Raw genomic sequence first — 137,024 nt, 5'->3', positions numbered from 1 at the left:
TAGAAAAATAAGTCTATATACGATGTGAGCAAATGAGGTGAGATAAGGGCCATGGTGGCGAAGTAAATACAATATAGCAATTGCTTAGAATCAAGGGCAATGGTGACATCATTAAAGTTGCAGTGACAGATCCATAACCTGAGCGGAAACCAGATTGCATACCAGAGAGAATACTATAGACATCAAGAAAGCCAGTCAGTTGATTATTGACACGTTTTTTCCAACACTTTTGATAAACAGGGCAAAATAGAAATAGGCCTATAACAGTTAGGATCAGCTTGATCTCCCCCTTTTAAATAAAGGAAGAACCGTGGCTGCCTTCCAAGCAATGGGAACCTCCCCAGAAAGGAGAGACGGGTTAAAGAGGTCAGAGATAGTCTTGGCGATGATGGGGACAGCAAACTTTAAAAAAGAAAGGATCTAAATCCTCATCTGGGTCAAGTTTCAGGAGCTCCTTTAGCACCTCGGACTCAGTGACTGCCTGCAGGGAGAAACTTTGTAGCGGGGCAGGGGGAAAAGAGGGAGAAGCTTTGTGGCTAGTCGCATTAAAAGGGGTGGGAGATGAGAAAATGTTGGATGGGCAAGGATGCATGGCTGAGTCAAATAGGAATCCTGACTTAATGAAGTGTTGATTAAAGAGCTCAGCCATGTGCTTCATGTCAGTAACAACCACATCATCACCATTAAATCAAATCAAATCAAATTTTATTTGTCACATGCAGATGTTAGTGCGAGTGTAGCGAAATGCTTGTGCTTCTAGTTCCGACAATGCAGTAATAACCAACAAGTAATCTAGCTAACAATTCCAAAACTACTACCTTATAGACACAAGTGTAAGGGGATAAAGAATATGTACATAAAGATATATGAATGAGTGATGGTACAGAGCGGCATAGGCAAGATACAGTAGATGGTATTGAGTGCAGTATATACATATGAGATGAGTATGTAAACAAAGTGGCATAGTTAAAGTGGCTAGTGATACATGTATTACATAAGGATGCAGTAGATGATATAGAGTACAGTATATACGTATACATATGAGATGAATAATGTAGGGTATGTAAACATTATATTAGGTAGCATTGTTTATATTTTACATAATTTCCCATCAATTCCCATTATTAAAGTGGCTGGAGTTGAGTCAGTGTGTTGGCAGCAGCCACTCAATGTTAGTGGTGGCTGTTTAACAGTCTGATGGCCTTGAGATAGAAGCTGTTTTTCAGTCTCTCGGTCCCAGCTTTGATGCACCTGTACTGACCTCGCCTTCTGGATGATAGCGGGGTGAACAGCCAGTGGCTCGGGTGGTTGTTGTCCTTGATGATCTTTATGGCCTTCCTGTGACATCGGGTGGTGTAGGTGTCCTGGAGGGCAGGTAGTTTGCCCCCGGTGATGCGTTGTGCAGACCTCACTACCCTCTGGAGAGCCTTACGGTTGTGGGCGGAGCAGTTGCCGTACCAGGCGGTGATACAGCCCGACAGGATGCTCTCGATTGTGCATCTGTAGAAGTTTGTGAGTGCTTTTGGTGACAAGCCAAATTTATTCAGCCTCCTGAGGTTGAAGAGGCGCTGCTGCGCCTTCTTCACGATGCTGTCTGTGTGGGTGGACCAATTAAGTTTGTCTGTGATGTGTACGCCGAGGAACTTAAGACTTACTACCCTCTCCACTACTGTTCCATCGATGTGGATAGGGGGGTGTTCCCTCTGCTGTTTCCTGAAGTCACCACACTCCGAGGGCCCTCACCTCCTCCCTGTAGGCCGTCTCGTCGTTGTTGGTAATCAAGTCTACCACTGTTGTGTCGTCCGCAAACTTGATGATTGAGTTGGAGGCGTGCGTGGCCACGCAGTCGTGGGTGAACAGGGAGTACAGGAGTAAGGGTCATGGGCAGCTGTGAGGAGGAGGGTTTATTCTCCAGGTCTTTAACCATTTCCCAGAACGTCTTGGGGTTGGACCCATAGAGAGAGCTGCTCCTTAAAGTAACCAACTTTGGCCTTCCGGATAGCCTGAGTGCACTCATTTCTCATTTGCCTGAACGAGAGCCAGCATGAGTATGCGGGTGCCGAACCTTTCACCAAATTCAATTCTTGAGGTGGAGTAACTCTGCAAGATCTCGGTTGAAAATTATGAAATGTAAGTTTATGCCACTGGTTATGTGTAGTACACAACCTAGTGTGTGTGTGTGTGTGTGTGTGTGTGTGTGTGTGTGTGTGTGTGTGTGTGTGTGTGTGTGTGTGTGTGTGTGTGTGTGTGTGTGTGTGTGTGTGTGTGTGTGTGTGTGTGTGTGTGTGTGTGTGTGTGTGTGTGTGTGTGTGTGTGTGTGTGTGTGTGTGTATATATATATGTATACATGTATACATGCACACAAAGAAATTGAGTAGATGTCCTGGAACAAAATTCTCATGATCACCAAACTCATCTAGTGTTTTGACAGACTTTCAACTTTATGTTCATGCTAATTTCACTGTTTCAGAGTCATGGCCAAGCAACAAAGGGTTCAATGTCCAAACAATGTTCCTCTCTGCTGTATAACGGATCTAGGGTGCAATATGGCATGGGAATCCAAACGTAATAGCTCCATTTAGCTTGTTACACTTACTGATAAGATAACCGAGTGATTCATTTTGGATGAGTAGCAACAACCTGAAACGGCATATCCTTTGATACTGAAAAGTCCGTTTCAAAACCCAGAGATGCAACATTGAGAGACTTCCTGGAACGCATGTGAAACATTTGTCTGACACGTGTTTTTCGACCCTAAGCACACAGCCAAGACAACGCAGGGGTGGCTTCGGGACAAGTCTCTGAATGTCCTTGAGTGGCCCAGGCTGAGCCCGGACTTGAATCCCGATCGAGAGACCTGAAAATAGCAGTGCAGCAACGCTCCCCATCCAACCTGACAGAGCTTGAGAGCATCTGCAGAGAAGAATGGGAGAAACTCCCCAAATACAGTTGTGCCAAGCTTCTAGCGTCATACCCAAAAGACTTAATACCATCAATACCGTTGAAACTATTTCTTTGAACTGTTTCAATAAATGTGAATATTTGTTGCTACTTTTTAAGTAAATACCTGCAGTCAACTTGTGCAATACCTTGGAAGATGAAGCAGATCACATTCATTTCACCTGTCACATTATTTTACATTATGAAGCTTACCGTAGTTCCCCAGAACAGTTGAGCTAGTCACATGTTTGTTTGTAAATAAAGTGAGAAAGCAGCAGGTGAGTCCTACTAAAAGTCAAAAAATGTTGTTGCTTCAATAGAGTGATCAGGGACGTGCAACTATAGTATTACTTCAAGAAAATACATTAGTGCAACACATTTGGCAGAAAATAGCTTCATCAGATGACAACAGAGCTAAAATGTTATTTGGCTGGCAGCTACACAAGCAAAGGAGCTTACAATGAAAAAGCACTGTATTTTTTATTCCTGTTTACCATAGAATCAGCTACTAATGTTTTGCATCAAGTTAATCTTGCATTTTAATCTGGCATTTTAACAGAAAAGTAGGCTACACCGAGAAAAGTACAGGAGAAAAGTAGCTACACATCAGTCAGAGCGTTGTCTGCTGATAGAATGCCCATTTGTGAATTCTCATCTGAGTGGAGAAACCGCAACTGAAGTACAAAATTAGTCTGATGCCAAACATTTTTGATCTGCCTTTACAAAAACGCAGCAAGATATTTGTTAAGCATTTTATTATTTTATTCTGTGTGAAAATGCATCCTTCTGCATTACCACGACCCCTAAGTTTAACTTGCTAGTTATCTAAGTAAGTGTCTGAATTAATAAGGCGATGGGGACAGCATATTGTGTTAGCTTTCTGATGTGTTTGAGAAGTCAAAGCGTTTTGGATGAGAGTTATCTGTACAGCTGCCACTATTATCTTGATTTCCATGCGTTTTTTCTCCTCTCCCTTCTCTGGCATTCTGCTCCTCCCCCCCCTCTTCTCTGTGCAGAGTGGGCAGGCCCATTGCCCTAGCGACTCCAGACTCAACACAGACACAGTGTGTACACATGCTGCTCCAGAGCCAGTACTGTTCCTCCTTCAGACAAGCATGCGTCAAGACATTTTCACAGTCTCTCGTTCACATTCGCTTGTGATATGTCCAAACTCACCAAAAATGACATTCGGTAGCTCCTACCTGTACTGCTAGATTGCCGTCTTTGCAATTTGTATATTTTTGTTTGCACTCATTATCATAATTAGCTAATAGCCTCCATAAGAATTCGCTATTACTTGTGCTAAATTTGTTAGCATGCCGGTAATACTGTAAATCCGGGATGAGAGAATGACAGAATGATACCGCCCAACCCTATTCTACACACAATACCCCATAATGACAAACTTAAAACATGTTTTTAGAAATGTTTGCAAATGTATTTAAAATGAAATACAGAAATATCTAATTTACTTAAGTATTCACACCCCTGAGTCAATACTTTGTAGAAGCACCTTTGATGGCGATTACAGCTTTGAGTCGTCTTGGGTATGTCTGTATCAGCTTTGCCATCTGGATTTGGGGATTTACACACTCTTCCTTGCAGATTTTCTCAAGCTCTGTTAGTTAGATGGGGAGTGGCGGTCAACAACAATCTTCAAGTCTTTCCACAGATTTTCAATGGAATTCAAGTCTGGACTTTGGCTGGGCCACTCAAGGATTTTCACATTATAGTTCTGAAGCCATTCCTGCATTAATTTGGCTGTAAGCTTGGGGTCATTGTCCTGTTGAAATCTTCACCCCAGTCTAAGGTCGTTTGCACTCAGACAGGTTCTCATCAAGGATTTGCCTGTATTTGTCTCTGTTCATTGTTCCCTCTATCCGTACCAGTCTCCCAGTCCATGCCGCTGAAAAGCATCTCCATAGCATGATGCTGCAATCACCATGCTTCACAGTAGGGATGATGTTAAATGGGTGATGAGCTGTATCTGGTTTCTCCAGACATAGTGCTTTGCATTCAGGCCACAGAGATACATTTTTGTTTCATCAGATCACAGAATCTATGAATCTCTTGCTTTATGCTCTCAGAGTCATTTATGTGCCCTTTTGCAAACTCTAGGCATGCTGTCATGTGCCTTTTTCTCAGGAGTGGCTTCTGTCTGGTCATTCTCCCATAAAGCCCAAATTGGTTAAGTGCTGTAGAGCCTGTTGTCCTTCTGGCAGGTTATCCCATCTCAGCCAAGGAACTATGTAGTTCTGTTAGAGTGGTCAATGGGTTCTTGTCACCTCCCTGACCAAGGTCCCTCTCCAATTGCTGATTTTGGTCGGACGGCCAGCTCTAGGCAGTCTGGGAAGTTCTATAATTTTTCAATTTCCCAATGATGGAGACCACTTTGCCCTTGGAAACTTTCAACACAATTGTTTAATACCCTTCGTCAGATATACAGTTGAAATCGGAGGTTTACATACACCTTAGACAAATCCATTTAAACTCAGTTTTTCACAATTCCTGACATTTAATCCTAGTAAAAAAAGCCCTGTCTTAGGTCAGTTAGGATCGCCACTTTATTTTAAGAATATGACATATCAGAATAATGATAGAGCGAATGATTTATTTCAGCTTTTATTTATTTCATCACATTCCCATTAGTTTACATACACTCAATTAGTATTTGGTAGCATTGCCATTAAATTGTTTAACTTGGGTCAAACGTTTCAGGAAGCCTTCCACAATCTTCCCACAATAATTTGGGTGAATTTTGGCCCATTCCTCCTGACAGAGCTGGTGTAACTGAGTCAGGTTTGTAGGCCTCCTTGTCTGCACACGCCTTTTCAGTTCTGCCCACACATTTTCTATAGGATGGAGGTCAGGACTTTGTGATGGCCACTCCAATACCTTGACTTTGTTGTCCTTGAGCCATTTTGTCACAACTTTGGAAGTATGCTTGGGCTCATTGTCCATTTTGAAGAACCATTTGCAACCAAGCTTTAACTTCCTGACTGATGTCTTGAGATGTTGTTTCAATATATCCACATAATTGTCCTGCCTCATGATGCCATCTATTTTGTGAAGTGCACCAGTCCCTCCTGCAGCAAAGCACCCCCACAACATGATGCTGCCATCCCGGTGCTTCACGGTTGGGATGGTGTTCTTCAGCTTGCAGCTTCCCCCTTTTTCCTCCATACATAACGATGGTCATTATGGTCAAACAGTTCTATTTTTGTTTCGTCAGACCAGAGGACATTTCTCCAAAAAGTACAATCTTTGTCCCCATGTGCAGTTGCAAACCATAGTCTGGCTTTTTGATGGCAGTTTTGGAGCAGTGGCTTCTTCCTTGCTGAGCGGCCTTATGTTATGTCGATATAGGACTCGTTTTACTGTGGAAATAGATACTTTTGTACCTGTTTTCTCCAGCATCTTCACAAGGTCCTTTGCTGTTGTTCTGGGATTGATTTGCACTTTTCGCACCAAAGTATGTTCATCTCTAGGAGACAGAACACGTCTCCTTCCTGAGTCATGACATAATTTTATGGAATTTCCCAAGCTGTTTAGAGGCACAGTCAACTTAATGTATGTAAACGTCTGACCCACTGGATTTGTGATACGGTGAATTATAAGTGAAATAATCTGTTTGTAAACAATTATTGCAAAAAATGACTTGTGTCATGCACAAAGTAGATGTCCTAACCATACTTGCCAAAACTATAGTTTTTGTGGAGTGGTTGAAAAACGAGTTTTATTGACTTCAATCTAAGTGTATGTAAACTTACGACTTCAACTGTATGCTTCATCACAATAATAGCGAAGACATCAATACTATGAAATAACACATATGGAATCATATAGTAACCAAAAAAGTGTTAAACAAATCCAAATATTTTAACAAATCCAAATATTTTATACTTGACATTCTTCAAATATAAAATATTAGGTGTGTTCAAAAGTTAGGTGTGTACAAATTTTTGACTGGTATGCATGTAAATAAAAAATATGCTACAATTTCTTTAAACATCTTTTCACGGTCATTATGGGTTATTGTGTTTAGATGCGTGAGAAAAAAACGTGGAATAAGTCAAGGGGTATGAATAATACATTCTGAAGGCTGTAAATTGTCCTTGAACCTTTGAACCTTTTAATGTCTATAAATGTCAATAAAACTGTACTTGACAACAACTTCATTTGATAACTCATATATGTACCGTAATAGTATTATAGCTGCCCATCACAGAGCAGCATCCCTCAGGACACGTGAGGAACACCTGTTGTCACTGTATCTTAGTTGTCACTGTATTAGACTAAGCATAGGTGATTTGATGATGTTGAAATATTGAAGTTGAAATGGTGTTGGAATAGTGGAGGCAGCTCCTGTTTTCATTGCGACTTGTGGTTCTAAATCTATAGTTGTTTAGCAGTCCGAAAATCTCTGAAACATTAACTTGCTTGACCGTGCTGTAGTAGGTCATGTAACTATTTGAACTAGATGTTCATCTCCGGATTTGTGATTAAACAAATCATTTATTCTAGCATTGTGTCTTCTTATTTTCTCGTCCTTAGGCCTATACATCACTGTGACAAGGGACGTGTCAAATGTGCTCCCTCTCCCTCTCCGCTCGTTTAGGGCGCACACCTGTCACCAGCATTAGGCGCATAATGACACACCTGGACTCCATCACCTCCTTGATTACCTGGCCTTTATATGTCACTCCCTTTGGTTTCTTCCCCAGTCGCCATTGTTCCTGTATCTGTTCTTGTCATGTCGGTGCGCTGTTTGTGTTTCTTGTTTTGTTCATTTATTTATGAAATGTATTCACTCCCTGAACTTGCTTCCCGACTGTCAGCGTACATTGTTACTATATGAACTAACAGGTTATAGAGAAAAAAACGCAATTAACATATCATAGGTTGTAATATGGCTTTTTTCCCCCTGGCTGGGCTTTGAAGCACAAATTGGCTTCAAATGCAGTTGGAGTAATGTGGAAATGGTGCCCTGTGGAAGCAGGGGTTAAACCGCTTTTCAACTACACACAATACAGTATACTATGCTATACATACATTACCTTATTGATTATACAGTGGCATATAGACATCCTACATTTGGTTAAACACCCACACTACTGGAAATCCATCTTTTAGAGCTGAAAGACTAGCTTAGCCAGGTTACACAAGGATTTAGGTCAACAAGTCATTGTTTTAGTCAAAATATGATAGATTTGGGCTTGAAGTACCAATTCTGAACTGCCCACAATTCTGAACTGCCCACTTCTTGCAAATCCGTGTGAATGCGGTGTCTTTTCCTAAGACATGACATACAAATTATTTTCAGCCTAATTTTTGTTTCAGGCATAACCTCAGGAAGTAGGGATGCAGCACCCCCTGAAAAATCATAATTTAAAAAACAAGTCAAACATGTTTTGCCAAACATTCTAAGCACCCCTAACCCCAAACTGCTTTCCTACGGCTATGGTTTCAGGGCTGGGTTTTATTTGAATGTTACCATCTGTAGTGGAATTTTACTGTGTCTCTTTCTGCTTAGTGTCTCACACTTATCATACATGTTTGACCTGTTGCATACTTAGAAATGCGCCTACAATATAGACAGACAGAGTGCCTGAGGTTTGCTCTCAAAAGGTCGGCTCAGTAGGATTGAAACATTGAAGGAACACCCAGACTGCTAGATAAGGTTTGGTTGCCAGGTGTTCTTCTCCTGGGCAGCCATTCTCTGTGAGCAAACGCTTTGCTGAGAAAGGATGCACTTTTTTGAAAAAGTGATAGTATGAATATCCCGAGGGGGAAATACCTCCTCAGAGCTTCTGACTAACTTGTAGTGTGAAGTGCTGTTTGTAATCGCTTCACTGGCGTGAATTAACATAAATTCATTTAAACTTGACTTTGGGATCCTTAGTGGTCATTTCCTCAACACACCCACCAACATGGCATTGTTAATTATTCAGAAACAGCTGCAAAGTTATTTCACTTCATGACTGAGATGAGCCAAACAGCCTTGTGTCCATCCGCCTGAGCCATGGAAAACAAATCTAATAAGTGTGTTTTTGCACATCCACTTGTTTTGTTTACAAAGAAAATGATCATAATCCATTGAATCATTTGTCAATTTTCACTTATTTTCAAGCTAGTCTGTAGAAAAATTATATAAATCTTAAAAATGGCATAATTGTGTGATATGATAGCATTGACCACTAAAGTGTTGCTTCACTACACGTTCCACTTCTTTGATTGGTGTAACATTAGTTAGAAACCAGATAATGAAAAGGCACCTGCAAAATCAAATTTGAGGAATTTGTAGTTAGTTACATGTCATTTGCGGCATGCATGATAAAGATAAAAGTCCTTGTAGCCTATCATTTCACTTCCCCTGTGAGAACCATAAGCATGGGCTAACTTGGCCTACCTATCGAAGGTTGCACCGTGTCCAAGACAATGTAGAAAAACTCATATCAGCCATCTTTCAATTGTTATCCATATTACCGGAGCGTCAAACTTATGCCTTCTAACTATTTATATGGTGGATTCGCAGCAGCAATTTATGGAAGATGCCAAAACTTTGGAGATAACAATAGATGGCAAGGTCAAAGACAGGCCAGTGATTTCCATCTGTTGTGAAGTTTTCCCTAAATGAATGCTTATGACAAATCCAGCTCCAGAAACAGCCAGAGAGTCAGCTGGCCAATCTTTTGAATATGGTGTCGTTAAAAAAAAAAACAGATAAGATTAGCTAGCTAGATAAGGTTAGCATGCTAGCCAGCTACACTTACAGCTGTCAGTGCCCTATTTGTTGATGTTTATCAACTTCACATGGACATTCCCACACTCAATTTGTGAATTTGTATAAGTAACCTTCGTCAATTGGAGGCAGGAACCTGTTCAATCTTATGCTTACAACTCGTGCTAAGTTGAGATATTATATTGAATTAAATCAACCAGACTCAGAGGTCAACTTCAACATGTCTTTACTCCATCACGGTCCGTGTAACCCCTCACATTCCTTCACCGACGTGGTGACATCATATCTCAGGAAGTCACATCAGTACACAACAGAACCCAAACGTGTATGTTCTCTCTAGGACGGGAAATTACGTTGAAATAGTGGTGGCAATTGCCTTTGTGGGGAGCTCAGATTCTTGTGGCTGATTTTCTGGTTCTCATGGAGACTAGGGGAGAGGAGGCTACTCTGCTGACTACAGCGTACAACAGGCCCTAGTCCACCTGGGGGCACTTCGCTACTCAGACACCCTGACAGAGACATTAAGAAACTGTAAGTATTTTTTCCCCCTGTTATGTGTGCATGTACCTTCTTTCTTCTCTCAGGGGAGTTGCTCAGCTCAGGCGACAGTAGAAATGTGGCGATTTGTGTCTGCTCTATCTGGTGTGTGGGAGGATCAAGGTGCACCTGTGGAGTCTGGTTGAAGAGCGAGATGGCCAAAGCTACAATATCAACTCTTTATCTCTGACACAGGCCCACACAGAGGAACTGACTATTTTTGTGATTTAAAAAACAGCAGAAAATCTAAATGTAGTTGTTTTCCTATAAAAAAAAAAGTGTGAAAAAACTGGGGAAAATAGAACAAATGGGGGAAATCCGAATAATGGAAAAACAAAAGAGAAAACGAAATTTTGAAGAGAAAAAAGTTGAAGTAGATAAAAAACAAATACCGAATATATAAGGCCCTACTAACGTTTTTTGCTGTGCATGACTGCACTTTAGAATGTGTGTCATCTTGCAGCACAGCATTTTGGGCAAGGTTGAGGTCAGGTCCAATATTGACTATGCACCCAAGAGGAAAAGAGGTTGGCCATCCTACATTGGGCCATCCATTTAGAGTAATATAATATATATACAATTTAGCAGACACTTTCAACCAAAGTGACTTACAGTCATGCGTGAATACATTTTTACGTTTGGTAGATCCTGGGAATACCAAGATGCATGACAGGGTTATAAATGCTTTGTGAAGCCTCAATTTAATATGATTTATAAGGCCTTTATTAAGAGGTGCTTATGTTACCCTTTACAAAGCACAGGTTTATGTCTTATTTCAGTTGAAGTCATTCAGTTGTACAACTGACTAGGTATCCCCCTTTTCCCTTTCCTTTCCTTTTCTATTTGACATAGTGGTTTTTTTCACATTTGACATTGGTGGTTATGGCACACAGTTATGCCACATTTATTAACCTTTTATAAAGCATGACATGCGGTTGTAGATGATTTGTAACACATGTAGTGTTTATGAAGGCTTTATAAGCTGCACTTCATTTAAAGCAGGACACAGTTTTGACTTAAATCACAAGACCTGAAAATGATTGTCTAACAAAGACTGGGCTCCCAAGTGGCGCAGTGGTCTAAAGCACTGCATCTCAGTGCAAGAGGCGTCATTACAGTCCCTGGTTTGATTCCAGGCTGTATCACATCCGGCCGTGTTTGGGAGTCCCATAGGGCGGCACACAATTGGTCCAGCGTCGTCCGGGTTTGGCCGGGGTAGGCCGTGAAATAATTTGTTGTTAACTGGCTTGCCTAGTTAAATAAAGGTAAAAAAATGTTGCAAAATCCAGGTGTGCAAAGCTCTTAGAGACTTACCTAGAAAGACTCACAGCTGCAATCGCTGCCAAAGGTGCTTCTACAAAGTATTGATTGACTCAGGGGTGTAAATAGCATTCTTATGCAAATGAGATATTTCTGTATTTAATTTTCAATAAATTTACACACAGACAAAAAAAAACGTTTTTTCACCTAGTCATTATGGGGTATTGTGTGTAAATGGGTGAGATTTAAAAAAAATATTTTATAAATTTTGAATTGAGTTTGTCACGCAACAAAATGTGAAATAAGTCAAGGGGTATGAATAGTTTCTGAAAGCACTGTAAACATTGCCTTGTATTTTTACATGTGATATATCACATCTTCTGTCTGAAATGGGTACGAAAGAGCTAGTCATGATTCCTGCATTTTCACAGACCCTGCAACTAAAATACAGGTATCGAGTCTGTGACTCGTTTCGTTGCTTAAAGGCCCAATGCAGACGTTTTTATCTCAATATCAAATCATTTCTGGGTAACGCCGTACTGTGATTGTTTTCAAACAAAATCGTCATAAGAAAAAAAATGGCTTCTTAGCAAGAGCAATTTTTATATCTGTCTGGCAGTGGTCTGAGTGGCAAGGGGGAAACCGAAAATGAGCTGTTATTGGCAGAGAGGTTTGGAACATTTTCTTATTTGGTCTATTCACTAATTTATTGCTTGGGGATGTCACCAGGCAGGACAAACACCATCCCACCAAAACAGGCTGAAATTTCAGGCGGTCTTTTAAAACAGCTCCCACACTAAAAAGGCATTATTATAGTTTTCACAATTTCACAGTATTATTACAACCTCATAGTGTGGAAATATATATAAAACACGGGGGGGGGGGGGGGGGGGACACGTTTTTGACTGCACTGGACCTTTAATACCTTCCTAATTTGCAAACAGACCCCATGGTTTAACAACACTTCCCAATTTTCCAGTTACCCACTGATATGTATAAAAGGGGTATATTCCTACAAGAAACTATTAAAATAAGAGCTGTTTGAAAGGGGGTTGACTTGTATTTATTTTTTTTGACCGGTAATACCGTTGTCTGAATTGTGTATTTGATTACTTAGAATTTGCCTGCAGTAGCACAACCACACCGTAGGGCGGCGCTGTAGCATCAGCTTGTGTCTTACAGCGAGTCTCTTTCCTTGGAAAGAAAAGCACAAGCTTTCCTTGATTTATCAGTGAAATCCATGGCAACTAGAGATAGACATCAAAAGTAGTCGGACTACAAGTAACAACAATGAAGATGGACGGTAAGATAGTGTAAAACTAAACGTTAGCTAGGTACTGTAGCGAACCCAGCAATCAACGGTCAGCTCGAACAGTTATTTGTTCAAGTTAAAAAGTTGAAGTTGAACTTTGTTCTTTCAAATCAACAACGCCAGATATGACAGCTTTTCGTTTCACAGTCCAAAGTGCGAAAAAGTCGTGGCTTCTGAAGTGAACAAGTTACTGTACAAGTAACGTTAGACTTATTTCTTTCAACATGCCTTTATCGAGAAAACAAAGTGGGTGTCTTGTGTGAAAATCCCGAGAGGTAGACAGGGTGACTCATTTAGTATCAGACGTTACCAGTGACGGGTTTGGTAATGGGAGAGGTGTGTGTGCGGGTTGCGGTTCGGGTCAGACCGTTGTTTCCCAAAAAGGTGCTCCACAACCACCAGCTGTGTGTGGTGCCCGACACCGTCCAGATGATGCTGGGTAGCGACCGACCACGCCTTTGGACCGACGGCAAACAATTAACAATTAAGTACCTTACTGTGATTGTTTTCAATTAAAATGGTCAAAATCAATTCGCTTCAAGAGCTAGACTGTCAGGGAGGGGAAACCTGAAAATGTGGTTGATGTCACCATGGAAGGCTAAACTCCATCCCACCAAAAACAGGCTGAGATTTCAGGCGCTTTTCAAACAGCTCTTACACTAAAAGGGCATTGTCATTATTTTCACCATTTCAAAGTATTATTCCAACCTCATAGTGTGGGAATATATATAAAACGTAGGTAAATCTAGTTTTGACGTCACTGGGCCTTTAAAAGTGTGAGCCCAATTGTACTCTTTGACATCATGCAGACGCCAAGTGCATTGAGGGATGATGATGTTCTGACATGAATCCTTGAATAATCTATCTACTATGATTCTACCCTGAACTGTCATTTGAGGCAAATGCAGAGAATCTTATGATTATACAATTACACTATTATATTATCATCAGACAAATTTGCTTTTATGTTTTCACCAAGGAAGTTGCTCTCTCTGTACTTGTACCCTTGTTAGCATCTCTGCCGGAGGAGGAGAGTGGGATCATTGGTCGGGTTGCAGCAGATCTGTTTGTGCTCTTGGGGGAGAGGAGAGCTGCGGATGCAAGGGCTGCGGTAGACGTTAGGGTGTCCTACATGGAACTGTACCAGGAGGAGCTCATGGACCTGCTGGAGGTCCAGACTGGCAACAAGGAGCTGCATGTCAGAGAGGATGACAGGGGTAACACTGGTAACACCCCTCGCTCTGTCTGTGCTAGGGTGTGTGTGACGTGTCAAGTGTGTGTGTTTAACCCCCTAAGGCCGATGTCCGCGCCCCATAAAAATCTGTCAGTTTGCATGGGATGTATCTCAATCCACTGCATATGCCTATGTCGTACTTCCGCATCTCTGGTGAAAGGTGACAGAGCTAGACCGTGGTTTGTCAGACCATAAGACATCCCGAAAATCGGTCTTCTCACAAAATCATCTGTATCATCCGAACGGTTTGGCCTACAAAACTATGGAAAGATGAGACTCTCAAGAACACAAGGATGTTCTCCGGTTTTCTCTACACCCTCCACAAGTCTCAGGAGACTCGTCTGAAGTCGGTACAACCAATCTGACATCTTCTTTCTGTGGTGTCCAAACTGTTAGGGCTACACACTAATATGACCCCTCTGCACAAAGGTGAGACTCTCACACACATGTTTTTCTCTAGGATGCCCACAGGCCTCACAGGACTCGTCTGAAGGCCCCCCCGGTACCAGTTGAAAAAATGAATGGAAGTACAATGCTTTCGGAAAGTATTCAGACCACTTGACTTTTCCACATTTAGTTACTTTACAGCCTTATTCTAAAATTGATTAAAGCATTTTTTCCCCCTCATCAATCTACAAACAATACCCCATAATGAATGACAAAGCAAAAACAGGGTTTTTAGAAATTTCAGCAAATGTGTAAAAAAAAAAACAGAAATATGACATTTCTAAAAACCTGTTTTTGCTTTGTCATTATGGGGTATTGTGTGTAAAGGGGAAAAAAACAATTGAATCATTTTTAGAATAAGGCTGTAATGTAACAAAATGGGGAAAAAGTCAAGGGGTCTGAATACTTTCCACATTTTTGACATTTATTTTTATTTAACCAGGAAGGGCTCATTGAGATTTAAAATCTATTTTTCAAGAGGGTCCTGGCCAAGATCGGCAGCACCAAGTCATTACAAAAATTACAGACAAACAACATGGAAAAACTACAAATAATCTAGTAAAAAAACATAGAATTCACATGTCACGCCCTGGTCTAAGTATTTTGTGTTTTTCTTCATGTATTGGGTCAGGCCAGGGTGTGGCATGGAGTTTTTGTATTGTGGTGTGTTTTGTCTTGGGGTTTTGGTGTGTAGGTTAGTGGGATTGTAGCTTAGTGGGGTGTTCTAGGAAAGTCTATGGCTGTCTGAAGTGGTTCTCAATCAGAGGCAGGTGTTTATCGTTGTCTCTGATTGGGAACCATATTTAGGCAGCCATATTCTTTGGTTGTATTGTGGGTGATTGTCCTTAGTGTCCTCGTTGTTAGTTTGCACCAGTTTAGGCTGTTTCGGTTTTCACATTACGTTTATTGTTTTTTTTGTAAAGTTCGTGTTTCTTTATTATTAAATAAACATGGATTGCAATAGCCACGCTGCATTTTGGTCCGATCCTTGCTACACCTCCTCTTCCGAGGAGGAGATAGAAGAAAACCGTGACAGAATCACCCACCACCAACGGACCAAGCAGCGTGTCAACAGGCAGGAGCAGCTGCAGTGGGAGAGGCTGCACCACCTGGAGAAATGGACATGGGAGGAAGAACTGGACGGTAAAGGACCCTGGGATCAGCCTGGAGATTATTGTCGCCCCAAAGCCAAGCTGGAGGCAGCAAAAGCAGAGAGGCGGCATTATGAGGAGCTAGCACGGCAGAGCGGATGGAAGCCTGGAGAATATCGCCGCCCCAAGGAGGAACTAGAAGCGGCAAAAGCGGAGAGGCGCTGGTATGAGGAGGCAGCACGGCGACGTGGATGGAAGCCCGGGAATCAGCCCCAAAAAAAATCTTGGGGGGGGCTTACAGGGAGTATGGCTACGCCAGGTAGGAGACCTGCGCAAACTCCCTGTGCTTACCGGGGGGCTAGAGAGGCCGTGCAGGCACCGTGTTATGCAGTGGTGCGCACGGTGTCCCCAGTGCGGGTGCATAGCCCGGTGCGGTATATTCCAGCTCCACGTATCGGCCGGGCTAGATTGAGCGTCGAGCAAATGCCATGAAGCCGGCTCTACGCATCTGGTCCCCAGTGCGTTTCCTTGGGCCGGTGTACATGGCACCAGCCTTGCGATCAGTGTCTCCGGTTCGCCTACATAGTACAGTGCGGGCTATTCCACCTCGCCGCACTGGCAGAGCAACCGAGAGTTTTCAACCAGGTAAGGCTCGGTGCTCAAGAGCTCCAGTGCGCCTGCACGGTCCGGTCTATCCAGTACCACCTCCACACCCCAGTCCTCCGGTAGCAGCTCCCCGCACCAGGCTTCCTGTGCGTTTCCTCGATCCAGTACCACCGGTTCCAGCACCACGCACCAGGCCTTCAGTGCGCCTCGCCTGTTCAGCGCAGCCAGAGCCTGTCTCCTCTCCTGCGCTGCCGGAGTCTCCCGCCTGTTCAGCGCAGCCAGAGCCTGTCTCCTCTCCTGCGCTGCCGGAGTCTACCGCCTGTTTAGCGCTGTCGGAGCCTTTCTCTTCTCCTGCGCTGCCGGAGTCTCCAGTCTGCCCAGCGTCGCCAGTCTGCCCAGCGTCGTCAGTCTGCCCAGCGTCGCCAGCGCCACCAGTCTGCCCAGCGCCACCAGTCTGGCCAGCGCCACCAGTCTGCCCAGCACCGCCAGTCTGCCCAGCGTCGGCCAGGATCTATCAGTAGCACCAGTCAGCCAGGATCTTCCAGATCTGCCAGTCAGCCAGACTCTTCCGGATCTGCCAGTCAGCCAGACTCTTCCGGATCTGCCAGTCAGCCAGACTCTTCCGGATCTGCCAGTCAGCCAGACTCTTCCGGATCTGCCAGTCAGCCAGACTCTTCCGGATCTGCCAGTCAGCCAGACTCTTCCGGATCTGCCAGTCAGCCAGACTCTTCCGGATCTGCCAGTCAGCCAGACTCTTCCGGATCTGCCAGTCAGCCAGACTCTTCCGGATCTGCCAGTCAGCCAGACTCTTCCGGATCTGCCAGTCAGCCAGACTCTTCCGGATCTGCCAGTCAGCCAGGATCTGCCAGTCAGCCAGGATCTGCCAGTAGCACCAGTCAGCCAGGATCTGCTGAGACCACCAGCCAGCCAGGATCTGGTAGATCTATCTACCTGCCTGAGCTTCCTCTCACTCCCGAGCTTCCTCTCACTCCCGAGCTTCCTCTCACTCCCGAGCTTTCTCTCACTCCCGAGCTTTCTCTCACTCCCGAGCTGCCTCAGTCCCGAGCTGTCCTTCAGTCCCGATCTGCTCCTCAGTCCAGTGGGGTTCTGGGTGAGGACTACTAGGCCATGGTCGGCGGCGAGGGTGGACTATCCAGGGACGCGAGGAGAGGGGACTAAGACATTTATTGAGTGGGGTCCACGTCCCGCGCCGGAACCGCCACCATGGACAGACGCCCACCCGGACCCTCCCTATTTGTTTTGAGGTGCGTTCGGGAGTCCGCACCTTAGGGGGGGGGTTCTGTCACGCCCTGGTCTAAGTATTTTGTGTTTTTCTTCATGTATTGGGTCAGGCCAGGGTGTGGCATGGAGTTTTTGTATTGTGGTGTGTTTTGTCTTGGGGTTTTGGTGTGTAGGTTAGTGGGATTGTAGCTTAGTGGGGTGTTCTAGGAAAGTCTATGGCTGTCTGAAGTGGTTCTCAATCAGAGGCAGGTGTTTATCGTTGTCTCTGATTGGGAACCATATTTAGGCAGCCATATTCTTTGGTTGTATTGTGGGTGATTGTCCTTAGTGTCCTCGTTGTTAGTTTGCACCAGTTTAGGCTGTTTCGGTTTTCACATTACATTTATTGTTTTTTTTGTAAAGTTCGTGTTTCTTTATTATTAAATAAACATGGATTGCAATAGCCACGCTGCATTTTGGTCCGATCCTTGCTACACCTCCTCTTCCGAGGAGGAGATGGAAGAAAACCGTGACATCACAAGAGTATAACAAAATCAAAAACAGCAAATTAAAAACATTGACAGGTCAGGGAATCAGTCTCAAGATCCTTCATCAGTGATTTAAAAATACTAATCGGGGCGAGTTCTTCCAGTTTAAAAGTATTTTGTAAGGCTTTCCAAGACGATGGCGCAGAGTACATAAAAGCCCTTTTATCAAATTCAGTTCGGACATTTGGAACAGTTAGCAGGATAAAGTCCAGCGAACGAAGAGAGTACCCACCACATTTCTGAACAATAAAAATGCCCAAATAAATAGGTAGTAAACCCAAAATGGCTTTGTAAATAAAAGTATACCAGTGACTGAGCCTATGAGTGACTAGAGAAGGCCAGACAACCCTGGTATACAAAGTGCAGTGGTGCGTAAGTGTTTTGCAGTTTTAAAATAAATCTCAAAGTGTCAATGGAAAGGGTGTCAATTGATCTCAAACACTGAGCGGAAGCATTCATATATAAAATATCCCCATAGTCTAGTAAAGGCATAAATGTAGCTGATACTAGCCTCCTTCTGGCTTCAAAAGAAAAACAGGCCTTATTCCTAAAATAAAATCCCAATTTCAGCTTCAATTTTGTAAGTTGTTGAATGTGCAATTTAAAAGAGAGGCCGTCATCAATTAAAATTCCAAGATATTTATATTTGGTTACAACCTTAATCTCCTTGCCCTGACAGGTAGTAATAGGTGAAAGGTTCAGAGGTCTATTTATTGCTTTAGAAAACACCATTAGTTTAGTTTTGTCAGTATTGAGGATAAGCTTCAATTGACACAAGGTATGTTGAACAGTATAAAAAGCTGTTTGCAAGTTCTGGAAAGCTTTTGTAAGAGACGAGGCACAACAGTAAATAACAGTATCATCAACATAAAAATGAAGTTGCGTATGTTGGACATTTGTCTAAATCATTTATATAAATAGTGAATAGGAGAGGACCAAGTACAGAGCCTTGGGGCACACCATTAAAGACAGACAATTTAACAGACATAAGCCCATCAAATGGAGTGCACTGAGTTCTATTAGACAGATAGTTAGCAAACCATGCCACTGCATGCTCCGAAAGACCTACACTCGACAATCTCTGCCTTAGTATAGCATGATCAAAAGCCTTAGAGAGATCAATAAAAAGTGAGACACAGTGCTGTTTTTTGTCAAGGGCTTCAGTGATCTCATTTAAAACCTTCATGGCAGCTTTAATTGTGCTATGCGTCTTCCTGAAGCCCGATTGGTACGTTGATAAAATAGTTAGTAAATAAAAACTCTTAGCTGTTCACTCACAAGGGTTTCAAGTATTTTCACCAGGGGTGACAGCTTTGAGATTGGCCTATAATTATTTAAAAGAGTTGGATGTCCCCATTTTAAAAGTGGTAGGACAAATGCTGATTTCCATATCTTTGCACTGTACATGCTGTATGGAATCTGACTGTAGTGTGTGGGTTTGTTTCAGTGGTAGTTGTGGCAAGAGAAACTGTGAGTACCTCCGCTGAGGAGTTGCTGAGCGTCCTGGAGGCTGGCAATGCCCTGAGGCACACTGGCCCCACTCAGATGAACGAGCGCTCTAGCCGCTCTCATGCTATCGTTACCCTACAGCTGACGCAGGATGACCACGACAATGGCTCCCTCCGCTCCTCTAAACTCCACCTGGTGGATCTGTCTGGGTCAGTGCGGGCTGCACGCACCGGGAACACAGGCCTGCTGGTGTTGGGCAACATCATCCTCGCACTCTCCAACATGCACTCTCCAATCGCCGGCACAACCACGTGCCGTACCCCGACGCCAAGATCACGCGCATCCTCCGGGACTCACTGGGCGGCTCTGCTCACACACTGATAGTGGCCTGCGTCAGCCCTTCCCACCACAGTTTCGCAGAGACGCTGAGTGTGCTTCAGTTTGCCTCACGGCCATGCTACGTGAAGAACCAGCCTGGGTTGTGTCCTGCCAGGGCGTGTTCGGGCTGGCAGCCTGGAGAGGCTCGTGTGGGGGAGCTGGAGCAGGAGGTCCAGACTCTGAGAGAGGCACTGAGAGAGAAGGATTAGACAAGGAGAGGGATTGCTTTGAGTGACAGCACCAAACAGGCCACTCAGGAGGAGCGTGATGACAGGGGGGCGGCTCTAGTGGAGGAGTCCCAGTACCGCTGCCTTGCACAGGACGCTGCCTTCCTATTGGAGGAGCTCCAGAACTCCACCCGGAGTCCTGCTCTGCAGCAGCGTTTGCAGGAATGGCTGGAGAGACACAGGGAGCTTAGCCACACTGGCTATCAACAACCTGTGGGGGGTGCAGGGGATGAGTCAACAGATCACCATCCTCCAGCTCAGACGTGAGCTCAAGAACTGTCAGGTAGTGTGTATAGTGGACTCTGTTTCTAAGCTTTGTTTGCTCAATATAATCTGTTTACAAATTATATTCTAAACATAGGTATAAATTGTATTTGTCTCTCTTTTTCTCCACCCCCCAACTCTATTTTACTCAGTCTCTCTCCCACTCTCCCTTCTTCCATCAGTATACTCTGGCTATAGACAAGCAGGTGTTTGACCTGAGGGAATCTGAGCTGGAGCAGGTGTAGAGGCAGGTGCAGACACTGCTACAGGAGAAACAGACACACCTCCAGTCCTTACAGGAGGAGAGGGAGCACAGACAAATTAAGAGAGAGAGAGAGGATATTGAGATACGACGATTGAATGGGGCATTTCTACAGTGGGTGATGACTGATGTTTTTTCCGTTGGTTGGGCGTGCAGAAGGAGCAGCTGGTGGAACAGCAGCTGTTGATAGATCGTCTCTGTGGTGACCTCCTGACCTTCAGGATGGGATCCTTTAGACCCTCGCTGGACACTGGGGCTTCTGGGAAGTCAGCGAGGAGACCTCAGTGTTCCCATGATCAGCTAAGGCCATGGTTGTACGAGGAAGGTGTGTGTGTGTGTGTGGCTGTGGCTGTCACAATTATTGTCAGCTGGTGATTGTCAAGCAAATAACTGTCAGTCTCCGGTAATTGCCCGTTAATTAACATAAACACATTTAGCATCTCCTGGCTTCCACACATAGCCTACAAGCCATTTAACAAAGTCTAATACATCCATATAATATAGCCTACACTTTCACAATAAATGTATTGTTTATTTTAGACAGGTCTAAAGAAGCATGATATGAAGAAACTGTAGTGTATTTCAGAAGAAAATAATAGTACAGTATACTCTTGAGTTGTTCTGATGTAGCTATGCCAAATGGCTGTGGGCTACACTTGTTCATTTAGCAGACAAGATTTGTTTAGAATTCCGTGGCGTTATTTTATATTGTTTTATAGTATGAAGAATACAATTGAGCAAAGTTCAATAAAATATCAATATTTTCTCCAAAGGATTTGAGGGAGTGCGCACATTCGGCTATTCTGTGTGAAGCGGTTGACAAAGGAATAGGTCTTCCTATATGCTTAATTTAGAGTTATTAATGTAACTTTAGTTGTTCTACAAACGATATGTTTTGATTTTTAATACATTGTAAGGCAGCATGATGTGACTCTAATGAGGATTTGAAAAAATTGACCATATTTACTTTTCATCAGCCAACAAGATGAGAAGCCCTAACGAACATTCTAAGCGCAGCAATGTGCACATGGTAGTAGGCTAGAAGCATGACTGTTCCATTAGTGGAACACACCATTATCAAAAGTGACCGCAAATGCAATTATGCATGTAATGCTTTTATTATAAAGGTGCATTTTTATGGTGAAAATGATCTTCCCCAAACTTGAAACTCACGCGTTGCTTATATCTGCCAGTTAGGCTCTACACCCCTTGTAAAGCGGATTGATGTGCATTAATTTTAAGAAGTTATTTGGCCACTTTAGTTGTGATACAAACCTCAAACATATAATAGGCCTATCGGCTAGGCTGCATGAGGGTTGCGACTATGATTTGAAAAAGTTGTTTCTTACGCTGGACATCATTCACAAGTGATAATGTATAATTCACAAGTGATAGGCTAATATTGTCACCCATCAGACTATTCTTGATTTAATCTTGTCTTTACATATTACTAAATAATATATGTGACATTTGTTTTGATTGAGAATGGACCATTATCATGCACCTGTATCGAAACAATGGTAGCAGGAAAAAATTCATGTCATCTATACACTTAAATAGCGGTTGGAGGATGCTTTTCTCCGTGGTTTATTTTCATGCCAGCCAGGTAGGCTATACTGCTGTTGTAAAGAGAAGCAATGTGCTTAATATTAGTAAAGTTGAGTAATAAATATAGTAGGCCTAGCCTATAGAAAGCTGATGGGATCCTCCTCTTTTTATTAGAGGCCGTTTTCTCAATTGCATAGCCTATAGAAATATTGCGAAACATTAGCTCATGGGCTCTCATTAAGTGTTTGATTTAGATTTCCAAATACATTTGCTTTGATGTCAGAGTGATTAGAGGGACAATAGAGTGCTGAGTACCAGGCAGTTAGCAAGTTTTGTAGGTCACTAATGACCAGCAGCAGCATCAGTTTGGAGAAGACTAATTACTGTGACTAAATGGTAATTTGACTGCCTTCAAGACTCGTGACCGCCGGTGTGGCGGTATGTGTGCAACAATGGAGTTTCTGTTAGTGTGTTTCTTATGTAGATCCATACTAGTCCTCTGGCCTGTTCGTTGGAGAGGGTGATGGCTGCCTTTAAGACCCGCAGTCAGCTGCTGCTGGCTCAGATAGAGGGAGATGAGGTCCACTGCCCTCAAAAAACACTGAAGGAAAGGAGCGAAGAGGAGGGGGGAGAAAGGGATTCAGGTGAGCAAGTCTGTAATACTGTAACATCCTGCTTCAGAGCTATGTAGAATCCAGCCTGCTTTGACCAGAACCAGGCACAAAATACTAGTTTGGACCAGATTCAGGACGGGCTCCAGTTACTTCAGCCGTCAGAACGCTCTCCAGGTAAATACAGTTATGAGTCTTAGGGGGAATATTTCCTGTCATTTCTGTTTCATTGCCAAGACCGGCCTGTGCCTTTTGTAGGGTGTAAGGAGCGCAGAGAGAGGCGGAGTCAGATGGTGAACCTGCTGCGCCTAAAGAAGGCGGAGACACAGAGCAGGGCTAGCCTGCGGACCAGTGGCTCCAGTAATCTGCACAAGAACAAGGTCAGTGCTAACAATATAGTATTCAGAGAACACTCATAGAGCATTAAACACTCATAGAGCATTAAACACTCAGAGCATTAATCACTCAGAGTATTCCTAGAGCATTTATACAGCACTAATAGAGTATTGAAGGAGCATTAATACAGAACTCCTGTTGACCTTTCGGACTGTCAGTCTTTGCATCCATATAGCCCCATCTGTGAATGTGGTTACATTTCTCCAGTCCCATCCTTTAGCCTCATAGCAAACCAAGTGGTGGGGCTGCCATTTTGTTGTCTTTCATTAAAGAGAATACATCCTGTGAACAGCATGCTAAAGGGTTAGATGCTGCTGTGTTGCAGCACCCGAGGACCGACAACAAGGCTGTCTTTCAAAATGGAGACTCTAAAGAATCAGAGGAAAAGGTAGAATGACGTTCCAGAATTAAAAGTGTGGCCATATTACATTGGCAAGGGGTCACAGGTTTGAGTTGCCCCTCCTTGCAGTCATGGTGATTCCTTAGATCTCATTTGGATATTCAACATAGTTGAAAATAAGCAAACTGCGTGTGTGTTTTGACGTGACACCGAGGCACCGAGAGGCCTGTGTTCAGGAGAGGAACCAGCTGCAGATCAAGAAGCTTCGCTCCAGCCAGGTAAACACAGAGCAGCGCTTAGAAATCCAAAGTATTGACGTATGAAAAAAAATGAAAAAAGAAGAACCGTACATTTTGTGTGTGTGTGTAAGTTACGGCATTCCAATGTTGTCTGCAATTGAAAGTGCGTGTGCATACGTTCACGTGTGTTCTTCAGGCTCTGAGTCAGGACTTGCTGCGAGTGTCGGCCCGTCTGGGAGATCTGGATCAGGAGCTTGAGGAGAGAGGAGGGGTAGAGAGGCGACTGTCCCCCTCTGCAGCAGGGCTGTGTGGAGTGTCCGCGGAGGAGCTGCTGAAGGAGAGAGAGAGAGCCTGCGTCGGAGGAGGGACACGCAGCTGAGGGGCGGCAGGGTGCTCACGCCAGAGGTGAGCTCCTTAACGTTGCCTATTTTCCTTCAGCGTGGATGTCACACTGACTACAGGGGGCTGATGTGGAAATACATGGTGTGTGTGTGTGTATAGGAGGAGCTCTGCTGCAGTCGGAGGAGGTCTTGGAGGCTCTGGATGCTGCAGTAGAGTTTAAGAACTATTCCATCCAGGAGAGACACAGACCTCGGGGACACGGAGACGACCACAATGACGTCATGAGGGCGCCGAGAGAGCTGTCACTTCCAGAGGCCTCGGCACTGTTGGTCAAATACTTCAACAAGGTCAGAGTCCCAACACACACTCACCACAAACTACTTTGAGCAACCAAGCTACCGTAATTCAGTTATTTTCGACGAAGGAGGCGACATGAGGAGAGTGATTTGACCATTGGCGAGCGATACGACCAGATTTGTTCAAAGTGAAACTCAATGCAAATCATCATCAGAGATTTCGCAGTGTGATAACCAGTCTGGGGAGGGAGGGTCTTACTAGCCTAGCTAGCTTTTTTAACACTGCTGGATAGTGAACATGCTATTTTGCATGCTGTTTGGAATAAACACTCACAATGGGCGAACTAGGTGATTCCTACTACAAAGTAGTATCTCTAGTTGACAGTACACTCTGCAATAGAACCCGCATTTGAGGAAAGGCTGGGGGGCTGGGATTGAGATTAGGGGGTCAAAAAGGGTTTGGGGCAGAATTGAAACTGGAAAAGGGTTTGGGACAGAAGTGAGACTGGTTTAAAAGCTCTCCATAGGCAAACATAAAAGAGATGGTTCACTGGACTCCTAACCTTCCATTACCCTCCTGCTAAACTACCCGTCAATAACATTTACATTTACATTTAAGTCATTTAGCAGACGCTCTTATCCAGAGCGACTTACAAATTGGTGCATTCACCTTATGACATCCAGTGGAGCAGCCACTTTACAATAGTGCATCTAAATCTTTTAAGGGGGGGGGGTGAGAAGGATTACTTTATCCTATCCTAGGTATTCCTTAAAGAGGTGGGGTTTCAGGTGTCTCCGGAAGGTGGTGATTGACTCCGCTGTCCTGGCGTCGTGAGGGAGTTTGTTCCACCATTGGGGGGCCAGAGCAGCGAACAGTTTTGACTGGGCTGAGCGGGAACTGTACTTCCTCAGTGGTAGGAAGGCGAGCAGGCCAGAGGTGGATGAACGCAGTGCCCTTGTTTGGGTGTAGGGCCTGATCAGAGCCTGGAGGTACTGAGGTGCCGTTCCCCTCACAGCTCCATAGGCAAGCACCATGGTCTTGTAGCGGATGCGAGCTTCAACTGGAAGCCAGTGGAGAGAGCCGAGGAGCGGGGTGACGTGAGAGAACTTGGGAAGGTTGAACACCAGACGGGCTGCGGCGTTCTGGATGAGTTGTAGGGGTTTAATGGCACAGGCAGGGAGCCCAGCCAACAGCGAGTTGCAGTAATCCAGACGGGAGATGACAAGTCCCTGGATTAGGACCTGCGCCGCTTCCTGTGTGAGGCAGGGTCGTACTCTGCGGATGTTGTAGAGCATGAACCTACAGGAACGGGCCACCGCCTTGATGTTAGTTGAGAACGACAGGGTGTTGTCCAGGATCACGCCAAGGTTCTTAGCGCTCTGGGAGGAGGACACAGTGGAGTTGTCAACCGTGATGGCGAGATCATGGAACGGGCAGTCCTTCTCCGGGAGGAAGAGCAGCTCCGTCTTGCCGAGGTTCAGCTTGAGGTGGTGATCCGTCATCCACACTGATATGTCTGCCAGACATGCAGAGATGCGATTCGCCACCTGGTCATCAGAAGGGGGAAAGGAGAAGATTAATTGTGTGTCGTCTGCATAGCAATGATAGGAGAGACCATGTGAGGTTATGACAGAGCCAAGTGACTTGGTATATAGCGAGAATAGGAGAGGGCCTAGAACAGAGCCCTGGGGGACACCAGTGGTGAGAGCACGTGGTGAGGAGACGGATTCTCGCCACGCCACCTGGTAGGAGCGACCTGTCAGGTAGGACGCAATCCAAGCGTGGGCCGCGCCGGAGATGCCCAACTCGGAGAGGGTGGAGAGGAGGATCTGATGGTTCACAGTATCGAAGGCAGCCGATAGGTCTAGCGGGAGAGCTGGCCAAGGACGGCACGTTCAAGGGTTTTGGAGAGAAAAGAAAGAAGGGATACTGGTCTGTAGTTGTTGACATCGGAGGGATCGAGTGTAGGTTTTTTCAGAAGGGGTGCAACTCTCGCTCTCTTGAAGACGGAAGGGACGTAGCCAGCGGTCAGGGATGAGTTGATGAGCGAGGTGAGGTAAGGGAGAAGGTCTCCGGAAATGGTCTGGAGAAGAGAGGAGGGGATAGGGTCAAGCGGGCAGGTTGTTGGGCGGCCGGCCGTCACAAGACGCGAGATTTCATCTGGAGAGAGAGGGGAGAAAGAGGTCAGAGCACAGGGTAGGGCAGTGTGAGCAGAACCAGCGGTGTCGTTTGACTTAGCAAACGAGGATCGGATGTCGTCGACCTTCTTTTCAAAATGGTTGACGAAGTCATCTGCAGAGAGGGAGGAGGGAGGGGAGGGGGATTCAGGAGGGAGGAGAAGGTGGCAAAGAGCTTCCTAGGGTTAGAGGCAGATGCTTGGAATTTAGAGTGGTAGAAAGTGGCTTTAGCAGCAGCGACAGAAGAGGAAAATGTAGAGAGGAGGGAGTGAAAGGATGCCAGGTCCGCAGGGAGGCGAGATTTTCCTCCATTTCCGCTCGGCTGCCCGAAGCCCTGTTCTGTGAGCTCGCAATGAGTCGTCGAGCCACGGAGGCGGGAGGGGAGGACCGAGCCGGCCTGGAGGATAGGGGACATAGAGAGTCAAAGGATGCAGAAAGGGAGGAGAGGAGGGTTGAGGAGGCAGAATCAGGAGATAGGTTGGAGAAGGTTTGAGCAGAGGGAAGAGATGATAGGATGGAAGAGGAGAGAGTAGCGGGGGAGAGAGAGCGAAGGTTGGGACGGCGCGATACCATCCGAGTAGGGGCAGTGTGGGAAGTGATGGATGAGAGCGAGAGGGAAAAGAATACAAGGTAGTGGTCGGAGACTTGGAGGGGAGTTGCAATGAGGTTAGTGGAAGAACAGCATCTAGTAAAGATGAGGTCGAGCGTATTGCCTGCCTTGTGAGTAGGGGGGAAGGTGAGAGGGAGAGGTCAAAAGAGGAGAGGAGTGGAAAGAAGGAGGCAGAGAGGAATGAGTCAAAGGTAGACGTGGGGAGGTTAAAGTCGCCCAGAACTGTGAGAGGTGAGCCGTCCTCAGGAAAGGAGCTTATCAAGGCATCAAGCTCATTGATGAACTCTCCGAGGGAACCTGGAGGGCGATAAATGATAAGGATGTTAAGCTTGAAAGGGCTGGTAACTGTGACAGCATGGAATTCAAAGGAGGCGATAGACAGATGGGTAAGGGGAGAAAGAGAGAATGACCACTTGGGAGAGATGAGGATCCCGGTGCCACCACCCCGCAGACCAGAAGCTCTCGGGGTGTGCGAGAACACATGGGCGGACGAAGAGAGAGCAGTAGGAGTAGCAGTGTTATCTGTGGTGATCCATGTTTCCGTCAGTGCCAAGAAGTCGAGGGACTGGAGGGAGGCATAGGCTGAGATGAACTCTGCCTTGTTGGCCGCAGATCGGCAGTTCCAGAGGCTACCGGAGACCTGGAACTCCACGTGGGTCGTGCGCGCTGGGACCACCAGATTAGGGTGGCCGCGGCCACGCGGTGTGGAGCGTTTGTATGGTCTGTGCAGAGAGGAGAGAACAGGGATAGACAGACACATAGTTGACAGGCTACAGAAGAGGCTACGCTAATGCAAAGGAGATTGGAATGACAAGTGGACTTACACGTCTCGAATGTTCAGAAAGTTGAGCTTACGTAGCAAGAATCTTATTGACTAAAATGATTAAAAATGATACAGTACTGCTGAAGTAGGCTAGCTGGCAGTGGCTGCGTTGTTGACTTTGTAGGCTAGCTGACAGTGGCTGCGTTGTTGATTCGGGGGCTAGCTGGCTAGCTAGCAGTGTTGATTACGTTACGTTGCGTTAAAAGAACGACAATAGCTGGCTAGGTAACCTAGAAAATCGCTCTAGACTACACAATTATCTTTGATACAGAGACGGCTATGTAGCTAGCTACGATCAAACAAATCAAACCGTTGTACTGTAATGAAATGAAATGAAAATGTGATACTACCTGTGGAGCGATACTACCTGTGGAATGCGACCGGGTTGTTGAGTTCTAATCGGTAGACGTTGGCTAGCTGTTGGCTAGCTAGCAGTGTCTCCTACGTTAAGGACGACAAATAGCTGGCTGCGTTGTTGATTCAGGGGCTAGCTGGCTAGCTAGCTAGCAGTGTTGATTACGTTACGTTGCGTTAAAAGAACGACAATAGCTGGCTAGGTAACCTAGAAAATCGCTCTAGACTACACAATTATCTTTGATACAGAGACGGCTATGTAGCTAGCTATGTAGACGGTGGGCGTTAGCTAGCTGGCTAGCTGCTGGGCAGATACGTTAGGACGACGAAATACGATAATTACGCAATTATCTTTGATACAAAGACGGCTATGTAGCTAGCTAAGAAGAAATTGCTAAGATTAGACAAATCAAACCGTTGTACTATAATGAAATGTAATGAAATGTAATGAAAAGTTATACTACCTGCAGACCGAAGTGCAGACCGAAGTGCGGATGCGACTGCTCGCTCCAACCCGGCAATAACTGAGTGGATAGTTGAAAGCGTTCCCTTGGCCCCTCCAGGTGCTGTGTCTGCGGGAGTCGGAGCGGCGGCTGCAGCTGCAGAGTGGCGAGCAGGAGGCGGTGACCAGGGAGATGGAGGCAGCTCTACAGCGCCTCACTCTGGACACAGACCGCCGGCTCACTGAGCAGCATCAAGAGCACCAGCACGACATACAGATACTAATGCAGCAGCTCCAAGGTCAGTTTGTATGCGTCAATGTGATAAATGTTTATGAGTGTGGGGTATTCCTGCCCCTTCGTTGTGTTTGTCTGTTTTACAGTATTATCACTGCTCGTTTTGTCCTCGTGTGTAGAGGGTGGCTCAGGGGACAGTGGACAAGTGTTCCATGTTAGGCTGCAGCAGCTGGAGAGAGACCTGTTCTTCTATAAGAGCTCCAGCCGTAAGCTGAAGAGGAAGCTCTGAGAGCTAGTCACTGACTCCCTCCGCCCCCAGGCTCCAGACCTGCAGACCCAGGGCAGGAAGGCGGCCAGCGACGGAGCATTGGACAGCCCCAGCCCGCAGATTCCCAGAGTGGAGCTGGCCCCGGTCCGTCTGTCCTGTAGAGAGCCGAGGCAGATCTCACCCTCTGCCTTCTGCAGCACTAGGAGGCACTCTACCCTGAGGGCCAGCAGAGGCTCATTCCAGGAGGACTCCATCGAAGTGCCCCGGAACACTGACCATGAGGCTCCAGCACATACTGACCACTTCTTTCCTTCGTCCACACTAATCTAGAAGAACAGGTTAGTTGAAACTAAGGGCTCTTTTCAATCAGATCCGCTTTAGCCGACATCCACATAGTGGTTGTTTTGGCAGAGGTGTCAAATCTAAAAGTGTCTCACGACAGTATACCTAAAGCTGGACATTGCCATTAGCTGCACGGAGTCATCCCATTCAGCCACGTTGAAACAGTGTAATGTGAGATGTAATCTACACCTCCATTAGGATGATAGAAATCCTCATTATTTAGTTGAATGATTTTTCAATTTGAGTGTAATTACAATGTATATACAAAGGTATGTGGACACCCCTTAGAATTAGTGGATTCGGCTATTTCAGCCACACCCGTTACTGACCGGTCTATTCAATCGACCACACCGGCATGCAATCTCCATAGACATATTGGCAATAGAATGGCCTTACTGAAGAGCTCAGTAACTTTCAACTTGGCACCGTCATAAGATGCCACCTTTCCAACAAGTCAGTTGGTCAAATGTCTGCCCTGATAGAGCTGCCCTGGTTACCTGCAAGTGCTGTTATTGTGAAGTGGAAACGTTTATGAGCAACAACGACTCACCCGTGAAGTGGTAGGCCACACAAACTCACAGAACGGGACCGCCGAATGCTAAAGCGCATAGCGCGTAAAAATCATCTGTCCTCGGTTGCAACACTCACTACTGGTTACAAACTGCCTCAGGAAGCAACGTCAGCACAAGAACTGTTCGTCGGGAGATTCATGAAATGGGTTTCCATGGCTGAGCAGCTGCGCACAAGCCTAAAGTCACAATGCCAAGCATCGGCTGGAGTGGTGTAAAGCTTGCCCCCATTGGACTCTGGAGCAATGTAAACAAGTTCTCTGGAGTGACGAATCCCACTTCACCATTTGGCAGTCCGACGGACGAATCTGAGTTTGGCGGATGCCAGGAGAATGGTACCTACCCCAATGCATAGTGCCAACTGTAAAGTTGGGTGGAGGAGGAATAATAGTGTTGGAAAATCTTAACACTACAGCATACAATGACATTCTAGACGATTCTGTGCTTCCAACTTTGTGGCAACAGTTTGGGGAAAGCCCTTTCCTGTTTCAGCATGACAATGCCCCCATGCACAAGGCGAGGTCCATACAGAAATGGTTTGTCAAGATCGATTTTGAAGAACTTGACTGGCCTGCACAGAGCCCTGACCTCTACCCCATTGAACACCTTTGAGGTGAATTGAAACGCCTACTGCGAGCCAGGCCTAATCGCCCCAACATCAGTGCCTGTCCTCACTAATGCTCGTGGCTAAATGGAAGGAAATCCCTGCAGCAAGTCCCTGTTACAGCAGAAAAGTGGGGACCAACTCCATATCAATGGCCTTGATTTTGGAATGAGATGTTGAATGACAATGATCGCAAGAGCAGCTGCTCACCGATTTGACGGCTCCAACGCAGTTACACCTCGGACTCCACCAAAACATCCGCTATGCGGGTGACTGCTATCACCTGTTAATGCTTGATTTGATTGAATCTAGGCCCAAGTCAAATAGGACTCCTCTATTTGTTGTTCTCACTTATGCAGTGCGATTCAGATCAATATGGATGAAGAAGAGGCTGCAAGGAACGGAAGCCACTAACTGTGAAACTATTGAGACGCACGTAGACTGATCCCAAGCGCAGAGTGAAAGCCCTGTTCACTTTGCAACACTTAAAGCAGACTGAATAGCATTTCAAACTGCAGACTCACTTACTCAGAGATCAGATGAGCACACAGCTAAAATATCACAATCATGTGTTATCAATGAGTTGTTTAAATTTCCTTTTATTTTATTTTTTACTTTTAAAGATGATTTTTGCCTTAGTTTACAGTGTGTTTTATACAGTAGTGTGTTTGCAGTGTTCTAGTCTAATCAAGCCATTGGTCATTTGTGCAATAAAATCAAATGAATTGGATCAAACCTCTTAATTTGCAGTAGTTCACTAATTGGACATACATTTTTTTGCAGACTGCTGGTTAATGCAGGTGCAATCTGCAATGGTCATGGTAGCATGGTTTAATGGTCATTTCAATAATTGATATACCGGTACCCATTGATTCTTGAAAAATACTAATCAATGCCTCTAAAATCATAAAGTCAAAAATGTTAGTCTGATGCCTGACTGACACACAAGGCTAGTGATCCACCATCACCCCTGAAATGTTTTTGTTGCAAAACAAAAATGTTAAAAATTCTGTCATTCATGCTTGTGTAATGTAGTGCTCAAAATATGAGCTGCAGAAATACATCTAAGAAAGGCAATTGGAAAAATATCATTCCATACATTTTTTTTTACAAATACATATACCATTTAATATCTATAGATTTAGAATTGGATTGTTTTCATTATACACTGCTCAAAAAAATAAAGGGAACACTAAAATAGCACATCCTAGATCTGAATGAATGAAATATTCTTATTAAATACTTTTTTCTTTACATAGTTGAATGTGCTGACAACAAAATCACACAAAAATTATCAATGGAAATCAAATTTATCAACCCATGGAGGTCTGGATTTGGAGTCACACTCAAAATTAAAGTGGAAAACCACACTACAGGCTGATCCAACTTTGATGTAATGTCCTTAAAACAAGTCAAAATGAGGCTCAGTAGTGTGTGTGGCCTCCACGTGCCTGTATGACCTCCCTACAACGCCTGGGCATGCTCCTGATGAGGTGGCGGATGGTCTCCTGAGGGATCTCCTCCCAGACCTGGACTAAAGCATCCAGACCTGGACTAAAGCGAGACATGATGTCCCAGATGTGCTCAATTGGATTCAGGTCTGGGGAACGGGCGGGCCAGTCCATAGCATCAATGCCTTCCTCTTGCAGGAACTGCTGACACACTCCAGCCACATGAGGTCTAGCATTGTCTTGCATTAGGAGGAACCCAGGTCCAACCGCACCAGCATATGGTCTCACAAGGGGTCTGAGGATCTCATCTCGGTACCTAATGGCAGTCAGGCTGCCTCTGGCGAGCACATGGATGGCTGTGCGGCCCTCCAAAGAAATGTCACCCCAAACCATGACTGACCCACTACCAAACCGGTCATGCTGGAGGATGTTGCAGGCAGCAGAACGTTCTCCACGGCGTCTCCAGACTCTGTCACGTCTGTCACATGTGCTCAGTGTGAACCTGCTTTCATCTGTGAAGAGCACAGTGTGCCAGTGGCGAATTTGCCAATCTTGGTGTTCTCTGGCAAATGCCAAACGTCCTGCACGGTGTTGGGCTGTAAGCACAACCCCCACCTGTGGACGTCGGGTACTCATACCACCCTCATGGAGTCTGTTTCTGACCGTTTGAGCAGACACATGCACATTTGTGGCCTGCTGGAGGTCATTTTGCAGGGCTCTGGCAGTGCTCCTCCTGCTCCTCCTTGCACAAAGGCAGAGGTAGTGGTCCTGCTGCTGGGTTGTTGCCCTCCTACGGCCTCCTCCACGTCTCCTGATGTACTGGCCTGTCTCCTGGTAGCGCCTCTGGACACTACGCTGACAGACAGCAAACCTTCTTGCCACAGCTCGCATTGATGTGCCATCCTGGATGAGCTGCACTACCTGAGCCACTTGTGTGGGTTGTAGACTCCGTTTCATGCTACCACTAGAGTGAAAGCACCACCAGCATTCAAAAGTGACCAAAACATCAGCCAGGAAGCATAGGAACTGAGAAGTGGTCTGTGGTTATCACCTGCAGAACCACCCCTTTACTGGGGGTGTCTTGCTAATTGCCTATAATTTCCACCTGTTGTCTATTCCATTTGCACAACAGCATGTGAAATTTATTGTCAATCAGTGTTGCTTCCTAAGTGGACAGTTTGATTTCACAGAAGTGTGATTGACTTGGAGTTATATTGTGTTGTTTAAGTGTTCCCTTTATTTTTTTGAGCAGTGTATTTTTTTTTACTGACCACAAAGTAACAAGTATATGACCTTTACATACAAAAGCAGAAACTTCATGAATAAATAAATAAATATGTTAACTAATAAATAGATGTTACAAGATAATACAACTGTTTGGTTTTCTTATTCTGGTGTGATACAGCAGTTTGCCTTCACAGAGAACCATCAATACTCAATGCAACAGGTGTCAACACTGGTAGAACTGAAATGATGTTCTACCTAGGCAATGGAAAACAGGAATGGTGGTTCACGAAACATATTCATTTACAATTAGCATTAGTTTAAGGGAATGAAAGCGCACACATGTTCTCCCCCACAAATCTTTACTAGCTACTTCAAGATATAGTAAAACACCCTAATCCTTCATCTGTTTCCTAGATTCACCCGTTTTAGATGGATTTCTAAGGCCAAATTCATATCCATATCCGTCTTGATCTTGCTGGCCTGGGAACTAAGCATCCCCCAACCTTAAATTGGCAACCATGATTGGCAATTGTCACAGCCCAGCTATTGTGCTCTATCTAATAGGATATTCACCATTATGTTCCAACTTTTAAAGCAAAACTGAATACATAATTATTTTTGGAATCCTATTTCCACTCTCTCTGCAAATGCAGCCAACCACTTCTCCAAAAGAAAAACAAAAAACATTAAGAAGTGGACTAAAAGAACAGTGGAACATGAAATGCCAGAAGACAAGACAAGGTTCTGAGAAAGCAACACAACTGACAGAATATAGAGTGGCTCACTGGAGTATATCAATCATTTAAAAAGAAATAAGACCAATGTTAAATAATCAACTGCTTTTTGGGACTCATTTCTGCTCAGACAACTATAAGTCACATGTACGATCATATATGTATCATAAATATATGTTTTGAAGGTTTAAAATCACCTTTGTCTGGTTCTCATTAAAGTACAATTCATACACAACAGTATACAGAGACATAATATAGAATAGACAAAAGGCAGAATGAGAAAATCAAAACTGCCCATTACTGACATGGTTCCAACTGATTCATGACTTCTACCAGTGTGCAGTGCCACACTCGTGCCCATACACACAGGTTTACAGGTGATACAGACAAGTGGCAGGTGTCTGTTAGGACCTGGCTGATTTGAGAGTTTAACAAATAATGTAGAAACCAGTGATTTAATCAAAGATGGAAGGAAGAGGAAAATCCTATTTTAACTGTCTGACTTTTCTTGTAAGAAGTTACCATTCTATCCTTTAAAGGGTGAACCGGCCGTGATCGGGAGTCCTATAGGGCGGCGCACAATTGGCCCGGCGTCATCCAGGTTTGGCCGGGGTAGGCCGTCATTGTAAATAAGAATTTGTTCTTAACTGACTTTTCTAGTTAAATAAATGTATCATGGAAGGATCGGTCCTTGCATCCATAGCTCTGTCTATGAATTTGAGAGTGGTTACATTTCTCAAACCCCATCCATCAGATTTTTACCAAAACAGGGGAGGGGAAATTGCTTTGTTATTGTTTCTACTGCTGATCACAGCTTTAAGCAAATCCAATTAATTATTTTCCTTCATTTCAGTTTAAAGAAAATCTCAAATATATTGTGATATAACACCTACCTACATGCAGTAACAACTTACTTGGGACAAGGTTACTTGCGAGGTAGTCTACTTATTCAACACAGTAGAAAATCGAAGCTGATTTAATTTTCTCCCTAATGCTGTCCTTTGGCACATCTAGCAGGGACCTTACCTGTTAACTAATTTACGTAGGTAAACTACTGCTCCAGACAGGCTGTAAATATAAGTTTAAACTCTAACATTATGGACATGTCACTCAACCACAATCCTACTCCTGTACTGAATTGCACTTCAATAAAGATTCTTGGTAACTATCACATCTTAAAATATTCCAGGACTAATTGTTAATCTTATTTTTTTTAAATAAAATTAAATGGTTAACCGATATTCAGTTCTTGAGTAACTATGGCAGATTTTTTTTCTATATTCATTTGAACTGGGTCTGTGAAACCAGCCTTGTGTATGTATATTCTAACTAGAGGTCGACCGATTATGATATTTCAACACCGATTATTGGAGGACCAAAAAAGCCGATACCGATTAATTGACCGATTTTAAAAAAAAAAAAGAAGAAAAAAATGTATTTGTAATAATGACAATTACAACAATACTGAATGAACACTTATTTTAACTTAATATAATACACCAATAAAATCAATTTATCCTCAAGTAAATAATGAAACATGCTCAATTTGGTTTAAATAATGCAAAAACAAAGTGTTGGAGAAGAAAGTAAAAGTGCAATATGTGCTATGTAAGAAAGCTTATGTTTCAGTTCCTTGCTCAGAACATATGAAAGCTGGTGGTTCCTTTTAACATGAGTCTTCAATATTCCCAGGTAAGAAGTTTTAAGTTGTAGTTATTATAGGAATTATAGGACTATTTCCCTCTATACCATTTGTATTTCATTAACCTTTGACTATTGGATGTTCTTATAGGCACTTTAGTATTGCCAGTGTAACAGTATAGCCACCATCGAAGCAGCTTTACCCATGCAGAGCAAGGGGAACAACTACTAGAAGGCTCAGAGTGAGTAACGTTTGAAACGCTATTAGTGCGCGCTAACTAGCTAGCCATTTCACTTCGGTTACACCAGCCACATCTCAGGAGTTGATAGGCTTGAAGTCATAAACAGCGCAATGCTTGACGCACAACAAAGAGCTGTTGGCAAAACGCACGAAAGTGCTGTTTGAATGAATGTTTACGCACCTGCTTCTGCCTACCACCGCTCAGTCAGATACTTAGATACTTGTATGCTCAGTCAGATTGTATGCAACGCAAGACACGCTAGATAATATCTAGTAATATCATCAACCATGTGTAGTTAACTAGTGATTATGATTGATTGTTTTTTTATAAGCTAAGTTTAATACTTGTTTTTTATAAGCTAAGTTTAATGCTATCTAGCGGCTTACTGCATTCGCATAACAGGCAGTCTCTTTGTGGAGTGCAACGAGAGAGAGGCAGGTCGTTGATTGCGTTGGACTAGTTAACTGTAATGTTGCAAGATTGGATCCCCCGAGCTGACTAGGTGAAAATCTGTCGTTCTGCCCCTGAACGAGGCAGTTAACCCACCGTTCCTAGGCCGTCATTGAAAATAAAAATGTGTTCTTGACTGACTTGCCTAGTTAAATAAAGGTATAAAACAATTTAAAAAAAAATATATATATTTTTTTTTAAAATCGGGCCCAAAAATAGATTTCCGATTGTTATGAAAACTTGAAATCGGCCATTCCGATTAATCGGTCGACCTCTAATTCTAACCCCACTTCAATCAAGACAGGCCAGTGTCTACAAGGCATACCACATACATCCTATGATGACTAAGTATATGTCACAGTTAACAATTAAAAATAAATCAAACTGTTTCCCTGACAGAATAACTGGAGGTAAAAGTGACCCTTCCCTTGGTGTTCCATGACATGACCTGAAATGACAGAGTACCGGCTGGTATTACATAGATAAGGAGAAGGCAGTGAAAAGTGGAGCACATCTCAGTCATGTTCATCAAGGCACGCAATTGAAAACATTTTGTGACTGAAAATGAAATTGACAGTTTCTTATAGGACTAGTCTAAGTAGTGCCTCCCTACGTCTGTTTTATTCCATTTGGTGCCTAATGAACTGGACCCTGATCTCTCTGTTCGGTTGCAGCTGTTCAAACTGACCATAGAGAATGATAGAGGTCTCTATTAGCCAAAACGCTGTTTTAGCATGGGCAGCACCATGTCATCAGGAGGGATCAGCCAATCGTAAAGAAGAAAATTGACTACTTTCAAATGGAGATGGCCTCAACGGCACTGCCCATGCTGTCACAGAACAGATAGAACAGATACAAATATGAGTCCTCTATCTATCTCTATGTTTGAGAAAGACTGTTGAGGAAGAGAAGTGGATGACTCCTGGAGATCACTTGTTCTCAATGAGAGTCTGCACCTTGCACACCAGTTCCCGGGCCAGTGTCAGGATCTGCTTGCTGTTGTGATGCTCAGCCATTTCTGAAAGGAGATGAGAAGATTTCATTCCCGCTGGACCACTTCCAACATTGATGCACAAGGCTATAATACCATATTTATTTTGTGTGTGTTATTCATTGAACCATTAACTTACTCAGCACAGGTACTCATTCAACATTATTATTTGCCTTTCAGCTATTGACAAAGTGGGAAATTACAAAAATAAAATTAAAAGCACTTTTAGATTTCTCTAGGAAATTAAAGCAGTGGAACGCTCCACATCAAACAATCTGTAATCTACAGCTTTTGCCCTATTCGAGTGTTTCATATTAGCTGCTGCAAGGTGGTAGACAGTTTACTATTAAAAAAGGTATACTGTAGTACTGTACACATACAATTTTGGGTTTGAGTACAGCGGGTAAATATAATCCCATTCACAATGTTCAGCATTCACAATATTACTTGCATTGTCTGTTGTGACCAAATTGTTATGTTGGGCCACAAGTTTCCACTTTGATGGGAAACTTGTCTGAGTCGTGTGAGCGAGAGGAGAGGGAGCAGCACACACACACTTAGTGGAGACAAAGCAGCAGTGGGAAACGTCTTTGGGCGCACTTGTAGCGAATTACATACATTTGCTCTGAGGTGGTTTAAACTGCATTCTAATGTTGACTTTGCTTAAAGAAAACGGTATCAAGCTAAGTGTTTTATGCATGCTCAGTTCTTGGGTCTCGGGGGCTGCCCGAATTGAAATTTGAAATGGAAGTTTTGGAACTCCCTTGCGTGGTTCATTTTATAGGGAAAAGTCCTCAATGAAACTGATGCTGTACATTTGCCTCTGTTGGCCATAAAGTAGCCTATTCATTTATATGCTACAATAAATATGTTAAAATTATACTGTTCAAAAGTTTGGCGTCACTTAGAAATGTCCTTGTTTTTGAAAGATTTTTTTTTTTTAATTCAATCAAAATAACATCAAATTGATCAGAAATACGGTGTAGACATTGTTAATGTTGTAAATTACTATTGTAGCTGGAAAAGGCAGATATTTTTAATGGAATATCAACATAGGCGTACAGAGGCCCATTATCAGCAACCATCACTCCTGTGTTCCAATGGCATGTTGTGTTAGCTAACCTAAGTTGATCATTTTAAAAGGCTAATTGATCATTAGAAAACCCTTTTGCAATTATGTTAACACAGCTGAAAACTGTTCTGATTAAAGAAGCAATAAAACTGGCCTTCTTTAGACTAGTTGAGTATCTGGAGCATCAGCATTTGTGGGTTCGATTACAGGCTCAAAATGGCCAGAAACAAAGAACTTTCTTCTGAAACTCGTCAGACTATTCTTGTTCTGAGAAATGAAGGCTATTCCATGCGAAAAACTGCCAAGAAACTGGAGATCTCGTACAGAGCTGTGTACTACTCCAGTCATAGAACAACACAAACTGGCTCTAACCAGAATAGAAAGAGGAGTGGGACTCGTAACCAAAAGGTTGCAAGATCGAATCCCCGAGCTGACAAGGTAAAAATATATCGTTCTGCCCCTGAACAAGGCAGTTAATCCACTGTTTCTAGGCCGTCATTGACTTGCCTAGTTAAGTAAATGATTTTTTTTGTTGCATATTTCCCAGCATGCCTTTCAAGTGAATGTGAGAGATACCCACCCATGACTGTGTTGTTAGTGACAGAGCCATGGTTGTTGCATTGAATAACTAGTCCTGAAGCCTTAACCAAGTGATTGCCTAAGTGAGTGAGTTTAAATTCAAAGTAAACCCTCTATGACCATATATTATACATTTTATAAGGCCTTTAGTTGTGGCCTGGTTATCCCCAACATTGTGGTCTGAATATAGTGCTACATCTGACCTGCAAGCCACAATAAGATGGTTAGTGAAGTGATTAGTAATTCCTAATGGAATCCAGCCAGAGTGAGGATATTCAACACTATGAATATTTTATCATTCAGAATGACTGCAATGGTGAAGGACTTGATAAACAAGATTACCTAAACCATCTAAACTGGAACAACCATTTTAGTAACAGGTGCAATAAATCCAACCATTTACAGATTGGATTAGTTTAGAAAAAGGTAAGTTACTTATCTTTGTATAGTATAAGATCAACTAATCAATCAATGTGCATGCAGAAACGTAGATACTAAAACAATGAATTATAAAAAAATCTGCCTGCAACAAAGCATTCTGGGAAGAATCATGAGGCCTCACCCATGTCTTTTTCACTCATACAGTTAACGGAAATCAACTTCGACAGTCGAGTAACCACAACACGTAGTGTTGATTCCACTGTGATTCCACTGATTCCACTATCCTAAGCTCTCGATATGCTGGTTGAAACGTTTTAGTTTCTCTTTTGCTAGCGTCACACTGTAGCACTGTGGGAGCAGGCTCAATTTTAAGTTTGATTTTCTTAAAAACCACCTGCGTCACGGTGAAGGGTAACTTTTAAACTAGTGCAACTGTGTGAAGAAAGACTCCAGACTTCCAATGCTCCACAAACAATTGAATGAATGTTGATTTCATTGTTAAGACGGTGTACCGTTGAAAAACTTAATGATGTCGGTGAAGTCCATGTTGTTCTCCAGAATGATGTCCCGGTAGACCTCCACCAGTGCCAGAGCGATGAAGAGGACAAAGTGGCCAGAGGAGGCGTACTTTGCTGCCCAGATGGTTTCCCACACCGCAAACACATCGTCATACACCAGCTCTGAGAAAGAAAAAGGTACAGTGGATGCAGAAGTCAGGTGTGGTTGGGGTATGGCAGAGCCGGATTAACAAATCATAGGCCCCGGGTGGCCCCCATTGATCTTGTTCGTCACTCTCACTCAGATATCAATAACATGGCATAAGTCATGGCAAAATGTGTCGGATTTCAGGTAATTGGCTTTAAAACTGAAAGAAAATGACTCTCCGCCACATGGCAAGATGTGTACAATTGCAGAAGATTAACTCTCTCTCTGCCGTCAAGGGGGGGACTAAAATATTTTGCCAGGTGGGTGGGCCCCAACCAATTCTCGCTTAGGGCCCCCAAAAGGCTAGGACCGACCCTGAATCAGTTACCCAACCAAGGCAGGGCCCCCTAGTTACCCAGGTGGGCCTGTTTTTCCTGAGTGATCTTGCCATATCTTTGATGTGGAAACGGCTCATTAGAACTAGGTCTTGTTAGCCTTCTTCTTTGCTGTTTGACATTTGGTTGACGGTATGAAAACACTCAGTTTAATTGGCATTTTCTATGGTATAAAATCCCCTAATAGCAAGATGTAATTATTACCACGCTTTAAGTCTAGAAGGAACCATCGGTAGCAGAAGTAGAAGTGGGTGTAGTCGCCATTTTGGTGCATGAGCTCAAAGAGCTCAGAATCCAGGATCTACAGAGGGATAGAGGAGAGAGGAAGGAGGAGGGGAGAGGGCAAACAGACAGTTGAAGGAAGAGGGATGGGTTGGGGGGAGTAGAGGAAAAGGGTCGGGGAAGAGAGGAGGGGGAGGTTAGTGGAGAACAAAGTTGGATGTGTTATATTCACTGTATCCTACTATTCATGAAAACTGGATGCATGCCAAAATATACATTACTTGACTAAAAGTATAATGGGAATTAATATGGAGTTGGTCCCTCCTTTGTTGGTGCATCCTGTTTCCATTGATCATCCTTGAGATGTTTCTGTGGTCAATTTAATTGATTGGACATGATTTGGAAAGGCACACACCTGGCTCTATAAGGTCTCACGGTTGACAGTGCATGTCAGAGCAAAAAACAAGTCATGAGGTTTAAGGAATTGTCCGTAGAGCTCCGAGACAGGATTGTTTCGAGGCACAGATCTGGGGAAGGGTACCGAAAAATGTATTCAGCATTGAAGGTCCCCAAGAACACAGTGTCCTCCATCATTCTTAATTGGAAGACGTTAGGAACCACCAAGACTCTTCCTAGAGCTGTCCGTCCGGCCAAACTGAGCAATCGGGGAGAAGGGCCTTGGTCAGGGAGGTGACCAAGAACATGATGGTCACTTTGGCAGAGCTCCAGAGTTCCTCTGTGGAAATGGGAGAACCTTCTAGAAGTACAACCATCTCTGCAGCACTCCACCAATCAGGCCTTTATGGTAAAGTGACCAGACAGAAGCCACTCCTCAGTAAAAGACACATGACAGCCCGCTTGGAGTTTGCCAAAAGGCACCTAAAGGACTCTCAGACCACTAGAAACAAGATTTTCTGGTCTGATGAAATCAAGATTGAACTCTTTGGCCTGAATGCCAAGCATCATGTCTAGAGGAAACCTGGCACCATCCCTACAGTGAAGCATGGTGGTGGCAGCATCATGCTGTGGGGATGTTTTTCAGTGGCAGGGACTGGGAGACTAGTCAGGATCGAGGGAAAGATGAACAGAGCCAAGTACAGAGAGATCCTTGATGAAAACCTGCTCCAGAGCGCTCAGGATCTCAGACTGGGGCGAAGGTTCACCTTCCAACAGGACAATGACCCTAAGCACATAGCCAAGACAGAGAAGGAGTGGCTTTGGGAAAAGTCTCTGAATGTCCTTATGTGGCCCAGCCAGAGCCCAGACTTGAACCCAATAAAACATCTCTGGAGACATCTGACAATAGCTCTGCCGAGATGCTCCCCATCCAACCTAACAGAACTTGAGAGGATCTGCAGAGAAGAATGGGAGAAACTCCCCAAATATAGGTGTGCCAAGCTTGTAGCGTTATACCCCCAAAAAACTCTATGCTGTAATCGCTGCTAAAGGTACTTCAACAAAGTACTGAGTAAAGGGTCTGAATACTAATGTAAATGTGATATCAGTTTATATTTGTATTCATTTACAAAAAAATGTGCAGACATGTCTAAAAACCTGTTTTTGCTTTGTCACTATGGACTATTGTGTGTAGATGGATGAATTCAATTGTTTTTTCCCCCTTCATTTTAGAATAAGGCTGTAATGTAACATAATGTGGAAAAAGTCAAGGGTCTGAATTCATACATTAGTGTATATATAGAAGTTACAAAGTGTCTCTGTGGCCTCACCTGGATGAGAGAGCGCATGTTGGCAAATTGAGTGTCCATGCCACCGCCATGGGGGAAGTTCTGATTCATCCGCTTCATGAGCTCAGTGAAACAGCTGAAGGCCATGGCCTCTGAGCGAGAGAGCGAGAGGGAGAGAGAGAAAAAAGACACAGGGAGAGATGAGGAAAGACCGGGAGAGAGATTGAGGAAAGACAGAGAAATGTTGAGCGGTCCACTTCCATCGCCATTTCTGTTGTCCTCCCTGAAGCACAACAGTATCCCTGTCCTCTGTTTCATAAGATTATATTCATTGTACTCTTTCTTCACATTCCAATACTGCCATATGATAGAGATAGTCTATGATGAGTCTCATTGACTGATTGTCGTTTGACTAAGTTTATGTAGAATCTTAATTTGACCTATTGCCACAGAAAAATAATCCTGTCGAAACAGGATTTGAATGTTTAGTCAGTTATGTTCCTTGATTGGGGTTAGGCTACTAACTGGCCAAAAGTAGGCTACATGAAGTGAAATACCGTTAATATAACTGTGCGTTAGTGTGGGTTTTCAGTGAAATTATGTAAATCACAAAGCTCATCTGCACTTCCTGCAATTTTCAGCAACAAAAGAGTGATCAAATTAAGATCCTACATCTGTATGTGTCACACTCAACGTCAACAAAACTAAGGAGATGATTGTGGACTTCAGGAAACAGCAGAGGGAACACCCCCCTATCCACATCGATGGAACAGTAGTGGAGAGGGTAGTAAGTTTTAAGTTCCTCGGCGTACACATCACAGACAAACTGAATTGGTCCACCCACACAGACAGCATCGTGAAGAAGGCGCAGCAGGAGGCTGAAGAAATTTGGCTTGTCACCAAAAGCACTCACAAACTTCTACAGATGCACAATCGAGAGCATCCTGTCGGGCTGTATCACCACCTGGTACGGCAACTGCTCCGCCCACAACCGTAAGGCTCTCCAGAGGGTAGTGAGGTCTGCACAACGCATCACCGGGGGCAAACTACCTGCCCTCCAGGACACCTACACCACCCGATGTCACAGGAAGGCCATAAAGATCATCAAGGACAACAACCACCCGAGCCACTGCCTGTTCACCCCGCTATCATCCAGAAGGTGAGGTCAGTACAGGTGCATCAAAGCTGGGACCGAGAGACTGAAAAACAGCTTCTATCTCAAGGCCATCAGACTGTTAAACAGCCACCACTAACATTGAGTGGCTGCTGCCAACACACTGACTCAACTCCAGCCACTTTAATAATGGGAATTGATGGGAAATGATGTAAAATATATCACTACCACTTTAAACAATGCTACCTAATATAATGTTTACATACCCTACATTATTCATCTCATATGTATACGTATATACTGTACTCTATATCATCTACTGCATCTTTATGTAATACATGTATCACTAGCCACTTTAACTATGCCACTTTGTTTACATACTCAACTCATATGTATATACTGTACTCAATACCATCTACTGTATCTTGCCTATGCCGCTCTGTACCATCACTCATTCATATATCTTTATGTACATATTCTTTATCCCCTTACACTTGTGTCTATAAGGTAGTAGTTTTGGAATTGTTAGCTAGATTACTTGTTGGTCATTAACATCTGCTAACCATGTGTATGTGACAAATAAAATTTGATTTGATTTGAGTAGTAAAAAAAAAGGACTGCTCAAATCAAATTTCGGAAGGCAAAATAATCATGAAGGTTGACACATTTTTCTTCCATCGCAAAATTCATATCGCAAATACCAAGGAGGAGAGTGAGGAACACACAGTCACAGCCTTGCCTGAACGGCGTTAACTCACCATCATCCAGAATGACAAGGAGGGGAGCCAGCAGGTCACACATGCCCTGCACATAGCCAATCTCCAGGTGCTGCCAGATATAGCTGAGAAGAGAAGTCGACATCACGTGCGGGTGTAACTCATTCATTCTTCCTATTTTCCCATTTGACATTGAGCTCCACACATAACATAATGACTTATAGATTATTTCCAAACCTTTCTGCAAAAGAGCACTAGAGAATCATGAAAGACATTGTTTTTATTTTACCTGCACATGATGTTGCGCAGTTTCTCCAGGTTGGCAGGGGTAAAGTACCAGTAGTTCCTGTCACACCTCTGGACATCCTTCTCAATGCGGTGCAGGTTCATCGTGTACATGTCCAAAAGCTCTTGCTACAACAAAGGCACAACCCCCCACACACACACACAAAATGTTTAAGCATAACTTACTCGTAATTGTAAAAACAAAAAGCAAAATAAATCTCGATTGTTATGAAAATAAAATGGCAGGTGCCTACAGAATAGGTGGTTCCGATGGATGACACTGGAGAGATGTCCTCGTTTGTCAGCTCTCTGCCCACGGTCAGGGAGTCAAATTGTGGGAAGATGCTCTCCATCTCAGGCTCCTCGGACAAGTTTAACTCTGTGCCCTCTGGGCTGGTTTTGCACTGCTCCTCCTCCAGTTGGAGCTCCAGATGGGGGACTGAGCCCTCAGAGAGAGCAGCCCCGACCCCGGAACTGTCGCACGGACCAATCCGGTCCCACAGTGGGGTAATGGAGACGTTTGCCATCTCAATGGCTGAAGGAGACTCCTCAGATTCCGTGGTGGCCAGAGCCTCCTCACTCTGGGTGGTGCTACCAAATGCTTCCATTGCCCTTGCCACCCTGGTGTCTGCTACGGGGCTTGTATTCTTCTCCATCGCTGACCACTTGGTCTCCTCCTCGCTTTTTCCCACTTCCTTAGATTTTGTAATGTCCTCCACATTTTCCTCTGCAACTTCTTCGTGTGACATAGTCTTAACCCCCTTTGTTTCGGTTACCTCTTCAAATTTTAAAGTCTCATTGGCTTCTACTTCTTTCTCAGTTTCTGTCTTTTTCATAGTCTTTCTTTCGGCTTCCTTTACTTCCGATGTTTCAGCACTCTTTGTTTCTCCAGCCTCTGAAGTTCGCTCAACCTCGAATTCTGATGTCTTGTCCTCCATTGCTTCTGCAGTCATTGTTGATGCCAATGCCTTCTCCTCTTTTGGCTCTCTATGGTTTGTTTGGGATGTTTCATTCTCTTCTGGATCTACAGACTCTGGTTCTGATCCTTCGTCCTCTGTTTCTCTTGACTCTTGAGTTTTCAATGTCTCTGCTTCCAGTGACTGCAACTCCTCTGTGTCTGCTCGCATGGTTGGCTCTCCATCCAACATTTTCACCACTTCTGTCTCAGGCTCTTTAGCCTCTGTTGTTTTGAACTCATCTGTTTTGGACTTCACCGTTTCTTCTACAGCATCCACTTCTGCTTTCGGCAACTCAATGTCCCCCTTTTCATTGATCCTTACCTCTTCTTTCTCGGCAGGTCCAGTCACGGGTGTATTTTCTTCCTCTATTTTCTGGCTCTGTAACGCACCTAAGTCTGCTGCCTTGTCCTCCCTTGTCTCTGTTTTTTTGTCCATTTCAATCTCTAGCACCTCTGTCTTCTTGTCAATTTCTACTTCTGGCATTTCTGTTTCTACTGGCTCTACTGTCACTGTATTTTTGTCTATTTCTATATCTGGCACTTCTGTCTCATTGCCCTCAATCTCCTGGGTCACTTCGGTCGCACTCTCTTTTTCCTCCTTCTCTGGTGGGTCCTTGGCCTGGAGGTCCTTCTCCTCCTGCAGGGCCGGGGGTTGGGCTTTTGGGCTATCTGCCTCCAACTCTTCCTCATGGGCTTTGACTGGGCTCTGTGGGGCTGGGGCCAACTGTGGAGGAGTGCTGGTGATGTTTTTAGGGGTGGTGTCAGGTGCAGTGCTGTCCTCTGTGCTCAGAGAGCGGTCTGACAGGCCCGAGGTGACTGAGAAGTTGCGAGAGGAGGGGTGCCCCGAGTCTGGGGAGCTGGTCCCATTGGGCAGGGCTCCTCCATTGGGGATCTTGGGCACCTGCTTGGCCTCTTTGCTCTTGGGCTCGGTCTCGATCTGATCCACCTCCTCCACAGACTCAAACACCTAAAAGAACAAGCCAGAGGGAAGCAGGCTAAGGGAAGGGAGGATGTGAACTGAAGAACTAGCAGGCGAGATAATGTGGGGTTGAGGAATACTGGTTCAAAAAAGCAAAAGATCCCTTGACACATAATATAACAATATAAATATAACTGTAATAGACTAGAGCAGCGTTTCCCAAACTTTTCTTCTTCTTCTTCTTTGAGATTGGGTTGGTGGATCGCATCCAACTTTTAAGGTACATACACCGCCACCTACTGTACTGGAGTGTGAGGCCAGTCACAGCCTACCTCATTCAATTTTCTCTAAGAAAGTGAAAAAGAGCCCTAGACAACATTTCCCTTCCCTTTCCTCCCCCCACTACATCACCTAAACCCCAACCCCGTCCAGCCTCTCTAACCCTTTCACACAACCTCTCCCTATCTACGTCATACAGTTCACAAAATATCAACACATGGTCCACCGTTTCCTCCATTAAACACTCATCACACAGACCTGTTTCATGTCACCCAATCATTCACAAAATGGCATTCAAACCCGTGTGCCCAAACTGTAGTCTATTCAGCACTACATCCTATACTCCCCACCTCTTCCTTAGCTGACTGGTGCATGCAATAAAATTGCTTCCTCTCACCATTAGCATCCCACTCGCTTTGCCAAAGATCGAGCCCTTTTGCCTGGATCAAGTACTTAACATCCCTACGGCCCAACGGGACCTGAATATCTACCCTCTCTCCTCACCGCACTCTTAGCCACCACATCAGCCTTCTCATTACCCTCCACACCCACTTGGGGAGGAACCCAACAAAAGCTTACCACCACTCCCATCCTCTCCAATCCCATTAACAGCTCCATCATTTCCATACACAAGTCTCCCCTATCCGACCTGCCCGTCTTCACACTACTCAACACTGCAGCTGAATCAGAGCAGATCACCACTCTGAATGGCTTCACCTCCTCCACCCATCTCAAACCTAGAATCATGGCCATCAACTTGGCCACCTACACTGACACATAATCAGTTAACCACTTACATACTCTAACATTGAAATCTGGGATATACACTCTTGCCCCCTCCCTACCACTGACTGGATCCTTTGAACCATCTGTGTGTGTGTGTATATATATATATATCCTTAAAAATAAATAAAAAATGATTTTCTAAAATATACATACATACATACATACATACATACATACAGTTGAAGTCGGAAATGTACGTACACTTAGGTTGGAGTCATTAAAACTCGTTTTTCAACCACTCCACACATTTCTTGATAACAAACTATAGTTTTGGCAAGTCAGTTAGGACATCTACTTTGTGCATGACAAGTCAATTTTTCCAACAATTGCTTACAGACCGATTATTTCACTGTATCACAATTCCAGTGGGTCAGAAGTTTACATACACTAAGTTGACTGTGCCTTTAAACAGCTTGGAAAATTACAGAAAATTATGTCATGGCTTTAGAAGCTTCTGATAGGCTAATTGACATTATTTCAGTCAATTGGAGGTGTACCTGTGGATGAATTTCAATGCCTATCTTCAAACTCAGTGCTTCTTTGCTTGACATCATGGGAAAATCAAAAGAAATCAGCAAAGACCTCAGAAAAAAAAAATCGTAGACCTCCACAAGTCTGGTTCATCCTTGGAAGCAATTTCCAAACTCCTGAAGGTACCACGTTTATCTTTACAAACAATAGTACGCAAGTATAAACACCATGAGACCACGCAACCGCCATACCGCTCAGGAAGGAGACGTGTTCTGTCTCCTAGAGATTAACGTACTTTGGTGCGAAACTTGCAAATCAATCCCAGAACAACAGCAAAGGACCTTGTGAAGAATTTTTAATAGGATTAAATGTCAGGAATTTTGAAAAACTGAGTTTAAATGTATTTGGCTAAGATGTACAGTATGTAAACTTCAACTGTACATATATACACACACACATACACACGTGTTTTGCGGATACTATTTAATGAAGTTGCTAGTTGAGGACCTGTGAGGTGTCTGTTTCTCAAATTAGACACTAATGTACTTGTCCTCTTGCTCAGTTGTGCACCGGAGCCTCCCACTCTTTCTATTCTGGTTAGAGTCAGTTTGCGCTGTTCTGTGAAAGGATTAGTACACAGTGTTGTTCGAGATCTTCAGTTTCTCACATGGAATAGCCTTCATTTCTCAGAACAAGAATAAACTGACGAGATACAGAAGAAAGTTCTTTATTTCTGAACATTTTAAGCCTGTAATTGAACCCACAAATGCTGATGTTCCAGATACTCAACTAGGCTAAAGAAGGCCAGTTTTATTGCTTCTTTAATCAGCATAACAGCTTTCAGCCTTGCTAACATAATTGCAAAAGGGTTTTCTAATGATCAATTAGCCTTTTATAATGATAAACTTGGATTAGCTAACACAACATGCCATTGGAACACAGGAGTGATGGTTGCTGATAATGGGCCTCTGTACGCCTACGTAGATATTCCATTAATCAGCCGTTTCCAACTACAATAGTCATTTACAACATTAACAATCTCACTGTATTTCTGATCAATTTGATGTTATTTTAAATGGACAAAAAAAAAGGGCTTTTCTTTCAAAAACAAGGACATTTCTAAGTGACTCCAAACTTTTGAACGGTAGTGTGTATATATGTATACATCTCCACACCCCGTCTCATGTCCTCACCTTCCCTCAATCATATCCACAGCTACACTTGGTTTCGGAAACAACCACGGAGGAACGTTCCACAATGCAATTGCCGGCCCTTTCTCGCTCTCCCCTGGTCCATATTCTACCACTTTCTGCCCAATTGTCCACCCTTCTGCTTACCCACTCCTCGGTACCAACATTCCCCATTTGCCATGACCGCAGGACATCTTTTTGAACTCCTTTTCTACCTTTCCGAGTACGCTAATGCAAGTTTGTCCCGCTTTATCCTCAGTGCCAGTTCCCCACTATCCACCTGCAATGCCTCAAGAAGTGGTGTCGTACTGAAGGCACCAACAAGCACTCTCAGGGCTATCATCAGGGTGAACAACACCGGACTAACCACACGTCCCTGAGAAGTACCATTGTCCACTTCAAACCACATTGACAATTCTGGACCACCACACGTTTCCACCCAGCAGGTATCACCCCAGTCCTCAGCACCTTCTTATACAACCCTAACACTGCTTCCAACGCACTGTCCGCAAACATCACATAACACACCCCATCTTCTCAAGGAGTAGTCCGTCCGCATCCCTCCAACGCCCTTGTCATATCATACATAGAAAACTCTGCATCCATAGCTTCTCCTTACTCCCCTTTGTTCTTTAAAACATGTCCACGCTCCTTTAACTTTCCCCAAAGTCTCATCTTACAGGTGCTGACATCTATGAACCACTGCAAATGCACCACCTAGGACAGTTGGCTTTTCTTTACTTGATACAGCGTTGACATTTGTTTCTACCAACACTGGAATCCCAGGATTTTTACCCTTCCCCGTCATTTTCTTTTTTACATAGGTGTGCAACATTAGGAATATTATAGTTGTATAAAACGACAAAAATTGAAAGATTACATGTATAAAAAAGCAACAAATTGTGTGTCGGAACAATGTCTAGCTTTTGGAGGCGCTCTAAGATGCTTATCTTGAAGCCATAATACAACATATTTCCATGAAAATAGTGATTGTGTTCTACACTTTTCAGTATTGTGGGACTAAGCAGCTCTAGTGTATGAGTCATGCTACAGAAGTGGTGCAAATTGGGGGTTGGAAGAAAAACTATTCCAACATACAGTATATACAGTATTTACCTGAATTCCTTATCACCCCACTAAATTTGTCACTACCAAAACATAGTGAGAAAGTTGCAATGAAGGGAGAACCATGCACTGTAGTAATTTTATTAACCTTCTATTACAGATACAGTAGCAGTCAAAAGTTTGGACACACCTACTCATTCAAGGGTTTTTCTTTATTTTTTGCTATTTTCTACATTGTAGAATAATAGTGAAGACATCAAAACTATGAAATAACATATGGAATCATGTAGTAACAAATAGTGTAAAACGAATCAAAATGTATTTTATATTTGTGATTCTTCAAAGTAGTCACCCTTTGCCTTGACAGCTTTGCACACTCTTGGCATTCTCTCAACCAGCTAGGTAGTCACCTGGAATGTATTTCAATTAAAAGGTGTGCCTTGTTAAAAGTTCATTTGTAGAATTTCTTTCCTTTTTACTGAGTTTGAGCCAATCAGTTGTGCTGTGACAAGGGGTTGTATACAGAAGATATCCCTATTTGTTGAAATACCAAATAGCTATTAAGGCGAGAACAGCTCAAATAAGCAAAGAGAAACAACAGTCCATCATTACTTGAAGACATGAACGTCAGTCAATCTGGAAAATGTCAAGAACCTTTAAAGTTTCTTCAAGTGCAGTCACAAAAACCATCAAGCGTTATGATGAAACTGGCTCTCACGAGGAACGCCACAGGACAGGAAGACCCAGAGTTACCTCTGCTGCAGAGATAAGTTAGAGTTAACTGCAACTCAGATTGCAGCCCAAATAAATGCTTCACAGAGTTCAAGTAACAGACATCTCAACATCAACTATTTAGTGGAGACTGGGCGAATCAGGCCATCATGGTCAAATTGCTTCAAGGAAACCACTACTAGAGGACACCAATAAGATGAGATTTGCTTGGGCCAAGAAACACGAGCAATGGACATTAGACTGGTGGAAATCTGTCCTTTGGCCCAAATTTTAAATTTTTGGTTCCAACCTCCGTGTCTCTGTGAGTAGGTGAATGGTTGATCTCCACATGTGTGGTTCCCACCTTGAAGAATGTAGGAGGAGGTGTGATTGTGTGGGGTGCTTTGCTGGTGACACTGTCTGTGATTTATTTATAATTCAAGGCACACTTAACCAGCATGGCTACCACAGCATTCTGCAGCAATATGCCATCCCATTTGCGCTTAGTGGGACTATCATTTGACCCAAAACACACACCTCCAGGCTGTGTAAGGGCTATTTGACCGAGGAGAGTGATGGAGGGCTGCATCAGATGACCTGACCTCCACAATCACCCAACCTCAACCCAAGTGAGATGGTTTGGCATGAGTTGGTTCGCAGAGTAAAGGAAAAGCAGCCAACAAGTGATCAGCATATGTGGGAACTCCTTCAAGACTGTTGGAAATGCATTCCTCATGAAGCTGGTTGAGAGAATGCCAAGAGTGTTTATTCCAATATTTATGTAACTAGGCCAGCCAGTTAAGAACAAATTCTTATTTACAATGACAGCCTACCTCGGCCAAACCCAGATGATGCTAGGCCACTTGTGCACCGCCCTATGAGACACCCTGTCACGTTGGTATGAAGAGATTCTGGAGACAGGCGCAGGAACGCATAATAGTTTTTTTTATTAAGCCCAAATTACAGAGTGCCGTGTAAAGGCACGGGGACGAAGACCAAACAAACACGTAACAAAACACAAGGTAGAAACCCAAAACAATAGAGAGAGGAGTACCTCGAATAAATAACACGTGCACAATGATTATCACACGGGACAAGACCCGTAATCATCTGCGCAATCCACAAGGGCACAAAAGCCCAAACAGCACAGCACAGCACACGCACCAACGGATGGAAATCAAAGGGCACACTTATACAAGTACTAATCAGTGGGAATAGGGGACAGGTGTGCGTAATGAAAGTTCCGGAGGGATCCGTGACACTCCCAATCACGGCTGGATGTGATACAGCCTGGAATCTAACCGGGGACTGTGACACTATTTCATAGTTTTGATGTCTTCACTATTATTCTACAATGTAGAAAATAGTCAAAATAAAGAAAAACTTTTGACTGATACTGTACATTTTATAAATGCTATATGCATACCATTTAACTAGATTTTTTTAAACTGAATTTATAGAAATATAATCTCTATTTGACTGTATGAATCTGAAACGTGTTAATTGATTGAATTACTTATACATCGAATTAATGATGTTGTTAGATGTTTCAATTATTACTTGGGTCCAATGGGTGGGGATTGCTATGGGTTGAGAGTGATCAGCCAATCATCAGAGAGCATTGCCTTCTTGAAATTGGGTTGCCTATGGTTTGTAAACCAAAGACTAAGGTAATATCCAGGCCAATAACAAGATTTATACCAGGACATTGGTCCCAAGATCCAGACCCAGTGAGATAAGACTTTATTTTTGTTATGTCTCAAGACCAAGACCACTAAATCAAGAGTCCATAGGCCCTTTCTTCAATTGTAAGAAACTCAAATAGAGTAAATTTGAGTACAGTAGGGCACATTATAGACATCTATGTTTTGGCCAAATAGATTTGGGAGCCCCCCTGCTGGCTATACATTTCAATACTCTACACTTTTTCCTGAAGTGTACACTTGTCCCCTACCCACATGGTGGTATTCTGTAGCTCAGTTGGTAGAGCACGTCACATGCAACTTTAGAAGGGATTTATCCTCAATGGCGCTGCCCATGCTGTCACAAACGCCATACTGCCACAGATACAAATATATCTCTAATGGTGTCAATTGTCTCAGTTGTGACCATTTCAGTTTGTACAATTTTGACTTATTTTGTATTTAAAAGAATCCCCATAGTCAGCCATCTTCCATTTGGATGGATGTACATCCCAGCAAACATATATTTTAGTCACAAAGGCGTACTCCTTATACTTTTTGATACATTAGTGACACTGTAAAAAAATACATGAAGATTTACCAACTTGCTCACTGATTTTCTCCTAAAGGTTTGCAGGACAGACTACTCACCATGTGGGGTAAAGTCTCGTCACCTGGTGACATCTGCAGGGGTGTGACTTAAGGCACATTTATTCTAAGGTCTTCTAACATGTGTGTTTCAGTAGTGACATCAAAAGTTGGGACAGACTTTCTGAGAAAGCTGTTTAAAAAGAAACCAAACTACTTATTAGATCAGTGTATTTCAATGTAACAATACAACTCAAATCATTAATTGCTTTATTTTCTATGAAGTTCAGGAGTCAAGGTTCGGGACAGCCACTGCTCAATATAAACAATGACTTTTTCCTATATTGTGTACTATATTACTTTGTACACTATGTTTTATTGCCTTGGATTGAATTAGAACATATCATGATGTAAATAAATGTCCTAAGTTTGGAGACTTAAGCGTTTTTTAAATTGTTTTTGCGGGAATGGGACTGTAATTTGCTAAACTTTTGTAGAATCACCTGTATACAGGCAAGTGTGTATTCAGCCCTGCGTGTGTTATTATTCGTATGGTTAATTATTATGAATAATAGCTACTTTCAATTATGTGAGCATAGAGGGGGATAGAATGACATACAAAATCAATGCAACATTTCATCTACAGTATTTAATAGGACTCTCAGAGTGCATGAGGGGTACCTGGGTGCTGCTGCTGGAGTCACTCTGCAGGCGAGCCAGGCTCTGTCTGTCTGAGCTGCAGCTCCGGGAGGACTGGCATGGTTAGTATCAGAGAACCAGGGGAGAAAACAGGTCGATAAAAACCTGGCACAACACAACATTCTAATGTGGACAAGTAGGCCTGTATGCAATGATACGTAACTGTCATAAAGGCCGTGTATTATTGATGACCCAAGTGAACACTTCACTATATGCTTTGTACTTTGAGGCGTTGATGATCTAACATCTTGGTCAAAACAACATATTGGACCACCGGGTATCCTGTGTGCCGCAAGGCTATGTGTGCGTGTGGACAGGCGTGCGCGCGCCACCTCATTGCTGATGCTGGAGTCATGGTGCAGCATCCTCTGGACAGGGTTGGGATTATCCACGCTGGCCGAGACAGACAAGCACTTAGCCAGCGCCGCTGCATGCTGCTCCTTCTCCCGCTGCCGCACGATGGCCTCGCAGCCCAGCCACTCGCTCATGGTCTGCTCGTAGCACGCCCGCACCTGCTCATCCACCTGCAGTGTCACAGGGCAAGGGTCAGGGGTTGGAGGTCAATGGGTTTTGGTGGTGACATCTAAATGGCAAGGGTGACACCAACCTCTTTCCTGTCAGACTCAGACATGCCAAACTGGTAGTGGCCCAGGAGGAAGGGCCACACCTCCTTACGCAGCGAAGGATCAACACCGCCGAAGTAGACCAGGCGCAGCAGCTCCTGCTCGTTATAGGCCTGGAGAGCAGAGAGGGACAGACCTCAGTCAATGAGATATAGAAAGGCCTCTGTACAGACTTGGGTTCAAATACCAGTAGTTGTCGTTTTCTTTAAGTTACTAGTTTTGTGAGTTTGATCGAGCCTGTCTAGAGTGCGGGTTTCACTTTTAGGACTATTCCATTGGTTCTATTGTGCCAGGTGAGCCCAGGTCGGAATATACTGTACAGTACACACAACGACGTACCCACACATGAATAGACTAACGTTTACATATACTGTACACTGACATAAAACAATTCACAAGAACACATTGTCTACAAAACAAAAAAAAAGCAGGCCAGTGGCTTATTTAGAGTAGATCAATTATTCTGCAGAATGGTTGTGTACACTGGATGTCAGTGGGGGTCCTAATTCACTGTTGAATAATGTATAATACATAATAAAAAAATATTTAACTAGGCAAATCGGTTAAGAACAAATTCTTACTTACAATGACGGCCTACCCTGGCCAAACCCGGACGACGCTGGGCCAATTGTGTGCCGCCCTATGGGACTCCCAATCACGGCCGGTTGTGATACAGCCTGGAATCGAACCAGGGTGTCTGTAGTGACGCCTCAAGCACTGAGATGCAGTGCCTTTGACCGCTGTGCGGGAGCCCATAATCTAGCCCTTTTAGCTAAATGCCCAGATTGAATACAGACAGTAGGACTGTACAAACACAGGATTGGACACACATGGATGAACCAGATAGATTATTAGCCACCTGAATCCCTCCCATTGGTTGATTAGTCAACTGAATCCCACCCATTGGTTGATTAGTCAAATGAATCCCACCCATTGGTTGATTAGTCAACTGAATCTCTCTCATTGGTTGATTAGTCAACTGAATCTCTCTCATTGGTTGATTAGTCAACTGAATCTCTCATTGGTTGAATAGTCAACTGAATCTCTCATTGGTTGATTAGTCAACTGAATCCCACCCATTGGTTGATTAGTCAACTGAATCCCACCCATTGGTTGATTAGTCAACTGAATCCCTCTCATTGGTTGATTAGTCAACTGAATCCCTCTCATTGGTTGATTAGTCAACTGAATCCCACCCATGCAAATGTCTGCTGTTAATCTTAATGGCAAGCCACCCTTGCAGATGTTTGGTTGTGTGAGTAAGAATGTGGTGAGTGATTTGATGATTAATGGGTGAATATAGATGAGTGTGTGTGTGTGTGCGTTTGCATCTCGTCGCCAGGGGGTTTGGGCTGGTTGGTACTGTACAGTGTGTATCTCTGATGATGTTAGCGACGCTGCTAAAAATGTGATGGTGATACTTACAGTGCAGTCTTGAAGGAACCTCTGCCACACCTCAGTGGTGAGGCCCGTGAAGGCATCGCAGGGCACATCGGGTGCCACGATAGTGTGGTTGACCAGGGCCGAGAGGTGTGTACGTACAGTGGACAGTTGACGACAATAAGCTAGCCCTGAAATATAAAAACATAACCGCTTTCAAATGATCCTCCTTTCTGAGGTAAAGTATTTAATAAGGCGTTCAAACATCCGACACCTAATTATTAGTTGGACGCTAGGCTAATTGATGAACTGTTTGAAATTAAAATACATTGCAACGCATTGCAAATCATCTAGGGGTAGAAAAGATAGAAGAGTTGTGTTCACAATCACGTACAGCCATAGAACGCCCGGGAGATTATCTGATACTTCATTTGGTCACACAGCAGCTTCAAAGGGGCTCTGTAGAGGGAAACAGCATATAAATCAAAGTGTCCTCCATAATGCCTTCTCTTCGATCTTCAGCCTTTACCGATCCTACTGACCTGAGAAGGATACGAGCTCCACAGACCCGGGTTCAAATACTAGTTTAGGTCAGTGGAATCTGTAAATGCCAGGGATGATGTCTGGGTAACCACCAGTGTGTGTCCGTCTCTGACCTGTCATGGTTGCAACCGTTGGGGGGTCCTCCATCTGAGAAGCTGCCCTGGGTACAGGATGAGTAGGAGGACTTCCTGGGGATGGGCTGCCAGATGTTGGCCCCCTGGTCCATCAGCTCTGGAGCCACTGCATCACAGAACAACACACACAAGCATCATGGTTAGCGCACAGTATAAGGTTTGAAACATATCAGCCCCACGTTAAGTACATAAATCAAATACTTGAAAGTATTTGAGGTGTACCTGATTTAGCTTAGTGTTGCCATTGTACTGGGCAAACTATATCAAGCAAAGCTCAAGTATTTGTGAGTATATGACTTATATGTACAGGAAACTGCCAAAATAAAGGAAATGTAATGAACGCAGGTGCTTCCACACAGGTGTGGTTCCTGAGTTAATTAAGCAATTATAACATTCCATCATGCTTAGGGTCATATATAAAAATGCCCAGTTGCCCATTATTTTGGCTACCATGGCTAGAAGAGATCTCAGTAGCTAGGTTTCCATCCACTTGGCCATAGTTTCATGTGAATATTCAAAAGAATCCATCCAAGTTTCCACCAAACTGACTTTGTTGCGGATAAAAATCAGTGCGTGATGACATAGGCAAAAAAAGGTACATTTTGCGCGCACTAAGTTTTCACGTACCGAATAAAAATCCAAAGTTCAATGTGTTTCCACTGCATTTTCAACTCTAATGATAGTTTTGTCACAAACAGTTGCGTTAAATAGCAAATGTGACCACTCTGGTCTTGACACGTACGCTCTAGCCAACAGCTCACAGATACAGTGCAGGTAGGCTGTGTGAGTTGGCTAGTCTACATGATGGGATTATTCATATTTTTAGTGGTCAAAACGGCAGACAAACATAAATCATCATGTCACCAGAATAAGACTCTCGATATTTACTAGAAAGGAGCATCAAACTCATCACCTTGCTCTTTCACCAACCTGTGAAGTTCATCATCATTTATTTCATCTGTAGCCAAATAAACTGCATGGTTTATTGAGTCGTAGTGGGACGACCACACAAGATATCATCGCGTGACTCCAAGTTCACTTTGATATGATGGTTGTTATATCAATATTTGTGCATAAAAGCCTTTGCATCGCAGTTTCTCGCATAATACAGTTGAAGACGGAAGTTTACATACACTTAGTTTGGAGTCATTAAAACTTGTTTTTCAACCACTCCACAAATTTATTGTTAACAAACTATAGTTTTGGCAAGTCGGTTAGAACATCTACTTTGTACATGACACAAGTCATTTTTCCAACAATTGTTTACAGACAGATTATTTCACTTATAATTCACTGTATCACAATTCCAGTGGGTCAGATGTTTACATACACTAAGTCGACTGTGCCTTTAAACAGCTTGGAAAATTCCAGAAAATTATGTCATGGCTTTAGGAGCTTCTGATAGGCTAAATGACATCATTTCAGTCAATTGGAGGTGTACCTGTGGATGTATTTCAAGGCCTAACTTCAAACTCAGTGCCTCTTTGCTTGACATAATGGGAAAATGAAAAGAAATCAGCCAAGACCTCAGACATTTTTTTGTAGACCTCCACAAGTCTGGTTCATCCTTGGGAGCAATTTCCAAATGCCTGAAGGTACCATGTGCATCTGTACCATCTGTACAAACAATAGTACGGAAGTATAAACACCATGGGACCACGCAGCCGTCATACCGCTCAGAAAGGAGACGAGTTCTGTCTCCTAGAGATGAACGTACTTTGGTACGAAAAGTGCAAATCAATCCCAGAACAACAGCAAAGGACCTTGTGAAGATGCTGGAGGAAACAGGTACAAAAGTATCTATATCCACAGTAAAACGAGTCCTATATCAACATAACCTGAAAGGCCGCTCAGCAAGGAAGAAGCCACTGCTCCGAAACCGCCATAAAAAAGCCAAACTACGGTTTGCAACTGCACATGCGGACAAAGATCGTACTTTTTGGAGAAATATCCTCTGGTCTGATGAAACAAAAATAGAACAGTTTGGTCATAATGACCATCGTTATGTTTGGAGGAAAAAGGGGGATGCTTGCAAGCTGAAGAACACCATCCCAACCGTGAAGCAAGGGGGTGGCAACATCATGTTGTGGGGGTGCTTTGCTGCAGGAGAGACTGGTGCACTTCACAAAATAGATGGCATCATGAAGAAGGACAATTATGTGGATATATTGAAGCAACACCTCAAGGAAGTTAAAGCTTGGTCGCAAATGGGTCTTCCAAATGGACAATGACCCCAAGCATACTTCCAAAATGATGGCTTAAGGACAACAAAGTCAAGTTATTGGAGTGGCCATCACAAAGCCCTGACCTCAATCCATAGAACATTTGTGTGCAGAACTGAAAAAGCGTGTGCGAGCAAAGAGGCCTACAAACGTGACTCAGTTACACCAGCTCTGTCAGGAGGAATGGGCCAAAATTCCCCCAACTTATTGTGGGAAGTTTGTGGAAGGCTACCCGAAACGATTGACCCAAGTTTAAATTGTTTAAGGCAATGCTACCAAATACTAATTGAGTGTATGTAAACTTCTGACCCACTCTGAATGTGATGAAATAAATCAAAGCTGAACTAAATCATTCTCTCTACTATTATTCTGACATTTCACATTCTAAAAATAAAGTGGTGATCCTAACTGACCTAAGATAGGGAATTTTTACTTGGATTAAATGTCAGGAATTGTGAAAAACTGAGTTTAAATGTATTTGGCTAAGGTGTATGTAAACTTCCGGTGTATGTAAACTTCCAACTGTACATTTTACAGACACAAAAAGATCCCACCATGTCAAACAAAAAACATCTGTTGCATTTATAAATTTGCACCAAAACATCCTGTTTCCATCATAGCTGTTGGGATTTTGTTTTTAAAAAGGTATATCTTAACTTGCATAAAAACTGTGGATGGAAATGTGGTTAGTGACTTTAAAAGAGGGGTCTCAAAGGAGCATAAAGGGTGTGTGAGGTTTAAAGGGTGTGTGAGTGTGTCTCAGTCACCAGATTGCAACCCAATTGAACACTTCTGGGAGATTCTGAAGCGCCGCCTGAGACAGCGTTTTCCATCAACAAAACACCAAATCATGGAATTTCTCATGGATGAATAGGGTCGCATCCCTCCAAAAGAGTTCCAAACACTTGTAGAATCTATGCCAAGCGCATTGATACTGTTGTGGCAGCACATGGTGGCCCAATGCCCTAATAAGACACTTTATGTTGGTGTTTCCTTTATTTTGGCAGATACCTGTATTTGACCCTGGTCAAACTCTGACCTATACTGTAACTGCACAGCCTCAAACTCTCAGACACAGTCACATTGCACCATCATGATTTGGACACCTCTGGAGATGATTCTCAAGACACGATCACAGCTGAATTAGACAGATTGGGTATGATACTGGACATGATCCTTCATTAGATTAGAGGATAGGTTAATAGCTGCCATAGATGTTAGGTGGTATTGGAGAACAAATCAAGCACATCACCAAGGACATTTGGGGAATCAAAACATGTCAAACTGTGGAGGGTGTACAACTGCCTGTTGGCATCGTAATGACGACATTCTTATTGGGCTTTCTTTATTCTGTTAGCCCGCACATACTAAAGTTCTTCACGCAAATTTTTCATAGACGTCAAGGCATGAATTTCTGAGTTGGGTGTGCATCTGAACTTAGGATTCAGACTTTAACATGTCAATTTCAACATTTGCTCTTTTGCTACTACTCTAAACCACTATGCACCTCGACATAACGTTTAGATTTTTTGATTGGAAGACCCGTTGTCCAAGAGGGACTGAGGTTAAGGAAAGGGGACAGAGAGTGCATGATTAGGGGACTCATTTGTAAGGTTTGCAGGGAGGAGACAGAGTGCGAGGCGGTGATTGAAGCAAAGGAAGTGGACAGACAGACAGATGGAGGAGCTGAGGTGTGGCAACATTACAGCTGTTCCCTGTGGTGGTTGAGGAGTGGTCTCTGGAATAGCTGCAGGAGCGCTTAGGGACCACCAAGATCCCTTTGGTCGGGGGCTTTCCTCTCAGATGGAGGGAGAAGGAGCGGGACAGGAGAGGAGCCCCCGGGGGAACACGGGGAGGGTGTGTTATAGTCACTGGAATGGACAATGAGGACAGTTGGATAACAAAAATAAACAAAAAACATCACTCCGGGGCCACCTGAAGTTAACACTCGGATAATAGGTGTCATGGAGCAAATGAAAACCAGGATATTACCAGTGCTCTGGAGGAGGGGTCAAAGTCACTTACCAAACTCTGATTGGCTGTTGGGGAACAGGATGCGGAAGACATAGTCTGTGGCCTCATCCTCCTCCTTATCAGACACCGAGTCCGAGGAGCCCTGTGAACACTTGTTTCTCAGTTTAGGGAACACCTTCCCCTGTAATCAGAAATGAGGTGAATAGTACATACAATAAATGCCAACAAAAACATTGTTAGCTAAATCTGTACCTAGATTTCTTAAACATCCACACTTTCACCAAACAGGAGGACTGGCTATACAAGCCATATTTAATGAGGTCTGTCTTAAAGCAGCCATGTGTGGTTAGTTTTTATCATTTATTTTGCTCAGTAGACGATGTAGTCTTTACAGTCTAACACATACAGTGCCTAGTGAAAGTCTACAAACTCCTTTCCCAATTGTCAAAAAAGGCATTCAATTAGATTTTTCCCCCTACAGATTTACACAACCTGCTCCACATTTTCAAAGTAAAAGAAAAAGTATAGAACACTTTCTAAATTAAAAAAAAATCACACCAATAGTTAATACTTGGTGGGAGCAGCTTAGGCAGCCATTCAATTTTGTTTTTACAGATGCAATTCAATTTGAATAATATTCTACCCTGTACAACTCTTAAGGAAACATACTCTATATATACAAAAGTATGTGAGTGAAGAGGCAATTTCAGACACACCCGTTAGCACACTGCCATGGAATCTACATAAACAAACATTGGCAGTAGAATGTCCTTACTGAAGAGCTCAATTACTTTTTTATTTTTTAAGGAGCTCAATGACTTTCAATGTGGCAATGTCATAGGATGCACCTTTCCAAAAAGTCAGTTCTTGAAATTTCTCCCCTGCTAGAGCTGCCCCGGGCCAAATGTAAGTGCTGTTATTGTGAAGTGGAAACATCTAGGAGCGATAACGGCTCAGCCGCAAAGTGGTAGGCCACACAAGCTCACAGAACGGCAGCAGCACAACTGTTCAGGAACTTAATGAAATGGGTTTCCATGGCCGGTCAGCAGCAAAAAAACCTAAGATCACCATGCACAATGCTAAGTGACGGCTGGAGTGGTATGAAGCTCGCCGCCATTGGACTCTGGAGCAGTGGAAACGAGTTCTCTGAAGTGATGAATCACACTTCATCGTCTGGCAATCGATTCGGCGGATGCCAGGAGAACCTGCTCCAATGCATAGTGCCATCTGTAAAGTTTGGTGGAGGAGGAATGATGGTCTGGGGCTGTTTTTCATGGTTTGGGCTAAGTCCCTTAGTTTCTTAGTGAAGGGAAATCTTAACGCTACGGCATACAATGACATTCTATACCATTCTATGCTTCCAACTTTGTGCCAACAGTTTGGGGAAGGCCCTTTCCAGTTTCAGCATGACAATGCCCCCGTGCACAAAGCGAGGTCCGTACAGAAATGTTTTGTCAAGATCGGTGTGGAAAAGCTTGACTGGCCTGCACAGAGCCCTAACCTCAGCCCAATCAAACACCTTTGAGATGAATTGGAACGCCGACTGCGAGCCAGGCCTAATCACCCAACATCAGTGCCCGGCCTCACTAATGCTTGTGGCTGAATGGAAGCAAGTCCCTGCAGCAATGTTCCAACATCTAGTGGAAAGACTTCCCAGAAGAGTGGAGGCTGTTATAGCAGCAAAAAAGGGGACCAACTCCATATTAATGTCCATGATTTTGGAATGAGACGTTCAACAAGCAGGTGTCCACATACCTTTGGTCATGTCGTGTACAGTGCATTGGGAAAGTATTTAGACCCCTTTTTCCACACTTTGTTACATTACAGCCTTATTCTAAAATGGATGAAATATATTTTTTTACTCCTCAATCTACACACAATACTTCTAGAAATGTTTGCAAATTTAAAAAAAATAAAAGTATTCAGACCTTTTCCTATGAGACTCAAAATTGAGCTCAGGTGCATCCAGTTTCCATTGATCATCCTTGAGATGTTTCTACAACTTGATTCCATTGATTGGACATGATTTCAAAAGACACACACGTCTATATAAGGTCTCACAGTTGACAGTGCAAGTCAGAGCAAAAACCAAGCCATGAGGTCGAAGGAATTGTCCGTAGAGCTCTGAGACAGGATTGTCTGCAGCATTATTAAATGGAAACATTTGGAACCACCAAGACTAGAGCTGGCCGCCCGGCCAAACTGAGCAATCGGGGGAGAAGGGCCTTGGTCAGGGAGGTGACCAAGAAGCTAATGGTCACTCTGACAGAGCTCCAGAGAGTTCCTCTGTGGAGATGGGAGAACCTTCCAGAGGGGCAACTATCTCTGCAGAACCCCACCAAATCAGTCCTTTATGGTAGAGTGGCCAGATGGAAGCCACTCCTCAGTAAAAGGCACATGACAGCCCACTTGGAGTTTGCCAAAAGGCACTTAAAGAACTCTGACAATTAGAAACAAGATTCTCTGGTCTGATGAAACCAAGATTGAACTCTTTGGCCTGAATGCCAAGTGTCACATCTGGAGGAAACCTGGCACCATCCCTACAGTAAAGCATGGTGGTGGCAGCATCATGCTGTGGCAATGTTTTTCAGCAGCAGGGACTGGGAGACTAGTCAGGATCGAGGGAAAGTTGAACGCAGCAAAGTACAGAGAGATCCTTGATGAAAACCTGCTCCAGAGTGCTCAGGACCTTGGACTGGGGCGAAGGTTCACCTTCCAAAAGGACAATGATCCTAAGCACACAGCCTAGAAAAAGCAGTAGTGGTTTCAGGACAAGTCTCTGAATGTCCTTGAGTGGCCCAGCCAGAGGCCAGACTTGAACCCGATCGAACATCTCTGGAGAGATCTGAAAATAGCTTTGCAGTGACGCTCCCCATCCAACCTGACAGAGTTGGAGAGGATCTGCAGAGAAGAATGGTAGAAACTACGCAAATACAGGTGTGCCAAGCTTGTAGCGTCATACCCAAGAAGACTCAAGGCTGTAATCGCTGCCAAAGTTGTTTCAACAAAGCACTGAGTAAAGGGTCTGAAGGCTGCTTTGTCATTATGGGGTATTGTGTGTAGATTGAGGGGGGAAAAACTATTTAATCAATTTTAGAATAAGGCTGTAACGTAACATGTGGAAGTCAACGGGTCTGAATACTTTCCAGATGCACTGTTTTTGTAGAAATTGCTCAATATCGGTCAATTCGGTTGGGAATCATTAATGGACAGCAATATTCAAAATTTGTCTTGGATTTTCAAGAAGATAAAATGTCAGGACTGAGACTGGACCCCTCAACACCTCTTGGAAAGCCATTTTGGTTTCTTTGGCATAATTTGAGGGGGGAATTGTCCTGCTGAAAAATGTAATTATATCCCAGGGTTGTGTATTCAGGAGACTGGGGCAAGTTTTAATCTAGCTTTAAACCTGGGCTTTGCTCCTTTCACATTATTTTGATCCTGACAAACTCCCCAGCCCCTGCTGGTGACAAGCATACCCAAAACATGATGCTGCCCCCACAATACTTGAAAATATAAATGGGATCAACAACATTGCATTCACATCACATTACTGGATTTTTTTACAAAGTGAAAAGAAGGAAGCCTGTGCTAAAAATATATATTTCAAGTCATCCATTATGTTTGCAAAAGGGCCCTTAAGTAATACTGGAAGACATCATGGCAAATAAATGAACCTTTTGGCTTAAAATAAAAGCTGCAGGTTAAGGACAAATCCAATAAAACACATCACAGTGTTTATTTTTAAGTATTGTGGTGGTAGCATCTTGTTATACAGTGGGGAGAACAAGTAATTCATTTGCATTTTATTGCATGACATAAGTATTTGATACATCAGAAAAGCAGAACTTAATATTTGGTACAGAAACCTTTGTTTGCAATTACAGAGATCATACGTTTCCTGTAGTTCTTGACCAGGTTTGCACACACTGCAGCAGGGATTTTGGCCCACTCCTCCATACAGACCTTCTCCAGATCCTTCAGGTTTCGGGGCTGTCGCTGGGCAATACGGACTTTCAGCTCCCTCCAAAGATTTTCTATTGGGTTCAGGTCTGGAGACTGGCTAGGCCACTCCAGGACCTTGAGATGCTTCTTACGGAGCCACTCCTTAGTTGCCCTGGCTGTGTGTTTCGGGTCGTTGTCATGCTGGAAGACCCAGCCACGACCCATCTTCAATGCTCTTACTGAGGGAAGGAGGTTGTTGGCCAAGATCTCGCGATACATGGCCCCATCCATCCTCCCCTCAATACGGTGCAGTCGTCCTGTCCCCTTTGCCGAAAAGCATCCCCAAAGAATGATGTTTCCACCTCCATGCTTCGCGGTTGGGATGGTGTTCTTGGGGTTGTACTCATCCTTCTTCTTCCTCCAAACACGGCGAGTTTAGACCAAAAAGCTCTATTTTTGTCTCATCAGACCACATGACCTTCTCCCATTCCTCCTCTGGATCATTCAGATGGTCATTGGCAAACTTCACAGGCCTGGACATGCACTGGGACCTTGCGTGCGCTGCAGGATTTTAATCCATGACGGCATAGTGTGTTACTAATGGTTTTCTTTGAGACTGTGGTCCCAGCTCTCTTCAGATCATTGACCAGGTCCTGCTGTGTAGTTCTGGGCTGATCACTCACCTTCCTCATGATCATTGATGCCACGAGGTGAGATCTTGCATGGAGCCCCAGACCGAGGGTGATTGGCCATCATCTTGAACTTCTTCCATGTTCTAATAATTGCGCCAGCAGTTGTTGCCTTCTCACCAAGCTGCTTGCCTATTATTCTGTAGCCCATCCCAGCCTTGTGCAGGTCTACAATTTTATCCCTGATGTCCTTACACGGCTCTCTGGTCTTGGCCATTGTGGAGAGGTTGGAGTCTGTTTGATTGAGTGTGTGGACAGGTGTCTTTTATACAGGTAACGAGTTCAAACAGGTGCAGTTAATACAGGTAATGAGTGGAGAACAGAGGGGCTTCTTAAAGAAAAACTAACAGGTCTATGGGAGCCGGAATTCTTACTGGTTGGTAGGTGATCAAATACTTATGTCATGTAATAAAATGCAAATTAATTACTTAGAAATCATACAATGTGATTTTCTGGATTTTTGTTTTAGATTCCGTCACTCACAGTTGAAGTGTACCTATGATAAAAATTACAGACCTCTACATGCTTTGTAAGTAGGAAAACCTGCACAATCGGCAGTGTATCAAATACTTGTTCTCCCCACTGTAGGTACGCTTCTCACTGGTAGGGACATCAGGAGTTTGTCAGGATCAAAATAAATAAGCACAGGGAAAAAGCTAGAGGAAAACCTTTTTCTGTACTTCTATAATTTTTTATACTTTTTCTTTCACTTTGAACATGTGGATCAGGTTGTGTAGATATGATGGAAAAACATCAAATTTGATCCCTTTTTACATTTAATTTTAAGGCAGCAAAAATGTGACATCTATGCAAGGGGTGTTTTAACCCTGGATTGCTGACGCTATGTATTGGCCATTGAGAGGCTTTGAAGCCACCGGTCAGCCATATTGGTACTCCCTAGTAGGAGCATTCAGCCATATTGGCATTCCCCAGTAGGAGCATTCAGCCATATTGGTACTCCCCAGTAGGAGCATTCAGCCATATTGGTACTCCCCAGTAGGAGCATTCAGCCATATTGGTACTCCCCAGTAGGAGCATTCAGCCATATTGGCATTCCCCAGTAGGAGCATTCAGCCATATTGGCATTCCCCAGTAGGAGCATTCAGCCATATTGGTACTCCCCAGTAGGAGCATTCAGCCATATTGGTACTCCCCAGTAGGAGCATTCAGCCATATTGGTACTCCCCAGTAGGAGCATTCAGCCATATTGGTACTCCCCAGTAGGAGCAGTCCTCCACAGGAATGAATGGAATTCTACAGTATTTCAATTCAATGTTTATCTGACAAAATTTACATGTATTTATGTATTTTTTTGTTTTAGTGAGGAAAGTAACATTAAGGATTTTTGAAAAATATATTTACATTTATATGTTTAGTTCACATAATATAATGTAAAAGAATGCATTAGGGTGTCTGTAATAGAGTAAATGTTGTAAAAACGAATGTAGACATTAAGAAATGCATTTCTATAGATTTAAAAATATATTTTATAATAGTGGAAGAGTGCAAAGATGGAGTCACGGTGGCTTCAATAGTGCGCCCCCCTATCAGTCAAGTGTATATACAGTGCATATACATATCATTGATGTGCATGTTCCAAAATAACCCAATATTTGCCCCCCCCCCAAAAAAATTGAATAATTCAATTAAATAATATTTAGCTCTGTCAGGGAACCCCCATTCACATGGTTGTATTGAACTGTTGGATTACTAAACAGAGCATCCCCCCACGTGTCACCCCTCAGATAGTCCCTTATGAGTAGACATCCAGGGCTGACCTTTCCTCTCTGGGACCAGAGCGGAGGATCCAGCTGGCCATGGGGCAAGAGGCCATTCTCCAGGCAGGAGAGGAACTGGAGCAGATGCCCCCCTCTAGGGAAGCGCAGCGGGGGTCTCTGGATGCCGTCCTGGCTCACCAGCACAACCGTGCCCCCGCTGTCCACTGCAGAGACAATATTATACCTTTTATGGACCTTTTAAACCTATTATTGCAGTTTTTATGGGAAAATCATTATGAAGAAAATGTGCAAATGGATTATCCATTGTAAGGATATGAACAACCTTATAAACAAACCAGAACTAGCTGTTGTTGATATCAGTAGCTAGCAGACGAGCTCCATAAAAGACACACCAATTACATTCCAGACATTACATTGAGCCTGTCCTCTGAATGTTTACCTCCACTAGCCTCTGCTGGTGAACCTACCCTGCTGATGACAGTGCAAATAAACAATTTCCTCCAGACGGATGGTCATAGCGTAATCCCAGTACACACTGAAAGAGATGGAATCAAAGCTGGGGTTATTGAGACATCACTCACCTAGCAACAATGAGCTGAACAACAAAGTTGGCCAATGGGATATGTGTATTTTATTACTCTTGGTGTCTGTAGAACTCTGAATATGATCGGTGTTACTGAATGTAGAAACGATTTAAGTTGGGGTTCAGTATTTTGCATAAGTAAGTGGAGTGAGGGGTATTATATTGTACATTGAGAATGGGGGGCTAAGAACCAGATGCGTGTTTGACATGTTCTTTAACACTTTGGCACGTACGAACATACAGGCGTGATCATTCTACAGTGGTCCCTGCAGCGTACGCTCAAACCGTTGTGATTAGAACACTTCTTTAGAATGTCTAGTTACGATTGACGCAACAGTCAGCGTTTGAGCTGGCCACACTGTTTTTTCACAGAAACATTTTGCACGAGCACAGTCTTTACAATGTTATGTCCTCAGTGTGAGCAGTTTATTTTTGGATGCAATGTTCAGACATTCATAGCAGTAGCAACAGTACCACACAATTCTCATCCAAACTGGAAAATGTAGGCTACATTATATGAATTAGCTAATAGCAATAACTATTTACAATTCATCACATCACGGGTGACCTCACCAGTGATCTAAATAATTGATTCAAAATCGAAAGTTATCCGACGATGCGTCGTTTGTGCACACCGCCATGTTAGTAAATAAAAAAAAATAAAAAAGAGGTTACAAGATGAGTTGGGTCTGTTTACAGTATGCATGTTGAAGGGGGGGTGTCGTCTACCATCATTCACTTCCGTCATTCACTTTACTCGAAAGACGAGTGAACCATTCCTTCACTTCGTTTTGTTATAACATCTTTGGTCTGACAGACGTTTACGTGACAACCAGAATGCATTGCATGTCAACAAATATGGAGCTACACATAGCTGGAAATTAGCTTAGCATAAGCTCATCATAATCAGTACAACCTTCCAAAAAGTATTTTACAGACATCATATGTGTCCATTACAATCTATGCAAGAATCGGAATGCATGATTTGTCACCAGTACTTGAAAACGTGAATAAAACAGTAAATACATTATGCTCCATACATACAGTGTGCTACAGTAGAAACGACAACACGATATACATAAACTCTAAAGATAACGTAATAAGGCACTTAACTTTGATAGGAACACACACATATCCACACACATATTATTAGTAGTGAAGGCAATGCGGGCGCGCCAGATGGAAAATGTGCCAGGGAGGAAAAAGTTTGTGCTTGGGCTCTCATCAAAAGAGTTCAGTAATGCCTCAAACGTAAATTGTCCACAACAGCGAAATGGGCTACGTCTATGTGAATTAATGAGGAGGCGGAACACACCTCAATTCAAATTGTTGTTAGAAAATAAAACTTGTTAGAATATAATTGACAAGTTGAAACATCGCCTATAGATAATTGGCAGGCAGCGGGCCTTGGTTTGAGGGCAGCGTGGGTTAACTGTCATGTGGCATAACAATCACATTTTGGAACAGAGAGTGCATTCTGACATCACCCGCATAAAAAAAAAAACGTGCGCCTTGGGGGCGACCATTAGGAGATTTTGGAACTCACGTGTGAAAAGGTTAATACAGCCACAAACATTACGGCCTAAGAACCACAGTCACTAAAATAATAAGACTGGTTGATTTGAAATATGCATGAACATTTCCCCATCAAAACCGTTCCCCTGCTGCCCCTGAAAGCAACCCTCATTATATCCCCCTCTCCAGAGTTGACCCCAGGACAGAGAGCCCTCCTGAGTCTCACTCAGACAGACACGCTGCATGATTTAGTGACACTGAGCTGCTGCACCAATTGTAGACAATAACTACAACACACAGGTGGTGCATGTCATCGCTCTGTTGTGCCATCTTGACGTACATAAATAAGAGACATGATCGTTAGTGAATTGCTCTCCACACCTGTGCTCATAGTCCAGGTCTCCCACAGAGCCATTCATCAGCTGATTGGGCGTCCACTTCAGCGTCATGATGTCGGCGGTCTGGTGGAGAGAAAGGTATCCTGGGATAGCCTCCATGTCATCCCTCTGTAACAGCAAGAAGGATATTAGTTTGACGATCTGTTTTCTATAGTGAACTATGAAGAAATGTTTGACACTTTCACAGTTGAACACTTTTTGTTACAGATTGGCATTAGAAATGTGTCTCCAAATGGGTCTACTGTTTTGTGGTGTTAACAACGGGTGTATTTGCTTTCAGTTTCTGAAAGCTATCATAAATATGGAGGAGTCCGGGCACTGACAAGCAACGACAATATGACCAATCTCTCTACATATTTTATATGGCTCTGAGCATATCTAGAGATGCTAATTTCTTATTTGTACAGTACGTAGAACACTCCTAGAGATGGGAGAAGGATGAAATGTTTACCGGCTGCACCAGCACGTTGTTCTTTCCAAACAGCAGGGTGGCTCTGTTGTTTTGGTGCAGTGACTCCACATAGTCCCGGGCTGAAGGCGAGGGGGAAGGCCGCTCATCAATGCTGCTACTTGAATGTCTCTTCTGGATCTGGAAATGCAGACAATGTGTATGTTTTTACCCCCATTCTACTCCATCCAACCATCCAGCTTCCCTATATTGGCAAATTAGTTTGTAGGTGAAAATGTGATTTGGTGATGACATCTCACTTCCTTATATATTCGTAATCTAATACATCCGCTAATAAGCACCGATGTCTGTTGACAGAGGGTTGCAGTGAAACTTTTTTGGATTTTTCATTTTGTCTTCATCTTCCAAGTTGTTTCCGTGGGTCACAAATAGCAAAATTAGCATGAATTAAGTGTAAAAGGCTTTGGAAATAAAAAGCTTTTGGTATGCTCAGTGCTCCGCTGACATTTCACAGAGATACGCTTGTTTTTGTGAAAAGGAACAGGAACTTCACATTAATTCGATACTTTAGAATTAAGGCAAGGAGGCCATTTATCTACTTCCCCAGAGTCAGATGAACTCATGAATACCATTTTTATGGCCAGTATTAAGGAAGTTGGAGGTAGGTTTGCGAGCTTATGCTAACTAGCATTAGCGCATTGCACTAACGCTAGTTAGCAACTTCCTTCAAACTGCATACAGCCATAAATACGGTGTCCACGAGTTCATCTGCCTCATTGCCAAAATCCCAAAGTATCCCTTTAATATGAACATCGTATAGTAAAACATGAAAATGCTGCATTTAATATCTCGAAATCGATATCTATCTTAACTCTATATTGTTTTATGTCCTCTGGATTTGAGAAGAAAGATGACGAGTTCAATGGTGAGCCTCACAGGTAGCCTTAATTCTCGCACAGCATCCAGCCTTGCTGACGGGCTGCTATTTTACAGATGTTTTAAAACTTTTTTCCTCTGGCCTCTAACTTAAGTCACCCTAATTTTGACCATCCCTACACGGGTAAAAACTCAGATACCTTTTGAATGGGGTATGATAGAGACATGAGGTTTGGACCATTCATTTTCTTAGAGAATTATCTACACAATTAATATATCATTTTATCCATTGGTTAAAATATGCATTTTTGATTGGACACCCTACACATCAATGGTACAAAATGTATGTATTGTGCCATTGGGGCGGCAGGTAGCCTAGTGATTAGAGCGTTGGGCCAGTAACCGAAAGGTTGCTAGATCGAATCCCCGAGTTGACAAGGTCAAATCTGTCATTCTGCCCCTGAACAAGGCAGCTTAACCCACTGTTTCTAGGCTGTCATTGTAAATGAGAATTTGTTCTTAACTGACTTGCCTAGTTAAATGTAAAAAATATTGTTCATTTTGCGCATTTAGTTTGTTTGATACTATTTACCACAAAAATGATCCACTGGGAATGAATTAGCGATGATTCAACTTATTCAGCTCTGTAAGAACCCTTTTAAGCCATGTGTTTGAGTCAGGTTGCTACACTTGCATTTGCTTGCTTGAAGAAAAACTAAATGGGAAACCATCTCGCCACTTTGTTTGTGTTGACAACGCCCATTACATTTGCCTCTGTGGTAAAAAAAGGATACAATGCTGCAATAAGCAACTCTCTATTGTCAACGTGGCATGGGAGTGGGATACGTGGCGAGATGTTTCTAGTTGCAGGGGTCAATGACAATATGAAAATACACTCTTGTCCTCTCTCACGGGACGCACTGTGCTCCTTAATGCATTGACAACAGCAGGTCTTTCTTCTACTGAAAGAGAGAAGCTGAGGTTGGCTTCAATGACAGGATTGGTCACTGATAACTGAGCTAATTGTGTGCAGTGTCAGCCAAACAAAGTTGTGAAATAATCAATAAAGCGACGTATATGGGATAATGTGCTCATGGACAATCCTATTTGGGGGAGTTTGGTAGACTTGTTGGATGAGATTCAGACCCCTACTCTTCCCAGGAACCTTACACAAAGGGCAGGCCTCTTGGTGGGGGAGTCCTGTCTGCAGTGACCACTGTGGATGCGGTGTCTCTGGACCAGCTCGTCTGCTGAGGGGTCTGTCCAGAAGTGGTCCGCCGTTTTCATCTTCGTGTACTCCAAGGCACAGGGCCCCACTGCCAGAGTACAGAACAATGGCATGTAAAGATGCGCGTGAGGAGAATCCCTTACATCAATTGGTGCCCTGTGTGAGTAGAATCCCCTTCCCTACACTGATATAATATGACGCCAGGACAGCGGAGTCAATCACCACCTTCCGGAGACATCTGAAACCCCACCTCTTTCAGGAATACCTAGGATAGGATAAAGTAATCCTTCTCACCCCCCCCCCCCCCCCTTGAAAGATTTAGATGCACTATTGTAAAGTGGCTGTTCCACTGGATGTCTTAAGGTGAACGCACCAATTTGTAAGTCGCTCTGGATAAGAGCGTCTGCTAAATGACTTAAATGTAAATGTAAATAATGTCTGAGATGAGATGTATGTGAGTAAAAGCTTAACAATGTTACCTAACAAAGAGGCCAGAATGGGTCCGTCCACCGGATCCATCAGAATGGCCTCTTTTTCGTAGAATTTACTGGAACATAAAGATGTGATGGAGGTGAGCCATGGATTTCTGCATTTTAATTTCCTCCTCCTTGCAGGTGACCATGCCATTTCCACCCCCCCCCCCCTCCCCCCTCCCCTAATATGACTCACCTGCTGTTCTCCACGAGGTAGAGCACAATCTTGTCCAGCATCTTCTCGAAGAGGGCCGTGCGGATCCACAGGTTTCTGACCACCTGCGGGCTGAGGCTTGACAGCCGGGGCAGTCTCCGTACGCTGTCCTGGTTGGGCATGCTTTGGTTCCGCCTGAGGGAAGGAGGAACCCAGCAGTTTCCTTTGTATTACAGTATGTTACACCTTTATTGCATCAGTAAACTATAAATATGTGTGAGTAGATGCCGTATGACAGAAATCGTGACAAGGACTTGTTAGAAGTACTATACAGTAACAGCGCTTTGATTTTGAGTGCTACAGTCTGTCTGTACAGGGATCCGGTGGTGTGTGTGTGTGGATATGGTGTGTGTGTGTGTGTGTGTGCTCTCACTTGCTCTCGATGATCTGTTCCAGCTCCTGAGCCTTCCTGCACAGCTCCTCTGCCGGGGTGAAGCTCTTCCCCACCTTCATGAAGAGTGCTGCTATTTTATTGCTACGCAGGAATCCCGCCGCTCGCCGCTTAAGCCCATGTAGAACGCAAGCCTCCACCGCAGCTGTGTACACACACACACAAATAATAGTAACTTCTAAAGATTGATGGGAAACACCACAGGAGAGTTCACTGAAATTATTCATCATGATGACAAGGTTACATTCTGCATTTTCCTTTACTTGTATTATTTGTTAACTTGTCGACAAGTTAATAGGATATTTATTGTAATAAGTGATATTGAATTGTGTTTGGTTGTAGACAAACTGGACTTAAAGCCAGACTAAGTCAGTGGCACAGATGGAGTTATCCAAGCAGAAGATAAATCTCCTTCAAATGTTGATTTATGGTTGTTTCGACAATTCAATATCACTAAATATCATTACATTTGAAATCAGAGGTTGAAACCCTAGGGCAAATATTCCCACTCATTTTTATTTTATTTTTTAGCTCTGAGCAAATTTCAGGTCTGCTGAGCACAAACTTGATCGTTTTGAAAATTCTGTGCTTCTTCCAGCGTGTGTTTACTGTGAACACTGAGGCTGTAGCCACTTTAAGGTACAGTTTTAACAGTGGCCAAGTAGGCTACTGTAGCTATTTGATCATAATGTAGGCCTACCCGAGTGGCCTACCATCAAAATCAATGAAGAAAATCGCATCCCATGACATTTTAATATGGAAATAGCTGTTCTATCATTCAGCCTACAGTAGCAGCCAATGTGTGTTGTTCAATGTAGGCCTACAATCCATGAGACTTTTGAGAAAACATTAACCTGTTTATCCACTTGTCCTTCAGACAAAATAAAATGCATTATTATTCCCATGCCATTATTACAGAGAATCAGACAAATAATGCTACCCTCTGCCTATTCGCTACTTAGCTTATTCAAGCAAGTCTCAAAATACAGAACTGCCCCTTTAAGACAAAAAAAAAAGATTTTACCTGACTTGCTTTTCAAAGAAATAGGAAGAAAGCGCTTTTTATGGTTTATAAAAGTGTTGAATACAAAGTGTTGACAGTGCTGAGTAAGATCTTAAACAGCATCTCTTTGTTGTATTCGTTGACAGCCTCTCTCTAGTCATGGTTTTAAACGTTTTGAGATCACACACTATCAACTTTGCTGTAGCTTTCTTTTATACCCGCTACCTTACTGCGTACACGGCCATCTGAGCCATGGCTAGCGGTAGGCCTATAGTGCACTTGATTTGCTCTCTGGGCCCGCCGGGAAGGCAGAGCTTGTACCTTCAGACACATGAAATGGTTCAAAATCGCAACAGTTCGCCTACCTGCCCAACAGCCCGAGACGAATAAAATAATAATACTAGGAACACAGGGCTTTATCGTTGGGTTTTTAACATAAATGTTTGGCAGTCAACTAGGAACGCCTTGGATCACGATCTACCGGTTGGTGACCACTGCTCTAGAAAGTTCAATCTCTCTGTGGGCTAATAATTCTGCACCGGCAGTCCAGGGGAGCTGCGCGGCAGTCTCGGGCTACTGCGCTAGGGAACATTGCCTTGGCCAAATTGTATTGTCTATTTTTTTGTTGAATTCAAAACAATAACTGTTGATGACTTTACAAATGCTATACAGGCCTAAATAGCGTCATTGATGTTATGGGTGATAAACTATTGTCACATTTCATTTGCTCTGTTAAACCTACCCTTTGGAATGACTTCGATAGCAACAGTGAATCTACTTAGTTTTTCAGTGATCTCTCAACAATCATTCTCACGTCGCACGTTGGTAATAGTCAGTGACAGATGGCATAGCTAAACTGGGTGTGGTTAAAACTCTGGATGGGAGACCAAAAGTTTGCTGTAGATAGGTCAATGCTCCAGTAGGAAGTGCTGCCCAATTATTATTATTTTTCTTCTGATAGTGGATTTAACCGTTGAAGTTCTGATGTTGTTTTAAAGGTACAAATTCAGCATATTTTCAACAAGGTTTGTCTATGTAGAATTTTGGTTAAAAGTTTGTTTTTTTAAATCCAAATTTTCCATGTAGATTCCACTTCACAATAGGATGACAAATTACGTTGAAACAGTGTTTATTCAACCAGTTCGTGCCTAGTGGGTAACTTCTGTGTAATTATGACTCAGCCGCATGATAGACACTTCAGACAAAGCTTTGCGGCTTGAGGCTCTTATGAGTGGCTCAAAGAAGCCAATAATTTTTGTCAGGTTATCCATAAACGTGAGCTTTGTAGTAAATACAAGAGCACAGACACACACATCCATACAGTACAGAGACACACATCTTCCTATAAGGCCTATGTGGCATGCCTTGAGCAGTGTTGACATTTGAGCTCTCTCTCAGGACTAATCCTGTTGTTCTGCTCACATGGGGAAGGCCATGGTCGTCATGGAAACCCCATGCTGATGGAGAGCTTCAGCACTGGGACTGAGAGAGCAGTGGAGGGCTCTCTCTCTCTCTCTCTCTAACTAGATTACAACAGGATAAATGCGTCTTTTTTAGGACTACAAAAATACATGTTAAAGGAGAAGTGCAGTCAAAAACGTGATTTTCCTATGTTTTATATATCATTTCCACACTATGAGGTTGGAATAATATTGTGAAAACTATGATAATGCCCTTTTAGTCCATGGTGACATCGTCATGCGGTAGATTAGTGAGTAGCCCATAGGGTTGACCCCATTTAGTCCACTTGTTTGGTCGATCAAGATTTTCTTGTCGAGCAGTGGCAAATATTTAAAAGCAAAACGATGGTACAGGAGACACCTGTCCATTGCGGAGGATTAGTATCACTAGTACTTTACTAGTGCACCATCGTTTTAAGTTCTCATCTACAACGTTTGCTTGGGTTACAGACATTTCTGTTAATGAATTCAATTATATTATTATTAGTCTTACCGTTGTCATTGCAGAAGTGGGCACGTTGTTTGCAGAGCGCACAACCTAGGCTACACTTGTGAGGAAAAAGTTTGGGTTTATTTCATTATTTTCATATTTCATTGTCTGTTGTTTGGAGCGCTCCTGTCCATCTTGAGTACGGACATGCACCGGATTACGCATAGAACTAGACCTAGGCTACCTGGCCTCCGCGCAAATGTAGGCCTATAAATGTGCCCATTTGGGGATCTGATACGATTTCTGATTGACTTAACTCACCATCACCGTGGAGCTTCTCAAAGTAATTTTTTCTTCACCTCAAAAAGCAAGTAAACAAAGTCTGTTTTCACATCTATAGAGAATGACACTAGCTCCACAACATAGCCTATTTGAAAAATCTTTCCAGCTCTCTCTTTCGATAACCACTCAGCATGAAAGGGGAAAAATTGTCAGGCTTTGATCCAGTGGACATGTCATAAAAAGGGCCCACCTGATTACTTCTTATCCCTTATTATTACTTCTTATGGGGCTCCTGAGTGGTGCAGTGGTCTAAGGCACTGCATGTCAGTGCAAGAGGTGCCACTATAGTACCTGGTTTGAATCCAGGCTATATCACATCTGGCTGTGATTGGGAGTCCCATAGGGCAGTGCACAATTGGCCCAGCACTGCTGGAGTAGGCCATCATTGTAAATAAGAATTAGCTCTTAACTGACTTGCCTAGTTAAATTAAAAATTTAAAAAATTGTGCAATTAGCCTAAAGCTGTGTCTGTCCAGAGATCACTGTCTCCAGGAAACTCCAGAGCCCAGAGATTTTTATAAAATGTTCCAAGTTTGCTAGTGTGAGCTTCAGGCCAGATCCAAGTTAATAGTTGATACAATGTTTCAAGTTCCTTGCAGACAGGCCATGCGTAGCCAATGTGATTTATAGGATATTTATTTTTATCAGGATATTTTCTACCTGCAATGTTTTTATTTGTTGGCTTTACATAGGCTTTTTATTTTGACATATTACATATTGGCAATGGCAATACTTTTACATTTGTATCATTTTCATTTAGATAGAATTTTGATTAACCACATGACATTGATTGAGATATTTCGACATTATTATAAATTAAATGAAACTGTTCCAAGGAAATGTGCATTTGAAAATCATAAGTGGCACGCAGATGTGTAGAAATGTACGATAACATGGCACTCCAAATGCAAAAGGTTGCCGACCGCTGGTGTAGCCTATTACCAGCAACTTCAGGAGCATAATGGCAGAATCTGCTAAGGCCAGTAGCAACGGAAGGAGGAGGAGAGACAGGTTGTTTTTCTTCTGGTTAGGCTATATTTATCTCTGGCTCCCTCTTTAGGGTATTTTGTGTGTCTTTATTTTATAATTGCAGTGCTTAAAGCATCAGACAAAGCAGCCTACATATAGTTGATTTTATTCAAACATCTATATATGGAATAATTCACTTTTAACATTTTAACCAATCAATTGGTCAAAAGAACAGATGACTCTGTCAACCAAGATTTTTTGGGGTCGGGGACAGCCCTAATAGGCCAATAAGTAATTGAGTTCCAAACCCCTCTGCCAATAACTGCTAGTTTTCCATTTTCACTTCTCCACTCAGACCACTCCCAGACAGTCCTACCAAAATTCTTGCTTGAGAAACTGCTCTTTGCTACCGAAGCAATGTTGGTATATTTGTTTTTATCATTTTAATTGAAAGCAATCACAGTAAGGTACCAAAAACGATTTGATATTGAGATAATAAAACCTGACCACAACTTCCTAAAAAATGTCAGCCTGCAATGCATTTTTTTTTATACCAACTTAGCCCACCGGCTCTACAGTATCCTCATAACATAGCCCATATGAAAATCATTACCATACCATGTCCATTATTGCACTGAATAACTAAACTTATCATGTATAGAAATAGCAACAACTAAAGTTTACACAGATCTGCAAATAATACATGAAACCATGTAATCAGAGTTATCATATTTTCCAGTGGTTCAGTAGCTTTGTAATTGTAATGTTGGAGCAGTTTTCTGCATACACTCACTGATACAGTATCTACTCTCTCTCTCTTCCTTTCTCATTATCTCTGTTGTCTTTTCCTTATTATTACAGGGGAGAGAGAAGCGCCATTTGTAATAAAACTCAAGAGGTCTCAATAGGATGCCCCTTGTCTTTCCAGCTATTACAAAACAATTTCAAATATTGAAAACAATATTCCAGAGGGTGAAACCTACTTGGCTTTGTGATACTTTGGCTCAACATAACCCGGGGACGATGCAACCAAAGCAATATTCACCGCGTCAAACATACCCTGTGGTTGAAGCAGTCACAGGAAATGAGTGGCTGGACCCGGTCCTCTCTCTACACAGGCACTCTTATTAAAAAGGTCATCACAGCTACTGAAGTAATGACCCCTAATCAGCATGTGTCTGTGGCAACAGAACACATTAGGGGACTCCGTGTGTGTTGCTACTGACCCGGACCGGCTCATCTAGTGCTACACTCACAGGCGATTTCAGCACAATGACATGAACACATTCTAAATATGGCCAACCACCATATTGGCTTAGATTAATTCTTCAATGTGCCAAAATCCTGGGTGCCTTATGGAGTTGGCAAAAGAGCAGAAACAGATCGGACTCGGGCTACGTCCACGACCACACCTTTAATACTAAGCTTAATTAACAATTCGATGACTGTTGACCATCTCGGTCACAGCAGTGAAACGAATAATAGCTCTTTTGGTGAGGAGAAAAGGATGAAGAGACGTGTCAAACGGCTAACGCTTGACATTTTCCCAGGCGCTCCTGCCTTAGCGACTTGTAAAATGTGACCATGATGATAGAGGCTAATTACTCCCTGGTGACCTGCCCAAGCAAGTCCTCTCCTCCACCCCTCGCCCTGCCGGTCCATCCTGTGATCTCTGCACAGACACATCTCTATTGTGACAGCTTGGTGTACAACGTGAGCAGAGTAGAATATGTGGGAGTAAAAGAGCCACAACAACACAGAGAGCCTATGGGGGGGATGCAAGGGGGAGCTAACACCCACCACGGTGTGTGAGCTCGAGGGAAAGCTCTTACTTCCAGGTCTGTTAAAAGGCAAGCTACTCTACTGTTGCTGTGGGAAGGGAGAGCCTTTCCTTAGAGATGGAAAACGTTCCACCCACAGGTTGACGTGACATGCAGATTTGGTATTTTCCTTTGCCACTTTTATCAGTTGATAAAATAGCTTGCGAACCTCGGTAGGATGTCAGTGAGGCTTGATGACTAACATGTCACCCACCCTCCCCCACGTCAGTGACTGTGAGATGATTCTTTCACACCCCAATGCAGTGCAACAGATTGTCATTATCACCTATCCTTATGCTTACAACAAGCCTTTTTTTTTACTAAAGTGTTAAATCACCTAAACTCTTCACAGGGCTCTACGACCTTGTTCCCTGCCTGTGTTACATAAGAGGCTTCCCAGCAATAGTTGCAATGACGTGATTCTGACAGATTTTCTTTGCGATGTCAGGTTTTATAGACATATTTTAAGGTACCAGAAAATGGGAAACCGATATTATTCTTATACCAAATATAATAAGAGTGTATATAACATTAGGAACACATTCCTAAAATTCAGTTGCACCCCCCCCCCTTTTGCCCTCAGAACAGTCTCAATTCGTCAGGGCATGGACTCTACAAGGTGTTGAAAGCGTTTCACAGGGATACTGGCCCGTGTTGACTCCAATGCTTCCTACAGTTGTGTCAAGTTGGCTGGATGTCCTTTGGGTGGTTTACCATTCTTGATACACACGGGAAACTGATGAGTGTGAAAAACCCAGCAGCGTTGCAGTTCTTGACACAAACCGGTGCGCCTTGCACGTACTACCATACCACATTCAAAGGCACTTAAATATTTTGTCTTTTCCATTCCCCCTCTGAATGCTAAACATACACAATCCATGTCTCAATTGTCTCAAGGCTTAAAAAGCCTTCTTTAATCTGTCTCCTCCCCTTCATCTACAATGATTGAAGTGGATTTAACAAGTGACATCAATAAGGGATCATACCTTCACCTGGTTTCACCTGGTCAGTCTATGTAATGGAAAGTGCAGGTGTTCTTAATGTTTTGTCCACTCAGTGTACGTCTGAAAAAACACCTGGCCAATGGAAGCTGTCTGACTCATGTCCGACAGGAGACCTGTTCCTTCTGATTGGCACAATGACCAAAGATGATATTTTTAGGTGATTAATGAACAAATATGTCCCAATAGTTGAAACTCACCACAAAACGAGACAATGTGGCTGCTGTCTTCATGTACAAACTTCCTGGTGACAGCCTCCTCCATGATCTGCTTCACCTGTGAATGGCAGAGGGAGACACTCAGACATTCTCGATAAAACAACTAGTCTACGGAAACGAGGAAAGGATTTACCAGTCAATTTCTACTGCATTTTTTCAACATTGGTAAGAGATCGGAGGGGTGGAGGGAAGGAGGAAAGGAGAGAGTGAGAGAGAATGAGATGAGTGCGTGCCAAGAGTACACGCCAAGTTAGATGAATGAGTCACCCAGCTTGCATCAAGCTGATCTCAGATGGATAGGGCTGAAGAGGGTTGAGGTTGGGTGGTTAGGTGAGTGGGCTACTATACCCACACCTCTGGGGCCCACCTCACAGCCTGGCTTTGTAATCAAATCTCTTGAGATGTGAATGGAGAAAGAGAGAGCGTGAAAGCACAGTGTCGCCGGCTTTTCATGTATCGTCGAGGCTGGCACCATACGACACCTGCAATTGAGTCAGTGACGTCAGATATAGCAGAAACCTCACTCGTGCAGACACAGCTTCGGGGAAAAAAAGTGGGAGGGGGGGTCAGAGTACGACTCATTTGAAGGGTTTGGTTTTATCGAAACCGTGGTTTCCCCCTTGCTGACCTGGACACAGGCTGTCCTCGCAGGGACAACATCAGACCTGCACCCCAGATGACTGATAACTCTGATACTCTGATAACTGACCCTGGTGAATACGGGGGACATCTCCTAGCACTGCCACTGCTCTACATCTGGGGAATCAGCCTGCATAGAGAGAAGCCCAGATAGCACTAATTTCCTGTTGTAATGAGTCTTTCCTCTGAGGACATATTACCCTGCACAAAGAGAGGTGGTGCCTGCCTAGAGAACACAACGACACAGACACACACGCACAGCTGTGCAGACAGAGGAGCTTTGAATATCACTACGGAGGGCGGATTAAAAGTTCACAATGTTCCATTGAAGCAGAAGCAGAAATGACTTGATTGTGTATCTCTGATTGTAAATCTAGTATGGTTAAACAGATGTGGAAGTATTATTGTCTGTCATAAATGTAACAGAGTAGCCTTGCCTGAGACCTGTACAGTAACTTGCTAATTCTTAGGCTTAGATCAGTGGGGAGTCTTTTGGCGTGAAGTCGGGTCACAAACAAACACACAACCATTTCAGTTTGTGGATGTAAATCTTGCCCATAACATGATGGCTGGAGTACATTGGTGGCACCACATTCCCGGAGTTCCACGTCCTTGATCTGGTGGCTAAGACGGTTGGCTGTGAATGGTGTGTGATGTGGTGCAGAAGGTTGAGAGTTCAAGCCCTGCTCAGTGCAAATGCACTGTGACATACAGTGGGGCAAAAAAGTATTTAGTCAGCCACCAATTGTGCAAGTTCTCCCACTTAAAAAGATGAGAGAGGCCTGTAATTTTCATCATAGGTACACTTCAACTATGACCAAAAAAAAAATCCAGAAAATCACATTGTAGGATTTTTTATGAATTTATTTGCAAATTATGGTGGAAAATAAGTATTTGGTCAATAACAAAAGTTGATCTCAATACTTTGTTGAATACCCTTTTGTTGGCAATGACAGAGGTCAAACGTTTTCTGTAAGTCTTCACAAGGTTTTCACACACTGTTGCTGGTATTTTGGCCCATTCCTCCATGCAGATCTCCTCTAGAGCAGTGATGTTTTGGGGCTGTTGCTGGGCAACACAGACTTTCAACTCCCTTCAAAGATTTTCTATGGGGTTGAGATCTGGAGACTGGCTAGGCCACTCCAGGACCTTGAAATGCTTCTTACGAAGCCTCTCCTTCGTTGCCTGGGCGGTGTGTTTGGTATCATTGTCATGCTGAAAGACCCAGCCCCGTTTCATCTTCAATGCCCTTGCTGATGGAAGGAGGTTTTCACTCAAAATCTCACGATACATGGCCCCATTCATTCTTTCCTTTACACGGATCAGTCGTCCTGGTCCCTTTGCAGAAAAACAGCCCCAAAGCATGATGTTTCCACCCCCATGCTTCACAGTAGGTATGGTGTTCTTTGGATGCAACTCAGCATTCTTTGTCCTCCAAACACGACGAGTTGAGTTTTTACCAAAAAGTTATATTTTGGTTTCATCTGACCATATGACATTCTCCCAATCTTCTTCTGGATCATCCAAATGCTCTCTAGCAAACTTCAGACGGGCTTGGACATGTACTGGCTTAAGCAGGGTGACACGTCTGGCACTGCAGGACGGCGTAGTGTGTTACTGATGGTAGGCTTTGTTACTTTGGTCCCAGCTCTCTGCAGGTCATTCACTAGGTCCCCCCGTGTGGTTCTGGGATTTTTGGTCACCGTTCTTGTGATCATTTTGACCCAACGGGGTGAGATCTTGCGTGGAGCCCCAGATCGAGGGAGATTATCAGTGGTCTTGTATGTCTTCCATTTCCTAATAATTGCTCCCACAGTTGATTTCTTCAAACCAAGCTGCTTACCTATTGCAGATTCAGACTTCCCAGCCTGGTGCAGGTCTACAATTTTGTTTCTGGTGTCCTTTGACAGCTCTTTGGTCGTGGCCATAGTGGAGTTTGGAGTGTGACTGTTTGAGGTTGTGGACAGGTGTCTTTTATTCTGATAACAACTTCAAACAGGTGCCATTAATACAGGTAACGAGTGGAGGACAGAGGAGCCTCTTAAAGAAGAAGTTACAGGTCTGTGAGAGCCAGATATCTTGCTTGTTTGTAGGTGACCAAATTCTTATTTTCCACCATAATTTGCAAATAAATTCATTAAAAATCCTACAATGTGATTTTCTGGATTTTTTTCTAATTTTGTCTGTCATAGTTGAAGTGTATGATGAAAATGATAGTCCTCTCTCATCTTTTTAAGTGGGAGAACTTGCACAATTGGTGGCTGACTAAATACTATTTTGCCCCACTGTATAGATAACTAGTAAGGGAAAGGGATACCTAGTCAGTTGTACAACTGAATGCAATCAACTGAAATGTGTCTTCCGCATTTGACACCAAGACAGTCGTGAAGAGGGCACGACAAAGCCTATTCCTCTCAGGAAACTAAACATATTTGGCATTGGTCCTGAGATCCTCAAAAGGTTCTACAGCTGCAACATCGAGAGCATCCTGACTGGTTGCATCACTGCCTGGTACAGCAATTCCTCGGACTCCGACCGCAAGGCATTACAGAGGGTAGTGCATATGGCCCAGTACATCACTGGGGATAAGCTGCCTGCCATCCAGGACCTCTACACCAGGCGGTGTCAGAGGAATGCCCTAAAAATTGTCAAAGACCCCAGTCATAGACTGTTCTCTCTACTACTACATGGCAAGCGGTACCGAAGTGCCAAGTCTAGAACCAAAAGGATTCTCAACCGTTTTTACCCACAAGCCATAAGACTCCTGAACAGGTAATCAAATGGCTACCTGGACTATTTGCATTGTGTGCCCCCCCAACCCCTCTTTTACGCTGCTGCTACTCTCTGTTTATCATATATGCATAGTCACTTTAACTATACATTCATGTACATACTACCTCAATTGGCCCGACCAACCAGTGCCTGTATATAGCCTTGCTACTGTTATAGCCTCGTTACTGTACATAGCCTCGCTACCGTTATTTTTCCATGTCTTTTATACTGTTGTTTTTATTTCTTTACTTACCTATTGTTCACTTTTTTTCACTGTTGGTTAGAGCCTGTAAGTAAGCATTTCACTGTAAGGTCTACACCTGTTGTATTCGGCGCACGTGACAAATAAACTTTGATTTGATCAGAGAGGTGCGGGGAGGTTGCCTTAATAATTGACATCCACGTCTTCGGCGCCCGGGGAACAGTGGGTTAACTGACTTGCTCAGGTGCAGAATGACAGATTTTTACCGTGTCAGCTCGGGGATTCGATCCAGCAACATTTTGGTTACAGGCCCAACGCACCAACCACTAGGCTGCCGATCTCTAGAGTTTGCATAATCAACTAAATGAGACAAAACAGAAAAATGAGGGTAGGGAGGTGAAGAGAAAATGAGGGAAGTGAAAACATCATATTCTACAGATGTAGGATCTGAATATAATCACTCTTTCATTGCTGAGAATTTTCCTGCACTGCAGGAAATGCAGATGAGCTTAGTGATTTACATGAATTCACTGAAAACCCACACTAACGCACTAACGTGCGATTCTCACGCTTGTATATGTATTGCGACATTGAGATTTTATTGCGGTTCCATGGTCCAAACATATTGTTTACCATGTCTGCTGCAGAGGGACAAGGGAGCCATGTGAAAATGAGTTTTGATCAGTCATGGAAATAAGAGATGAAAACATAGAAGATGGAGAACAAGCTATGAAGGAGAAATAATGGAGTTTTGTTGCAGGTACAGCCAACGATTGCAAAAATAATATTGCGATATTGTCAAAACGATACAGTGTCATGTACACGTTTAAAGTTGCATTTAAATAACAAAACAAATTGACAATACAACTTTCATAACAGTTACATTGGCAAGCTAATAGTTTAAACCACCGATAAAGAAACATTATGGACCAAATGTTCAAATCCTGTTGCTGCAGGATTATTTTGCTCTGACAATATGGGTCAAATTAATTATCTGTACATCTCATCACGAAATTGCATAACATTTGCCCAACTCAGTTTCTGATTATAGTACATATTATAGTACATTATAGTACATATACACATTAGTTAATCCCTCTGTTGGAAATAATATTGCAGTTTATACACTTAGACTTTTATTTAACTTATTATACATATTTTTTTGTCCAGCTTCAGGTCAATTGGCTTTACATTTAGAATGTCACTATCATGCCCTCTCTACCCCGGAGAGTTTCTCCTCAGCAGGGCAGTCCCTGGTCTCCAAAGCCACCCGGAGTTTCTCCCAGAAGATCCCAGTTTGCTCCCCAGCTCTGGGCCAGCTCAAGTAGGTGAGTCTTTTCACCAGCTTCATCATGCGATGGTAGGGCGATAGCTGCTGGTCCGGGAACTAATCCAGAAACACCAGGATCAACACATGCTTCTGCTCATCAAACAGACTGAAGCTGGCCATCTGCATCTCCCGAGAGTACCATTCACTCTCCAGGTAGCGACGACTGATCACGCCGATGGTCTTGCGGCTCCCGGAGATGGCGTCTGTGATGTTGTCTATGATGGGTTTGCCTGGCTCGAAGAACCGGTGGTGCAGACAACCTCCAGCCCTGCTCTCTCTCCAGCTTTGGCAGAAGTTCCCCCAGGACCCAAGGCTCTTCGTGGGCATTGTAGGAGGCAATGGCATCGTACTGACCTCAATGAGGCGCATGTGTCTTCCTCTTTGTATCGTGGAGATAAGCCAGGAAGAGGTGGTAGGCATAGACCACCTTCCATCTCAGGAGATGGTAGGTAAATGACCCCATCAGGATGAGGAAACGCAGATAAGTGGTGGAGATTAAGTAGTAGAAGCCTATGTCTATTGAACAGTAGTGGGTGTCAAGGTCCAACAGTTTGGTACCTCTTTTGTCAACTGGGATGATACAGGCATAATCATAGGCATCAGTGGCACCGGTATGCTTTAGGACCATGCGGACGCCTCAGGGAGGTCAGGTAGGCTGTTTTCCGGTATCAGCCGGCTGTATGAAGTCAATGCTTCGGAAAGGCTGGCGTATAGGACCAGCAGAGGAGCGATGAACAGAGGCAGAGTTGTAAAAGCAAGCAGAGCTGAAACGGGCTACTCTTTAGTTGACTGATGTAGCTAGCAAGGTAACTGCTGTTTGACAGAAAAAGACATATTTACTCCCAGTGCTGAGCTACTAATGTAACTGACATGTTAGCTAAAGTTAGCTAGCTAGCTAGCTCACTGACTTTAGCTATTATTTTTGACTCAATTACACTAGACCTGAATCAAACGATGAAACCAGCAGCCAAATGATTGAAGACCGATATTCTGACGTTTGTCTGCGTTTTTTTTAGTCAGTATAGCAATGTAACGTTATCAATCTGTCAGTTTCCTCACAGCTAACTCCCTACTTTTCACACAGACACGGTATAAACAGCTCTACAGGCGTCACTTTCATAGTGCACAGTCAGTACGCAACACTATGCTCATCATGTCTTAGCAGGGTCAGACAGCCAGGGAAGACCACTCTACAGAGCTCAGGTACATTTGGCAGTACATTATAATCAGTGAATGGATACAAAGTTCCATCTTGAGTTGATGGGTAGGCTACAGTCTGGGATAAACGGTTATTTAGATTGCTGAACCATTGATTATATTCATGTATAATATAACGTATAAATGTACACCAATGTAATTCTTTGTCATGTCTCATCTGAGCAGGATCAGATGGTGACAGGGGTCTCATCAGGGTCAGGCAGCCAGGGAAGACCAGTCTGGTGATGGAGCTGAGGGGAATTTTTGCAGATACAACACTATTTTCTCTGTGCAGCAAACACTGGACAAGCAAGAAGCTTCAAACTATTTTAAGGCAGTCTGACAAACCTCTAAAGTTGATTTCCAAACTGTATCAAAGGTTGATAGAGGCTTTTCCTGATGACACACAACAAATTCATTCTTTAAAAGTAACTTCCTCACCATTTTAGATAAGCATGCTCCGTTCAAAAAATGCAGAACCAAGAACAGATACAGCCCTTGGTTCACTCCAGACCTGACTGCCCTCGACCAGCACACAAACATCCTGTGGCGGACTGCAATAGCATCGAATAGTCCCCGTGATATGCAACTGTTCAGGGAAGTCAGGAACCAATACACGCAGTCAGTCAGGAAAGCTAAGGCCAGCTTCTTCAGGCAGAAGTTTGCATCCTGTAGCTCCAACTCCAAAAAGTTCTGGGACACTGTGAAGTCCATGGAGAACAAGAGCACCTCCTCCCAGCTGCCCACTGCACTGAGGCTAGGTAACACGGTCTCCACCGATAAATCCATGATTATCGAAAGCTTCAATAAGCACTTCTCAACGGCTGGCCTTCCGCCTGGCTACTCCAACCTCGGCCAACAGCTCCGCCCCCCCCCCCCCTCGCAGCTCCTCGCCCAAGTCTCCTTTACCCAAATCCAGATAGCAGATGTTCTGAAAGAGCTGCAAAACCTAGACCCGTACAAATCAGCTGGGCTTGACAATCTGGACCCTCTATTTCTGAAACTATCTGCCGCCATTGTCGCAACCCCTATTACCAGCCTGTTCAACCTCTCTTTCATATCGTCTGAGATCCCCAAGGATTGGAAAGCTGCCGCAGTCATCCCCCTCTTCAAAGGGGGAGACATCCTGGACCCAAACTGCTATAGACCTATATCCATCCTGCCCTGCCTATCTAAGGTGTTCGAAAGCCAAGTCAACAAACAGGTCACTGACCATCTCGAATCCCACTGTACCTTCTCCGCTGTGCAATCTGGTTTCCGAGCCGGTCACGGGTGCACCTCAGCCACGCTCAAGGTACTAAACGATATCATAACCGCCATCGATAAAAGACAGTACTGTGCAGCCATCTTCATCGACCTCGCCAAGGCTTTCGACTCTGTCAATCACCATATTCTTATCGGCAGACTCAATAGCCTCGGTTTTTCGGATGACTGCCTTGCCTGGTTCACCAATTACTTTGCAGACAGAGTTCAGTGTGTCAAATCGGAGGGCATGCTGTCCGGTCCTCTGGCAGTCTCTATGGGGGTGCCACAGGGTTCAATTCTCGGGCCGACTCTTTTCTCTGTATATATCAATGATGTTGCTCTTGCTGCGGGCGATTCCCTGATCCACCTCTACGCAGACGACACCATTCTATATACTTTCGGCCCGTCATTGGACACTGTGCTATCTAACCTCCAAACGAGCTTCAATGCCATACAGCACTCCTTCCGTGGCCTCCAACTGCTCTTAAACGCGAGTAAAACCAAATGCATGCTTTTCAACCGATCGCTGCCTGCACCCGCATGCCCGACTAGCATCACCACCCTGGATGGTTCTGACCTTGAATATGTGGACATCTATAAGTACCTAGGTGTCTGGCTAGACTGCAAACTCTCCTTCCAGACTCACATCAAACATCTCCAATCGAAAATCAAATCAAGAGTCGGCTTTCTATTCCGCAACAAAGCCTCCTTCACTCACGCCGCCAAGCTCACCCTAGTAAAACTGACTATCCTACCGATCCTCGACTTCGGCGATGTCATCTACAAAATGGCTTCCAACACTCTACTCAGCAAACTGGATGCAGTCTATCACAGTGCCATCCGTTTTGTCACCAAAGCACCTTATACCACCCACCACTGCGACTTGTATGCTCTAGTCGGCTGGCCCTCGCTACATATTCGTCGCCAGACCCACTGGCTCCAGGTCATCTACAAGTCCATGCTAGGTAAAGCTCCGCCTTATCTCAGTTCACTGGTCACGATGGCAACACCCATCCGTAGCACGCGCTCCAGCAGGTGTATCTCACTGATCATCCCTAAAGCCAACACCTCATTTGGCCGCCTTTCGTTCCAGTACTCTGCTGCCTGTGACTGGAACGAACTGCAAAAATCGCTGAAGTTGGAGACTTTTATCTCCCTCACAAACTTCAAACATCAGCTATCCGAGCAGCTAACCGATCGCTGCAGCTGTACATAGTCTATTGGTAAATAGCCCACCCATTTTCACCTACCTCATTCCCATACTGTTTTTATACTGTTTTTTATTTATTTACTTTTCTGCTCTTTTGCACACCAATATCTCTACCTGTACATGACCATCTGATCATTTATCACTCCAGTGTTAATCTGCAAAATTGTATTATTCGCCTACCTCCTCATGCCTTTTGCACACATTGTATATAGACTGCCCATTTTTTTTTCTACTGTGTTATTGACTTGTTAATTGTTTACTCAATGTGTAACTCTGTGTTGCTATGCACTGCTATGCTTTATCTTGGCCAGGTCGCAGTTGCAAATGAGAACTTGTTCTCAACTAGCCTACCTGGTTAAATAAAGGTGAAATAAAAATAAAAAAAAAATAAAATAAAAAGTAAAACAAAAATGTGAGGAAGACCTGGGAGACAATACTGATGATAATGAATGGATACAGATATGTTTGAATGCCCAGTCATGTCTATATCATCCCAGACATAAATGACTGCAGTTTAAGACCATCCATAGAACATACTATATGCCAGTGAAACTGAATATCATGCACACAAATGTAACTATTCTGGAGGTGTAAAACGCAAACATTCCCGTATTCAGACACCTTGACTTTTTCCACATTTTGTTACGTTTACAGCTTTATTCTAAAAGAGATTCAATTGCTTTCCCCCTTATCCATCTACACGCAATACTCCATACTGACAAAGCAAAAAAACAGTTTTTTTTTAAACATTTTTGCAAAAGATATAAAGTTAGCCATGGAAAACTGCAAATGTGTTGCTACTGCTCTCAATAATATTGCTGCTATGAATTTATCAGGCGCTATTGACAAAGGTCAGTGGGAAAAAGTTGTGATGGACTACTTTCAGGAGGACGATTTTTGTGGCATTGCACATGGTCAGTGTGAACCAGAGTGACTTGACAAAACGGGCCAAGCAAGCTGTACAAACAAAACGGAAACTACACAGGACGTCTTATTTAATGAAAGTGATTGCAGGCTGCTGTGAAGCGTTCATTCATGTACACGGGTAAGAGTCTATCTACAGTTTCAGATATTATACATTTCTAATTTTGTCAGAATGTTGTTTTCAATGCATGTTAAAGCTTACTGTTAGCTAGCTAACATTAGGTGGCTGGCACTTTAACATTACATGTATGATCTGTGAAGTAATATTATCTCAGAAAGCCATTTGCATTGCTAGTTATAGCTTAATGTTAGCTAACTAACCAGCTAACGACAGATTTTACATTGTCAGCTCGGGGATTCGATCCAGCAACATTTTGGTTACTGGCCCAAAGCTCTAACAACTAGGCAACCTGCTACTATGCTAAAATGCTATGCTAAAATATTTGTATCTAGAATTTGTCTTTCAGCATCAGCATAAACAACACGTTTTGATTGTTTAATTTACCTCCAACATGATTGGCACTAATTTTATTGATCTCACATTATTTCTGTATTAGCACCATTTCTTCACCAACTACGGAATTGGAGAAACACATGTGGACCTGAATTGTGATAACTGCATTGGTGAAAAAAAATTACAAGTTTGTGGTCTCGAGATTGCTGGTGTTGTGAAGGACAGCACTGCGACAGGGGTCAACATCCCATAGCTGTTTGGACTAGAGGATTGTACGGTACAAGTGGAAAGCTATGGCTGGCAACAACACCTGACTTCGTACTTCAGGCCGCTGCCGCAGATCAAGCAGTACCAACACTTCAGGAGAATATCATTTTCATTACATTGTATAAGGTTATTCTTCTTATCTAAACTTGAGAGGTGAATTGATGTTTTGCAAGGTTGTAATTTCTTCTCAATTTGTTTTCTTTTTTCCTGTTTTACAGCTTTGATGATCTGGAGCCTGGTGTTGTTGTTGCCAATGAGCGTTCGGACTCAGTCGGGACCAGGTTTTAGCTCCTGCACAACGCCGACATCATTCCTCCAATAGATGGTCTGCCTGTACAAGCACCACTTGGACTGGAAACAGCAAGACAAACTTACATTTCTGAGGAGATCAGGGAGTTTTGCGATGAAGAGACTATGGACATCACATGCCCTGCACCAAAGTCAAGGGCAGGAAAGAAACAGGCTCTCCGAATATAGATTCCCTTGTTCATGTGTGGTTTGAACGGACCAGTTCATCACTGGGGGGCGAGTTCCCAGTCATCAGCACTATCTGCAGTGCCTCTATTCACTCTCCTAACACACACGCCATACATTAAGGCTACTATTTATTTTTTATCCTGCTGCTCAGGCACTTTACCCGATTGTATGCATCTATCACCAGTATCAACGATATCGTTATTGTTCTTGTACATACTGTATATTATTTTGTTCTTTCTCTACTGGCATTGACACTTTTTCTTATATTTTCTTTATATTGACACCATCTATTTTTGATAATGCTACTATGCAAGTAACCATTTACTGTACTGTTTACACCTTCTGTAGTGACCCATCCACTAAGCTAGATGTGGCTGGGGGTTATAGCATTTCTTTCACCAATTTAGACAAGTGTGTGTAAGAATCATCTAATATTTATACAATATTTGTTATCTGGACACTTTCTGTTTACCTGGAATTTTTTCTTATTGTAGGCTACAACTTTTACCACTTTTAGTCTTAATCTTTACTACACTACTCACTGTTTAGCACATGACCTCACATGTGAATCCTTAAAGAGATGGGTGGGTCTGGCTTAAGAGGGTGTGAACAGTGCTGAATAGGTGTAGACAAAGCTCTCTCCAGTAGGTGTACCAAAACATTCAATGGCCACTTTCTCAAAAGTGGGATTACAAGTTCATCAACTTTCAAAGCAGAATGACTTTCCCATTGTTCATCAAATGCAGTGTATGATATAACATTTTGTAGCTGTGTCTGCTTTTATCCAATGTCAAAAACACAATTTCAAATTTTGCTACATAACACTGAATCAAGGTGGTCAGGCACAGTTAAGGATTCTATACTATATTATCCTACTTATCATGTTTCACGTTAGATTTATTAACTACTAAAATGTAAAACGTTTTTTTTTCAATTCTGGTGCAGCTCTGCACACAAGCTTGTTAGCTACCTAGCTCAAGCTTGTTAGCTAGCTAGCTCAAAAAGGACATTCAAAGTGCCTTCATAGAAGCCAATCCTCTAGGTATAATTATGTGGACCTAACTCAGATAATGCATGCCATAACAAGATGCCCAGCTCTTCAAGCCTCCTCCTCAACCCTCTCTCGCTCTCTCCCCACTTGCAACATTTCAGTCGCATCTTGTTTAGTTTGCCTGCTCTATCCACACTAATTGGTGAAGTCATTTAATGAGATTAAGGTAAAAAAAAACTCTAGGATTCAAAGTTTAAAAATGAAACAGAATTTTAAAAAATGATGGTTCAGTTCAGAATGAAATGATTGGTTGGTTGGAACCAAAATGATTTTCCAATGGTACATACACACAAAAAGTAGGTTTACATGGGAGAGATGCGTTTTACCGTGAGGTGTTGTCTTATTTGTTTTGTGAAACCAGGTTTGCTGTTCACTTGCGCATATATGAGATGGAAGGGAGTTCCATGCAGTCATGGCTCTGGATAATACTATATGTTTTCCTTGAATGTGTTCAAATCCAAATCTATTGGTCGCATACACATTTAGCAGATGTTATTCCGAGTGTCACAAAATGCTTGTTCTGGACATGGGGACTGTGAAAATACCCCAAGCGTGTGTGTCAGCGCTGTGTGTACATTTACTACGCAAACAATTTAGAATTTCCAACACATTAATGTTTCTTATAAAAAGAAGAGGTGATGCACTCAGTCTCTCCTCAACTCTTAGCAAAGACAGACTGGCATGCATAGTATTGATATTAGCCCTCTGATTACAATGGAGAGCAAAACGCACCACTCTGTTCATGGCCAGCTGCAGCTTAACAAGATCCTTCTTCGCAGCACTTGACCATATGACTGGACAATAATCAAGATAAGATCAAACTTGAGCCTGCAGGACTTGCTTTGTGGAGTGTGGTGTCAAAAAAGCAGAGCATCTCTTAATGACAGACAGACCTCTCACCATCTTTGCAACCACTGAATCAATATTTTTTTACAATGACAGTTACAATCTAAGGTAACACCAAGTAATTTAGTCTCCTTAACTTGCTCAACAGCCACACCATTCATTATCAGATTCAGCTGAGGTCTAGAACTAAGGTAATGATTTGTATTTATTTTTAATTAAACTCTCAGCAATCTACACACAATACCCCATAATGACAAAGCAAAAACCAGTTTTTAGACATTTGTAAATGTATTACAAATTAAAAACAGAAATATAACATTTACATAAGTATTCAGACCCTTTACTCAATACCTTCTTGAATCACCTTTGGCAGCGATTATAGACTCGAGTTTTCTTGGGTATGACACTAAGCTTGGTAGCCCTGTATTTGGAGAGTTTCTCCCATTATTTTCTGCAGATCCTCTCAAGATCTGTCAGGTTGGACAAGCTCCCTGCCACTGAAAAACATCCTCACAGCACGATGCTGCCACCACCATGCTTCACTGTAGGGATGGTATTGGCCAGATGATGAGTGGTGCCTGGTTCCCTCCAGATGTGACACTTAAAATTCAGGCCAAAGAGTTCAATCTTTCTTTCATCAGACCAAAGAATCTTGTTTCTCAATGTCTGAGAGTCCTTTAGGCACCTTTGGCAAACTACAAGCGGGCTATCATTTGCCTGTTACTGAGGAGTGGCCTCCGTCTGGCAACTCTACGATAAAGGTAGAGTGTTGCAGAGATGGTTGTCCTTCTGGAAGGTTCTCCCATCTCCACAGAGGAACTCTGGAACTCTGTCAGAGTGACCATCGGGTTCTTGGTCACCTCCCTGACCAAGGCCCTTCTCCCCCGATTGCTCAGTTTGGCCGGGCAGTCAGCTCCAGTAAGAGCTTTGGTCGTTCCAAACTTCTTCCATTTAAGAATGATGAAGGACACTGTGTTCTTGGGGACCTTTGCTGCAGAAATGTTTTGGTACCCTTCCCCAGATCTCTGCCTCGACACAATCCTGTCTCGGAGCTCTACGGACATTTCCTCCAACTTCATGGCTTGGTTTTTGCTCTGTAATGCACTGGTCTACTGTGGGACCTTATAGAGACAGCTGTGTGCATTTCCAAATCATGTCCAAATCAATTGAATTTACCACAGGTGGACTCCAATCAAGGCCATGGTTCAGGGGGTTGATGTCCTTGATTATCTTTTTGTCATTCTTGTGACATCGGGTGCTGTAGGTGTCTTGGAGGGCAGGCAGTGTGCTGTAGGTGTCTTGGAGGGCAGGCAGTGTGATGCGTTGGGCTGACCGCACCATCCTCGACAGGATGTTCTCAATGGTGCATCTGTAAAGGTTTGTGAGGGTCTTAGGAACCAAGCCAAATTTTTTCAGCCTCCTGAGGTTGAAGAGGCGCTGTTGCGCCTTCTCTTCCACACTCTGTGTGGGTGGACAATTTCAGATTATCAGTGATGTGTACGCCGAGGAACATGAAGCTTTTCACCTTCTCTATCGTCAATGTGGATGGGGGCGTGCTCCCTCTGATGTCTCCTGAAGTCCTTGATCAGCTCCTTCGTTTTTGTTGACATTGAGGGAGAGGTTATATTCTTGGCACCACTCCACCAGGGCCTTCACATCCTTCCTGTAGGCTGTCTCGTCATTGTTGGTCATCAGGCCTACTACTGTTATTTCGTCTGCAAACTTGATGATTGAGTTGGAGGCATATGTGGCTACGCAGCCATGGGTGAACAAGGGGTAGATCAGATTTAATATTGTAGATAGACTGGCTTTCATCAATGCAATTGTCTGCATCATTTCCAATCCCCCATATTTTTTTGTAAATATATAAATTATATAGATATTTTTATATATACACAGTACCAGTCAAAAGTTTGGACACACCTACTCATTCATGGGTTTTTCTTTATTTTTTACTATTTTCTACATTGTAGAATAAGAGTGAAGACATCAACACTATGAAAGAACACATATGGAATCATGTAGTAATCAAAAAAGTCTTAAACAAATCAATATATTTTATATTTGAGATTCGTCAAAGTAGCCACCCTTTGCCTCGACGACAGCTTTGCACACTCACACACTGGCATTCTCTCAACCAGCTTCCCCTGGAATTTTATTTGATAAAACCTTTATTTAACTAGGCAAGTCAGTTAAAAACAAATTCTTATTTACAATGACAACCTGGAAAGCATTTCCAACAGTCTTGAAGGAGTTCCCATACATGCTAAGCACTTGTTCACTGCCTTTCCTTCACTCTGCGGTCCAACTCATCCCAAATCATCTCAATTATATTTTTTCCCTTTTTTCTCCCCAATTTCATGATATATCCAATTGGTAGTTACAGTCTAGTCCCATCGCTGCAACTCCGGTATGGACTCGGTAGTGGCGAAGGTCGAGAGCCATGCGTCCTTATGAAACACGACACTGCCAAGCCGCACTGCTTCGTGACACACTGGGCGCATAACCCAGAAGCCAGTGTCAGCGTGCATGCACCCGGACTGCCACATGAGTCGCTAGAGCACGATGGGATAAGGACATCCCAGCAGGCCAAACCCTCTCCTAACCCAGACGATGCTGGGCCAGTTGTGAGTTGCCTCACTGTGACACAGCCCGGAGTCGAACACGGATCTGTAGGGACGCTTCAAGCACTGCAGTGCCTTAGACCGCTGCGCTACTCGGGAGGCTCAATTTCGAGTCTCATAACAAAGGGTCTGTTTTTTTTAAACATTTGAAAACATTTCTAAAAACCTGTTTTCACTTTGTCAATGGGGTATTGTGTGTAATTTAATAAATTTTAGAATAAGGCTGTAACGTAACAAAATGTGGAAAAAGTCAAGGGGTCTGAATATTTCCTGAATACACTGTATTTCTAAGGCTACATATAATATAGGCTATTAAGGCGTTGAATAAGGCCCTGTCTGGACCACTTCTACCGGGAGAAAGGAACCAAGCCAGAAATTGGTGTACAGTATCCGATCTAAGCTATCAACTGCTTTTCTTTCATGTTTCTCTCAGGAGTGTGAGAGGAGTCCACGTGGAGTGAGGATGGAGAGAAATCTGTTCTAAACTTTTCTTATGTTGCTGGTATCATGGTTGACGAATGGACAAGACATAATAATGACTGGTAAAGATGAAACATTGAAATTGGGACATTATCATGGGCCATCCACTTTGAACTGTAAAGCTATCTGAAGAAGAAGGAAAAGGACGCCAGAAGAATCAGTGCCTGAGAGAGGGGGTTGGTCAACTGTGCCAATACAATTGTTTTAGACTTTTGAGGTATCAGGTTGATTGTAGAAGTCTACAGCACGTAAAATTACAGTAATTTAGATTAAGAATGCATTGAGATACTGATCTGTATTATAATCGTGATTAAAAAAGTTAATAGTAGAATTATGGGATAATTATACTGAATGTTAATATGAATGTAAATTCTGCTAATATTGATGTGTGTTGAAGTGAGTTTTTTACTAAGAGTGATAAGACCAATTTGAATCACTGAGCAATGTCATTCTAAATTTTGTTTGGATAAATATTTGATTTTTTAATTATGATTTGGAATATGAATGATTTCCCTGACCTATTCTCTATTCCTGACCACATCTCTGAGCATAAGGACTTAGAGGGATGCCTGTCCTATATGTTGTGATGACGTCTGTGATTAGACACTGGTTCTCATGTAACTCGTGTATTTCTATGTTATATTTTTATTTTTCTCAACAATTGATTATTCTGTGTGATTAAACCTGTGCAAGTTTGTCTTGTAGAATAAAGGTTGTAAACTTAAGTTTCAGAAGGGAAAAAGCTTACATATAAGCTAAGGTATTTGACATTGAAGGGATTTTATTTTTTATTTTATTTTAAATATTGAGTATGTAATTACTGTTCTGATTCTCCAGAAGGGACAATGTCCCTTGAGAGGGGAATGTCGTGGCTGAATCAGATGTTTTATCTTATTTTTGACATTAGAATGTCTTCTTTTGGACTATACTGTTGGCAGTTGCAGTTATCCCTTCTCAGCTAGGGCTCAGTCACTTGGGGCCCAGAGAGGGGAGAGGTCAGGCTTGTCTTCCTATGTCAATGTATCTGTTAAACCATGTGATGCTATGAAGAATATCAGAAGGGGAGGAGGACAGCATGGAGGCTTGTCTTCTTATGGGAATGTGTCTGAAACTATTGTATGTCCCCTCTGAGGTTGCCCTTATCTTGACCTAGTATATGACCTAAGAGGCTCACTGTCTCCGTGAGCTTGTCCAGGAGGGATTGTATTTGAGATGGGGGTATCTAGAATTGACAATTGATATATGCCATTGGATGAGGTAATGTTTTGGTCCTAAGTTTATTTTTTAATTTTTTTTAATTTTTTTATTTCACCTTTATTTAACCAGGTAGGCTAGTTGAGAACAAGTTCTCATTTGCAACTGCGACCTGGCCAAGATAAAGCATAGCAGTGTGAACAGACAACACAGAGTTACACATGGAGTAAGCAATTAACAAGTCAATAACACAGTAGAAATAAAATGGGCAGTCTATATACAATGTGTGCAAAAGGCATGAGGAGGTAGGCGAATAATACAATTTTGCAGATTAACACTGGGGTGATAAAAGATCAGATGGTCATGTACAGGTAGAGATATTGGTGTGCAAAAGAGCAGAAAAGTAAATAAATAAATAAATAAAATAAAAAAAACAGTATAAAAACAGTATGGGGATGAGGTAGGTGAAAATGGGTGGGCTATTTACCAATAGACTATGTACAGCTGCAGCGATCGGTTAGCTGCTCAGATAGCTGATGTTTGAAGTTGGTGAGGGAGATAAAAGTCTCCAACTTCAGCGATTTTTGCAGTTCATTCAGTCACAGGCAGCAGAGTACTGGAACGAAAGGCGGCCAAATGAGGTGTTGGCTTTAGGGATGATCAGTGAGATACACCTGCTGGAGCGTGTGCTACGGATGGGTGTTGCCATCGTGACCAGTGAACTGAGATAAGGCGGAGCTTTACCTAGCATGGACTTGTAGATGACCTGGAGCCAGTGGGTCTGGCGACGAATTAGCGAGGGCCAGCCGACTAGAGCATACAAGTCGCAGTGGTGGGTGGTATAAGGTGCTTTGGTGACAAAACGGATGGCACTATGATAGACTGCATCCAGTTTGCTGAGTAGAGTGTTGGAAGCCATTTTGTAGATGACATCGCCGAAATCGAGGATCGGTAGGATAGTCAGTTTTACTAGGGTAAGCTTGGCGGCGTGAGTGAAGGAGGCTTTGTTGCGGAATAGAAAGACTCTTGATTTGATTTTCGATTGGAGATGTTTGATGTGAGTCTGGAAGGAGAGTTTGCAGTCTAGCCAGACACCTAGGTACTTATAGATGTCCACATATTCAAGGTCGGAACCATCCAGGGTGGTGATGCTAGTCGGGCATGCGGGTGCAGGCAGCGATCGGTTGAAAAGCATGCATTTGGTTTTACTCGCGTTTAAGAGCAGTTGGAGGCCACGGAAGGAGTGCTGTATGGCATTGAAGCTCGTTTGGAGGTTAGATAGCACAGTGTCCAATGACGGGCCGAAAGTATATAGAATGGTGTCGTCTGCGTAGAGGTGGATCAGGGAATCGCCATTAAGCAAGAGCAACATCATTGATATATACAGAGAAAAGAGTCGGCCCGAGAATTGAACCCTGTGGCACCCCATAGAGACTGCCAGAGGACCGGACAGCATGCCCTCCGATTTGACACACTGAACTCTGTCTGCAAAGTAATTGGTGAACCAGGCAAGGCAGTCACAAGGCTACTGAGTCTGCCGATAAGAATATGGTGATTGACAGAGAAGGTCGATGAAGACGGCTGCACAGTACTGTCTTTTATCGATAGCGGTTATGATATCGTTTAGTACCTTGAGCGTGGCTGAGGTGCATGACCGGCTCGGAAACCAGATTAAGCGGAGAATACGGTGGGATTCGAGATGGTCAGTGACCTGTTTGTTGACTTGGCTTTCGAAGACCTTAGATAGGCAGGGCAGGATGGATATAGGTCTATAGCAGTTTGGGTCCAGGGTGTCTCCCCCTTTGAAGAGGGGATGACTGCGGCAGCTTTCCAATCCTTGGGGATCTCAGACGATATGAAAGAGAGGTTGAACAGGCTGGTAATAGGGGTTGCGACAATGGCGGCAGATAGTTTCAGAAATAGAGGGTCCAGATTGTCAAGCCCAGCTGATTTGTACGGGTCTAGGTTTTGCAGCTCTTTCAGAACATCTGCTATCTGGATTTGGGTAAAGGAGAACCTGGAGAGGCTTGAGCTGCGGGGGGCGGAGCTGTTGGCCGAGGTTGGAGTAGCCAGGCGGAAGGCATGGCCAGCCGTTGAGAAGTGCTTATTGAAGCTTTCGATAATCGTGGATTTATCGGTGGAGACCGTGTTACCTAGCCTCAGTGCAGTGGGCAGCTGGGAGGAGGTACTCTTGTTCTCCATGGACTTCACAGTGTCCCAGAACTTTTTGGAGTTGGAGCTACAGGATGCAAACTTCTGCCTGAAGAAGCTGGCCTTAGCTTTCCTGACTGACTGCGTGTATTGGTTCCTGACTTCCCTGAACAGTTGCATATCACGGGGGCTATTCGATGCTATTGCAGTCCGCCACAAGTGGTACCAAGAACGAGATTAGAATCTCGTCTAAAGAGACCAAACTGAACAGTAATTTATAGCTAATGCTGTCTGGCTATGGGATACTCCTCTCTCAATTAAGTCTTCCTTTGTAATGTTCCTAAGATATGTTATTCGTCATGTGAGTTGAGAGGGGTGTGTCTTGGCTATAAATTATGCTAAGAATTATTTTGTAAGCACTCTCAGAGAATTAATTTATAGACACTGAGTTGATCTGAGAGTCACAGGGCTATGGTGAAGCTCATATATAATTAAAGATGGACTTTATAATATAACTCTGACTTGTGTGTGGTTTGCTCTCTCAATGTTTAGTAATACAGTAAAGTACCACGACAAGATGCACTCAGAAATACTCATCCTTCCTCATTATAAAAATGCTAATAAAAATACATTAGATTTATGTAGGATTTTTTTCTAGGACCCAAAGTCCATTTACATAGTTTACTGAGAAGGGAAAAACACTGGTGACTCATATGATATTTGACTTGAACCATGGTAATTAAAGTATGCTAACTAAGGCTTGGATACAACTGATGATACTAACATGTAAATACAGCGCATATTCAATTTTGGCCCCCTGAAAGCATTAAAATAGAAATGCTATATACCAATTTCAAACCCTGCCTTTGGCCGTCTGAGTTCACAACCTTGTCAGCGTCGGCAGCAATGTTACAAATCAGCCACAAACATGACTCATGCTGCCATCACGATAACAATAGCAATCCCAAAGTCTGATCTCACACACACACACACACACACACACACACACCTTGCTCATTAGGGGCCCACCCTGCTGTGAGAGAGAGAGGCTCAGGAGGCCGCAGAGTGACACAGTTAATCAGAGCAGCTCAAACATCAGACCTCTGGTCAATACTGAACATGAGACAATACAATGAATTTACTCATTCACTGTTTTTAAATTTAAGGTTAAGTTGATGAAAATACTTGATTTTTGCAGAAAGCTTTGAAGTGCATCTCCTTGTTGTTTTACAAGCAGTACATGCTGGCTGTTTTGAAATTCCCCCACAACCCACATTCCCACTGAGATGAAGGCCTGAATATTGAATATTGATTTTTGCAAATGACCATGTGTTCTCAATGGCTTACCTACATCAATAACAGCACCACTTCTGACCCCTAGTTTGACACCTTTGGTTTGCCCACGTGACCTTTTCTTTATAGGAGAGGATGAGGTGGTGGAGCTGTGTCCTCAGGGCCCAGGGGCAGCTGCTCAAACCGCTGGTGTGGTATACCCTCATGCCTTAAGGCAACGCCGAGTCCAATATAATTGAATATACCACAGGTGGACTCCAAGTTGTAGAAACATCAAGGATGATCAATGGAAACAGGATGCACCTGAGCTCAATTTCGAGTCTCATAGCGAAGGGTCTGAATACTTATGTACATAAGGAATTTCAAGACAAAATGTGGTCAATTTGCACAAACAAATACAAACCTGTTTTCGCTTTGTAATTATGGGGTATTATTGTGTTTCGATTAATGAGGACATTAACATAAGAAAATGTGGGGGAAATCAAGGGGTCTGAATACTTTCCGAATGCACTGTTTATGGTTGTTTTGCCTACTTAAGTGGAATGACCTGATTGCATGTTGCTGTGGATAAGAGATATGTAGGTGATAATGTAGGTTCAATCAGTAAGGCTGTCTGAATGGTGTGCTGCTTTGACGTCATCCCATATTCACATCGTTTCCTCTCTATGGGAATTTATATTTGATGTTGATGTGCTCATCAACGTCATGTCACTCCTCGTCCTTTACTATCAAATAGCCATGTGCAGAATGTCAGTCACCTATTACCCTATGGCCAATGAGCAGAGCTGACTAATGCAACTTTCCCACGCTTGCTAAACAACCTATGGGCATACCTGGGTAATAGCTACCTTGCTCTCTTTTCACCAGTGGTGGAAAAAGTACCCAACTGTAATACTCGAGTAAAAGTAAAGATAACTTAATAGAAAATTACTCAAGTAAAAGTCACCTAATATGGCTCCCTGGGGAAACCCCCCTTCAGTGCCCTCCGCCAAAAAAAAAGAAATCCTATTCTGCACTAACTAATTATTATATATATAATAATATATTTATTTTTTTGACATTTGGAACAAATTAATAATCATAACATTTAAAACTATATAAATATAAAAAACATAAACATATAAAAAAAACAAGACTCATAAATATCAAAGATAAGTAACAAAGAGAAATAGAAACAAATGTGTGTTGATTTGGCACTCAAGCATCAATACATTACCTATCCCACAACTCTGTCAACCAAGGGTTAAGACTAAACCATTTCACCTTGGTGGTGTGCAGATTGGTTTTATATTTTGTTAACGATTTCGCACAAACCAGGGAAAAAAAATGCAACAATATGTCTGTGAAACTATATATTCACAGTATTATGAATGAATTGTGGTTTATTTGGTAGTATTTCGTAGTGTGACTGATTTTACTAATTGCATTAGTACTGTACAAAGTTAGAGGTGCGCTATTTGATAGATTCCCCTGCTCCCCCTACCTCAGACTTCCAGTAGGGAGACCCGAGGTCAACATAACCCCACCCCCCTCTCCATCTCGTACTTCTGAGTGGGAGAGCTTCCCAGGCAGTAGCCTGCCTAGCTCACAAACTAGAATCAGGGTGCCCACACCGACAAGGTTACGTGACCCACAGTCCCACACGGTGACATGATATCATTGACATGACGTGCAAATGAGCGATAGAAAACGGATCTCGCAAATGTCACCATTCCTGATTTCTTTGGTGTGGGCGCCCAATGCCACCGCCCTGGACGGCTGCCCATGTTGCCTATACCGAAATCCGCTACTGCAGCTATGTTATGTGTGATGATTGTGAGGTGCTATACAAATTCGACAGTCACAAAACGGGATTTCAAATAGGCCTTTGGCATGTCAAGGGAATTGTCGCCTACTGTTTAGATGGGTTAAATGGAAACTGGAATCTGGACATTGACTAACCAGAGTAATCTACTGTATTTTGGCAAACTCCAAAATCCTCTGATAATACTAATCGTCATCCCTGTTTTGAGAGAAATGTCTGAGTTTTACAGCTGTTGCTGGCGGTTTGAGCAAGAATACAATAACTGATTCGATAAATTGAAGTGCTGTGCATAGCATATACAGTTGAAGTCGGAAGTTTACATACACTTAAGTTGGAGTCATTAAAACTTGTTTTTCAACCACTCCATAAATTTCTTGTTAACAAACGATCGTTTTTGCAAGTCGTTTAGGACATCTTAGGACACTTCACATTCTTTAAAAAAAGTGGTGATCCTAACTGACCTAAGACAGGGCATCTTTACTAGGATTACGTCAGGAATTGTGAAAAACTGAGTTTAAATGTATCTGGCTGAGGTGTATGTAAACTTCCGACGTCAACTGTATATGGAAGGGCCTACATGTATCAACCTTCACAATGTAAACCTTCACTGTAAAACGCTCCCTGAAACACTTCAGCGAGCAGGCCTTTCTAATCGACCTGGCCGGGGTATCCTGGAAGGATATTGATCTCATCCCGTCAGTAGAGGATGCCTGGATATTTTTTTTAAATGCCTTCCTAACAATCTTAAATAAACATGCCCCATTCAAGAAATTTAGAACCAGGAACAGATATAGCCCTTGGTTCTCCCCAGACCTGACTGCCCTTAACCAACACAAAAACATCCTATGGCGTTCTGCATTAGCATCGAACAGCCCCCGTGATATGCAGCTGTTCAGGGAAGCTAGAAACCGTTATACACAGGCAGTTAGAAAAGCCAAGGCTAGCTTTTTCAAGCAGAAATTTGCTTCCTGCAACACTAACTCAAAAAAGTTCTGGGACACTGTAAAGTCCATGGAGAATAAGAACACCTCCTCCCAGCTGCCCACTGCACTGAAGATAGGAAACACTGTCACCACTGATAAATCCACCATAATTGAGAATTTCAATAAGCATTTTTCTACGGCTGGCCATGCTTTCCACCTGGCTACTCCTATCCCGGTCAACAGCACTGCACCCCCAACAGCAACTCGCCCAAGCCTTCCCCATTTCTCCTTCTCCCAAATCCATTCAGCTGAAGTTCTGAAAGAGCTGAAAAATCTGGACCCCTACAAATCAGCCGGGCTAGACAATCTGGACCCTTACTTTCTAAAATTATCTGCCGAAATTGTTGCCACCCCTATTACTAGCCTGTTCAACCTCTCTTTCGTGTCGTCTGAGATTCCCAAAGATTGGAAAGCAGCTGCGGTCATCCCCCTCTTCAAAGGGGGGAACACTCTTGACCCAAACTGCTACAGACCTATATCTATCCTACCATGCCTTTCTAAGGTCTTCGAAAGCCAAGTCAACAAACAGATTCCCGACCATTTCGAATCTCACCATACCTTCTCTGCTATGCAATCTGGTTTCAGAGCTGGTCATGGGTGCACCTCAGCCACGCTCAAGGTCCTAAACGATATCTTAACCGCCGTCGATAAGAAACATTACTGTGCAGCCGTATTCATTGATCTGGCCAAGGCTTTCGACTCTGTCAACCACCACATCCTCATCGGCAGACTCGACAGCCTTGGTTTCTCAAATGATTGCCTCGCCTGGTTCACCAACTACTTCTCTGATAGAGTTCAGTGTGTCAAATCGGAGGGTCTGCTGTCCGGACCTCTGGCAGTCTCTATGGGGGTGCCACAGGGTTCAATTCTTGGACCGACTCTCTTCTCTGTATACATCAATGAGGTCGCTCTTGCTGCTGGTGAGTCTCTGATCCACCTCTACGCAGACGACACCATTCTGTATACTTCCGGCCCTTCTTTGGACACTGTGTTAACAACCCTCCAGGCAAGCTTCAATGCCATACAACTCTCCTTCCGTGGCCTCCAATTGCTCTTAAATACAAGTAAAACTAAATGCATGCTCTTCAACCGATCGCTACCTGCACCTACCCGCCTGTCCAACATCACTACTTTGGACGGCTCTGACTTAGAATACGTGGACAACTACAAATACTTAGGTGTCTGGTTAGACTGTAAACTCTCCTTCCAGACCCATATCAAACATCTCCAATCCAAAGGTAAATCTAGAATTGGCTTCCTATTTCGCAACAAAGCATCCTTCACTCATGCTGCCAAACATACCCTTGTAAAATTGACCATCCTACCAATCCTCGACTTTGGCGATGTCATTTACAAAATAGCCTCCAATACCCTACTCAACAAATTGGATGCAGTCTATCACAGTGCAATCCGTTTTGTCACCAAAGCCCCATATACTACCCACCATTGCGACCTGTACGCTCTCGTTGGCTGGCCCTCGCTTCATACTCGTCGCCAAACCCACTGGCTCCATGTCATCTACAAGACCCTGCTAGGTAAAGTCCCCCCTTATCTCAGCTCGCTGGTCACCATAGCATCTCCCACCTGTAGCACACGCTCCAGCAGGTATATCTCTCTAGTTACCCCCAAAACCAATTCTTTCTTTGGCCGCCTCTCCTTCCAGTTCTCTGCTGCCAATGACTGGAACGAACTACAAAAATCTCTTAAATTGGAAACACTTATCTCCCTCACTAGCTTTAAGCACCAACTGTCAGAGCATCTTACAGATTACTGCACCTGTACATAGCCCACCTATAATTTAGCCCAAACAACTACCTCTTTCCCAACTGTATTTAATTAATTAATTTATTTTGCTCCTTTGCACCCCATTATTTTTATTTCTACTTTGCACATTCTTCCATTGCAAAACTACCATTCCAGTGTTTTACTTGCTATATTGTATTTACTTTGCCACCATGGCCTTTTTTGCCTTTACCTCCCTTCTCACCTAATTTGCTCACATTGTTTCTAGACTTGTTTTTTTACTGTATTATTGACTGTATGTTTGTTTTACTCCATGTGTAACTCTGTGTCGTTGTATGTGTCGAACTGCTTGGCTTTATCTTGGCCAGGTCGCAATTGTAAATGAGAACTTGTTCTCAACTTGCCTACCTGGTTAAATAAAGGTGAAATAAAAATAAAATAAAATAAATGAAGGTGTTTATGTTTTGTGTGAATGAATTGAACATCACCAAATGCATCATAAAAAATATTGCGCCTATTTAATCCAACCCTTGATGTTTATAGATCACAAAGCAGCACACAACAAACTCACTTTCTCATCCATAGCCTAAAAACGCATATCAAGTGCAAGTTAGCTGTTTAGCTCACATCTGAAGGCAGGGGGCCATTTAGGACGTCTTCTACTGATCGCTAAAATATCCTAATGATTATGATCACACTTCCTCAATTCAGAAAATATTATGGCGACACTATACCAACGATGGCTTCTAGAAATATCTTCACACCTAGAAAAAAAACTCCAGGCTGCCGTCATAACTGTCAATCTTTTTTTCTTAAAAAAAAAAAAAAAAAAGAATTACAGGGGGGTAGTTTGGAAAATGTTTTATTCCGTCTGTATCGTCCTCTGGAATAACAAACATTCTGGAGTAATACATACATAAGCAACGTTCTCTAATAATCCTAATTCGAATAGGGCTATAGCCTTAATAATAACTCCTGCAGAATTAAGCATTTCTTGCAGCAAAATGATACACCAAATGCAGGCATTTTTTTGGGGGGGGGGGGGGGGGCAGAAGATCTGTAAGGGTGCTGTCTTCATCATAAAAGCATCATAAAAGCGGACAGTACTTCAACCAGATAAAATATGCATCGAAGCCAAACTGAAATCTTATCAGAAACACGGTCATTTTCACAGCTTTCTTTTTTCCTTACAACTGGTCAAACTGATGTCATTTGGACATTTTGCACAGAAAATATTTTTGTTTGTTTGTTGTTGTTTTATTCTATTTTCTCCCTAGTCCTTAAACATCTCTGCTTTGCAAAAGATGACAGAAACATTACCGTTGCCAACTAGATTTAAGCATTCATTCTATCGATCTATTACATTTTTCTGTTGAGCAAGGGTAAATTTAGTCTTATGGGGCAACATATAATGACAAAAGAGAAGCTGCATGCTTCTAATTATAGACATAGTTGACTAACAAATAGCCTACCAAAATGTCGGAAACTATTGGCAGAAACCTATCTAAATCAGGCAAAACAAAATCCCGGACCCTCTGTCAAAAAATCGTTATGCAGTCTTTGACTGTAGCCTATAGCGCTGACACTATGGCCTGCAATCATGGATCGGTATTGTATAGCCATTTGTGGCAACATCTAGCCTATCCTAAAGGACTGTAGGCATTATCGTCCAGATTTTACATTGTAATGTTGGCCTAAATGCATAGGTCTTATTGTAGCCGACTTCCCAGTGGTGTTTTGCAATATCGCTGTTATTTTAACCTAAAAGATTTCAGTGGGGAATATTTCATTAATGCTTCATGAGCTCAGTATGCCTCCTACTGTCATGCCCTGGTCTTAGTATTCTGTGTTCTCTTTATTATTTTGGTTAGGCCAGGGTGTGACATGGGTGATTATGTGTGTCTTGTCTAGGGGGTTTTGTAGATTGATGGGGTTGTGTGTAGTATAGTATTCTAGGTAAGTCTATGGTTGCCTAGAGTGGTTTTCAATCAGAGGCAGGTGTTTATCGTTGTCTCTGATTGGGAACCATATTTAGGCAGCCATATTCTTTGGGTATTTCGTGGGTGATTGTTCCTGTCTCTGTGTTTTGCACCAGTTAGGACTGTTGTCGGTTTTCACGGTCCGTTTATTATTTTTGTAAATTGTTCATATTTTTCATATTTTATTGAAGATAACCACGCTGCATTTTGGTCCTCTCTTTCACCAGAAGAAACCCGTAACAGAATCACCCACCACAACAGGACCAAGTGGCGTGGTGACAGGCAGCGGCAGCAGGAGCAGCGAAATCAGACCTGAGCCAACTCCCGCTGTTTATCGTAAGGAGCCAAGGAGGAAACCAGAGCCGGTGTTGGAGGTGAGCGACGCAGAGACCGTGAAGGACTTAATGGGGAAATTGGAGGAGAGTTATGAGGGAGTTGCTGTGTTGGTGCATGAGGCACGGAATATGCCCGACAGAGTGTGTTGGGGATTTGATGGCACCTGGGTCAGCTCTCCATGAGGTGCGTGCTAGTCAGCTGGTGAAGATTGTGCCAGCCTCACGCACCAAGCCTCCTGTGCACCTCCCTAGCCTTGCACGTCCTGTGCCAGTTCAGCGCTACAGTGCGCCTAGCAGTGTTAACCGTGGTGGGCGTGGTACTGGTCAGGCACCATGTTATGCGATGGAACGCACGGTGTCCCCAGTACGAGTGCTTAGCCCGGTACGCTACATCTCAGCTCCTCACATCTGCCGGGCTAGGGTGAAGATCCAGCCGGGGCGGTTGGTGCCAGCCCTGCTCTCAAGATCTCCAGTACGCCTTCACGGTCCGGTCCATCCAGTGCCACCTCCACACACCAGCCCTCCAGTGGCAGCTCCCCGCACCAGGCTTCCTGTGCGTGTCCTCGGCCCAGTACCACCAGTGACAGCACCACGCACCAGGCCGCCGGAGTCTCCCGCCTGTCCTGAGCCGCCAGAGTCTCCCGCCTGTCCTGAGCCGCCAGAGTCTCCCGCCTGTCCTGAGCCGCCAGAGTCTCCCGCCTGTCTCCCGCCTGTCCTGAGTCTCCCGCCTGTCCCAGAGTCTCTCCCGCCTGTCCTGAGCCGCCAGAGTCTCCCGCCTGTCCTGAGCCGCCAGAGTCTCCCGCCTGTCCTGAGCCGCCAGAGTCTCCCGCCTGTCCTGAGCCGCCAGAGTCTCCCGCCTGTCCTGAGCCGCCAGAGTCTCCCGCCTGTCCTGAGCCGCCAGAGTCTCCCGCCTGTCATGATCCGCCATTCAGCCAGGATCCGTCAACCTGCCCGAGCTGCCCCTCAGGCCCGAGCTGCCCCTCAGTCCCGAGCTGCCCCTCAGTCCCGTGGGGCCCTTTGTTAAGATTAGTAGGCCAAGGTCGACGGTGAGGGTTGCCAATCTAAGGACGCTAAGGAGGTGGACAAAGACTGATGGAGTGGGGTCCACGTCCAGCGACAGAGCCGCCACCGTGGATAGACGCCCACCCAGACCCTCCCCTATGGGTTTAGGTGTGCGGCTGGGAGTCCGCACCTTTGGGGGGGGGTACTGTCACGCCCTGGTCTTAGTATTCTGTGTTCTCTTTATTATTTTGGTTAGGCCAGGGTGTGACATGGGTGATTATGTGTTTGTCTTGTCTAGGGGGTTTTGTAGATTGATGGGGTTGTGTGTAGTATAGTAGGTAAGTCTATGGTTGCCTAGAGTGGTTCTCAATCAGAGGCAGGTGTTTATCGTTGTCTCTGATTGGGAACCATATTTAGGCAGCCATATTCTTTGGGTATTTCGTGGGTGATTGTTCCTGTCTCTGTGTTTTGCACCAGTTAGGACTGTCAGTTTTCAGGTTACGTTTATTGCTTTTATAAATTGTTCGTATTTTTCCTATTTTATTAAAGATGTATAAAGATAACCACGCTGCATTTTGGTCCTCTCTTTCACCAGAAGAAACCCGTAACACCTACTGCTTATTTTCTCATCACTATTCATTGTTGTCAACAAAGTGTTTATCTGAGCAATTGACCAATTAACTAACATTTCAGTCATTTTTAAACCACTATAATTTACCGGTTTATTTCTGTGAGCTCAATGCACAGTTTCTCAAGAGATCAAGCATGAACTGTGCGAAGTAGAGTTGTAGTTGTTTAGGGAAGAAAACGTGGTCATTAACTACAATGACCATAATCCATTGCGTTCCTACTTGTCCGATCTGGGAGAGAAGACAGAAGATGCGCGATCAAGTGGGAGAGTGGTTGCTTCACAAGGAATCTCTAACTGAAAATACATGCTCTAAGTGATTGATAGTTGGTGTTCAGCAGTCATAAAAGTGTGCCTTAATTACTTTGAAGAACTACTAAAATCGTTATTTTGTCAGACAGGATAGGCAACAGTTCTACAGAGATGATGACTTGGAATTAAATAAGTCATCAAATAAAAACAAATGAAATATTTTATTAAAGTAATGTGAATAATTATGGTTAAGAAGTGATAGGCAGTAATGGGCAGTCAATACCATCATGGGACTTTAATTAATTGTTTTATTCTGTGGTTTTACAGCATTCGACCCACAGTGCATAGCTCATTTAAATGTTTAAAACAATTATCAAAGCTAAAATAAAAAAAACATCACAATTTCTTTATCAAACCGAACCGACCTCAAAAAGCAGTAATCGTTCATCAGTATCAGCAAACAACTTAACTTCGATTTATGTCGGTCCTTGAACCTAGTTTCAGCCCTCCCAGTAGCAAACCAAGTGGCAGGGCTGTCATTGACTGGAATATATTAAAGAACAATTGTGGCTGTGAGCTGCAGTTTGTTACCAGATTTCGAGCTTGTTTAATAAAATTGTTTATTGACTTAATTGTTTACTCCATGTGTAACTCTGTGTTGTCTGTTCACACTGCTATGCTTTATCTTGGCCAGGTCGCAGTTGCAAATGAGAACTTGTTCTCAACTAGCCTACCTGGTTAAATAAAGGTGAAAAAAATAAATAATAATTACGTGTTGCTTCAGCTTTCAAAGGACCAGGCTACATCTTTCCTGTACTGAATTGGGGGAATGCATCTCCCTACAAGCTTCAGCCTCCGATTTCGCCCGCCATGGCGGTCATACCACAACTACTGGTAGCAATCACAGACCTCCCTTCACAGTTGTATTTTTTTATTTTTTTATTTAACCAGGTAGGCAAGTTGAGAACAAGTTCTCATTTACAACTGCGACCTGGCCAAGATAAAGCAAAGCAGTACGACACACAACAACACAGAGTTACACATGGAGTAAATAAAAATACATTCAATAATACAGTAGAAAAACAAGTCTATATACAATGTGTGCAAATGAGGTGAGGCAATAAATAGGCCATGGTGGCGAAGTAAATGCAATATAGCAATTAAACACTGTAATGGTAGATGTGCAGTAGATGAATGTGCAAAGTAGAAATACTGTGGTGCAAAGGAGCAAAATAAATAAATACAGTAGGGGATGAGGTAGTTGTTTGGGCTATTGACAGATGGGCTATGTACAGGTGCAGTGATCTGTGAGCTGCTCTGACAGCTGATGCTTAGAGCTAGTGAGGGAGATAAGTGTCTCCAGTTTCAGAAATTTTTGTAGTTCGTTCCAGTCATTTGCAGAAGAGAACTGGAAGGAGAGGCGGCCAAAGGAGGAATTGGCTTTGGGGGTGACCAGTGAGATATACCTGCTGGAGCGCATGCTACGGGTTGGTGCTGCTATGGTGACCAGCGAACTGAGATAAGGCGTGGCTTTACCTAGCAGGGTCTTGTAGATGACCTGGAGCCAGTGGGTTTGGCGACGAGTGTGAAGGGAGGGCCTGCCAACGAGAGCGTAAAGTCGCAGTGGTGGGTAGTATATGGGGCTTTGGTGACAAAACAGATGGCACTGTGATAGACTGCATCCAATTTGTTGAGTAGAGTGTTGGAGACTATTTTGTAAATGACATTGCCGAAGTCGAGGATCGGTAGGATGGTCAGTTTTACAAGGGTATGTTTGGCAGCATGAGTGAAGGATGCTTTGTTGCGAAATAGGAACCCAATTCTAGATTTAATTTTGGTTTGGAGATGTTTGATGTGAGTCTGGAATGAGAGTTTACAGTCTAACCAGACACCTAGGTATTTGTAGTTGTCCACATATTCTAAGTCAGAACCGTCCAGAGTAGTGATGCTGGCCGTGCGGGCAGCAATCGGTTGAAGAGCATGCATTTAGTTTTACTTGTATTTAAGAGCAGTTGGAGGCCACGGAAGGAGAGTTGTATGGCATTGAAGCTCGTCTGGAGGGTAGTTAACACAGTGTCCAAAGAAGGGCCAAAGGTATACAGAATGGTGTCGTCTGCGTAGAGGTGGATAAGACTCACCAGCAGCAAGAGCGACATCATTGATATATACAGAGAAGAGAGTCGGCCCAAGAATTGAACCCTGTGGCACCCCCATAGAGACTGCCAGAGGCCCGGACAACCGGCCCTCCGATTTGACACACTGAACTCTATCAGAGAAGTAGTTGGTGAACCAGGCGAGGCAATTATTTGAGAAACCAAGGCTGTTGAGTCTGCCGATAAGGATGTTGTGATTGACAGAGTCGAAAGCCTTAGCCAGGTCGATGAAAACGGCTGCACAGTATTGTTTCTTATCGATGGCGGTTATGATATCATATAGGACCTTGAGCGTGGCTGAGGTGCACCCATGACCAGCTCTGAAACCAGATTGCATAGCGGAGAAGGTACGGTGGGATTTGAAATGGTCGGTAATCTGTTTGTTAACTTGGCTTTCGAAGACCTTAGAAAGACAGGGTAGGATAGATATATCAGTTTGGGTCAAGAGTGTCCCCCCCTTTGAAGAGGGGGATGACCGATGCTGCTTTCCAATCTTTGGGAATCTTCCAAACACCATGCATAGACAGGTCGGCTATCAGTCTACACCATACAATGTCAAAGTAACTAGCATGATCATAGCTTATTGTTTGTCACACGGTCATGCCACTGATAATTTATGTACGCAAATTGGGCCTGGCGGCCAACTTCTATCACAAGCTCTCGTCACTAAACAGTTTACTGCTGAATTATTGCTCTCGTCTTTGAAGCACAGTCTCGTAGTTAATCGCCAAAGTAGTTGCAGCACAAGGCATACTTCCTTCCATATCTGGGGCCAGTGCTCCAAGCTTCAAGATTACTTGAGTACTCATTCAACTCATTTTGATTCCTCTATTCTATTCTCTATAAAGACTCTATTTAGTTGACGATTTTGTGAAATCGTATTTGGAAGTATTACGTGCTCTAGTAGTTTAATTTTCAAAAGGGTGAGCTAACATCATGATCATGCTAATTCATAGCTATTCTCTTCAACGTTGCATTATTATTAACTTTTTCAGCGTCTTAAAGTTATTTTTACATCACAATTAATATAACTGGATAAATTGGCTGCGGTGAAAAAGGGACGTTTCTTTTTCTGCTGAGTTTATATGTTTTGGCAGCCTATAAATTATTTGTAATTCTGTTCCGGACCCCTGACCATATACTCAAGACAAATGATACCTGGTGTAGACTATGTACCCTCACTCTCCAACAACTACTGTAGGTTGATTGGTTGTCCTCTGCCTACCTTTCATTTGTTAGGCTCAATTAATAAACTTCATAATGGCTCCACGATACCTCAAATTATAGTTATTGGATAGTTTGTAATTTCATGTGAATAATAATTAGTCATGCATATAGAGTTGTTGGTCATTCATTATTGCTTCGTTCATATAATTCTCATTCCGTAGCCACAGTTGTTGAGTATCCAATTACAAATGTTTGTTATTATTGTAATAGTAAATGAAAAGGTGGTTAATCATTATTACACATTCTCAAATTGAACAATGTTTGTCACTCTACAGGCCTGCATTGACATGTGTCCCTACCTCCTCGCATTACAGCATGTGTGGTTGGATTCTAGGTACGAGCAGACGTAGCATTCAGTCGGTTTCTACGCAGAAGTAGATGCAGATGAAACTAAGATTCTGGTGCTCAGCAGGCCATGCGTCATCATAATTCATTTATCTATTCAAATCACATTACCACATACATGGTTAGGTTCTACTTGCATCTACATAGCATTTGGTTAGGTTATATGTACAAGCAGACCTGCATTTCATCTAAACACATCAGCAGATGTTCAATTCTGGCACTCATTCTTGCGTTGGGATCTCTTTTCCATATAATTAATACATTTGTTTCCAATTTCTAGAGCCAGTCGTTGCTTGGGACGTGTCCCATCTCCCTGGTTAAAATGTTGCATGGTTTGTCCCTTCTCCCTGGTGAGTAACTCACATTCTTTCTGGGGGTGTTTCGATGCCAGCTGCCCCGCACAGGGCTACCAGCATCACAACATCTGACTCCGAGGATCATCCCTCGGAGATGAGGCCCCTCCCCAAACAATTGTAACAAAATGTTTATACTTTAATTTGGCCTTTGTTGTTCATTCAGTTCGCTTGTCCTCGATTGAAATCTAGATCATGTTGTTTCAATCGGTAAGGCGGTCTAAATGGCGGTCTAAATGACCGCATGACGGTCAGTTATAGGGCGGCAGATAGCCTAGTGGTTAGAGCGTTGGGCCAGTAACCAAAAGGTTGCTAGATCGAATCCCCGAGCTGACAAGGTAAAAATCTATAGTTCTGCCCCTGAACAAGGCAGTTAAACCCACTGTTCTTAGGCTGTCATTGTAAATAAGAATTTGTTCTTAACTGACTTGCCTAGTTAAATAAAGGTCAAAATAATAACATATTCACATTGTTTCCTCTCCATGTGCACAGGTAGGATCAATTTAATACATTTGAAATTGTTTTGACGGTATTTTATGTTTTTGAATAATAAAAGTTACACATTTTCTATGAGTAGTGTGTGACCCTACACTCTATGTGATTTCAATGGGTCCCTCTCCATTCTGATTGTTTTATACTGTTCAATTAAACTTCAACCAAAAATAACTTTCAGCATTTGCATTAACTTCTGCACTCATTTCAGATCATTTCCACACGGACACATAAGGCTGTATGATATAAGGGCAAAAAAATCCAGGGTTTATTTTTAACTACATGTTGCAATTACAACTTAGATCAAAACAATGAGGTGAACTGTTAGAATCTTGGGAAATTAATGAATATTCTAATTAATATTTTTTAAATAACCTTTAAATAACCTTTATTTAACTAGTTAGATGATAATATTGGGCACTTTGAATAAAATATTGTTTGTCATGCCAATTAATTAAAATGCCACGGAGGAGTTATTGTGACAGGGTAATAGGAACCAAAGTCTTGGTCAGTGTTTCCTAGGGAGCCCTATCTTTGGCTACATTAAATGCATTCTCTTAGCCCCTTCATGTAGGGCACATATTCATGCTTTACCTATTCCTCTTTGATTTAGAACTGTTGCACAAACAACATGCTGATTTAGGCCTACACCATCACTGTTATTAGGCTGTATAGTTATGTTTGCCTAGCTAGCGATCAGCATTAGCGGCTAACACGGCTTAGCCACAACTTTCTAAGAAAAGACAAACTAGCTGTTTGCAGAAATAAACTAATAGTGTAATTATAGAACGCTTGTGGATTTATATCAAGAAGCAAAGTTGAAACAGCATCGTTGTCATCAACATTGTTGCATGTGCTGCATTAACCACGCAGACTGAAGTCAAGTGTCTCGTGTTCGAGCAACAGCAAATGCGCTCCTTGAGTGACAGGGGGCGGGGCTAGGTCTGTGTGGAAAGCAAACATGGAGAGAGATGACTCAAGTGGCGGAGTAAACTATAAAAATGGACGTTACACACGGCATACCACATTTAACAAACCAAACATTAAAATACCATTATAGAAGGTAAAGCAAAAACTCAAACCAGTCCGTGCATCAATACCGGTATATAGTAATATCTGATGTTGACAAGTCCTTAGCCACGTGTAGAATGTCAGTCACGTATTACTCTATGGCCAATGAACAGCAGCTGAATAATGCAACTTTATCACACATGCTAAACAACCTATGGGCATACCTGGGCAATAATTACCTTGCTCTCTTCTCACCAATGGGAATACATGTTGTGATGTATTTAAATGAAGGCTTACTCTTGTTTCTCTCACTTGAGTCTTACTACAAAAGGTTCACAGCCTCTTGGAAACGCTTCCTCCCAGCAGGGAGGCACTCACAAATGTCAGCTTTAACTGGACATTAAATGTCAAATCTAGACCTACGTTGTAATGTACAGTATACTGAGCGAAAATATAAACGCAACATGCAACAATTTCAAAGGTTTTACAGAGTTACAGTTTACATAAGAAAATCAGTCAATTGAAATATATTCATTAGGCCCTAATCTATGGATTTCATATGACTGGGAATAACGACATGCCTCACAATGGGCCTCAGGATCTCGTCAAGGTGTCTCTGTTTATTAAAATTGCCATCAATGAAATACAATTGTGTTCGTTGTCCATAGATTATGCCTACCCATTCCATAAGCCCACCGCCACCATGGGGCAGGGCACTCTGTTCACAACATTGACATCCGCTCACAAACATGACGCAATACACGTGGTCTGCAGTTGGGAGGCAGGTTGGACATACTGCCACATTCTCTAATGGGGTTGGAAGCGGTTTATGGTAGAGAAATTAATATTCAGTTATTTGGCAAAAGCTTTGGTGGACATTCCTGCATTCAGCACGCCAATCGCACGCTCCCTCAAAACTTGAGACATCTGTGGCATTGTGTTGTGTGACAAAACAGCACATTTTAGAGTGGCCTTTTATTGTCCCCAGTACAAGGTGCACCTGTGTTTATTTATATTTATTTATTTCACCTTTATTTAACCAGGTAGGCTAGTTGAGAACAAGTTCTCATTTGCAACTGCGACCTGGCCAATATAAAGCATAGCAGTGTGAACAGACAACACAGAGTTACACATGGAGTAAACAATTAACAAGTCAATAACACAGTAGAAAAAAAAGAGTCTATATACATTGTGTGCAAAAGGCATGAGGAGGTAGGCGAATAATTACAATTTTGCAGATTAACACTGGAGTGATAAATGATCAGATGGTCATGTACAGGTAGAGATATTGGTGTGCAAAAGAGCAGAAAAGTAAATAAATAAAAACAGTATGGGGATGAGGTAGGTAAAAATGGGTGGGCTATTTACCGATAGACTATGTACAGCTGCAGCGATCGGTTAGCTGCTCAGATAGCAGATGTTTGAAGTTGGTGAGTGAGATAAAAGTCTCCAACTTCAGCGATTTTTGCAATTCGTTCCAGTCACAGGCAGCAGAGAACTGGAACGAAAGGCGGCCAAATGAGGTGTTGGCTTTAGGGATGATCAGTGAGATACACCTGCTGGAGCGCGTGCTACGGGTGGGTGTTGCCATCGTGACCAGTGAACTGAGATAAGGCGGAGCTTTACCTAGCATGGACTTGTAGATGACCTGGAGCCAGTGGGTCTGGCGACGAATATGTAGCGAGGGCCAGCCGACTAGAGCATACAGGTCGCAGTGGTGGGTGGTATAAGGTGCTTTAGTGACAAAACGGATGGCACTGTGATAAACTGCATCCAGTTTGCTGAGTAGAGTGTTGGAAGCTATTTTGTAGATGACATCGCGAAGTCGAGGATCGGTAGGATAGTCAGTTTTACTAGGGTAAGTTTGGCGGCGTGAGTGAAGGAGGCTTTGTTGCGGAATAGAAAGCCGACTCTAGATTTGATTTTCGATTGGAGATGTTTGATATGAGTCTGGAAGGAGAGTTTACAGTCTAGCCAGACACCTAGGTACTTATAGATGTCCACATATTCAAGGTCGGAACCATCCAGGGTGGTGATGCTAGTCAGGCGTGCGGGTGCAGGCAGCGAACGGTTGAAAAGCATGCATTTGGTTTTACTAGCGTTTAAGAGCAGTTGGAGGCCACGGAAGGAGTGTTGTATGGCATTGAAGCTCGTTTGGAGGTTAGATAGCACAGTGTCCAAGGACGGGCCGGAAGTATATAGAATGGTGTCGTCTGCATAGAGGTGGATCAGGGAATCGCCCGCAGCAAGAGCAACATCGTTGATATATACAGAGAAAAGAGTCGGCCCGAGAATTGAACCCTGTTGCACCCCCATAGAGACTGCCAGAGGACCGGACAGCATGCCCTCCGATTTGACACACTGAACTCTGTCTGCAAAGTAGTTGGTGAACCAGGCAAGGCAGTCATCAGAAAAACTGAGGCTACTGAGTCTGCCGATAAGAATATGGTGATTGACAGAGTCGAAAGCCTTGGCAAGGTCGATGAAGACAGTTGCACAGTACTGTATTTTATCGATGGAGGTTATGATATCGTTTAGTACCTTGAGCGTGGCTGAGGTGCACCCGTGACCGGCTCGGAAACCAGATTGCACAGCGGAGAAGGTACGGTGGGATTCGAGATGGTCAGTGACCTGGCTTGACTTGGCTTTCGAAGACCTTAGATAGGCAGGGCAGGATGGATATAGGTCCGTAACAGTTTGGGTCCAGGGTGTCTCCCCCTTTGAAGAGGGGGATGACTGCGGCAGATTTCCAATCCTTGGGGATCTCAGACGATATGAAAGAGAGGTTGAACAGGCTGGTAATAGGGGTTGCGACAATGGCGGCGGATAGTTTCAGAAATAGAGGGTCCAGATTGTCAAGCCCAGCTGATTTGTACGGGTCCAGGTTTTTCAGCTCTTTCAGAACATCTGCTATCTGGATTTGGGTAAAGGAGAACCTGGAGAGGCTTGGGCGAGTAGCTGCGGGGGGAGCTGTTGGCCGAGGTTGGAGTAGCCAGGCGGAAGGCATGGCCAGCCGTTGAGAAATGCTTGTTGAAGTTTTCGATAATCATGGATTTATCGGTGGTGACCGTGTTACCTAGCCTCAGTGCAGTGGGCAGCTGGTAGGAGGTGCTCTTCTTCTCCATGGATTTCACAGTGTCCCAGAACTTTTTGGAGTTGGAGCTACAGGATGCAAATTTCTGCCTGAAGAAGCTGGCCTTAGCTTTCCTGACTGACTGTGTGTATTGGTTCCTGACTTCCCTGAACAGTTGCATATCGTGGGGACTATTCGATGCTATTGCAGTCCGCCACAGGATGTTTTTGTGCTGGTCGAGGGCAGTCAGGTCTGGAGTGAACCAAGGGATTTATCTGTTCTTAGTTCTGCATTTTTTGAACGGAGCATGCTTATCTAAAATGGCGAGGAAGTTACTTTTAAAGAATGACCAGGCATCCTCAACTGACAGGATGAGGTCAATGTCCTTCCAGGATACCCGGGCCAGGTCGATTAGAAAGGCCTGCTCACAGAAGTGTTTTAGGGAGCGTTTGACAGTGATGAGGGGTGGTCGTTTGACTGCGGCTCCGTAGCGGATACAGGCAATGAGGCAGTGATCGCTGAGATCCTGGTTGAAGACAGCGGAGGTGTATTTGGAGGGCCAGTTGGTCAGGATGACGTCTATGAGGGTGCCCTTGTTTACAGATTTAGGGTTGTACCTGGTGGGTTCCTTGATGATTTGTGTGAGATTGAGGGCATCTAGCTTAGATTGTAGGACTGCCGGGGTGTTAAGCATATCCCAGTTTAGGTCACCTAACAGAACAAATTCTGAAGCTAGATGGGGGGCGATCAATTCACAAATTGCTGAGGGGGGTCGGTAGCAAAGCGGCAACAGTGAGAGACTTATTTCTGGAGAGAGTAATTTTTAAAATTAGTAGTTCGAACTGTTTGGGTATGGACCTGGAAAGTATGACATTACTTTGCAGGCTATCTCTGCAGTAGACTGCAACTCCTCCCCCTTTGGCAGTTCTATCTTGACGGTAAATGTTATAGTTGGGTATGGAAATCTCAGAATTTTTGGTGGCCTTCCTGAGCCAGGATTCAGACACGGCAAAGGACATCAGGGTTAGCAGAGTTTGCTAAAGCAGTGAGTAAAACAAACTTAGGGAGGAGGCTTCTGATGTTGACATGCATGAAACCAAGGCTTTTTCGATCACAGAAGTCAACAAATGAGGGTGCCTGGGGACATGCAGGTCCTGGGTTTACCTCCACATCACCCGCGGAACAGAGCAGGAGTAGTATGAGGGTGCGGCTAAAGGCTATCAAAACTGGTCGCCTAGAGCGTTGGGGACAGAGAATAAAAGGAGCAGATTTCTGGGCATTGTAGAATATATTCAGGGCATAATGCGCAGACAGGGGTATGGTGGGGTGCGGGTACAGCGGAGGTAAGCCCAGGCACTGGGTGATGATGAGAGAGGTTGTATCTCTGGACATGCTGGTTGTAATGGGTGAGGTCACCGCATGTGTGGGAGGTGGGACAAAGGAGGTATCAGGGGTATGAAGAGTGGAACTAGGGGCTCCATTGTAAACTAAAACAATGATAACTAACCTGAACAACAGTATACAAGGCATATTGACATTTGAGAGAGACATACAGCGTGTAATGATCATGCAGTTTAATCTGCATTTTGATATGCTACACCTGTCAGGTGGATGGATTATCTTGGCATTTGAGAGAAATAAGCTTTTTATGCATATGGACCATTTCTGGGATCTTTTACTTCAGCTTATGAAACATGTGAACAACACCTACACTGTACATGTTACGTTTATATTTTCGTTCAGTGTAAAACATTTCTTTATAACATCACGTTATCAAGCAGAATTTGCTTCCTCTATTAATCATCTATTATTTATGGATACCAACATGCTATGAAATACATTCATTAAGCTTCAATAATGCTGTATGTATGTAGCTATGTCTTGTTCATTGATGAAATGCTTATAGATGTGTAATACATGGATGTGTTAATGTGAATCTTTACCAAAAAACTAAATCAAACCACTGAAATACAATGGGGCACAGCAAATGTGCATTGATTGGTTGGCAGCTAAAGTAAATGTGCAAACTGGGGTAACATCACTTCTCTCAGGCATTACTGGTTCTATCCCATCATCAGTCAGAATCTGGATCCTATTCAGTCATCACAGAATCTAACTGGTGAGCTGTATTAGCTGACGACCTGCAGGTTTCTATGGCGACGGCACGTGTCATTCTGTTGCCTCAGTCCCCACCAGCTATCTGAGAGATACTGTAGCTGGTAGGGACTGAGGCAACAGTGACAGAGAACGTCAACAAGCTAATTAATCAATGAGAAAAACAGATGACTGGTATTATGCATGATCATTGGTTCGCATTTCCCTTCATCAGCATAGGAACCAGTTAGGTGGAGGGATACTGACTAAAGGTCGACCAATTAATCGGAATGGCCGATTGATTTGGGCCGATTTCAAGTTTTCATAACAATCGGTGATCAGCGATTTTGGACACCGATTGTGGCCGATTACATTGCACTCCACAAGGAGACTGCGTGGCAGGCTGACTACCTGTTACGCAAGTGCAGCAAGAAGCCAAGGTAAGTTGCTAGCTAGCAGGTAAAAAACAATCAATCTTAACATAATCACTAGTTAACTACACATGGTTGATGATATTACTAGTTTATCTAGCTTGTCCTGCGTTGCATATAATCAATGCAGTGCCTGTTAATTTCTCATCGAATCACAGCCTACTTCGCCAAACGGGTGATGATTTAACAAGCGCATTCGCGAAAAAAGCACTGTCGTTGCACCAATTGGGTACCAAACCATAAACATCAATGCCTGTCTTAAAATCAATACACAAGTATATATTTTTAAACCTGCATATTTATTTAAGATTGCCTGCTAACATTCTTTTAACTAGTCACTTCTCTTGCGTTCCGTGCAAACAGAGTCAGTGTATATGCAGCAGTTTGGGCCGCCTAGCTCGCTGCGAACTGTGTGAAAACCATTTATTCATAACAAAGACAGTAATTATTTTCCCAGAATTGTATATAATTATGACATAACATTGAAGGTTGTGCAATGTAACAGCAATATTTAGACTTAGGGATGCCACCCGTTAGATAAAATACGTAACGTTTCCGTATTTCACTGAAAGAATAAACGTTTTGTTTTCTAAATGATCGTTTCTGGATTTGACCATATTAATCACCTAAGGCTCGTATTTCTGTGCGTTATTATGTTATAATTAAGTCTATGATTTAATATTTGATAGAGCAGCCTGACTGAGCGGTGGTAGGCTGCAGCAGGCTCGTAAGCATTCATTCAAACAGCACTTTCGTGCGTTTGCCAGCAGCTCTTCGCTGTGCTTCAAGCATTGAGCTATTTATGACTTCAAGCCTATCAACTCCCGAGATTAGGCTGGTATAACCGATGTGAAATGGCGAGCTAGTTAGCGGGGTGCGTGCTAACAGCGTTTCAATCAGTGACGTCACTCGGTCTGAGACCTTGAAGTAGTTGTTCCCCTTGCACTGCAAGGGCCGCGGCTTTTGTGGAGCGATGGGTAACGATGCTTCGAGGGTGGCTGTTGTCGATGTGTTCCTGGTTCGAGCCCAGGTAGGGGCGAGGAGAGGGACGGAAGCTATTTTGTTACACTGGCAATACTATAGTGCCTATAAGAACATCCAATAGTCAAAGGTATATGAAATACAAATGGTATAGAGAGAAATAGTCCTATAATTTCTATAATAACTACAACCTAAAACTTCTTACCTGGGAATATTGAAGACTCATGTTAAAAGGAACCACCAGCTTTCATATGTTATCATGTTCTGAGCAAGGAGCTTAAACATGAGCTTTTTTACATGGCACATATTGCACTTTTACTTTCTTCTCCAACACTTTGTTTTTGCATTATTTCATCCAAATAGAACATGTTTCATTATTTATTTGAGGCTAAATTGATTTTATTGATTTATTATATTAAGTTAAAATGAAAGTGTTCATTCAGTATTGTCATTATTACAAATTACAAATAAAAAATTGGCATCAGCTTTATTTGGTCTTCCAATAATCGGTATCGGTATCGGCACTGAAAAATCGTAATCGCTCGACCTCTAACACAGAACCCAAACTGTCTGTGTGCGTGCGCCATCGTGCGCTATCGTGCTATGTCCCCCTACACCAAACGCGATCACAACACGCAGGTTAAAATATTAAAACAAACTCTGAACCAATGACATTCATTTGGGGACAGGTCGAAAAGCATTAAACATGTATGGCAATTTAGCTAGTTAGCTTGCACTTGCTAGCTAATTTGTCCTATTTAGCTAGCTTGCTGTTGCTAGCTAATTTGTCCTGGGATATAAACATTGAGTTGTTATTTTACCTGAAATGCACAAGGTCCTCTACTCTGACAATTAATCCACACATAAAACGGCCAACCGAATAGTTTCTAGTCATCTGTCCTGCTTCCAGGCCTTTTCATATTTGAACTTATATGGTGATTGGCATCTACACTTTCATAGTATTACCACGACAACCGGCAAAACACTTCATCTTTCAATCACCCATGTGGGTATAACCAGTGAGGAGATGGCATGTGGGTATCTGCTTCTATAAACCAATGAGGAGATGGGAGAGACAGGACTTGCAGCGCGATCTGCATCAGAAATAGAAAGGACTTCTATTTTAGCTCTTGGCAACGCAGACGCTCTTTGGCGCACGCGAGCAGTGTGTGTGCAATAATTGAATCACATGGATTTCTAAATGTATTTTGCGACACTCGTGCACGCGACGTGTCCTGTCTGATCAGCATGTAATACTGACTGTGTTTAATTCTATAACAATAAATATGTTGGCCCCTTGAAACTGTGTATATTAATCTAGTTCCCAAAAACTTTTAACCTTATTTGCACTTTTGACGCTAGAGTACACTTCTCTTCCATTTCTCTTGTTTAGGCTAAATATATTTGGTGCCCCCTATGAGCAGTAATACTTTTGACAGGTAATAGGTAACTTGTTAATTGCCCAAAGAACAAGATCACTTCCATGCACAATATGAACCTTTACTGTCGTGTTCTGCAACAGCAAGTGCTGGTGTCATTCTCTTTCAAGTATCACTCTTCATCTCTGCTGTCACAGTGAGGATAAAATCTCATCAAACCTGGCAAGCCTCCACTACTGCATAAGGGGGCTTGGATAGAGTCTATTTACACAGTCTTCCCATTAACTCCTGCTACACAGCCACAATCGGAAAAAGAGGGAAGACAGACCAAGGCCCATCCACCTTTCCCCATCTCCATGGGATGTTACAGTGAAAAACAACTAGCGCAATTATGTAAGCCAAGCCGTTGGCTAAAATCATCTGTTCACTGTTCCTACTGTGCATTATTAGAGTGAATGACTCGTACACCAAAATCAAATACTGAGAAGTGACAGACTTGAGGCAAGATGAATTCTCATTGAAATGCCTTGGTTAAAAAAGGTAGTTCAATATTCAAAACACCCTATTGCAAAATGTATTGAAGTCAGTTCCCTACTACTGGAAGCAAACAAATAACCTTGTAAGGCCTCAACGATTTCCCTTGCTATTTTCAGTCTCCTTTGCTAAATATGGACAGTTTAAACACAGCATTTCATAATCACAAATGGATGCATTGTTGGGTACGTTTCAAAATGTTACTCATGTATAATTATAATTTGTAGTATGTAATTCAGTTGCCAAGAATGGTAATAACCACCATTTATTCACAAAGCTTGATAACACATTCATTACCACCTCATTAATGACAACAGAGGCTTTCCTTTCCTGTTATTTCTGTTGCGTCTCTGTGCACCCAGGTAATAATATGATTGTCTACAATGTCTTCCATTCATGTGTGATTTGAGACCATGAAAAACATCTATTAGCCTGGAGATACAGCGAGAGGTTTCCCTGAGACTGGGCATCATAATTATGCGATATATTGGTTACGACCTTGCTGAAACCTTATCCTAAGTAAGAAGCCAGGCAAAAAAAGGTGTCTGATACAGAAAAGCAAATGAAAGGTGAGCTGTTGCCCACTGTGCCCTACTCCTCCTCTCACCTTATGTAAACACAGGTGTGTGTGTGTAGGAGAGGGGGAGGGAGAGCGAGGGAAAGAGAGCGAGAGCCCCAGATACGTCCGGTATAGGCTATTCACATGCTTCCTTCACTGAACCCTACAAGCATAATGTTCTGGCCTAGACCCAGGTGTACATTGTACAAAGTGGCACGTAGCCACGTCACATCACTGCCACGTCATTAGACAAGCCGTATCCAAGCTAACACAGGAGAGAAAGAACGAACCAACACAAACAGAGCATAGAGTACAACAAATCATGTCCAGGCGAACGTTCACGATCGGATCCTGACTGGTGCTGCACATAGATCTCATTTGTGGGTGATATCCTTAGTTTGGCAGCTTGCTACTTGTAAAAAGGTTAGCCGATGTAGTGGTAACACTTTTTATTAAGGTCTCTTAATAAACCATCGATAAAGAGGTTAATTCCCATTTGTTGATAATTGTTCCTACATTTGTAAAATGTCATTTACGCATTTATAAACACTATTTTAATTGAACTGCCTTTTTCAGCATTATTCACATTTTCATTTTGTGAGTACAGATTAGCCTACATACTTTAATAGCTGGTAGAATAGCACTACATCCACTCATGTGTATTTGCTATCCATCATTGCAAATAAGATGAACATTGGGACAAGGTGTAAAATACATTTTAAAGTCGAAAATATTCTTAGAAGTTATATAAAGACAATTTTAACTAAGCTGCCTTTTTCGTCAGCATGCTATGCTAGCTAATGCTAAAGCATCCGGCAGCAACTCACCCCAAAGCTAGGTGTAAGGGGTGCGTGTTGGTGGCAGGGAAGTCAGGCGCAGGAGAACGAACTTGGTACAAACAGAGTTGTTTAATAAATGCTGACAAAACTCCAAAACAACCAAAATGTACAAAATAACAAAGTGGGTACAAAACCCAACACTAAATAGCACATCACATACAAACAAAACAATCCCCGACAAGGACATGAGGGGAAACAGAGGGTTAAATACACAACATGTAATTGAATGTAATTAACATGTAATTGATGAAACCAGGTGTGAAGACAAGACAAAACCAATGGAAAATGAAAAATGGATCAGTGATGGCTAGAAGGTCGGTGACGTCGACCACCGAACACGCCCGGACAAGGAGAGGGACCGACTTCGGCGGAAGTCGTGACACTAGGTGTCACATTTTCATGGAATCCAATGGGCCGCATTAGTATCAGCTAGCCTAGAGACTATTTAGAGATTACTTATAGAGACATTTACAAATGTAGGAATAATGATTAATAAATGGTAAGTAAACTCTTTACATTACTGTTTATAAATAATTCATTAAGGGACCTTAATATATAGTGTTACCAATGTAGCTAGATAGTTAAGGCTGTGACTCAAAGGCAGATTACAGACATCGCACTACACTTGACTTGTAGAACAAAGTGTACATACAGACTACTTTCTATTCCATTTTTTTCTTCTGATGCATGTAGCCTAGTAGCTGAACATTCATGATGCTAAAAGCTCAACAGCTGGCCACTGCCTGTCTTCTATAGCTACTATTTGAATTGAAATGGAAAACAAAAAAAAAGCTTTTAACAGCTCACTTTTAGTGATTCAAGGTCCATTTGCTTTCAGTAACCTCTTTTGCAGGGTGCTCAAGGTCTAAGGTCAAGGTCAGAGGCGTCTGTGCTTTTTCATATTAATAATAATCATATTGTATCACTGTATCACTCTGCTCCACTGCAGTTTAAGCGCTGAGCACTGAGGAGCTGAAATGAATGTGGGATCTTGGGGGAAGCGAATCTCAGTAGGGCCTCTCAAGACAGGCAGGTTTTTAATCACCAGGTAGGTATGTGCTCTACTGATAAGGCTGGTGACAGGCCTTTATGAAGATCAGGAGTAAGCGACGGGAGTTGAAATCTTTCCTTCATTCAGACACAGACTTGATTTGATGTCTTTGTTTGCGTGACACACGGGTCTCGCCCTTTTATGACACCAATAAAGATAGAGTGAGTCCTCTGATAAATAGACAAAACCGACTAATCACATCTCAAAGAACCCCTGAAGACAGGAGAGGAAAGTAAACGTGTTTCTTTGATCCATTATCGGCCTACTACACCAAGTATGTGGTGCTTAACAATCTGACCTAAAGACATCTGGGAAAGATTGAAATGATTTGATGAAGAAGATGCCGATGATGAGAATATAAATACTGTAGGAGAAACCCTTATTATTGAAGTGATAATCATTTTTGGTTGTTGTTGCAGTTCTAGCTTATTTTAGACTTCTCTAGGGTGTTGCTGTTTCCTCCATTTTTTAATTTCCAGAATATCTTGTCGAGACATTTTTGATGAAGGTAGTAATACTAGCAAACACAGATTGTGTCAGTTAGCATTGCATTCAAAACCATGGGTAAAGAGCCGTGTTTGGGATGTCAAAAAATAAACTATAGCATCCACACAAAATAAATGCACTATACCTTTAAGATGACATGGATTTCTATGCAACAACTCTTCAATGGATTGATTGAACATACCTATAGCTTATTTAGTTAGTAACATAATTAGATGTCACTACGACATTAGAACGTGGCTTAAGAGTCTCGAATGACTGCATTATAACGCATTCTACTTGATGTTAAACATTAACAATAAATGGGTTTAACAACAGCCAATTTCCCTTATGTTTCACAAAAACCCATATGAGTTTGGGCCAATCTGTTGATGAAGGCTCAAATAATAAATGGACCCTATAGGCTAGAGTTCCATGACTGGACCCTATAGCCTAGAGTTCCATGACTGGACCCTATAGGCTAGAGTTCCATGACTGGACCCTATAGGCTAGACTTCCATGACTGGACCCTATAGCCTAGAGTTCCATGACTGGACCCTATAGGCTAGACTTCCATGACTGGACCCTATAGGCTAGAGTTCCATGACTGGACCCTATAGGCTAGAGTTCCATGACTGGACCCTATAGGCTAGACTTCCATGACTGGACCCTATAGCATAGAGTTCCATGACTGGACCCTATAGGCTAGAGTTCCATGACTGGACCCTATAGGCTAGACTTCCATGACTGGACCCTATAGGCTAGAGTTCCATGACTGGACCCTATAGGCTAGAGTTCCATGACTGGACCCTATAGGCTAGAGTTCCATGACTGGACCCTATAAACAATATTATTTATACTATATAGCCTACCCTAAACCCCTAATTAAACACTTAATTACTTCTAAGAATATGGTCGACTTTGATAGATATTACACCTTGTCCCAATGTTCCTCTTATTTGCAATGATGGATAGCAAATACACATGAGTGGATGTAGAGCCATTTTACCAGCTATTAAAGTATGTAGGCTAATCTGTACTCACAAAACGAAAATGTGAATAGTTACTGTAAAAGTAAATAACTGGGGGAAAAAAACAAAAAAAACATAGCCAATCTAGTCAGAGCGGGCCTATTTTAGCAATGTCGAAAGTTAACTCATAACCAAATAGTTAGTTTTTCTGATTCGATCATTGTTGCAGGCTGTCAGGTAACACCCACCTCCTTCTTGACGGTGCACAGTAGCCTCTGACGCATCTCTGCTTCTAAAACATATCAGAAAGGGTGTCATGTCATTTATTTTACCATACGTCTACATCTTCAGCACATGATATACACATAATTTGGTTATGTTTTAAACGGTCGTGTTTTCTCTTACCTGCCATTGCTGCTGCTGTTGTTGTTGTTGTTGGCATGGAATCCGGTCCCCTTTGCGTAGCTCCTTCACGCAGAGACCATCAGCTCTATGTGGCTATATCGAACCGGAGAGCACTGCTTGAGGCTTTACTCACACCTCTTAAAGCTACAGCAATCACTAAATTCGATTCTTCCTCCTCCGGTCCACAGACTCTTCCCAGAAACACAAAATAAAACTGATACCTGTGAAGAATAAAGTGACTATTTTATACGTTTGCCGAGATTTTTTACATTTGATTTTTGGATTGTCTAACTCATCAAAGAGACAGTGCCATTTAGGCATAATGTAACCTATTAAATACTGAATAGCCTGAATTTGTCCAAACAGGTACCATATTCTTCACATGGCCTTCTTCTGTAAAGTCAGGAGCATATCATGAACCATTAATTTCCATAATAATTAATCATTCTAATAACTGAGCCCTGTACTGCAGCAAATTTGGTTACAAACACACGGAAGCTTTCCCTCACCAATAAGATATTTTGCTAAGCAACCCCCTGAAACATATTAGCAGAGCAAATTGAGCTCATCAGTAGATCTGGTGTCCTGGTCTTACGGCTTCCATCTCTGGGGGTAAATGGCATCTTATACTGTTGGATAAATCTATATTGCTTTTTATAGACATTGATCTGGGCTCACTGGAAAATAATCCACCATTTTCCTGGGGCACTATAAAAAGCAATACGAATCATAAGAACCATTTTGTGTATTCTAAGCTTGAATAACTCTGTGATGGTCAGGAATCGTTCAAAAAGCTGTGGACAAATATAGTGGTGTGAATAGAATCTGGGAGAGCCAACAAACCTCAAGTCTGTCTAGTGGGGATATCCAAGTCCACATATATCCCATATGCCTTCAGGTTGCAGAGTGGGGACACAACATCCTTTAAAATTGATTAGAATGAATGAAATATGTCACAGGGATAGTATTGGTTCATTGGTGAACCAAAATGATGTCGCTTGATGTGTTTGTATAATAAGGAGTTTCCACTTCTATTTGTTTTAGACACACGGTCAGTAGCCTCTCCTTTTATTATTACTCCATCTTGTGGTGAAATGTTGAACCGTAATTCTGAGGGTGGTAGATGGTGGTAGAGTACTTGGCTAGTAGAGTACTTGGCTAGTAGAGTACTTGGCTAGTAGAGTACTTGGCTAGTAGAGTACTTGGCTAGTAGAGTACTTGGCTAGTAGGGCTGAGTAGCCTACCTTATCTAGCACCCCTGATGGAGACATGGATTACCCCAGAGAACACTGCTACTCCAGCTGCTCTCTCTTCATCTGACTACGTGTTCTCTCATAGTCAAAGAGCACCTGGGCCGGCAGGGTAGCCTAGTGGTTGGAGTGGTGAGCTACCAACCGGAAGGTTGCTAGATCAAATCCCCAAGCTGACAAGGTACAAATCTGTTGTTCAGCCCCTGAACAAGGCAGTTAACCCACTGTTCCTCGGCCATCAATGAAAATAAGAATGTGTTCTTAACTGACTTGCCTAGTTAAATAAAGATGTAAAAATATGTGTAAAAATCCTAAGTGGAGATGGTCTCTTGTCTCCGTCACTCACCTGTCCTAATTTGAATTCCATGCTGTCACTGTCACTTGTTCACTCAAGCTTAACATTGTTGTCATCTATCGCCGTCTTAATCCTCCTCCCCCTCCTTCACCCTTGTCTGCGCACAACTTTGTTAACCACTTTGAAAAAAAGGTTGTGACGACATCCTCACCTCATTTACTCAGCCTATCGAGTCCACTGGTCCCACTCACACAGAACTACCCTACGCCTTGACCTTTTTCTCCCGTCTCTCTCCAGATGAAATCCTGTGACTAGCGATGTCCGGCCGCCCGACAACCTGCCCCCTCTACCCCATCCCCTCTCTCCATTCTCCAGACAATATCTGGAGACCTACTCGCATTTCACACTTCCCTCATCAACTCAACCCTGACCACTGGCTGCGTCCCCTCTGACTTCAAGATGGCCAGCTGCTCCTCAAGAAACCATCACTCGACTCTGACGTCAAAGACTACACACCGGTACCCCTTCTTTCTTTTCTTTATAAAACACTTGAGCGTGCTGTCTCTGACCATAGATGTCTCTCTCAGAGCGATCTTTGTGACCCCAACCAGTCTGGCTTCAAGATGAGTCATTCAACCAAGACTGCTCTCCTTTTTCTCTACACCAAGTCACTTCACTCCATTATATCCTCACATGGTCTCTCCTAAGATTGCCATGCGGATGACACTCAACCTTTTTTTCTCCTCCCCCCCTTCTGACACCCAGGTGGCAACACGAATCTCTGCATGCCTGGCAGACATCTCAGCTTGGATGTCGGCCCACCACCTCAAGCTCAACGTCGACAAGAAGGAGCTGCTATTCCTCAACTCCATAATGTCCCCTTCCCAGAGTGCAAAGAGCCTTGGCGTGACCCTGGAAAACCACCTGTCGTTCTCTGCAAACATCAAAGCAGTGACTTGCTCTTGCAGGTTCATGCTCTACAACAGTGGTTCCTAAACTTTTTATAGTCCCGTACCCCTTCAAACATTCAAACTCCAACTGTGTACCCCCTCTAGCACCAGGGTCAGCGCACTCTCAAATATTGTTCTTTGCCATCATTGTAAGCCTGCCACACACACACTATACAATACATTTATTAAACATAAGAATGAGGGAGTTTTTGTCACAACCCGGCTCGTGGGAAGTGACAAAGAGCTCTTATAGGACCAGGGCACAAAAAAAAATAATAATAATCAATCATTTTGCTATTTATTTAGGCATCTTACATGTAAAACCTTATTTGTTCATTGAAAATTGTGAATAACTCACCACAGGTTAATGAGAAGGGTGTGCTTGGAAGGATGCACATAACTCTGCAATGTTGGTTTGTTTTGGAGAGAGTCTCAGTCTTAAATCATTTTCCACACACAGTCTGTGCCTGTATTTAGTTTTCATGCTAGTGAGGGCCGAGAATCCACTCTCACATAGGTACTAAGTAGACTGGAGGCAGGGCATGAAAGGGATAATGAATCCAGTTGTATGTCATGTTTCCGGAAAGTTAATTGCACAGCCAACTCACTCAGGTGCTTCACTTTATCACATTTGACATTGTCCGTAAGCTTGAGTTCATTTGCACACAAAAAAATCATACAATGATGGAAAGACCTGTGTGTTGTCCTTGTTAATGCAGATAGAGTAGAGCTCCAACTTCTTAATCATAGCCTCAATGTAGCTGCGGAGAGTCCCTGTAAATCCTTGATTCAGATCATTCAGGTGAGAAAAACATCACCCAGATAGACCAGTGGTGTGAGAAACTCGTCATCATGCAAGCGGTCAGACAAGTGAAAATGATGGTCAGTAAATTATTTGTCCTATTTGAATAAACCTATTTTCCTCCTCCTGACTTGTTTTGGGGTCTGTGTTGTTAAAGAATAACATCAACTGGTACCATTTGGTGCCATGACCCGGATTGATTGGTCTCAACAACAACAAGAAAAACCTATCAACTGTGTGTTGATCCAGAGGAAAGAGAGAAGGCTGCCCCACAACCCACTTTTGGGAGTCAATTCTTAATCTCCTCATTGATGGCATAATTGCTGGGTGAGTCTAGACCAATATCATTTTAAATAAACCAAATCAGGTTCAAATAAGTGCATGCAATGAGTGATAGGTATCTGTGATGTATAGGAGTTTGAGTCCTCTATATAAGGGTTGAGTCCTTCTGTTAAATCCAGCGATGTATAAAGAGTCCTCTGTTTTGTTTGTTCTCTATTATAGGGGTTCAAGTCCCCTATTAAAAGGTTAGGGTCCTTTCTTGTTGTGAAACCTTCTTGTTGCATAGAAGTGAGTTGCTAGTTGAGTAGCAATTTTTCTACACGTGTGTTTAATGTAAGCCTTCAACAAGCTTTTTGAAGTGAACACAGGTTTTATGGGTAGCCAGGCCCTACAGAAACTATTTGTGTTCTAGAAGAGGTTTGAGTCCTCAAAAAAGAGGATATATTTTGAGGTTAGATAAATATCCAAACATAGAGACATATACCATACAACGTTTGAAGTTAATATAATGCCATTGTTAAGTGAGAATACCAATCTGGAAAAGGGCAGAACAGCTCCTCCAGATGTGAGCATGACAAATATTTAAAATTCACTCTCTGGTGAAATGAAGAACCATTTCAAAGTAGAGAAGTGTAGGCAAGAGATAATAAATAAATATTCCGTCATTGTTGACAAAGATGGAACATGGAATCTGTCTGACTGTCTGTCTGACATGGAATCTGCCTGAAAAATAAAGAGAACGTCTAATTCCTTGACGAAGACACGGGGGTCTTTAACTGTATTATCCGAAGTAAGAAAAGGAGATGAGAAAATCATTGAGGAGAATCATGATAGGACATTGCAGAGAGATAAAGAAAGTTTGAAAGCTCTTGGTGGACAAATCAAAACCTTGAAAGAAGAGATTCACACCCATCTCACTCAGGTGCTTCGCTTTATCACATTTGACATTGTCCGTAAGCTTGAGTTCATTTGCACACAAAAAAAAATCATACAGTTACATGCAAGGGTCGTAAAACCAGACTTGGCTCCAACATGTGGAGGACCCTTTGTTCCTTCAATCCACCCTCAGGCTGAGTTGCGCAAGGATGATTGGGTTTCAAGCATCTGGTCAGCACTTCCTGGCTTTGAGTCAACAGATACTGACAGCGGTGATGAACGATGTCTTGGACCAACCAAAACACTGGCTGTTAAAGGTGGCAAAGACAAACCCACCTGTGACAGTAATCACACATAAATCAGCATCTCCAAAACAGTTGGATGAATGGTTGAAAACCTTGAAACATCCCCGAGAAGTGGGTATGAAAACGTGGGACCATTTGAAGAGTTTCAAGAATCTCTACAATCTACATCCTTATGATGGGTTACAGTTACTTTGTTTGGAACAACCGTGAACATGGTGTACTTGAAGAAAAAGTTTAAAGAGCTGTGGATGGTGAAGAGCAAGATGTGGCCAATGGATGGAGAGCCATACATGTTTTCCTTAAGGGTCTGACCAAAGAAACCACCAATTGGGGAGAGATAACCAAATGTATTCCAAATCCGAATGAAGCGTTTGTTGAATTTGAGGAAAGGTTTAGAGCAGAGGTGGTTAGACACAGTGGGTTACCTGACATGGAAGATGAAGATACACTCAAGTCCTCCAAAAATGGGGCAATCACTCATCAGCTGATGCAATCCATGCATGATGGTTTGCAAAGAAAAAATGTTTCCACAACTAATGACTGGGAGAGACAAAACTACGGCGACATCATCGACAGACTGTCACGACTGGACAGAGACGTTAATCAACGTAATAAACCTGCTGATATCAGAGTTGTGCAGGTTCCGAGTGAAACCAACAACATTATTCGTTCAGTAGAAGAGAAACCTGGTGTATGTCATTATTGCAGGATTTCTGGTCACTGGCAACGAGAATGTCGGGCGAAAAAATGTGATTTTATGAGAAGTGGCCAGGAGTAGCAGGGTCCGCCTATGGGAAAATGGAATCCTGACAACAGCCCCAATGACACAATGCTGATGCAGAAATTTAAGAAGCTCTCTCCGGCTCAGCAGCAGAGTTTGATGAAAACTGTCGTGGAAATTCAGTACTGACAGAGACGTGGGTCATTTCTTCAAACAATAATCTTTATTTAATATTGTTTAATTATTGCAATAATTAGACCATCAGCCCACCAGTCTTGGCTGACAGTTAGGCTGAGAGTCTGAATCATACAGACAATGCACAGTTCATATATAGCTGATAACAAGATTGCTTAGTCAGTCATTTCTAACCTTCCCATAAGCCACCTTGGTTATCTACACAGGATGGTGTTTTACTTAGTTTCCCAGATGCCAGGAAGATGAGAAAATGAGGCGTTGTTCTACTCCTCTCTACCCCAGTTACAACCACCCTACATCCTGTCACTGGAAAGCCATCTTTTAGGTTATCATCAACTTCAATCAATTGTCAGCTTCAAGCTATCTCTAGTAGAACCCATGTCCTCAACACCCAGACTGGCTGCAGTGTGCTATTGTGGACCCAATACAACTCAGCATTAGCAGGACAGAAATATCTCACTGTGTAGGTAAATAATTGTTACATATCCAACAAATAAGGTGAACACATAAGTGAGGCTGCTGTGGCGAATTGCAACATTTGCATGGAAACCAACACCAAGGGACCAGTGAAAGTACAGACAAGGCGAGTGCCTGCCCCACCAGGACCAGGACCCACCAGGATTACATCACGCTGCCCAAATGTAAAGGACACAAAGATGTGCTGGTCGTTGTTGATCGTTTCTCACGATTGGTTGAAGCCTACCCTACTAAGAAAGGAATTGCACAACACACAGCTAAAATTCTGATTCGAGAAATCATTCCCTTCCGGGAAAAATTTGATTCCGACCAAGGCACTCATTTCACATGGAAAGTGTGTCAGCAGGTAGCTTGTCTTCTAAACATAGACCGGCAACTACTCAATCGAGTGGACAGGTAGAATGCACAAATCAAGTTTTGAAAGAGAGAGTTTTAAAGCTGCGTCAAAAGGAGGGATGGCATGGCCAGATGCACTGACTACGGTATTATGTAGTATATGGGCAACACATAACAAAAACACAGGGTTGAATCCGTTTGAGGTCGTCACAGGTCGACCCATGTCACTACCAGGTACGTTAAATTTGAGAAAAGCAGACGTTCACTTTATGAGTGACACAATGTTTAACTATTGCATACAACTCTCTAATGCAGTAGGGGAAGCAGAAAGACAAGTGAAAGAGGCGTGGGGATTAACTCCCGAGGGGGGACATGATGTAGTACCAGGACAGTGGGGGATGGTAAAAAAAAAATGTAACAGACACATTGGGGTTAAAATGGGAAGGTTCAGCTCAAAACAAGGTCAGCAGTAAAAGTCCAGGGAAAATCACGATGAATACATGTCACTCATTGCAAGGTTGTCCATTTTGATGACAAAGTGGAGCCTGGAGAATAAAGAACGGATTGATTATCAATTGGGGGCCAATCTCGGGTGAAGAAGCATAATAAGATGATCAGAACTTCTATGCTTTTATGTTGTGCTCCGCAGTCATCATATTAGGGATGTCGAGGTGAAATGTCCAACTTTTTCCAGGAAATCGGGACATGCTTTCTTAGGGAAATCTATGTGAAATATCAATTTCTCTTGAAACCAGGACATGTTACTTTCACTTTTTTGTTTCCTACATTACAGGTTATGAGAATCTACAGTCTGAAGCTGAAACAATACCCTTCGATTCAAGGACACTACCTGAAACGATACAAGATCACCGGTGAAGTGAATTCCTCACTACCGGCGGGCTGTCGGAACATCTTTTCTCATAGTTATATATGTGGGACTGATAACAGTGTGGAAGAGCTGGTCACTTTTGAAGGACTTGGTGAATGATTACCTTGCCAATAGGACAATTGAAAAATGTTCCTCCTAATACAGGATGTGGTAGGAATCGTTAGGGACATCATCATTACACCTGTTAAATCTGATTCTTATTGCAACAGCAAGTGGAATATGCCATTTGTGTTTTACAGAAATGCAAGGTGTTTTATTCTGAATACTGCTATTGTTTTTTTATCATTTCTATTTTTTCATGTTTTTTCATGTTTTCTGAAGTATATTTATCTTTTAATTGGTCTAGGGGAGAGTGTAAGAATAAGTCGAAGATAAATACACAATGCAGAGTACGAGAGGTCAAGAGGACGAGAGTCAACAGAGTACTAACGATCAATGGAAATCGTGTTTTTCTGTAATAGGGGATTAATGCAGAGACATGGGAGGAATTTGTCTATATATTGAGTGTGAAATAGGATACTTGTTATTTGGCCATTGGCCTGGTTTTATTGCAAGGAATTATATTTGGTCAACCACAGGCTAAGCCTGGGTTACAAAATAACATGCTGTCCCTTTGTTCTGTGGAGAGAACCACAGGAGAGAGTCTCAGGAGAGAATCACCAGAGAGCATCACTGAGGACCGGGGAGAATGACCATCTACTTCCAAGCATGATTTGTCCTATTTGAATAAACCTATTTTCCTCCTCCTGATTTGTTTTGGGGTCTGTGTTGTTAAAGAATAACATCAACTGGTAATAATTGCATAATGCAGGAAATACACAAGAGTTCAGGGGCCTAGCTTTAACAACCATTTTCACTGTAGTGCCCAAAATGTATTTCAAGCTGTCAGTCTTCCCCTTGGCAGCAAGAGCCCCTCGGTGGATGCTGAAGTAGTGTACCCAAGTAGCTCGGGAGCAACTTCTTGCACCCGCAACTACTTACCACTCCGCTATGTCTTCCTGTCATGGCTTTTGCACAATCAGTACAGATACCAACACATCTTGACCACCAAAGTCCATTTGATGTCACAAAGCTGTCCAGTACTTAAAAAATATCCTCTCCTGTTGTCGTGGTTTGCAGATTTCTGCCTTAATTGACCCCCCATAAACATAACGGGCATATACCAGGAGCTGTGCCAGGCCCGCCACGTCTGTTGACTCATCCAGCTGTAATACATAGAATTCACTTGCTTGTATGCGAAGCAGTAATTGTTTCAAAACATCTCCTGCCATGTCACTGATGCGTCATGAAACGTTTTGTTTGATGAAGGCATTGTCTGTATAGTTTTTCTGGTTTTGTACCCCAACATTGACAAAGCCATATCCGCGGCAGCAGGAAGAATTAAGTCGTCCACAATAGTATGGGGCTTGCCTGTCCTAGCCACTCGGTAGCTCACCATATAAGACGCTTCTAGCCCCTTATTATTAATGATATCTGTTGCTTTTATACATGTCTAACTACTCGAAAGTCATCTTAATTCTCCCTCAAAAAACTTCTGTGCCTTATTTTTCAAATTGGCATGTTTTGTTTCTAAATGTCTGCGCAAGAGTGAAGGATTTCATCAAGTTGTGAGTACCTTTGCACATATAACACACTGTGCCTGAAGAAAGGCACTACTCCCAATATAAGTGAACCCCAAATCAATGTAGTTCTCATCATATTTGCTCCTCTT

The 137,024-nt window shown here is 43.1% G+C and overlaps 1 protein-coding gene and 2 pseudogenes across 2 annotated transcripts; 1 reads left to right on the top strand and 2 right to left on the bottom strand.

The window, feature by feature from the left end:
- Window positions 1–12,823: 12,823 nt before the first annotated feature.
- LOC115140654 (kinesin-like protein KIF27) lies at window positions 12,824–31,454 on the top strand (annotated as a pseudogene).
- Window positions 31,455–35,540: 4,086 nt separating this feature from the next.
- Window positions 35,541–128,027, bottom strand: sgsm1a (small G protein signaling modulator 1a). Of its 2 annotated transcripts, XM_029677533.2 has the most exons (26): window positions 127,936–128,027; window positions 127,779–127,822; window positions 80,455–80,530; window positions 73,212–73,374; window positions 72,821–72,973; window positions 72,631–72,698; window positions 72,094–72,239; window positions 70,090–70,227; window positions 69,622–69,746; window positions 67,610–67,677; window positions 67,182–67,345; window positions 60,821–60,950; window positions 60,502–60,666; window positions 56,553–56,679; window positions 56,291–56,355; window positions 55,942–56,087; window positions 54,501–54,629; window positions 54,226–54,417; window positions 53,876–53,947; window positions 44,800–46,470; window positions 44,550–44,674; window positions 44,303–44,385; window positions 42,473–42,582; window positions 40,728–40,824; window positions 39,996–40,163; window positions 35,541–37,478 (listed from the first exon to the last, which is right to left on the bottom strand). In XM_029677533.2, exons 1-26 carry the CDS (start codon window positions 127,970–127,972, stop codon window positions 37,390–37,392), a joined length of 4,551 nt encoding a protein of 1,516 aa, XP_029533393.2. In that variant the 5' UTR covers window positions 127,973–128,027; the 3' UTR covers window positions 35,541–37,389. The 2 variants fall into 2 exon arrangements, with proteins under 2 accessions (XP_029533393.2, XP_029533394.2); XM_029677534.2 differs by lacking the exon at window positions 60,502–60,666.
- On the bottom strand, window positions 85,293–86,043 carry LOC135574633 (toll-like receptor 13; annotated as a pseudogene).
- Window positions 128,028–137,024: the final 8,997 nt, after the last annotated feature.

The sequence above is a fragment of the Oncorhynchus nerka genome, linkage group LG13 (genome assembly GCF_034236695.1).
Source record: "Oncorhynchus nerka isolate Pitt River linkage group LG13, Oner_Uvic_2.0, whole genome shotgun sequence".
NCBI classification, from domain to species: domain Eukaryota; kingdom Metazoa; phylum Chordata; class Actinopteri; order Salmoniformes; family Salmonidae; genus Oncorhynchus; species Oncorhynchus nerka.
The sequence above is the reverse complement of the archived record's forward strand: the minus strand, read 5'-3'. Positions and strand labels throughout refer to the sequence as shown.

Excerpts from the sequence above, each read along its gene's own strand:
- sgsm1a (XM_029677533.2), bottom strand. The coding sequence starts at position 127,972 with ATGCCAACAACAACAACAACAGCAGCAGCAATGGCAG. Across the intron at positions 56,088-56,290 it reads CTCCCGGGCGTTCTATGGCT|GGCTAGCTTATTGTCGTCAA; the intron begins GTACGTGATTGT and ends TTTATATTTCAG. Across the intron at positions 46,471-53,875 it reads ACTCCAGCAGCAGCACCCAG|GTGTTTGAGTCTGTGGAGGA; the intron begins GTACCCCTCATG and ends TTGTTCTTTTAG.